Consider the following 144179-nt stretch of genomic DNA (forward strand, 5'->3'; position numbering starts at 1 on the left):
AGTAAGTTCCTGTATCATTCTGTGTTACATTTAAGATTATAAGAGACGGTGAGTCGATATTCCCGTCACTATACCGGTTAGCATTGTTGTCTGGATCAATCGTCGATACAGACCCACCGTTTTGGTTCGTCCAAGTGACGCCTGTGAGTGGTAGTTGAGATGACACCATACAAACCAAAGTCACAGATTGTCCAAATATTCCATCATAGGATGACTGTGGAATGTGTACTTTTGGAGGTACTGTTTAATATAATTTTTATAAAACTTTAAAACAATATCAAACAAAAAATGTCGATGTCATCATAAAATATCTTTCAGGAGGTTAAATAGCGATGTAAGTTAGCTTTTCTTGTTAATTTTTCGAAAAGGTTATTCCAAGAAATATTTTATTTTAAAATAGCAATTGTATTTCTTTTTTTCCGTTATTTGTGTTTCATTTTCTACCATATTTGAAAACATTGTTAACTAGTGGCTGCTCATAGTTCAATCATACGAAATAGTTCAAGTAAAATAATTGCTTGCCGCAACTATATTTGTATTCCACAATAAACAAAAGCAAGTTTGCGTTGTAGTTACCGTTGGAAATCTAGTGACAAATAAATATCTATATGTCATACACCGAAAACTGAATCTGTCCAATGTGTGTACATATTCAACAGAACTGCTGTTGATTTTTTATTATAAAAACAAATGGTTAATGCAAAGTAATAATACAAATTAATCAAACGGTATTAATTTTCTTCAGGATTTGATTTGAAAAAGGATTTTTACATTAGACCTTTAGGCATCTTAAAGTATTTATTGTTTGACGTTAAATACGAACGATTAACTTTAAGTATAAGAAATTTATGATATTATAATTATTATACAAATTAATCATTTAACAATCAACTTATGTTATCACATATTTTGTACAAATATGTACGCTTTTGCATGGCCAATAATAATCAGGAAGTCAAGGTTGGTTATTTAGCCCTTGAAAATATAAATCCTGCCCCGACTTTGACTTCCGGTTACCTGTCAATCACGAACTATTTTAAGGTTGGTTATTTGCCCTCGGGGCTAAAATCGACTTCAGCCCTCGAACACCCATTCTGCTTTGATATGGGAGTTTAGGCCTGATACTAGGGCCAATATGAGAAATGCAATGTAATATATACTAATTAAAGGCTAAGTTTTTTTAATTTTGTGGTTAAAATATCAACACTTGTTAATAAAATAGATTTGATATTAATGTGCATTGAAAAATTCTTTTTTTTTTCTTTGTAAAGTAGCAGTAAACATTCTCGTTTAACGTTAGCAGCTGAAAACAAGTTACGGTATCGATCTGATACATTTTATTATCCGTCAGTAACAAGTAATGTTTTCTACTTGATACTAAATTCTTTCGTAAGTACTTCTTAATACCGTATTATTTACAACACATTTTGAATTATCTTTTTTTAAACCAATACTGATGGTCACTTCTGATGTAATCATCTTTACTACCAGATGTACAATGTCAAGTTAAAAACATTCTTTCAAAAACAGTTTATTGCTCATTCAGAAGAGGTTCAAATCACGTCCTGACGCCTCGTAAATTGGACTTGCCCCTCTTCCCCGAGGACTTTTATATCAAATATCGTAAATACAAATCGGGAGAGAAAATTGTACTCACAGTTTACGACAAGTGAAATCGTGTCGCTACTTCTTGTGCCAACCAAATTTGATGCAGAGCAAATATATGTTCCAGTATCATTCGCTGTTACGTTAAAGATGATCAGAGATGGTGATTCAACATTCCCGCCACCATTCAAGTTACCACTGTTGTCTGGATCGATAATCGATACAGACCCGTCAATGTTTTTCTCCCAACTAAGGCTTGTGAGGGGTAGTCGAGATGTCACTAAACAAACCAGAGTCACAGACTTCCCAAATGTTACTTCATATGATGAATTGGTAATGTGTACGTTTGGAGGAACTGTAATATAATGATTGTATGTTACACCAAGAATAGAAGAGAAATAAGATCGATAGTACCATCAAATCATTTGTCCTAAGGTTGATGTGTTTTTTTTTTTTTTTACAATATGTTTCTCCTTATTTTAAAACCTGATCTTACGAAATATCTAACAACAAAATTAGAGTTTTTTTTTAGGTATTTGCGTCGCTTGTTCTAGTTTCTATCTTGATTGGATATATTTACTATATATTTAATGTTGACTCCTTGTAGTATCACACACTTTTGAACAATAAATGTAAAGCTGTTATCATATTTTTAATTAATTTTCATTGTTAATACAAACAGGTTTTTTATCGTTTAAATTGTGTCAAATTTGTAAACGCAATTTTCATCACGTTGAATTAACCAATTTTGAGGTGGAGTTAATGTTGATCTGTCTATCTTTCAATTTATAATCTTGGCATCGTAAGTCAGTCAGTTCGCTATCGACTAATGCGTTTGACTATTACATATTATATGTTCTTATCCTATATTTGAAACTAACTATACGGTAAGAAATTGCTTAAAGTTAAAAACCGTGTAATGACCTCCAATTGTATTGATCTACATCATTATTACAGAATTGGTATTAGCACAAGTCAACTAATTTAGCAATGGGGTTCGTGTTTTTTGTTCTTTAGTTTTCTATGTTATATCCTTTGTATTATTGTTTGTCTGTTTGTCTTTTTCATTTTTAGCCATTGTCAGTTTATTTAAGATTTATGAGTTTGACTGCACCTTTGGTATCTTTCGTCCCTCTTTTAAAAGAAACACCAATGTTAATGTTATAAATATAAAAATGTAATCAATATTTTTACTCTGAAGTGTAGTGTTTAGTTCTGTGAATTAGGTTTAGACATCATGGAAGTCGATTTTAGATGGGTGTTAAATTTGCTTATATTCACATTACTCCGTATTTAAGTTCTATAGTTTGTATTAAAGGAATGACCCATTGAAATTAACCACACATATCTTCAATTCAGATTTACAAATGAAATGTTACTCACGGTGTAGAGAAACTGTAATGGCATTACTACTTCTTGTTTCTATGATGTTGGTAGCAGAACAGATATATGTTCCTACATCATTCTGTGCTACGTTCAACAACGTTAGAGATGGTGTGCCGACATTTCCACCATTATATAAATGAGGACTGCCTTCTGAATCTATCGTTGATACAGAATTGCTTACGTACTTCGTCCAAGTTACATTTGTTATGGCTAAGTGAGATTTTACTATACAAACCAGAGTCACAGACTGTCCAATTATTACTTCATAGAATGACGTTGGAATATGTACTTTTGGAGGTACTGTAAAATAAAACACCCAAAAAAGCTTTTAAAAAACACCAAGTTGATTAGTGGGGTTCGTGTTGTTTATTCTTTAGTTTTCTATGTTGTGTCATGTGTGCTGCTGTTTGTTTGTCTTTTTCACTTTTAGCCGTGGCGTTTTCAGTTTGTTTTAGATTTATGAGTTTGACTGTCCCTTTGGTATCTTTCGTCCCTCTTTTTGATAATTATACTTGTTCTCATCATTTCGAAAGAACAACATCAAAACATATTTACACAACAAATTTCATTATTCACAATTTCCTTTCTTGGAACTCGGCTTTTGTTTTCTATCTTGAATAAGAAAAATAATGTGTGATTACAAGTATATTTACGCAGTTGTATTCATATAAATTGATTATTTCAGGCAATACTCCTACATAAACATGATTTAAAGAGGTAGCAATGTTAACAAAGCCATGATTATAGTGACATTACTAGATTTCTTGCAAATACAGAAAAAGGAGAGGCGAACGAAACCAGAGAGACATTCAAACTCATAGATACAAAAATAAGCTGACAATGCCATGACTAAAAAAGACTAACAGTAAAAAACAGAGGTCACCAGACAAAACAGAAAACATACTGAATCTCTCTTTATTGTTTGCTATTTTAATACGAACAAATAATTTACAATAATTGAAATGAAAATAAACTTATAATAAAACGTTATCATTTCTTAGCAGGCAAATCACTATGCCATAGGAGTTTTATGTTGAAATTGTACAAAATGCTGATAGATCAATAAATTACACATAATGACAAACCAATATATGATTTTATTGATTATATACTTCAATTTCCGTAGATGTTTGCTTATCGATCATAGAAAATTAAGGGGGGGCATACTAATAACATCGATTGATAGGAATCAAAATTAATTTACCATGCTTGTCTATGCAAACCTCATTATGATGTTAACATTAAATTAAAATAAACAACAGCATACACATGAACAAACATTACTTTTCAATTGTTTCAGCTTCATTGATTTGACAATTGTCTACATCTAAAGGGACATATATCATTTGACCGCTATATATGCTTACATTACCTATAAATTATAATGATATTTAAATCTTACTTACCAATTCTATATCCAATTAAAGGATGGCATAGGTAGCCCTCTGACTGTGACCTCGGTACACATATTTCCGTAATGTTACATGCATGTCCTTTACATATACCAGCTAGTTCCTTTAACGATATTAAGGTATTGTTTTAATACAAATATGTATCATTAAAAGAGAGGCGGAAGTTACCACAGGAACATCATGTGCCGATGAAAAACTAACAACGCCGCCATGGTTAAAGCAAATCACGGATAATCGAATGACAACAGTATACAAAACACATCAATTATTTAACTAATCACAAGAGTATGTATTATTAAATGTAAGATATTTTAAAGCATTAGAGGACAATTGTAAACATGCTACATATTCATAAAGATATTAGCCTAAAGTAGTAAAATATTTCATTTTCTTAAAATTTCCTAGTAATTTTCTATTTTTAATTTTTTCCGTCTTTTTTTCTGGCATTTTGATGTTTTCCTGAATTGTCCTCACTTCTTAAAACTTATCAATGAATTCGTTAAACAAAGACTGGTATCATATTAAGGAATTATTTTTAGACCTGGTTATGTTTCGTTTATATATCTCTAACTACTACAGTATGGACGCTTCAATAAAAATCCCAAATAAATTGTGTCTTTTAAGTCAGGAAATTGTTATATAAAGCAAAAAATAAGTAGCCTACGTTCAAATAAATAAGTTCAACATTTAAAAAATAGCCACTGTTAATGATATTAATTTTCCTGTTTTTACTTTTGTTAATTTCATTCCAAATTATCATGTTATTTACCTTAGGAAGTGCAGATGCTGCAATGAAACTATCTCCAACACTACTTGATAGACAACTTGTAGGACAGTTTGGCTCGGCTATGTTGATCTGGCAAGTTTTAGTCAACGATATGAAATTAATAGACTTACAGATTGTAAGTCGTGTACACAACTGGGCACAAAGTGACCACATAGGTATCGTAAAAATTTCAAAAGCAACATGTCCTGTGTATATAACATCCTTTTGTTTTTCTATAACCATAAATTCACCATTAGACATGACAAAGAATAGAAACATTGCAAATATGTCGGCACACATTGCCAAGCTATTCTCATAATCAGTGAATGACGAATGAAGTCAATTTTAAAGAACCTGCATGCAATTAAAGGTTACAGATACTCTATCAATATAATAATTACAGTTTCGTCGTAAGATCTGTAACATTGTTCATATATAATGTAATAGAATACGCAACCACTTCTCTAATAATGTTCTGGAACGGTTCCGTTGTTGGTTTTCAATAGAAGGGATATCATTTGTATACAAGTGAAACATTATGGTTTATGATAAGTCGTTTTTTGCATATATTTATTATGCTTATTGGGTAAAATATAGTCTATCTCCCCAACGAGCAGTTGATTTTAAATTATAATTTAGTTTTTATCCTTTGTCATTCTACTTAACTATAGTGTTTTCTTAATGTTAAATGCGTCTTTGTTATAACATCAAAAAGATAATGACGTTGAACAACTAATAAAAATATAAAAGAGGGAAGAAAGATACCAAAGGGACAGTCAAACCCATAAATCTAAAACAAACTGACAACGCCATGGCTAAAAATGGAAATGACAAACAAACAACAGCACACATGACACAACATAGAAAACTAAAGAATAAACAACATGAACCCCACCAACAAACTAGGGGTGATCTCAGGTGATCCGGAAGGGTAAATTACAAATTATAAATATCACGTTAACAATATCGATAACGATAACATATTTTGCTACAATTTCCTTTCATAAGTGACTCCATCAATTTCATTTTGTATGAAGCCGAACCTCTAAGTGTGGTGGCAAAATGGTTATTGTTTTAATCAAATAAGCCAAAATGTTGGAGTCTTCTTGATTTTCTAAGGCAAGCTGAACTCTTTGATTTTTTTATTTGCTTGTTTCAGTGGTTTTAATTTTCCAAATACGAGTGCTGATACACGTCAAAGATACAAGTCTTCTAGATATTAAAATTCTGTGGGTTGCAATTTATTCAGTAATTTTTGTCAACCTTAAGACAAAACCATGTTATCAGAGTATTAATTTTATGATATCATATTTGAATTCACGACTACAATCATGTGATATTCAATGTTGTCAAATGAAGAAATTCAAACAGCAGCAGACTGAAAAATAAATACTTTATTGATCTAAGAAAACTAGTACAGTGGCTTTAGTACTTAATATCGTGTTTGCATATTAAAGACAATTGCCGTACAATACACTATAAACAAGTTATTTGCACAATAAAATATTTGTCGAAACTTGAAAAATATATAATAACATAACAGAACAACAAGAAAAATAAAAAAAACAAAAACAAAAAACATCGCTTCTCAGAAAGAATTTTTTATACTTTGACCAAATAAGTTACGTAAAATGCATCTTTTTAAAAAAAATGATAAAAAAATGTGGGTCATCGTCCTATTTTTCCAGCTACAAGTCGCGTAAAATTGCCTACATTTGCACATTATGTTCGTACATAATACAGTTTTATGAATAACAAAAAATCTGTGAGATAGAATTTTAAAATAGAATCAGAGAAAAAAGGGTTTTATTCTATACCGCAACAAAATAAAAAGAAATAAAGGGTGTCATTGAACTTGTTTTCTTTCTAAAATTAAAATGTCAAAATTTCATTATCTAAGTTATGTTCTTTTAAAAGGCATAGAAATAGGTTATAAAAACACAAACATTTGATTTTTGCTAAAACACTTTGGATCATGCAATGAAATACTGAATCCCCCCCCCCCCCCCCCAAAAAAAAAAAAACAAAACAAAACAAAACAAATCCTACACATTGCAAATCGATGTAAAAAATTTACAGATGCCAGCAAAGAACAAGATTAATTGTGTACTGCTATTCTACAATTCAAGATGGCGGTATTCAATGAATCTACCTTAAAATAACAAAACCAAAGGCACAACGATATAAATACAAATGTAAACAAATATCAAGAACAAATGTTATATTTATGAGCTAGTATTAGGGAAATCTACAATTCTAGACATTTGACAATGTATTTTCCTCTTACATTGTCCCTACTTGACATTTCTTTGTTTTATATGACATTACTGAGTATCATCTTTAAATTACTGACTTTGGAGCGCACATTTCGAAGAATCAGCTTGATTTTAATTTTACAATTACTGATATTTCAGTTCAAAGTCATAAAGTAATTGCACCTAGAGTTACACAGTGCACACGTGTACACACAGTGTCATGCCAGACTCCAATTATATAATTTCGGGATCAATGATCTGCAATGAATATCAAATTAACGAAATGACATGAAACACGATATACTTGCTAGAGCAATCAATCCCTATGATTTCAATTATTATGTCGTTCCCTGTGTAATTAGGAAAGGGACATGACATGCATGTTAAAGGCCTTCACCGATATTTTTGTAGATCGTACTACAATCCTATTTTTAAAGATTTATTATTCTTTTGTATTTGTAATTTACTTCTTAAATCATGCATACACATTGCATATCTAAATATATTTTATTAGAAAATATTATAAAGATAATAAGATGTCACACTTTGACTACGCTCCATCAGGGACTAATGACATAAAAGCTATTCACTACAGATCACCGGGTGGTCTTCGACGATGAGTAAACCCCATACCGCAAAGTAAAACAAATCGAAACATCTATACATACTATCGAAAGTCAAGTCATAGCGAATAAGATTTAACGAGGCTCGCATTTTTTATGACAGAATTGCATTTGTTTTATTACGGTATCGAAGATCTACAAAGAAAAACAATTTTGTAAACGGTTTCAATTTGTCGTTTGTCCCTTTGGTCAATCTAACATATTTTTTTCTGATACCATGAAATGCACGAGAAAGCTTTTTGACGAGATGAACTTATTCTATGTAAGTCGGGTAATTATTATTAATAACTATGAAACTGAGTAATTAAAAAAAAAAACGTTAACAATTGTTCAAGGAATGTTGACGGCAATGGACTGTTTTTTCATAATTAAATAACAAATAAGACAGACATGTGACGATTGAGATATAGAGAATATCATATGGCTTTTTCAATATCGCATTCGTATCAACCCGAGACACCAATATAATTCCAAGAGCTCTGCTCGAGGGATTACTATATTGGTTGAGGGTTGATACGGTGTGAGTGTTGAAAAAGCCATATCATATACACTTTATTATATACATATATCTCAAGTGATGTTTTTATGTGACATGACGTCATACAGATAAGGTTTGAAATGACGTCATACATATTATAGACTTGACATGACGTCATACAGATAAGGGTTTCGAAAAGCCTTTACAACAGTGACTTCAATCGATGACGTGGCGTCATACTGATTAATGGTGTGATAAAGTTTTTGCAACCGTGCATATATCGATATCATCACGAGTGGCTGATACAGCACGCTTGCCATTGATTGTATTACACATACAATTTATCTGTATTTACTACTAAGTATATATAAAGTAACTTATTTTTACACCACGTTGTGTACACGTGAATATATTATTATTCGCTGTAAATAACGGGTTTTGGTTTGTTGTTTCAATTATATAGGAAAATGTGGTATGAGTTCCAATTTGACAACTCTCTATCCAAGTCACAATTTGTAAAAGTAAACCATTGTAGGTAAATGTATGGTCTTCAACACGGAGCACAGGCTCACAGCGAACAGCAAGCTATAAAGGGCCCCAAAAATTACTAGTGTAAAAGTATTCAAACGGGAAACCCAAGGGTCTCATCTATACAAAAAAACGAGAAACGAGAAACACTTATGAACACCATTACAGACGACAATCACTGAACATCCGATTTATGACTTAGGACAGATGCAACAATTGCAGCGGGATTTAAGTTTGTTTGAAGTAAAATATGATAAAAAATTGAAAACAACACGTTTAATATTTAATTGCGTCCGAAGAGCTTTTCTGGATTTACCTTCATCAGGAACGCTCAAAGCAAAATATTTTAAATCCGACGATTTATAAGTACCGAAACCGTTGAAGAGCTATGTATCAAAAATACCTAAAATGAATAGCCAAATTCACCTTAAGCCAATTTTGCCCGAAGGAGTTGAAACCTTAGTTTCCTAATAATTTTAAAATTTATAAGCGGAAATTTTAGTAAAGTTTGTTAAATCATGTCAGTATAGAAATACTGAGAACTGAGCTGATGATACCCTCATGGACTGAAAGTTCACCAGCAAAGGTAAATTTGATTAAAATTTATAGAACATTATCTTACCTCATATACATTTCTAGGAATATGATTGGTTCAAGGTAATTTACCTGATAACCGTAAAGTTTCAATATTAAATAAGTAGACATGGCTTATTCCTTTACATGGTTGGTAGTGGCGTCATCTTCTTTAAACAAAACACGGTGTGGAGAAAATTCTGAAAGGTTTCAACAGACATATAGATTGACAATTAAGGTGGTACCCAACACTTTCACTAAAATTAATTTGGTTCGTTTAATTTTCATAAAATTTTGACAAAGTATTTACTTTGACCCTTTGACAAAAATATAAAAATTTAAAAAATTTTGAACCAACCGTTTTGTCAGAAAAATTACACTGGTTATATAGCAATTTGACAAACACCAATTTTGATCATTGAGAAGCTTAATAGTCCTTTTACAACACAACGTAATTAAAACGTTTAGCTGACTTTACAGAGTTATCTCCCAGTAGTGTTAGGTACCACCTTAACGATTAGAATCAATTTATAAAACACATTTGCCAGAGAGACGAAAGATACAAGAGGGACGAAAGACACAAGAGGGAAAGTCAAACTGATCAATCGATAATAAACTGCCATGGCTATATATATATAAAAAAGATAAACAAATAAACAACAGTTCAAATGACACAACATATCAAACTAAAGAATAGGCATTACGAACCCCACCAAAAACTGGGGGAATCTCAGGTGCTTCGTAGAGGTAGACAGATCCTGCTGCACAGTTTACAGGTGTTAAATTCATCATTTATTTTGTATAGACAAATGCAAGTAGGATTTTAATGTTTAAGACTTGGTAGCGCATGCTAAGATAGTCGGTTACACTAGCGGATTCAGGAGGGTTGGGGTCCAGACCCTCTCCCCCGCTGCCGGACCCCCGCTGCCGGACCCCCGCTTGAAAATCTTAAATCAATATTTACATAAATCATTTCTTTACTATAAATTGAATATCATGAGAGCACTTAAAAGGGTGATACGTTGTCGCTTCACTCCGTTAAATGTACACATTTCATAACTACATTGGCTTGGGGAAATTAATAAGAGGAACAAAGGATTAATTTTTTCACTTTGTTGATTTAATAAATAGAATTACGTTTTCTGTGTGATTTGGAGAAAAAATACTGTCTCACCCTATTATATCCCTAGGAATATTACACTAGTAGTATTATAGTCCCAGCATATCAATCAAAATTTTTTTTGAAAATTTTCATTTTGTTCGCAACTGACCACAACCTCCAACAGTTTGTAAAGAAATCAGTTCAAGATTAGTTGAAAGCAAATGGTGAATGCTATTCTCACGAAAAAAACAAAATACCACGACATAGCCTTATTAAGTGCACAACACTTGACTCACATACATGATAGGCCGGCTACTGGAATAGATGCAAGACCTGATGCAGCAATTACAAAACAGGTGGATAAGTTTTGTTATAATTAGACTAATCAAAAAAGTTAATTTCGAGTAACAATATACCGGATGATCAAAGAGTGTGCGAAGTGTGCGAATTATTGAAATACATAAGGTTTGGTATAACATGAAATCTCTATATTGTCCAAAAACGATTCTCAACGCCCTCCCCCCCCCCCCCCCTCCCCCACCTTTCTTCTTGCTTGAAGCTCTGGATGCGTGCCTGGTAAGTTAAATTCGTTATACAATGTTCTAATACATGTTATGTACTTTGGTAAAACAGAATCTTGCTATCCTAAATTTTAACTGTATTTAAAGTTCCTCGTACCTGCTCATTTGTGTCAACGATTCCGTCTTTAAGATGATTTTAAAAAATCTGAACTGAATCAACATTCTCTAAACCTCCAAAATTTCTCAAAATGGCGTAATTCAGTTGGTTCCTTGAATTCGAATGTAATGTAAATTAGCATGTTTTTCTGTATACCTTTATTTCACTTAGGTGATACCAAAATAAAATGATATACAACTCGCACTTTTGATACTCTTCATCACCAACCGCGTATACTCATGGCTAGTGCTCTAGACCACACGACCACATTCGCTATATTAAAACTGTCAAAAATAGTTGTAGTGTTACCTGAACACGGGAGGTGAATCATGAGATAGACATAAGTCATGTCTTTTAAGCGTGTGAAGATGTTAAATTATTATTTTATACACAATGTATTTTTATTTTCCAGCAATCTTAAATACTCAGCAATTGAAATATACCGTCTGGGATAATAATACAAATCCCTTAACAGTCACTAGAAATAAGTAAATGATTCAAACAGGTCTATACATTATCGATCAGCTGTATTGACGCTCGGTCCTTTCAGTCTCGGGTCCAATACAGCTACTCTCGCGAGTCTTAAACGGGGCCAATACAGAAACAACCAGTTTATAAAACTACAATAAAAAGGAAAAGATTCAAATGCATTAGAATTGTTATCAAAACCAACAGATCATAACACGTCACGTTAACAATGTCCCAATGAATGTATATGTTATTATTATAGTTACACAGTGTGCTAGTGACCTGATACGATATATACGAGATATATACAATTCTTATATTGAATGTATTGACCCAATATATATTGTATTAGGTCATTACCACATTATGTAACTGATATTATTGGCATAGGTTTCTGGAGACATATATATTTTTAGACATATAAACTATTCAACACATGTTATTAATATCAAAGTCCGTATACCACATTGAATTTGAATTCTGAAATTGAAGTGAATGACAACAAACATCAAACAAAAAATAATAACAACGTTTGAATGTCCCTGCTGCTAAGCGAAGGGAGCATTAATAACATAACAGGTACTGTTTTTCTGCACTTGATGTGAATTTCGACAATAGATGTCTCTTTAAGTGATGCCCGAGGTCAACATGACGAAGAGCTAAAAACTAAAAATAACAAAACGTAACGTCAAAGCCGCGTTATAAATCAGAGCTTTACCCGCGGGAAAAAAATCATTAAATCAATAACACAAATTCCGTATTTTCATGCCAGTAACGAAGTTACTTGGATAGTGATACTCCAGCAGAGGCATCCCAGTGGTAATCATAAGATAAAAGGTACCAGTTTCTGCACCAGATGCGCATTTCGACAATGCGAGCATTTAGATGGTACCTAACACTACAGGGAGATAACTCTGTAAAGTCACCTAAACGTTTTAATTACGTTGTGTTGTAAAATGAATATTAAGCTTCTCAATGATCAAAATTGATGTTTGTCAAACTGCTATATAACCAGTGTAATTTTTCTGACAAAACGGTTGGTTCAACGTTTTTGAAAATTTTATATTTTTGTTAAAGGGGCAAAGTAAATACTGATAAAATTTTATGAAAATTAAACGAGCCATATTAATTTTAGTCAAAGTGTTGGGTACCACCTTAAGCGATAATCCGTTCATCCTTTTATTCTAGAAGTAAGTTTGTTGCATATAATGAGCATGCTTGAGCTAGGTCATTCGTGTCCCCACATACATTTTGCCTGGAATTGGTTTTACGAAAAGTTATACTTGTTTGCAAACGATTCAATCTGCTACAATAACTAAATTAACATTCTTTACATTATGCTTGGTAACCTTATAGGTTTCAAAATTATATGGTGTTATTCCTTCAGTGGTATATCATGATGTATCATTATAGAATCTTGGAAATTAAATTCAATGTAAAACTGGTCTCGGTTTACACTGTTTGTTTTTTTATCTTCAATACGGATTCTCGGTTTTTGTTCTACATCACAGTAACGTGTGAAGTACATGTTATAATGATTTAATGTGTTTGTATACCTCTTTGTTTTGCCCCAGAATATCGACAATATATCAGTTTTTGATCAATGTAGAAATATAGCATTTGAACTTTTAATTAGCTGATAGAAAAGAAAAGAAAGATTTTATGCGAGCGATAACAAAACAGACTTTTTAAGTCATCTTTACATAAAATCTGCTAGAGTAGTTATAATTTATATTTTAGTCTGTGAAATATGTTTGATTAATTACTTAGTAGTAGAAATTGGAACTACAATAGATATAGTAAGATGTGTTGTGAGTGTCAATAAGACAACTCTCCATTCAAATAACAATTTAAAAAAGTAAACCATTATAGGTCAATGAAAGGCCTTCAACATGAAGCCTTTACTCACACCGAACACAAAGCTATAAAGGGCCCCAAAATTACTAGTGTAAAACTATTCAAAACCAAACACATTTATCTTAGTATGTTTTGTGTCAGTTGATTTGTCCTTGTACACGATCTGATGTTCAAAGCACCTTCGAAAGGCTTGTTATGTTGTTGCTAAAACACTGAAGATATGGTGGTAAAAAGTAAAATCACGAAATACTCCGAGAAAAATTTAAATTCCCAATAGCTATCAAACGACAAAAAAGGTCAAACGCATCAATTGAATGGATAACATCTTTCATATTCCTGACTTGGTACAGGCAATTTCTAATGTAGTGGAAGATATTAGCAAGCCAAATCAAGAGAATTGTGCAAATGATGATACAAGCATGAAAATTAGCATGAAGCATCATTATTATATACTTTTTAAGAAAAAACTGCTGGTCATAAGAAAAATTTCATTTTTTTCAAGATGGCCACCACCTTTTCTAAAATGGATGATTTTTTTCCAGATTGAAATGCTTATTTTTATGGAAAACGTTTCTTTGACCTTCTCTGGGTATAAAATATTACTAGGTTTATTGGATACCTTATTAACTTGTGACGTTTATACAAAGAAATAGATATTTGAAATGTTATTGGTTTGCACATGCGTGAACATGTTACAAAATTCACACACGAACTTTTGAATAATTTATCATTGTTAATTACATGCTTAGCGCTTTTGAATTTTTAATGATGTTATGAATTTGTTTGATGACATTTTTTAAGGTTATGATACACATGCGTTTAACATTTTCGCGTATGCGCAAACATTATTAATAAAGAACGAATTACACGCACTGCAAGGGCACAATGATGGAAATAGAAGTTCATCTAACAGATGAGGATTTCAATTTCTTAAACATATCTTGATCGTCATTCATTCCTCTAACCATCTAGGTTCTGTTCGAGTATAAAGTGTTGCTTTTGATGCCACTGTTTGAAAACACGCCCTTTCAGTTGCAATGATCAAGCATTCGATGGATAAGATAAAAAAGGTTGTTAACTCTCTAAATATCGGGCAAACAGTTGGAATGGCCAGAATTGTACGAAGAATATACGTTTATCGTCATGTTTTTAGGATTGTACATTTACATGGCTTCTTTGACGTATTAAATTGTAATCCTGGTACCTTTGGTGACTATTTTACACCACTGCTGGTGGACGTTTCGACCCCGAGGGTATTACCAGGTCAGTAGTCACCTCTTCAGTTTTGACATGAACATCAATTATATGGTCATTTAAATAAATTTCCTGTTTACCAAATTTTGAATTTTCACAAAAATTAAGGATTTTCTTATCCCCGGAGTAGATTACCTTAGCCGTATTTGGCACATTTTTTTAATCTTGATTCCCCAATGCTCTTTAACTTTGTACTTGTTTAACGTTTATAGCTGTTTTGATATGAGCGTCACTGATTAGCCTTATGTAGACAAAACGCGCGTCTGGCGTATTAAATTATAATCCTGGTGCCTTTGGTGAATATTTTAAATTCTGAGTGATATATTGCGTGATAGTGGATGGACATGTATTCCACTGAAGTCAATATTGCAACACCTAGAATAGCAGATGCTTTTCATGTATGTTCAAATATAATTAGGAATAGACACGCGCATCAGATAACTGCATATGTTGTTTGCTTGAATTGATAATGCCAGCCGTTATGAAAGCGTTAACACAGAACATATAGTTCATGACTCTGTGACGTTAAAGTATGACTGTGATCAACGGGTGTAAGGAAAGAGAGTCATATCGACCACAGTTTAATTGCTGGCGTTCAATTATGAATAAAGAACTTCATGTTCCTTCGGTAGAACGCTCATGTCACGAGTCAGATATAGTAATTTACAAACAGTCCATATCAAGCATGATACCAATGTTGGTCTTGATCGTGTAAACCATGTTCGATGTTTACCCATCCATCTCCAAGATATTGCTTCCCTTGAACAACATCACACACACGTGGCAATGGAATTTGCAAATGGTAGTTTTACCGTACGTAAGACCATCAAGTTGATTTCTTATATTACAATTAATCAGACACAAACACAGAATAATAAGTCGTGGACGACGATGTTGGTACCATACGTTTAATCGAAGATCCCATCGAGACGATAGATGATAGCTGGACCAGAAGTCAGTAGACTGGTAGATGAATTTGAAAGATTAAGTGGTTTGAGTCATTATACAACAGAAGAACGACTTAAGAAGACTCTACGAAAACACAAAAGGATTCCTTCGAAAAACTTTAAAGGCTTTCTAAAGTGATGAACAAGTTTGATAATCCAGAAGAGTCGACAGATTTGTAGAAAATTTACTCTTTTAAAGAAATTGTTGATTCAGAAGTAAGTAAGATATGTATATAAACTCCACGATATTGGGTCCAAACAGCACGATCATTTGAAGCGAATGCGAAACGAAAAAGAATCTGCTTTTTTTTACCAGATGAAAAAGAACATTTCCATATAAGAGCCGTAAAATGAAACTGGAAACTTCTTTGTCAAAAAACAAAGCTAGAGAACCTGAATACTGATTGCGATCTCTTTAAAAGGTTTTTTTATTTATTCTGTAGCCATTAAAACCAAACTGCTCCTCCGTCTATGTGTCATGATGTGGTATAAAATCGTAGTAAATTGGTATACTTGAAACATTCTGCGATTTGCCATCAACTGCTCCAAATTCTGACGCCTTTATCATTGGTGGGGCAGCAATGGTTAATTTATTGCCACCACTTGGGCCAAACATATTTGATGATTATGTAAATGATATCATACTGCCTTACACAAATCTTCCTTTGATAAGTATTCAAGAGTAGACATCGATTTGTTGTTAACTAATTTAATTATTTAAAAGCGGGGACGAAAAACAAAGGTAACGTACTGGTGATAGACGTAAAATTGTTGGTTCTGTTAGAACGCCAAGGGTTTGGAGTAGTTTCTCTGTGAAAATGATAACAAAACGGAATTGTTTAAGTTTCTTGTCGACAGAATTGCTTCTTTAGAAAATTTTTGAAAATGCTTATGCTACTCAAGTTGAAAATGTGCTTTGCAATTTCAATACGGTACTTCCCAGCTAATCATTTGTAACCGTGAAAAAGCAGATACACGAAACATTGTCCATGATAAGCATGCTGCTGAAAATGATTGTAAAAAGTAATTCTAAGTAGTACTGCCATAGATGTAGAAGTTTAAGGAATTGCAGTGCTCGCAAGATTAGGTGTGGACAAATTGTGGATAGGTTTTTGAAGGAACAAATACTTTCGACAGCTTCCTGTACATGTCATATCAAATGCGTTTGGTCCTCGTGTAGCAGCTTTTCCTTTCTTCCATGCATTTAGTGGGTGTGACACTGAGAAGTATACTCAGATATAACAGACATTTTTGCCTTATTTTGTATGAAGACACAGACATGGACATCATAGAAGTATTCGTTTGCATCATGTATGGAAACATCACCGTTTGCTGTTAAGGAGGCACGATTAAAATCGTTTTCAAGGAAGCAGCGGCCTTATTATGCTATTCGGTCTACCACAAACTCAATATGATTACCTGTGGTTGGCGGAATAGCATCATAAGGCAGCTGCTTCCTTACAAACGATTTTAATCTTCTGGAGCATATCAAAGGAGAAGCATATATCAAGGTGGACATGTTTGGGCTCGTCTGGATTTATGCATTCGACAAGTTCATGTACCAAGCCATGACCACAGGAGTTGGGTTAAAGAAAAAACCAATGATAATTGGAAACCAAGATGGACTTCTTTGCTGGCCGCTGATCCTCGTGTCATGATTTTTTTAAATACGTATGCCAGAAATTCAGCTGTGTTGGTAGGCCACCGTTCAGGCCTTCCGTGTACATGTTTGTGTATTGGTTACTGTCAGATAAATATAAGATAAACAACCTGTCCTTTTAAATAAACTATATATGCATTTGAACTTTAAAAAAGTCAGTAAAATCTCTTGTTAAATTGATAGAAATGATAAAATTTACATTTTCCATATTGTGCCGCCGGATGTCACTCTTTTTCTTCATGTAGGTATTTTTTTTTTTTTTTTTTTTTTTTTGTCCTGTAGGAACTGTACTTTAAGTTTTATCAAAACTGACACTGGATTATACCTGTTACATAGGTTTCAAATGATTTACGAAACGTAACCAATTGGATATGACGCCATTTGCAAAATGAGCGGTGGCCATCTTGAAAAAATGAGAATTTGGTATGGCCAGCAGCTAATGTTTTTTAATTATCATTTTTTCCACCCATATACCAAATTTCATGCTTGTATCACGATTTTGCACAATTATGTCCATAATATCTCCAACTAATGTAGAAAATGATGGATTAAACCTGAAATTAGAGCACTGGCAGTCATGATTACCTTAAGCATATTCTTTATGTGAAAGTCCAACTAAATGACATTTGGCAACACCAAGCAACCAATTTTTAAATATCAAAAACAAATAAATACGACATTAAGGTAACACACAAGGCAATCTTATTTTAGTACATTTAATGTATTGTAAATGTAACAAGCTATATATGTATAGCATACCAAACATCCAACTTTTAATGGCTACTTTTGTGGAATTAGTAGAAACATTTTTTATATTTCTACATTTTTATTGTTCAATTGGAGGATTTGATTTTTAATGTAGTGATTTAACTGAAGATTTATCTAGTTGCACTTGATGCTTGCGATTGATATAATCTGCTTAATATTGATTTATAATTATCAGTCGCGTTAGCGTTAGGTGAAGTTGTTTTAAAATCGTCATATCTCATATTTCACTGTAATCAGTTTATAATAGATGTGACCTTAAACAATATTCATGTTGATTATTTTTTAGTATGATTCTTTTAATTACAAAAATTAAAAGTCTATTACAAATAAAAAAAAATTTAAAAAAAATCGTTAATAAGCTTAGACCTTTCAAGGTGAATGCACTATATTTAAATGTACAAGGATCAAACGAGATAGCATTACAATAAATGGTTTCATGAAAAAGGAGTGTACACTATTGCATGTATTGTTCATCATTTCCATTAATTTAAGAACTATAAATTGCAGTCAATTTATTTCTTGAATTCAAAGATGGTTTTTTTTACTGATTTGATTTTGAATAAAACTGTTTATTCCATATTGATAAAATTTTAGTAGGTTTTTCTATATGAACATGATGAATGAGATTTTGAATAAATAAACATATTCACTTCGAAAACGCCGCGTGCTTTTATGTGCATAATTTTGGTAAACAAACGTTTGATGTACAATTGGGTTTGGTAAATAAATGTTATCACATTCATTTCTCTTGAAATATGGAATTAAAGAATTACTGTCTTTTGTTTCGATTAATATGTGGTTTAATTGACTTTTGAAAAACTGATATTCACTTCGACCGTTGGCCTCAGAAATTATCGGTTTTTCAAAAGTCAATAAAACTACATATTTATCTCAACTAGTTAAGCAATACATAACAACAGCTTTCCGTAATTGGTATCATATAAAGTTATAACTGAAAAATTCCATTTTATTTTGATTATACTTCCGAACTACTATATGTGTCACCATCAGAATGGAATGTCGTTGTCACTCGTTCTTCTTCATTTTTTTTCAAATTATGAATACATTTAGTTATATACTTAGTAGTGACGCTTCCATAATTCTTGAACGTGCACGGTGTATACTTTCCTAGATGGTTAGAATGAGGACGTTATATCGATTGTATCATGTAAAAAGCCTGTCATGCTGAGAATCGTCATAGAGGATATTTATAAATAAGACCATATACTTGATATTCATGTAAACATCGAAGTGCTGACTACTGGTCTGGTATACCCACGGGGACGACACGTCAACCAACATTGTTGATTATGTTTTGTTGGTAAGTCTGTTATCGACTTGATAATGCATGCGATATTTTTATCTGGACGGCAGACAAACAATTACAACTCATGCGTGACTTTATAAATGTTCTGGAAGATGCATGAGTTGTCAATGACTTAAAAAGTCACACAATGGTTTACCTTTGGAAATTATCTGGAATTAAATTGAAAATTCATTAAAATATGAGAGTATTGAATAGTGCACCAGTTAATTTATTTAGATCGTTTTGAATTTTCTATGGTAGAAACATTTTTTTTTAAAGAACGGAGTAAGCAAAATTTGTGTAATATAAAAGATGATTTAAAAACCAAACTGACGTACGTAATTAATTAAAACTGTCGCGCATTCCTAACAACACCGCTTTATCAATATTCATGAGAATTTTGAATTAATATTATTAGTTTTAAACTGCTGGTATTTGACTTCTTTGGAGTTGAATATTCATGTTGAAGGTTAGTGCAGAAAACTCAACGAATGCACTGAATTTACAAATCGTTATTTTATTTAAAAAATACTAGTCGTATTTCAAAATGTTTATTAATGTAACTAGATGGGCGTATTTGATAATAAGATAACTATCTACAAGAAACAAAGTGACACAAAGATAAATAATATGTTTAAAAAATCATAAAAAGATCAACGGCTTATTTGGTGCTACGAATATATAGAAAAAGAATATGACAGAAAATAATTAACACCTACTACTGAGTTATAATGCACTAGAAAGTTATCAAAGGTACTAGGATTATAATTTAATACACCAGACGAGCGTTTCGACACATAAGACTCATCAGTGACGCTCATCTCAAAATAGTTATAAAGCCAAACAAGTACAAAGTTGAAGAGCATTCAGGACCTAAAATTTAAAAAAAACGGTTATCCATCCCTGGGATGAGAAAATCCTTATTTTTTTTTCTAAACAGGAAATTTATATTAAAGAAAACATATAATTGATAGTGATGACAACACCAAAGTGCTGACTACCGGGCTGGTAATACTCTCGGGGACGAAACGTCCACCAGCAGTGGAATCGACCCAGTGGTGTGAAAGTTTGCCAAAGTTCTTCAGTAGGAAATGAACTCGTGGAATATCAAAAACTTATCGAAGGTACCAAAAAAGGTACCATAAAGTTGTTTACACCCTTGTTTTAAATTTAAGAAATAATTCATGGAAACCATAACTTTGCTATAAATGAACACATTGCCTAGGCAGTAACATTTGAAGTTTATTCTGAGCATATTAAGCGTGGGTTATAAATAATAAATTAGACGGGCCAGACCATGTGTAAATTTCCAACAAATGTTCTACTTCCATGAAATAATTCAATTCTAATATGATACGTTCCTAAAAAAGCAAGTGTGGACATCCGTGTATGTTGCTGTTTTATCCCCCGTGTTAAATATTTTTTAAAAGTTTTGCTAAATCTGCAGTATGCACTAATTATTTCTTAAGGTGGTACCTAACACTACAGGGAGATAACTCTGTAAAATCAGCTAAACTTTTTAATTACGTCGCGTTGTTAAGAGAATATTAAGCTTCTCAATGATCAAAATTAGGGTTTGTCAAACTGCTATATAACCAGTGTAATTTTTCTGAAAAAAAACGGTTCAAATTTTTTTAAATTTTTATATTTTTGTTAAAGTGTCAAAGTAAATACTTTGACAAAATTTTATGAAAATTAAACGAGCCAAATTAATTTTAGTGAAAGTGTTGGGTACCACCTTAAATAACCGATAGAACAAAAATGAGTTTGATTTTGTTAGTTATCAAACCTAACATTTGTACATTTTAGTTTACATGTTTTACTAATACGCTATCGTCAAATGCACTGTTTACATTTTATAACCAAAGAGCCGTCATATTGACTTGCTACAATCAGTGCAGGTGCCAAAAAATTGAAAACAACGTGTTTAATAACTTCTTGCGTCCGGAGCGCTTTTCTGGATTTACCTTCATAATGAACTTTCACAGCCAAACATTTGAAATCCGAAGATAGATAAGTACCGAAAATCGTTGAAGAGTTATATACCATAAATACCTAAAGTAAATGCAATAGTATAGATTATTGAACAATACCTACTTCAAGATTCCATTCTAATGAAATATTATCTAAATTTCGAGAGTTAACACATAGGAAACACCTTCAGCTTTGGCGTTTTCATTCGTCCATTTTTTTAATAATAACAAATATTTTATTGAATTATTTCCTGATATAAAAATAGCTAAGTAGCACAAGTCGCATACTTTTAACAGCATTACTTTACCAGGCAAAAAATCAGATGGGTGCCAACCTACAATAGTGACAAAACTATATTTAAATAAGTAAGACAATTGCTTTTACCTAATAAGCATCCCTGTAAAACATATTTATAATCGTATATCAGGTTCACTGACTAACATCATACATGTGTTTATTTACACTTGAAAACCATATATTGGATTGATCAAAATTATAATTATACATGTAATTAGAATTGGAAATTATTGAATACATGTGATTGAACAAACATTGAAATTATTCTGTAACTTACGTATGGATTACATAAGATTAAAGCATGTTCTTCATTGATAATCTATAAATGTCATCAAACTTTGGATTGCGTTAGTCATACTTTTAGAGACATTTCTTAGTCAATTATCATTACCATTTTCGCATTCAATGCATGTCATATTTGTTGAATTCGGTAAAGTTTTCGCCTGTCCTACGTCGACATCAGGCTCAGTGCTTGTAGTCCTGTATTTGTTTGGTATAATTTTAATTCATGTTGTGGAGTTGAGTGTGTTGTCCACTGAACAAGTATACTTTTGTGTTGATGGGTTCCCTGAAGACCGCCTCTGGGCGTTGGATTTTTTTGCTGTATTAAAGACCCATTGGTAGCCTTGTATTGTTTTTGCTCTTTGTTCGGGTTGTTGTCTCTTTGAAACATTTTCCATTTCCATTCTCGATATGCCTCTGCCATGTCAGAAATATCTCATCAGTCCTCAAACTGATAGTTTTTATTGACTTCCCTTTTATAATCTACTTAAGGTGGTACCTAACACCTTTACTAAAATTTTGATAAAGTATTTACTTTGAACCTTTGACAAAAATATGAAAATTTCAAAAAATTTTAACCAACCGTTTAATCAGAAAAAATACACTGGTTATATAGCAGTTTGACAAAAGCTTGTTTTGATCATTGAGAAGCTTAATATTCCTTTGAGAACACAACGTCATTAAAACGTTCTGTTGATTTTACAGAGTTGTTTCCCTGTAGTGTTAGGTACCACCTTGAGAGTTTTAAATGATTGTTAATTATTTTTCTAACGGAATCTTACGCTTTCTTTTATTATTGATTATACATTTCTTCAGGTAGATTTTGAAATGAATTGTATATTGAATCTTAATTAACAACTAAAGACATGATCTTAAATGATTAAGTATTCTGAAATATAAATCTATGCTGTTTTTTTATTAACCGTCACAATTTCTAAACATTAGGCGTCATGTTCTAACGAAGTTAAGTTTTTTATCAACAAAGAATTTTTAATAAGGCAACATATAATTGCTAAATCTACCTTGTGTATTGTTACAAAATAACCAAATATGTCATCCATCGGTAATTGATAACACTGAACCTTTATACTTCACTGAGTCATGGATAAGACAATTGTTATTAATTCGTTTGATGTGATTAAGCTTTTTATTTTGCCATTTGATTACAGACTTACCGTTTTGGGTTTTCCTAAGAGTTAAGTATTTAGTTATTTTACTTTATACTGAATGATGGAGTTCTGGAAATATAAAAAGTTTAATCAGGTGACAGAAATTGATGACGATTATTGGTGGAGACATTTAAGAAGACAGCAAACACGGAGTAGCCTCTCAAAATAAAATAATTATAGCTTTTTTTATTTTATCTTTAAAGGCTGCTGCGTGTATGCTGTCTTATAAGCAAATGCTTATCTCTCAATAACAAAACTAATGAGTAAAACAATTGTCAATCGACCGAATCGTGGATTAAAAAGTCCTAGGAAAACGAGGCTAGGGTTATATTCTGGTGCTCTCAAAAGTTAAGCTACTCCTGGTCGACTCTTGTGATACTCATTATTATTGAAAAAAATATCAGACTCGGAACACTTGTTAAGGAGACAGTAATAACACTGAAGGTCGATGCAAAGTTTCAAAACTAAACGTAATTGACTTCAGTCTGGACAAATTCTGAATTTATGAAAAAAATACTGAATATTTGCAAACATCATTTCGTTAAAAACAAGAAAATGCTATTAAATTGACTTATATCTTGTCTCTTAATAGGAGATTACTGTGGATTTATATATTATCGTTTATAACAATTCGTAGATTCGCGATTTTTTTTCAAATTTTTGTGAATACTTGATGACCTGATTTTCCGTAAGTATATTTACAAACCTATAGGAAGTTTGTACTTGACTTGCTAAACATTTAAGTTCCTGGTTAAAATTTACATAAAAAATCAACAAAACATTGTTTTTAACGAATAATCATAAATCAACAGTAATCAGATTTGATTTCTTTGCAACTTTTTTCATGAAGTCAAATAGCCTCCACAAAGACACATAAACTTAAACGAAAAATACGTAACATTTTATATGTATAGCACCTTTATATTCGAGAAGTATGAAAGTCTGAGAAAAAAAGTATTATCAGCAATTGGAACATTTTCCCGATTCACTATCGCAACATGCAAGCTCCTAAAAAAGTTTTTTTAATGTTTCGTGTAATTTCATATTCTACTCAATAACAAATGTTAAAATATATTGCTAATGGCAAGACATTCATTTATTCATGATTTATTTATTTTTTATTGACTGCATCGATTCGAAAATTTCAAAACTCGGCCTACCGAATTCTCTTCTTAATCAAAGATGAACACTTCAAAATCAAAACAATGCCCCCGCCATTTTTTTTTCTATAAATTTTGCAACGACAGCAGTTAAATTTCAACATAGTTTAATATTCCGAAACACTAATAAAGCAGTTGTTGATTTATCTTCATTCACTTCGCCGTTTCGGAATCTAGAGGACTTTGGATAATCTCATTGTTCGTACATTTAAATAGAATAACGCGTCGTCATTGGTTGAATTACTGTTGTTTTTCTCGTTCTAAACCAATCACAACGTTTTGCTGTACGCTTTTTGAAATATTACCCAGAATGCTTTAGATTCTGAAACGGGGAATTTCATGCTTGTAAAGGTCAAGATATCTACATTTGAGTTATGTCAAATGTGTAAGCCGTGTGATAAGGCATAGTTATAAAGTCATTCTACAGTTTTATTTTTTACTGATCCATAATATTTTTAGGTATCGATATTAAGCCTTCAATTAGAAATATAGCATGTCTCACATAATTAAATGGCATTCACTTATTCTACAAGGCAGAGCACGACATTGCACCAACCTCTACATTTCTGATAAAAGACTTGGAAGCACGAAATAAATGCACGCATAGCCTGTGGCTTTTCATTTTAACTACATGATTTTTATCTGCTAAATATGATTTTGTATCTAGAATTGTAAATTAGTTTTTATCTAGAATTGTAAATAAATATACATTTAAATTTTTGAAAGACCATGTTACAAAATTTCATTCAGATATGCACATGAGAAACATGTAGGATAAATGTGTTATTTTTACAATATGCAATAGGAAATTTACATATTTGTCACAGATGTTTGGGTTAACGAAAGTACAAACATAGAATCAATTTCATTTGAATTAAATTATTTCCACGAAGTATACATATTATAATCAACCAATAGAAACAAATCGAATTTGTAACTTCCTTGTCAAAAACAGTAAATTTTCAATAAAGTACCAATGACGTTTAATCTGTTGGCTTTACCAGTGACGTTTACTCTGTTGGCTTTACTAGTGACGTTTACCCTATTGGCTTCACCAGTGTCGTTTACCATGTTGGCTTTACCAGTGACGTTAACCCTGTTGGATTAACCATTGACGTTAACCCTGTTGGCTTAACCAGTAACGTTCACACTGTTGGCTTAACCAGTGACGTCAACCCTGTTGGCTTAACCAGTGACGTAAACTATTTTGGATTTGCCTCAGTTTTAGTTTGTTTCCCCGATTTTGTTCTTTGTCCATGGATTTATGAGTTTTGAACAGCGGTATACTGCTGTTGCCTTTATGTACCCTGCTGGTTTAACCAATGACGTTTAACCTGTTTGCTTAACCAGTTATGTTAACCCTGTTGGCTTAACCAGTGACGTTAACCCTGTTGGCTTAACCGGTGACGTTTACCCTGTTGGCTTAACCAGGGACGTAAACCATTTTGGCTTAACCAGTGACGTTAACCGTGTTGGCTTAACTAGTGACGTTTACCATGTAGGCTTATCTAGTGACGTTTACCCTGTTGGCTTGACCAGTGACGTTTACCGTGTTGGCTTAACCAGTAACGTTAACCATGTTGGCTAAATTAGTGACATTCATCCTGTAGGCTTAACCAGTGACGTTAACCATGTTGGCTGAACCAGTGATGTTCTTGCTGTTGGCTTAACCAGTAACGTTTGACCTATTGGCTTAACTAGTGACGTTTATCCTGTTGGCTTAACCAGCGACGTTAACCCTGTTTGCTTAACCAGTGACGTAAACCATTTTGGCTTAACCAGTGACGTTTACCCTGTTGGCTTAACCAGTGACGTTTATCCTGTTGCCTTAACCAGTGACGTTGACCCTGTTGGCTAAACCAGTGACGTTTATCCTGTTGGCTTAACCATTGACGTTAACCCTGTTGGCTTAACCAGTAACATTTACCTTGTTGGCTTAACCAATGACGTTTACCCTGCTGGCTTAACTAATGACGTTAACCTTGTTGGTTTAACCAGTGACGTTAAGCATTTTGGCTTAACCGGTGACGTTTACCCTGTTGGCTTAACCAGTGACGCTTACCTTGTTGGCTTGACCAGTGACAATTATCCTGTTGGCTTAACTAGTAACGTTAGTCATGTAGGCTTAACCAGTGATGTTCGTCCTGTTGGCTTAACCAGTGACGTTTAACCTGTTGGCTTAACTAGTGACGTTTATCCTGTTGGCTTAACCAGTGACGTTAACCATGTTGGCTTAACCAATGACGTTCGTCTTGTTGGCTAAACTAGTGACGTTTATTCAGTTGGCTTAACCTGAGACGTTTACCAAGTTGGCCTAACCAGTGACAAGCAAACATGACAAAACTCATAATCTCCTTTAACATAAATGAACCGAAAACAAAAGATTTCTTATTTATGTTATTGCTGACTTGATTACGATACATGTGAAGCTGTTCAATTTCCTAATTTAAAATAAAAATATTTTAAAACTTCAAAAGAAGATTTCCTGTTTTACAGTATTCAGAACGATCACACGATTATGTATTTACACACCAAACACACTACACACTATATGTACATGTGTCCTAGAACGATACAGTGAGCAGGAACTAGTTCACAGGTCAAAGCATGACATTTTAACTTTGTCTAAAACATTATTACCAGCCGATTATATTCTGTTACTCCTAAATTGGGCGTACCTTTTTGGAGATGCAGCAAATACAAAATTTTAAATCTTATGTTTCACTAGGTTTGGAATCGAACCAACGATCTCCCGCATTCGAGTTAACGATACAATCGACGCGCTTGTGATATTTCAGCTGAATTGAGAATCGTATGGTATGTGATGCATGTCTGATAAGAGATTAGTATGCTTTCGACGCACAAGGATTCGTTTCTTCTGTTATATGTATTCGTATCTTCTCACTGTATATATGGACTTGAATATTGGTAAAATACTGAGGATTCATTCCAAATAGCAACAACTATTCGCAATATAGCTACTTTCTTTAGATATTTCGACCAAATATCTTTTATCATCTTGATTTTCTTCTTATATCAGTAAAAGACTTTGGTAAATATGATATACTCTAGTAGTTGTGCTACTCAGATTTCGATTAAGAAAAAAAGAGGCAATGCATCTCAGATCCAATTACAGAGCGAAATTGAAATACCAAAGGGACACAATAGATTCACGATTGTCTGTTGAATACCATTTTTTGTTGATTTCAATGGTGAGATAAATCACAAATATAAATGTTCAAATAAGGAACAAATTTCCTATAGGTTTGTAAATAAACTAACGAAAAATCACGAAATCAAGTATCCACGAAAAAACGAATTTTCTCAATCCATAAAAATTAAAACCAACAAATAAATGAACCCACATTTACAGTATTCAAACTCATAAGTCTTAGGCAAACTGACAACGCAAAGTAAAATACACCTGGCAAACGACCAAAATGTAAAAGACATACTCCAAAACCTCTCGTAGAAAACCTAAAGAACACAAACCCTAACCAATTTATCAATTTTGCAGGTATAAAGACATTTGATTTTATACGCTTTTAACTCATATTTTCCAAATCTGTTCCTTTGTTTACCTCTTAAAATTGATGTGTTTCCCATTGTGTTGGTCTGAGACCCGGATGTGTTTTCACTTAAATCAATTTACGACAATTGAACAGTGGTATACAACTATTGCCTTACTTGTTACAGTAACCTCCTTTCAAGACAGATGTATTATTTACTTTGATTTAGACAGTGCTTTTTCTATATAAATGAGAATTATGTATAGTATTTGTTTACTTTTGGTCATAAAAGAATTACTTTGTACAGAATACAAGTTCAAGTGATTCAAACAACTATCACACAAAAGATTGTATCGTTCAAATGCAAAAAAAAAAAACATATATGTTGAGTTTAATTGATTGACCAGTTAATGAGTATTAATTGTGTAGCTCTTCTGGTCAACGTTTTTGTGTTTAATTTATACTCATTTCAAGCCAATTTAAGACCTGATCTTGTTCCATAGTAATATCTTCCGTGAAGAGACACATTACGGTTGCAGTAAAATAGATTCATGACTAGAAAAATAAATGTTCTTTTTAGATCAAGTTACAAATTTGGTCAATGGCAATATGAACGTCATTAAGAATACGACATACCACCGAAATCGTGCGAGAGCAACATGACAGGTGTCACATGATGAACAAGATTAGCTAACCCTTCCATATGATACAGTTTTACTGTATAGGTTTTTTTTTAATTATCTAAGATGTATGGGGTTGACTTCTTCGTCTTTTAATTATTGTGTTTTGTTGTTTTTCGATAAATTGTAGTAATTTTTTCTTCGACGTATCAGTGTTTTTGGTGAAATTACAGAAAAACTTTTTGTTCATATTTATGAATTAGATTTGCCTGCATCCATGAAAATTGGTATTCTATGAATAATCATTATTCCACAGTAGTCTAATGATTTAAACAGCTGGATTGTTCCAATTCTTTATTAATGTTAGTTCCTCCAGATGAGCTCTTACGAACATTACTAATTAGACAGGGCAGCTTGCTAATAAGTTGTTAGGTTCAAAATAAAAAAAAAGTTATATATATATATATATGAGAATATCCCATATTGTTCAAATGATGTCTATTGGGCTGTATATTCGTCACATTTACTCATTACGGTCAAGTTGATGTTTATTTCATGCCATATAACCAGCTCTTCTTTCTTTTCCCTTTCATTTCAAACCTTTTTCTGTAACGTCGAGCCCAAAATTTGTTTTTATTATATTTTTTTCTTTGAAAGATATCTCTATATCCATTCTTGCACGCCTTTGGAATTCTGCCATCAGTTTCACAGTTAGTGCATGATGTACATGTCTGGCAACATTCACAGTCAGATGGTACATTACATGGTATGGAGGCATCATCTGGTCCTAAAACAAATACATAATAACTATGTATACCAAATCGACCATTTCAAAACATTTGTTAAAGACGAACCATTCAATGACATGGTCACAACATAATATCACGAAAATCATACTTTATTTTTTTGATAGCTTATTTGATTCGAGCATCACTGATGAGTATTGTGTAAAGAAGACAAAATATTAATTCTTGTTATCTATGAAGCGTTCCTTTACTGTTTAATTTTAAAATGAAAGTATTAAAATATAAAGTCAGATTCGTTAAAACGTAACATTTATTAGAAACAGAAGTTTAGCAAGACATATCTTTTATACAGTTTATGAAAACATTCTGAGGCAAAAAAAAAGTTTTTTCTTTTTACTGAATTATTGATGTAAATCCAATTCACTGTCCTTTATGTTATTGATTTGTGATTGGTTTGAACGAGTAGGTAGCATTAATTAATTATCTCCTGCTAAGTCATGGTACAGAGTAAATGGTCTTCCCAGTATTAGCTTTTTAAAATCTAGCATGTTAACATGACATATATTATTGACTGTCCCTCTGGTATCTTTCGACCCTCTTTGATGATATATGCCACAGAGTTACACGTCTTAAATTGTTTTTGACAGACGTATTTAACACTTCCTGAAAAGTCAATTAATACTTGATACTTACGAGGTGCCCCAGATTCTGTAATAATAAGAAAAAACAAGAGCAATGTGACAGTATACATTATAAATTCGAAACAAACCTGACGTTGCTTTGGTAAACTTTCACCTCTAAGAAGTCCACATAGCGTAGCAATGTCGGCTTAACCACTGTTTTTGCGTTTGAAAAATCTTTAAATGGAACTACATTTCTGGCAAACAGGAATATAAGAAATACAATTGATTTTTAATTCAAATGAATGAGGCAAAGTTCACCTACGAGAAACATAAATGTATTAACCTAATGAAAAAAAATAAAAAAATAAAAATACAACTCCGAGGAAAAGTGTAAATGGAAAGTCACTAATCTATGGCAAAATCAAACGCTTAAAAGCATCAAACGAATGGATAACATCTATCATATTCCTGTACAGGTGTTTTCTTATGTAGGTAGCAAATGGTTGATGAAACCTGGTTTTATAGCCAGCTAAATCTCTCACTCGTTTAAAATCCCCTTTCATTGACAACAATGTGAGATCAAAACAGATATAATAGGTAATATGTCAAAAATATGGGAACAACATTCAACATTGTGGTTAAACCTTAACAACTATGAAAACAAACAAATATGTCAACAAAAATTGATACGGTAAGGTGTTTCAAATGTTTTCTAAATTTTTGTTAAAAAAAAGTAAAAAATGAACTAAAGTTGACCATAGTTATTAAAACATGTCCAGATAGGATAGATAGCAAGATTGTTTTCTATATTGAAATAGTTGACAGAACACACAAATAACCAAACGCATGTTTACCGCCTTAAGTAGAAATATATTCGATGTTTTTATTAAAGAAAAAGTTTCTATGGGACAAAAACTAAACCGTCCATTTGAAATATTGATTGTTTTATATATATGCAGCATATGTGCTACAATTGTAAAACTATAATCATTGAAATATTTTTGTTTATTGACAGACATTCGCAAAGTAAAAGTGCACAATAACTTCTGAAATTACAGTTATTCATTATAAAAGCCACTAGACGGTTAACAAAGTGTTAAAAGACCAAACAATGTATATGCAATGTATATGCAGAGCACATTTACAGTACAGAATAGCTTAAAACTGCAACTTTTGCAGATATAAAAATATATGAACAATTTGAAATGGGTTTTATCGGAAACGTGTCTCCCATGCGATTTCTACTTACTGTCAAAATTAAGTCTTTTTATCAGTGAAATACACATATATAGATAAAAAATAAACACTATTTCTTGATCTTGAAGATGAACTTATGTCTAAGTCTCACAACAATTGACGATGCTTCACAAATTTATCATGTTCAAACAAAATTTTCTATGAAGAATATATTTTCAAAATTTAATTAAGAATTCAGACATCACCTCTTTATCATGAAATAACCTTCATACAATTCTAAATGTTTTTAATACCCTCGTCAGACATATTCTTTAAAAATGTGTCATAAAAAGATAAAAATGCATTTGCAGACAGACTCACAACAACAAACGTTACAAATCTAATTTGCATTTGATGAAATTTTTTTGAATCACCGCTGCATTTTTATTAAGAACATTCAAAGCTCTTCTAAAGTTATCATTGAATACACAAGCATACTTTTGTGTTAACTTGAACTGTTGATAGAATTTGTAATGTGTTTTGTTATTTAATGTATACTTATTTAGGATTTATCTATTTTTTAATATATACCATCGTTGATAAGTGTTTAGTATGACAATAAATTTCATTTCTGTTCTCGTCAATGAACAAAACAATTATTTATTTTGGAAAAAAATGTTTCTGTTCGCCATTTGTTCTGTTTACCTTATAACAAATTATTTTATCTATCTTTATTATTCTTTTTGACGGCAAGGTTATTTGATTATGGTTATGGTTGAATTTTTAAATTATTTAACATCTTGCATTGGTATACTACTGTTGCCTTTATTCATCCACCCCTTATTTGATTGATTTGGTATTAACATTGTGTCATAGATCAAATTTAATCATTTATTATATGTTCACTTGTCTTAATATGTCTTTTGACTGCGGGAAGCCGTTCAATCATTATTTTATAGTGTGTCTTTCTGTGTTGTGATGTTGCACTATTGTTTCATGTAAGGGTGAACCTATTGAAATGTATAAACCCTCTGCATATGTTTGCATCTGTCCAACGTCAGGAACCTGATGTTCAGAAGTTGTCAATGTGATGTGGTTCATAAGTGTTTCGCTTTTCTCGTTTTTTTTTAATAAGACTAGACCGTTGGTTTTTCCGTTTGGATGGTTTTACACTAGTCATTTAATGGCCCTCTATAGATTGCTGTTCGGTGTGAGCAAAGTCTCCGTGTTGAAGACCGTAATTTGACCTATATTAGTTTTTCTTTAACAAAATGTGACTTGGATGAAAAGTTGTCTCATTGGCACTCATGCCACATCTTCCTATATCTGTTCAGTTTATATTGACCGAGGACGAAGTTGTAAAAAGTTAGATTTGTAAGCTCACGTAAATTTATGTTATACTAACCTACAAATAGTAGTCTTAGAGATGATGGATAACTGCAGACCTCACATATATCGCTGAATTTGTCCGTTTTGTTTTCAAACGTGATTATATCATCTCAATATGAAATAAGAATATATTTAATATGTAATAATAATTTAATTTTGGATGTAACTCGTCTTCTGATTGGCTGACGTTATTTTGTTATGAGCCCATAGACATAATTTAGTCATGTGACCGTGACGTCATCAACGTTTTTTCATGGTTTTCTACGGTTTAAAATGGAATTTAGAATTAAATTATAAGAAATGACTGTTATATTTTTTCTGTCTATTCGAAATAACATAAAAAAATGTGGTGCACACTGTTAAATAACCCGTTACGCGCGTTATTTAGTGTGCACCAAATTTTTTATGTTATTTCTTCATAGACAGAAAAAATAGAAGTCATTCCTTAATTGTATTCTGTTTTCAAACTAAAAAGACTGTTAGATTCTATTTCAATTCTACTATAAATAAGAAACAGATAACTTGATAAATTATATAATAATTTTTCAACAGATAAGTTAATTGGCAGAGAATAATCCCTTGCACTGTTATTGCAGCATTATTGTATTTAGTAGGGGGTATTGTCAAAATGGAGGGTACAATGCTTTGTACTATCTTACCATTTCCTTCCATTCAACAAAAATCGGCTCCCTACTTAATATGGCTACAATAACCGTGTCGTAGACAATTAATTAAACACTTTAAAAAACATAGATTACTTTTTTATTCATTTGTGAGCAATTCACCGTTTAGCTGAAATTATTACTGTTTTGTTTGTTTTGTGTTCTAAATTGCAACTGATAAATCTTCCATGCTTATAAAGCTCCAACCTTTGTTCATGCTTACATCTTTGTCCGAATTTTTATATATACTCTTTATATGGATAAACACTTACGATCGTGCAAAGTGAAAGTCACCGGATGCCTACTCCCGTCATAGGAGATTGCTGAACAAAAGAAACCATCAGAACCACCAACTCTGAGGCAATACAAAATACACATTATTTATGTCAATAATAAATTATTATACACAATTATCAATTGATGACATATGGCACCGATGCGGCAACTGTGACAATGAATTATAGTTGAATTCAAAATCATATTTATCTAATAGATGTATTTTCTGACGCCAAACACGCGAAACAACAAATGTGTTTTTTTAATTTGATAGATGCTGTTTGTGTTTTTTTGTAAATGTTTGTTTGTTTAATGATTGTAAAACAGTGATGACTGCTGTAACCATATCTTGACTATTTTACCGATTATGTCTGTATTGTTCATGCATCGTTGTAAATATAACAGAATTTGATGTGACTGTCATACAAGTAAGAGGTTAAGAGCTATTAAACCAGGTTCAATCTACCTGTAAGGTCAGGAATATGACAGTTGTTGTCCATTCGTTTGATGTGTTTTAACATTTGATTTTGCCATTTGATTAGGTACTCCCCGTTTTGAATTTTCCGCGGAGTTCAGTATTTTTGTGATTTTGCTTTTTTAAATGCACCAATTTTGTTTCAATAAATGTACATATTCAAATTGACAGAGTTACTGTCTTCAAAAATAACACAATCAATCAGAACATTCAATGTTTTTTGAGTAATCAATCCAAACCTATTTTAAGACAAAACATGTATTAGAAAATAAAGTATTTAAAATGAACTATTGATTTTTAGAAAGGACTGTAATTTATTATCCTTACCCATTGTTACCGGCGTTGTTTCATCAATAAAATTCGTGAAAACAAGGAAACGTATGTTTGGGTGGTTTAATATACCACTTATGTCAACAAAAAGAGGGGCGAAAGATAGCAGAGAAACAGTCTAACTCATTAATCGAAAAAAAAACTGACATCGCCATGGCTAAAAATGAAAAAGACAAACAGAAAAAAAAATAGTACACAAGAAACAACAAAGAAAATTACAGACTATGCAACACGAACCCCACCAAAAACTTCGGGTGATATCTGTTGATCTGGAAGGGTAAGCAGATCCTGCACCTTAAGCTTATCCTGCAGCTTATCTGATATCCTCTGTGAAATGGTTGTTCAATTACGATCAACCAACTCGTTATGGCGTCCGTAAAATTTACAAAGGGATGATTTCAACTTCATCGATAGGAACTCTTGGTTTGAAGAGCTTCTTTGTGAGCAGTAACCCTCTATCAAGGAAATTATGATAAGGAATACAAGCGCAGGAATGTCGTATCAATTGGAGCATATATACTCCGTATGCCAGCGCGGCTGAAATGTTGCTACATAGAAGTGGAAAGTTCACAATTCGGACGCTGCAATCATCTCGTTTGTCATACAGTTTTGTTTTCAAACGACCCTCATTGTCAATGTCTAGATGTAAATAAAGGCAACAGTAATATACCGCTGTTCAAAACTCATAAATCTATGGACAAAAAACAAAATCGGGGTAACAAACTAAAACTGAGGGAACCGCATTAAATATTAGAGGAGAACAACGACACAACATTAAAATGTAACACACACATATATGAGGCAGACTTAACTGTATATATTTTATCCTTTATCTCTAGTCCGTTTGAATAGGTGCGTTCAACATAGTCACCAAATTTTGAATTATTTAGTGAGAGAACATCAAATATACACGAATCTCATGACACAAAAAGATGCTTCGACAGGGTAAGCGTATCTACAGAAACACTGAAGTGCAACAAAACGACAATGCAACACACAGAGAAACGAACTATTAGATAACAATTGCCATTTTCCTAACTCAGTACAGGACTTTTTAAGACAAATAGTGGTGTTGTGGCTAGCTAAACTTCGCGCTTGTATGGCAATGTTGAAAATATCGCTTTAATGACATTATTGCTTGACAAAAATACGGTACAAATAAAATGCAAGAACATTCAGGACAGAGAAATACATAAAAAAATATCATTGTAGTACATTTACACATTTAACCACAGAATACGTTACTGTATTGCTTTTATTTATTTGATTTTTGGAATAATTTGTTTCGGACATATATAACATGTATAAACTAGGTCAATATATATCTTTAACATATATTTCTTTATAACATATTTTTTAGTTTTCTAGTCGATTTTCTCAGGTTTGTTCACAGTAACTCTGATTAATTCATTCGCTTGTTTAACAAAAATACAGCCGATATATTTTCTGTGATTGTTTCTGGATAATTTATTTATTTTTTAATTTTTTTTTTTTACGATTCATTTCGCTTTTGATAAGAAATGTTATCAGCCTACCTGAAGATAATAAATCTATCTGTTATCTGATAACATTCGAACGTAATTCCAATCGGGAATACTCCTGATTTTCCGGACGCATCAACAGTCCAATTCAAAAATGATGTGCCGCCGTCAACATCATAAAGGTCGAATGTTTTCCCTCTCCATGGACACGGCAATCTACAAGGAAATTCAGTATTTCCTGCCAAAAAAAGAGGAATTCGTTGGGCACATAAGAAAAATTGCAAGTAAGAAAGTCGATTATTTTTTAGAACACATAGATAAAGTTTTCGTCCGATTATTTTTTTTTAACTTTAAAGGGGCACTAGCTACGAGATATATAAAAAAATCTAAAGTTTGATTTTTTTCTGTTCAATCAATAATGAAAGTGAAATAGTGAAATAACAATTCGCTTTTTGCAGCCAAAAAGGTTCAATTTTGTCAAATTACACTAAGAAACATTGATAATTAGTAATTCACTTGCAAGTGAATGAGTCGACCTCTTTAAATCCGAATTCATGTGAACTTCAATTTAACCCCTAGCTAGAGATTGACAACGCATGCATTGTACGAGTACTGGTTATTTAAAAAAAAGAATGTCAACAATGAAAGTGAAACTACGGTAAATCATTTGATTACTAATTCGATGCACATAAAACCATTCTGATACGGTTAAAAACAATTAGAAACATCTATTTTAATCTATAGAATAAAATCAAACAGACCTATAAAAATCCATTTGCACGTGTTGGTATAATCTATTCATATCTTTATTTATGTTTACATCGCTTATATGGTCATCTGAGGTCAAATCGATAGGTAATTAGATGGCGTCTGGACTAAAATACACACGAAACGAACCTATATATTATCTACCCCATGCTCCGTAAACTGTTTATTTTAGACTTTTGAAAGTTTGGATAAATGTTTTACATTGTTATAAATCAAATATGAGAATTTGAGTCAAATCGATGACCATGAATTTGACAGCTAGTGCCCCTTTAAACATTAAAATGATTTTATTATTTTCATTTCTATAGTCAGAACAATATGATTTCAAAGAAATTAAAAAAGGTAGACCTAGTATAAGGGAAACCACTGTCAAAAGTTACCAGTACGTTTTTGTCAACCGTTTTCATAACGATATTATAGTTTACATGGATAATTTCCAACCTGTTTCAGGTAAATGCTTAAATTAATCTTATGTAAGCGTACTATCTGAAGTAAAAAAGGAAAAACATAAATCTAAATAACTTTAGGTCCAGTAGGTGGTTATATATAATAAAAACTGATCAATTTATAATACTACACGACGTACCTTTCTTTTCTCGTTTATACTTCGAATGTTTTAAAGCAGTTACTGAAAACGTTAAATAAAAGAGGTATTATTGACAACTTTTTCATTAATAAAACTTCGAGTCACATGTTGAAACTTTAAATAAATAATACCTGATAAAAAAGGGAAAGCAAAAGAAAAAGCAAAGTAACCCAATGCATGCAATCGTTACAACTCGGCCAATTCCGTACCTCGAAGGAGAGAAGCGGAGTCACTCGAGGATTTCCGATTGGAAATGCATGCAAGTAAATATATAGGAACTATAAAAAAAAAAATGCCGAGATTCGATATTCTAAACACATATTTACATGTTTGTGTTACAGATCCAAGTGGAATTAATAATAGATTCGTCGATATTTTTCAACATAATGCTGTTTGAAACCAGGAAGTTCCACACACACACATACACCCAATCAGTTGCTCTGCATGCATGTATAGCTTACTTAGTATATGTTTTCGGTCTTGTACCTTTTATGTTTATCAAATGTCCTCAGCTTTTGTTTGTAACCTCAATTTATCTCCTGCTAATACATTTATAGAATTTTAATATCAGATCCTTCTTTCACCCGTATGTGTGTGCCTTTGAGTTTTATTCTTTAATTTTGTCAAAAAGAGAACATTTTGTTTTGCTTATACGTAAATGTGTATCATACAATATTAGTTTTTATCGGAACGATTTTCACTGCAAAAGATGCACATTTAAGGCAAATTATCGGTAACAAGCACACGGACCAATATAATTTTTTTCGCTCATTTGGTTTCTTTGTTAATCCCCTAACAATATATACGTATGTTATGAAAAGCTTGCTATTTTGAATCTGAGTAGCGAACTTCCTTAAGAAAGATAATATACTTACTAAATACTACGAAACCTAAGAGTAATAAAATATGTCTTTCCATTGCAATACTGTAGAATAGTCCAACAAATGTGAGTTAGACTTAAGTTACAAGTAATGTTTGGAATTGTATACACCTTATTATCGTGAAAAAGTTGTCATACAAGCTGTTGGTTGTAAAGTACTTTACGACCTAAAAACCTTATACGTAGGTGTAAATAACATTAATAGTATGCAAATTTAGGTGCATTAATAATAAATTCTAGAAAAACTATGTTTTATGTAATTTATTTTGTTTTCTAAATCTTACCTTATTTTCAAAAAGCTAGATTTATTTTCAGAAACCAATACATTAAATTAATCTTTTAATTTACCGTTTGTGTCCTTCATCTTATGTGAAACTTTAGATGAGTGTGGTTTTTAAACGCAAATACAACATTTGAATCCTGGTATCTATGATGAGTTATTTGAATGCAGGCACGAGGCTTGCTGTCTTTCGAAATCATGCGTTTTCCTTATGATTTATTTGCGATATTTATTTGTGATTTAGTTTTATATCCTATACGGACTTTAATTTGTCAGCTCGCATTTTAGCCCAAACCCACTGGTATACATCTTTATCTTTCTCATTAGGTCAGTTACAAAAAGGAAAACGCATTTTTTGTTATAAATATCAGGACATTTGTGATGGCAGTAGTTAATTTTAAACACAAGTTTTCTAATATGCAAGGTAAACTGCGAACGGATCTAAAATTGTTGTAAATCTAATATTGCAATGGAATTAATTGGTATAAATCTTAGAATAGCTTTTATCGATACATTTCTACAAGCAGGTTAAGTCTACAAATATGCATTTGTGCTTTATTAACACCATTGGCAATTATCAGAAAATAAGATGAAAAAGCCATCTTTGAGTGTAATCGTTCTACACTCTAAAACGTCATGACCAATCTTATTCACACGAACAATAATGAAATTTGAAATTTAGAAAGAGCAAGACAATAGTTGCATATCACCCCAAATGAGTTACATGGATTCAATTTGCAAAGAATTACTTTTATATTGAAAAGTTACTATAAAACAAATCAAATATTTGCAAGACAAACTTGCATTCAAATATTTATATGACAAAGATGCAGAGTGGGTGTGTCGTTCTAAAAAAGAGTAAGAGAAAAATTACATCAGTTACTGCAGTTTACCAATGGTTGAGTATGCACTGGACACAAAAGTCAAATTCAAATGTTTACGAACATTCAAACATTAAATCAATTTTCTTTAAATACAAGTATGTACATGTAACTAGTACGTATTTGTATAGTTTTTACATGATCTGCCGATTTAAAAAATATGTTACTTGTAACTTCCGTGTTAAAACTAGCAAATTTGTAATTCAGTTGCACGTAAAAAAAGAAAACAAAAATCTATTGAAATAATGTGTGGCATTGAATAGAGTGCAACGAAATTGCGTTTAAAATAAAGTTGAACACAATCAAGAAAAACAAGAATGTGTCAATAGTACACGGATGCCCCACTCACACTATCATTTTCTATGTTCAGTGGACCGTGAAATAAGGGTAAAAACTCTTATTTGACATTTAAATTAGAACGATCATATCATAGGGAACAGGTGTACTACGTTTCAAGTTGATTGGACTTCAATTTCATTAAAGACTACCTTGACCAAAAACTTTGAACTTTAGCGGGACAGACGGACGGACGAACGGACGAACGAACGGATACACAGACCAGAAAACATAATGCCCCTCTTCTATCGTAGGTGGCGCATAAACATTTACATATTGTTTTATAGATTGTCGATAATTTGATGTCATTTAGATACCCTTTTCTTTTGCATGAGGATCGTATTAAATGAGATAACCTCCGGTTTGTGGTTGGCATCGTGTTGCTGGGTCTTTAGTTTTTTTGATGATGTGATTTGCTTTTGATGTTGTTTTTGTCCGTTTGTCTTTTTCTTTTATGGTCTCATTTTTAATTTTGACTCTTGTATGACACTTAGGTATCTTTCGGGTTGTTTTGTATATTTTTTGCTAGAATACCATTCATATTGATATGAGTTTGGGAAATAAGGGCACGTTGAAACAATGCAGAAAAATACCTTACAAGAAATTTTTGTAATGTTATGTGACATGCAAATAGTGTGAAAGAACCAGTACACGATGCATAGAAAATTAACATTCCAAGACAAAGTGTGAATGATATATGAATTGATATATAGTGCTTATATAAATGTAGTACATCTAAATGAGTATTGTATATCTACAATTATTAAAACGATAGATAGTACCTCGTAAATACAGGCGTTCATTAACACGATTAAACACGCTTCCGTTGGGGAGATATTTAATAATTATGAATATTTGGTTTTGTTAACCAACTGGTTACAGATACGATTTCTATTTGTTTACACTCATAGAGAAACAACTGGGGACTATTTTAAGTGTTCATACTGTTTTTTACCGGAATATTTGAATTCTCAGAAAGACATAAAATAGAGGTCGGGTTTGTACAGAATTGAAATATACCTTTTAAGAATTTCAATGCATATTAAGTATTTTTCAACGTTCAACTGCTAAATGGAGAAAACAGTCGTCCAAAATAGGCCTCTGTTTTGAATTCCATTTGTTAATGAAGTCCTTAAGATAAACTCGTTATAATACGCAGTGCATTAGTGTGTGTGAATGACAACCAAAAAATTAAAGAATTTACTAAACCCGTTTGTGTATTGTATATTAGGGCACTAGTACACTGTGTTACAAATATTACACAATTATAGACTTACATAACAATGTAAAATACACGTTTGACAAATTGATTGAATTCATACACAAACATATATTATATATACACAGATCATACGGATTGTTATATAGTCTCGTTTAGAAGATGGGTACAACTGGTACAAAAGTACAAATCAAATTTAAAAAAAATGAATAATAAAATGTTCAAAAGTAGCATAATCATGATAATGTTGATGAAAACATTCAGTTCATTTTCCTGCGTCTTGACAATGAATACTAATGATATATGGTATGTAAACCAATTACACGATATGCAGACCTTAGATGTATATATATAAAACCATCTGATGTAAGTGCAGACGGACGGATAAATAACCAATAGGGAATTTTATAGAGGGATAAACATCATGCATGGATACTAGGATTGATAACACGTGCATGCATGCCTGAACCATTACTTCAACACCACCATGTTATGCCTGAAAATAAGTTTAGAAAAAAAGTAATATGAATTAATTTATTTTTATTTAATAATTTCATTTCTAAGTCCTGATTCTTTCTAGATAACTGAATTACTTCACAGGATTTTATATTAGCATCAATGGGTGAATGTTTGTTAAAACTGCTTAATTTGCGAACTAAATGATTTTTCTCGATAAATAATTGAATAAGAGAAAATAAAAACATCGTTGATATCAACTATTCGCGCCATAATATCAGCTGAAATAGATACAAGCATGAACTTAGTTTCAACTGTAGAACAAGTGTTGTCTCCAGAGGCGGATTTAGAGGGGACCCAGGGGCCCCTTTTTATGGAAAAATTTGGTTGATAATATAGGGAATCTCTGAAGCATGACCGGAGCGGCCCCCTCTTAGGCAGTCAGTGGGCCCCCACTTATGAAAAATTCTGGATCCGCCATTGGTCTCCTATGCCATTATGATATATTTTACTGGTTATTGCACTTTATTAGTAAATGGCTGTATCATTCATTCGATTATCCCCATGTTTGTTATTTGCATTTAAAAACAAAACAGTGTCTATCAATGAAACACGTTGTTTCATAGCATGCATAGTGATCATAGTGTTTAATCACATTTCATAATAATGAAACTGTGACAGGTACATTGGTGTACCCGTTTAGTTATACATTATCATGCAAGTAAGTTCATTTTTAAACCTGGAAATCTTACCTGCGGTTGGACTGTTTGCTGGTGACGCATTAAAACCTGTATAACATACGCATGTACTAGAGACACATGTAGCATCAAAAACACATTGATCACCGCTGCAACTTATTTCTGGATATAATCCTGAAAGTAAAAAAAATGACATTTAATTAAGAAGTTTGGTTGTAGGTCAATAAACTGTCACGTGTCTATTTAAGTAGACCAAACTCTAATCAGACACGAATAAAAAAAAAATGTGATAAAGAATTTTATGCATCTTTTATCAAAAACTGAAATATTAATAGAAATATATAAAAAAAAAAAAACATTGATAGGAATCAAGAACCAATTGTTCAGAGAACTTTGAAGGTTTTTCCACATTACATTTCTAAATTAAAGAAACTTCTTCGGCTGGCGTTAAGTCATTAGGTTTCTGCATGCTGATTGAAACTTATCTTGTTATCTATATTGAGTTAATTAGGAAGAGTTTGGACTTGTCTTTTGAAATTAAGACATATCCAAGCATACATTATAAGTTACGAATAGTCATTATATTTTTAGTCTTACTGAATAAGCAAGCGGCTTCATTGTCATAGTGTGTTGTGGAACAAAGACATTTATACATGTAAGTTCCTGTACCATCATCTCTACATTCTTAGTTGGCTACACTACATTGATCTGAGGCAGTTTCCGTTACATAGCAAGCTAAATTCAACAGGACTTTTGTAATTTGTAAATCTATTTAAGAAATTATAGTCAATGCAGTTAAAAGTTAGGTTATATCCGACATCTTTATCGGTATAATCTACCAAAGGACTTTTATAAGTCATGACTGGTAAATTCATTCACAGAGAAATGAAAAAAAAGTGTTTTCCCACGCTTTTGTCAACAACCAGTCACCCCGTAATGTTATGTTTGAGTATGTGTAATATTAGAAAATGCGTATTTCAAGTATGCTTTATGACCGCTTACATAGTATAGTTTATTAATTGAACAAAATATACTTGCAAGCAGTTTCTGTCGTTTTTTAATGAATTCACAATTATTTTCAGCGACATTATATCTTATATGTTGGAAAAAATTATTAGTAATCTTTAATCCAATCAATATATTTATACTGTGTGCTCAAATGTATCTGTACCATGTGAACTAAAGCCAAATACTCGGTATGTCTATCAATCCCATATTCGAATACAGTGAAAATAAGCACACAAGGTCCATCAACCTTATTTACTGATACAGGATTATTGTTTGTTTCAAATCGTTTTTGTCAAAAATGCAGAAATAAACTGCAATTCATGAAGGATTAAAATGAGCCAGCAATTCATTCAACCAAGGATTTCATTTAATTAGTAATTCAAAATAACTTGAAACAGAGACATCATAATACATATGGATATATGTCTCAGCTATATTGGCCTTACAAAGATTTAGGAAAAATAGCGCGATGTGCATTGAAAAGATCAAGGGACAGTTCACGCAAACGAAAGGATTCTAGCCTTTTTATCTTGTTAATGTGTTGGATTTACAACAAGCGCTTGTGGAATGGACTCTGTATTTCTGAATTATTTAATTTTAAATAAAACACGTCTACTGATTGGTTGAAAGTTTTTTGTCAATTAGCTAATAAACATAACTTTGTCATGTAACCGTGACGTTAGTGAAGAGCTAATAGATCAAAGGTTGCCTAAAAGAAAAACCACATCTAAATGTAAAGATAGTAAGTAATCAAAGGTGAAGTAATAACCAAAGCATTATGACACCCAATGAAACGATGATTAAACAACAATGTTTTCCAGCAAATAAGACATTATAATCCACAAGCATTTTTAATTAGCCGCTTGTCAATGATCATTTCAGAACAACCGTCAACATATATGTATCTCTTAAAATTGATTACCTTGGATCTTTTTGACAGAACGTTTGGCACGTTAGGTCGTCAATTAATGTTCTTCTTACTTTATTTGACTCTTCCATTTTGTTTTTATTCGAGCGTCACTAATGAGTCTTTTCTTGACAAAATCTGCGTCTCGCGTACGAAATTTTGATAATGGTACCTATAATGAGTTTATTTGGTACGGCAAAAATGAAAATCATTTACTTTGTCTAGATCTTTTAAAATCAACACACAAGTCGGTAGTGATTAATTTTACATGTGATATTTCTAGTCTTACTGTGTAAACAAGTGTCCCCATTTTCATAGTGGGTGGTGCTACACAGACATGTACTTCCTGGACCATCATCTCTTCATTCTAAGTTGACTACATTACACTGATCTGCGGCAGAATCAGTGACGTCACAGGCAGCATTTAACAGAACTTCTGTAATTTGTATACATAGAATACAAAATGATGAGTCTTGACAGTCGTATCTAGGATTATAAATTCTATAAATAAAGGAACAGTAGTATACCGCTGTTCAAAACTCATAAATCTATCCACAAAAAACAAAATCGGGGTAACAAACTAAAACTGAGGGAAACGCATTAAATATTAGAGGAGAAAAACGACACAACATTAAAATATAACACACACAGCAACGGACTAAGCATTAGACAACATCCGATGAGAATAAACAATATAACATCAAAACCAAATACATGAATTTGGGATAGAAAAGTACCGTGACACGTCTTATAGTATTGTGAATTCACACTCAAAAATAAGAGAAAACAAACGACACAACGGAAACACAACGTAAAAATGTTACACACACAGAAACGAACTATGATATAGCAATGACCATTTTCCTGACTTGGTACAGGACATTTTTAAAGAAAAAAATGGTGGGTTGAACCTGGTTTTGTGGCATGCCAAACCTCGCACTTTGATGGCACCGTTAAATATAACATTAAAATGACAACATAATAATACAGGACTACAATACAAATAAATAGCAGAACGTATTAGGCATAGAAACACATGAATAATAGATAACAAAAGGCATCAGGTTTAAAATTCATTACGTCAAAAACGCGCCTCGTCCAAACAAGACTTACCAGTGACGCCCAGATATAAAAGTTTGAAAGTCAAAAAAAGTAATTGAATTATTCAAAATTGTTTTTTACAAAATAAATCAAAGGAAAAAATACAGCATGTACAGGGACATGAAAGATTCGATTTTCTCTCCGTCGTAATAATTTATAGTAAAGTTGTGTTTAATTATAATGTTAAAAGAACATCATCCATCTGGTTACAGTTTTTTGGACAATATAGTCGGTATCTCTAATAAGTTTATTCGTCCGTATAACTCAATAAGGAATATAGTCAGTTATCGATTTGTTTTCAAATCTAGTTCAGAACTCCTTTTGAATAATTTTATATATAACGCTACTTTAGTGGTATGAGTTTTCTCAGTCGAGAGTAAGAGAACGTATGACGTCATGTGACTACGTCATTAACATTGCATAGGAGAGTCATTGATCTTTACTTCAAACTCGATGATGTTTTTTTAGCTACATCTTATGTCAGGACTGCCACCATTAGATGTAGCAGATAAACGCTATCTCGTTTGAAAAAACAACCTGCATCGATTATCAATAATCAATATACAATATTTTCTAGACCTCGCCCAAATAGTTCCTTGCTATACGGTGGCTGTTTATCCATTCTGTCAGAATGGTGCTTCCAAAAAGTCTTATGTGGATTGCAAGTTGTACATTGTACATTGGGCAGCCGTTTGTTCCCAGTTGCACATGCACCATTTAACACGTTTTCTACTATCTTATTCCGACTACAATTGCAAACAAATGGCCAAATCACTGTTTAAAATATTTGTAAAGTGGATTTACATTGCAGTACAAGACAACTGTAGTGTAAATAAACTCATCATAGATACCATGATCAAAACATCTCATGTAAAACAATATAAAGTAATTCTTGTATTCATGTATTTGCCTTTCAAGTCAAAACACCATTATTGTCTATGTATTATGTTAATTAGAGTATACATTTTCGTGTAATTCTTTGAAGTTTGTAAATTTTAAATTTATTACCACTATGAAGTGTTTTATTTTTTTTATACATGTATTTTAGTAATTTGGAATGTAATGTGTTATGTGTAAGTTTAAATATTTTTGTTGTTTAAATTTAGTATAAATTGTACTAAAAAATAAACGTTTACCACAGTTTCCATCTTTTACCTTGGATTGTAATTAAAATTAACTGAATATGAAGACCCTGGGTGGTGTTCTCGAAGCTATCTCAGGACTATAACATGTCCTAAGACCAACTTATGACTAGTCTTTGTCCAAAGTCGTGTTCTCGAAGCTCTCTTAAAGTCATATGAAACGAGTGACTGGTGAAAAAAAATGTTTATCATATTCTTGAACCAATGCATGTATATATCATAAACTTACTAGTCTTCTGTGCACGAATTTTTCATTTTTACGCAAACATATCATATTATCGTCAATTTATTTTCTTTCTGTCTGTCTGTTATGAAGAGAAAAGATGGCTGCTAATTAAATGCCGTGTTATGAGGCCGTAGTGTACCGAATGCCACCTTACAGTAAACAATCACAAAGAAGCATGGATATTGAGAATGTGTTTATATGTACAATCAGATAATTGTTTATTTTAATGACAGATTCACGCTTATTGTCATCCCCGGATTTTTACGGGGAGGGTAACGCTAAGGTCACTTTGCATACGGAAAATTATGTCGGCGAATTGCTTCCTGGAAGCAAGCAATTGAAAAAAGTAAACTTCTTTTAAATTTGGACAATTAAAGAATTTTATTTTTAAAAAATGTATATGTACAGAAGTTTTATAATGAAAACTATCTATTTTGGTTTAAAAACCATCTGCATTATTTTTTTTAATCTGAGGTTTCATATGACTTTAACTTAGGATATATAGCATTTTCGTCCTAACTTTAGGACACTTTATTAGGTGTCCTAAGTTCATTCCATCTTAATCCTCACTTTGTGCATGCGTTTTGCTAATTTTTTTACGTGAAGATGAACATGAAATGAAGCGCACCATCAGTTAATAACTTGTATAAAGACATTGTACATGATTTCAAACTTTGAACTTCTAACGATACGATGCCACTACGGTTTTCAAATTCTTATTTCAAAACATATAATTTCTATCAAGTTTAAATTACAATCCTTTTTGATATTATGTTACAATCACATTTAAAATCACGCTTTTAATAAAATACATGTTATTGTATATGATATCAAACTACCAAACCGACATATAGCAAAATGGTGAATTCCTATGACATACAAACAGTTTCTGTGTCTCTAGATTCTATTATTTGACTCATGAATAAAAACAACACTATTTTAGAATTGGCGAATTTTGTCATGGCTTTAATTTTTCAACAAAATCATAACAACAATTAGATTTTCAAAAGGCCAAAAAATAAATCATTCAATGACAATATAATTAATGTTTTTCATTGATTCAGTAAAGGGCAACCAGTACTGAAGAGGTGACAACTGGACTTCCAGCACCACAATACGATAAATTCCGCCATACACATTGCTTGTAATGTTCAGCTTTGTTAGATCACATCATCATCCATCAAATGTCAACATGTTTAAAAGCCATGACGATTGGTAAAGACTGCATACAAAATCTGTAATTATAAATCATAACGGCAGCAAAAAAATATTTAATTGGGGTAGGGTGTGGTGGGTTTTTGTCCTTGCACCCGTCTACAGTTTGTTAAATGAAATAACATTACTTAAACAACTGGTTTTATATTGAAATTTCCGCCTATAAATGCACGAGATAAATGCGTATCGGTTATGAACAGAAAAATTTGTATTATACAACCGGTTTTAGTGTCGCTTGCAACAATCAAAACATAAAAAGGGAGACAAATCCAAGTCTTATCAATTCAATAAATAAATTTAATTCATATTGATTAAATTTCATTATTTTAAAATTATAATTAATTTATACGAATGTATCGTTTGAATGAAGAGGACCTCCATCGACCCATGTTTTTTATTTCTTCTTCAGATTTTCCATTTAAAAATGCATGCGTTGCTGCACCTATTCTAAATGCATGGGTATTGAATCTCTTAACATCATAATCAAGAAATTGTAATGTTTTTGTAAGAATTGAATGAAATTGATATCTAGTCATTGCCTTCCCATCCAAATGACAAAAGTAAGGACCGTTTTGTTTTGGTCTTGCTGAATTGTAATTTGATAGAGCACTCATTAGGCTACTGTTTGATTTTAAAGCAAATGTAGTTGTCAAACCTCTTTGGTCTGTTTTTTAAAAGCGAATAGTAACATAGATAACATTTTTGTTAAAATCCATTGTAACATCATCTTTTTGCAAAACATACCCCATGTCATTGACAGATCTTATAGTAATCTCCCCAACTCTGAGAAATGCTCCAAATGCTAATGAAAATGCTGCCCAAAATAAATAGCTTTCATAATTAGAAAAACAAACTCTTAATAATGCATTAGGCATTTTTGTCATTATTTCAGCTGTTATAGGTTGTCTGATGTCAGGACGTGAATACAATCTGTCAAACCCAGTTAATATTTTTTTAATCAAAAAGGATTGTGTAATATCTTCAAAATTTTCGGCTTTTAGTTTAAAAGACAAACCAGAAATGTAAGACCTGCAAATTGATGACGCATAATTATTTTTGGACAAATAAGCTATGTATTTCATCATGTAGTCCAGACTAGGTGGCCACATAATTGGTAATTTGCATTCTAAAAGAAATTTGTGGAAAGACTTTTCAGCCTGTTCATAAACATTTTTCGTGCTATTTGAAAAAGCCGCTTTGTAACTATACCATTAGATTATAAACTGATATTGATACCATAAACTTATACATCAGTATTATTCTAAATTTCCATAAATTTACTTAAAACACACAATATAAGATATATGTGTATATGCACAAACTACTGTACAAGATTATTATCTGATGAAACGATATGATGGTCTCTCAAATCAAGCGCTTCTGCAATATACCTACAAATAGATTTTAATTCTTTTTCAGACATAGGATTTAACATTTTGGTAAAATTTTCATCCAAAATATTTGAATTAATATCATTAATTTTATATTTAGATCTAATTATTTTATGTTGCGGACATTCAATCAAGAAATGTATCTCATTTTCAATTTTTCCTGTGCAAAATTTACAAAATCTCTCATTAGAGGGTATTTTTGGTCTTGCATACCTACCAGTTTCTATTGCTAATGAGTGCACTTATTCTTAATTTAGTGAGTTTTTTTTCTGAGGTATTTGGGAATATTAAAGTTTAAATATTCTTGTTGTTTAAGTTAAGTATAACTTTAACTAAAAAATAAATTAAAGTTTACCACAGTTTCCATCTTTTATATCTTAGATAGTTCAAATATAATTTTTTTTGTAGAAATCTTCTAGTTTGTGTTTAAAATTACTATTACAATGCTTGTTTAAGGGTACTATTCCAATATATTTCATTAATTCAGATAGTTTGTTAGAAAAATGAATTTTCTCTATTTGTGAGAGTTTTGTCCACTTCAAAAGCAACCTTGACAATTTCATGTGGATCACTGAGACGCACATAGTATTTATACATAAGTTGATAACATTTAATGCTAATTGGTAATGTGCCCAATTCACACCGAACTGCTAAATTGGAAGACTTTCTATGAACCCCAAGTATGTTTTTAAATATGGAGTTTTGTGTTTTTTTTCTAATTTACTTTTGTCTAATGCTTCAAAATTTGGTTCGAATTCTGATATCCATACTTCTGATCCGTAAGTTAAATAGGAATTATCATTGAATTAAAAAGCTGGAGTCAAGTCTTAACAGACAATTTTTCACTATATGGTAGTTTTGACTTCAATGCTTTTTTAGCTTAAACTGAGAGGCTTGACACTGCCTGTATAAATTTTCCAGAGCTATGAAACCAACAATTTCAATTGCATTAGAACTGTAATAAAAGTAAAAGTTTTCTTTATTTACTTTATTTTCAGAGAAAATTATAATTTTTGTTTTCTTAAGGGACACGTCCAGTTTCCATTCAGTACTATATATTTGTAAAGAATCAAGAGAGTTCTGGAGACCATCTGCAGATTCCGATATCAATAATAAATCATCAGCATACAATAAATGGTTTACTTTTTGACCGTTTAAATTAACTGCACTAGTTGAGTTTGTATCTAAGTATTTTTTCCTATGTCATCAACAAATATATTAAATAAAGTTGGACTTAAACTGTCTCTTTCTTTGACTCCCTGATTATCAAAAAAAGGCTTAGTAAACATATTTTGATATTTACATGAATATAAGGTATTAGAGTACATGTCATGCAGTATATTATAAAATTTGCCTTGTATTCCTTCATTTTGTAATTTTAAAAATAGAGTTGATCTCCAAACACTGTCAAAAGCCTTTTTAAAATCTAAAAAACACACAATATATAGTTTCTTTTTACATTTAAACAAATATTTGTTTATTATTGTTTTTAATATAAAGACATGATCTACGGTTCTGTTTTTTTTTTTTTTTCTAAAACCACCTTGATTTGAAGATAATAAATTATGTGTTTCAAGAAAATCACTACAGAATTCGTTTTTGTAAAATTGAGACTTTACCAAGACAGCTTGTTATGCTTATACCTCTATAGTTCCCACAATCAGATGGGTCACCAGATTTATAAATTGATGTCAACAGAGAAATGTTCCAAATGTTGGTGAATTTTTCTGAGTTAAGTATCTTATTAAAAAGTTTAGTCAAAAGTAAAACTAGAGTGTTTGACCCCACCTTTAGAAATTCATTAATTATCAAATCAGGACCTCCAGATTTTCCCTTTTTTACCTTCCTAATGCAGTCTTTGATTTCTTTACATGTAATAGGGACATTAAGGGATGTATTAGTAACGTTATGGTTTTTGTTTTTTTATCAGTTTTATCATTATCACTTGAAGCAAGCAAATTTTTATAATGAGTCTCCTATTCTTTTGCAGAAATAGCAGGCTCACAGTTATTATTCTTTTTTCTTTTTTGTAATTATTAATGCTTCCCAAAAATTCTTTGGTGTTCTTTGAGTTTATCTCATTTATTTGTTTTATCAAGGAATGAAAAAAATCCTTTTTCAATTTATTTTTTAATTTATTGTAATCTCTTTTACGGTTGCAATAAGTCAATCTTGATGCATTATTACTAGGGGCTTTAGCTAATCTATTTCCAAAGCCCCTAATAAAACATATAATCTATAATACTAAAATAACGAGGTCCAATTTGTCAGCCGTCATGGAGTAAAAACGACAAATCAAAGAATTCAACTTTATATATAGCTTATATAGAACAATGGTGTAGATTAATAACTACACCACTCCAGACCTTTTTGTTTTCCACATAATAAATAGAATGAAATTCAAAACAGTGTGGTTGTGGCCATTGATTGACACATTAAAATGCATCCATTGACTGGGACAATTTAGGTGAACGTTTGTATGTAACGATCACTGCTCACTATGTACTTTTTAAAGACACTTAAACTATGGGTCACCAAAGGTTCTCAACACCTTAAAGTAATTCGAAAAACGAAAAATCAATCAGAAATAACACGATGTTTTGATTTATATCAATTATATAAATCAAAACATAAAGGTTATTCCTGATTAATTTTTCGAATTATTTTATAATTAAAGGCGTTAAGAAACCTTTGGTGACCCCACAGTTTAAATGTCTATCGTAGGTACGTCGTGAACAGTGGTCGTTACAGACAAACGTTCACGTAAATTGTCCCAGTCAATGGATGAATTTAATGTGTCAATCAATGGCCACAGCCACACTGTTTTGAATTTCATTCTATATCCAATAATTAACAAGTTCCGGGTCGAATCCGATACCGAATCGATACCAATAGTATATTCACCTGTTACCTCAATCTCCCATACAGACAGAATTGTCGTCCTTTCAATTGAGGAGGAAAGGACGACAACTCTGTCTGTATGGGATATTGCTGTTACCTATTACCTTATCTGTACGTTCTGCATCTGACAAGCGCACCACAAAACGGTTTATTTAGGATTTTGCTATATACACGGGTCATAATCACAGGGTTAACACTACTAAATTCAATCATATTGTCAAATTGTTCCCTATTGTAGTATTTTAATCAGTAAGACTTTCTAAGATAACAATATGAATACTAAAAATCTGGACTTGAAATACGTCGTGTAGGTACAGTTTTCAATTTGTAAGAGGGCATGACGTAAAACAGCGAATAAAAGAATTCAAATTTATTTATAACTAATATATATATAGGACAATGCTGTTGTTTAAAAAATACTCCATTCCATGACCTTTTATATAACCAATAATTGATAAGTTCCAGGTCGACGGGTTCAAACAGAAAGATTTTGCAATTAGAGAAAATGTGTATCTTATAATCGGCATGACTTTATCAGATGACAATACCAATACTAAAATAAGGCTTACTCATAGTTACATATACTTTAATTCAGGCACGGACCGCGATATCACGGGTGTGTTCTAGTATAATATATATAAAACAATATTGTGTAAACTCAATTGCATTGACTTTAGGCATAATTGTTTTTTAATCAAAAGACAAATTTAACACACAGAAAGTAAAACAGAATCGATGCATTTTACTATTGATATACTAGTATCTATCAAAAATAATTATGTTAAATCACCAACAAGCTGCAAATATAGATATTTAATCATAGTTTTTCATTATTATGAAATTTCCTTAGAGATGTGATAGAATTTTTTTCCCAAGGGAAAATGTCTTATGTAACTTTTTGACTCTGGAGACAACTTTGTACATGGGATGATTATAACTGGTATTGAAAATTTGGGTTAGCATACGTTTCCTGAGTGTATAATATCTGTATAATCTTTCAATCAGTTTAATTGAAGTCTGGAGCTGGCATGTCAGTAAACTGCTAGCAGTCCTTTGTTAATATATATTGACATTTTGAGTAGTTTCTTCTATTATCTAATCTAACATCAGAATGTACTTTTACCGATTTATACTGTGCGTATGGCTGTGTGCTTGTTTAAAGTATTCCATTTTGCCTAGTAGTATAGGGGTGGTTAAGATCTCAAAAACATGTTTAACCCCACTGCATGTTTGCACATGTCTAAAGTCAGGAACCTCTGGACTTGTATGTTCTTTTTTTCATTTTGGTTCAATGATGTTTCAGAGTTTAATGTGACGTCTAATTTCACTGAACAAGTATACAATATTGTTTAGGGGCCAACTGAAGCTCACCTTCAGATTCAGTTTTTTTCCACCATGTTCAAGACACATTGGTGGCCTTGGAATATGTTCTGCTCTTTGGTCGGGTTGTTGTCTCTTTGAAACATTCCCTGTTTCTATTCTCAATTTTATTTTATAATTGCGTAATGAAGAATTGTATCTACGCGTTTGTAATTTATCAAGCTTATCTGGTGTCATTGCATGTATCTTTGTCTTAGATTTTATAGCAATATCTGCCTTTTTTTAATTTAAATACAGATGATAAAAAAATTATGGACTGAAAAAAAATGTATATGATTGCATCGAAAAAAGCTTCTATAAAAAAAAGCATGGTCAAAACATGCAATCTTTAGACATTCGGCATTCAAATATCATGAAAACAGCATATTTTATCTTAACTGTAAATGACACAGCCGCCATTTTGAAAATTCCGATATCGACAAAAAGTTGTTTTTTTTTTACTTGATTAGGGACATAATTTGCAATCCACTTAAACTGTTAAAAATCGCATACATTGCTAGATCTATGTTTCAAGTATTACAACTTCGATGCAAAGCATTACTTGTTTTTAAATAATTTGTAAAATTAATAAGAAATAGACGAGATATTGCTAATTTTACAATAGAGTTAACGGGTGACAACGAGAAAAAGAACAACATTTAGTATTGATCAGGGACGTAATTTAAGTAATCACAGTTTAAACTGTTAGGACGAACATGTGTAGAAAGATTTGTATTCGAAAACCAAGAAAAGAGATGCAAAAGGTAAAAAAATGGGTAGATAAAAAGAAAAAATCAAGTACATTTACTTAACATATTGAAGAGCCTATAAAATTTCTCTGAGACAACTTGAATAATGATGGCGGATTGTCGCGTCATAAAAGGTACATTATGTCCTTTTCAGTTGGATATGCTTTCAATTTGTATGTGAAGAAGCCAACTTTAAGGAGAATCGATTAAAATCATGTACCTAATTAAAATCCACTCATATAGATGAAAATGACTACTGTTACAATAAAATTCGTACCCGAAAAAATCCAAAAACCTAGTAAGTCAATAGCAGACGACACATCACGCCATTTTATAGTTTCATCAGTTGTACATATTTCGTTGACATCAACGCATTCTTTATCTTGAAAATCAAAAATCACATTCCTCTTCGAACAAAGAACTTTTCTTTCAAATTTTACAACATAAACAAATATTTTCGATTTTTGGTGTCCCTCTTCTCTGTGGTGTATTCTTAGCTGTAACGAAGTAACGATAAGAACCAAAACACCGTATCCAAGTTGACTGGCGATGTAAATACTCAGTATACATGTATTTTCTGAATTGACGGGTAGTTTGTCGTTAATCATTGTTAAAAAGACAGGAAAACAGTCACTGAATACGACATTTTTTCACCAGCATCAGCAGGAATAATGAATACTAAAGAATTAAGGATTCCCAAGAATATCATAGGTGTAATAATGCTGACTATGTAATACGTGGCTTTACGGCGTAGATTAATTGTGAATATAATCTCGCTACTGTCATAAACAGACTCTGTCTGAACCGAAGATGAAATAATTGACCATAAACTATTCTCTCGATATCCTCTAAGGTCAATGTCGGGATAAACGGCATCGATAACAACTAAATTATCTGTATAAGTCCATAATGCGAACCGGATATGACAAGTCTGTTCATCAAAAGGGTAGTAGGTGACATTTATGGCGCATTCATTTTCGAACACGTGGTACGGATACCAAGTTACCCAACCGTCACTGTCAACTAAAATGTAGTAGAAACTTCCTCCTAATTCTTTAAACTCTTGAAATCCATTCTTTAAAACAAAGTCTGGTTTCCAAATATTATCCTGAAAGAAATGAGGCCGATTTTAATCATACATTATATTGTAGCGAATCTCTTTATCCTTTACGCCATCTGCTCAGACACGCCAGTAAGAAAAGGAATGATTTCAATTTAAAAAAAAATAGCACATTAAATGTTTAATATTCAACTTGAAAATGTTAAATTCTTGGAGAAAAAAAACTATACAGGCCTTTATATAAAGGGCCAAACTAGTCCATTAAAAAATCTAAACATAAATAGATTTAAAAAAATCGTTTATATGGGTTGGGCGTCCCCTTAATCTGTATTCATTAAAAGGGCCTATTTTTGTAACCCCCCCCTTTAGACCCTCGTTTAATAGTATCATTATCAATAAAATATTCAATGTATCTATGTTTAAAATGTACAATTATTCAAGGATTGCCAGGACTTCGAATTTAAATATTTATCTTTTGTGCGTAGTAAACTACGAAAACTAATCATGCTAATAGTGACTTTAGGCTAAATTATTCTGTACATAAGTAAGCCTGTTAGATTTCTCGTTTGGATTATTTTACATTTGTCATTCCGGGGCCTTTTATAGCTGACTATGTGATATGGGCTTTATTCATTGTTGAAGGCCGGTGACCTAAATTTTTCTTTTCTGTGAAACATAAAAGAACTAATGTAACGCACCCACCGAACACAAGAGTAAATACATATTGAATCATACTTATTTTTATAACAAACTATTAAAATATATTTGTACGTAATTAAAGGCAACCGTACAACCTTCAACAATGAGAAAAAAAAATAACGTATAGTCGGCTATAAAAGGCCCCGACATGAAAAACGACCTAACTTAAAACAAAACAATTTGCGGAATACACATACATGACACGAACCAACGAAAACCACTAAACTATAAGCTCCTGACTTGAGACAGGCTCATGCAGAATATGTCGGATTTAAAATTTCAAAAGCCAAAACCAACTAAAAGAAAACATATATCTTATATTAAAATTTCAATCAGAACATCCAACATCGAACATCCAATGGATTTAGTGTAAAGACTTCATTAACAGTCAGAGAAAACCATGACTTTTGCATACTTATTCCTATATACATTGATATAAAGTAAAATAATAAATATTACCGAACTCCGATGAAAATTCCAAACAAAAAGTCCGTGCGCAAATGGAAAAATCAAACCTAAAACACATCAAACGAATTGAAAACAGCTGTCATATTCCTGACTTGATACAGGCATTTTCTTATGTAGAAAAGAAAACAACAATTACAAAATTAATGTACTATAACAAATCATTGAAAGACGTATTTAAAGTTTAAAGTTTACCTGAAGAACACTGATGAATTCAATGTCGTTATAAGCATCACTATCCCACACTAGAAGTTCATCAATCCAAGAAACTTTTAGGAAACCAGCAAATACCATTTTTTCATTAACTTCATCAATGTTATGAATGCTTACAAGTTCCATTGAGACATACATATCAGTGACATCAGTCTGATCTTGTTTGTTATAACTGTTTGTTATAAACAAGTCCATCAACAAATTCTTGACATCGTCAGAAGTTTGACAGAAGCCATTGCTTATTATTAAAAATAAACAAATGATACTTATTTCACTTGCCATTTAGTTAAATTACATAAATAACTTCTTCTACAAAATTTGTGTTGAGTATCGTCAAGATAAGATGCTGATCAAATGAATCGGATTTGTGATGTATCAACTTATTAAAAATAGTAGGGTGCCCAGTATCGAAAAAGACGTTTAGTTAACGAGTTTAAGTTAACGGATAACACACGGCTATATTTATATGCAAACTATTGGAAAATCATTTATATTTTTTAATTATGAATGTCGTCGTAAGCTACCATGGTCACGTTTTTCAAAATTTTGTGGTTTCTTAGGGTACCCAAAAATACCTCCTCATATTAAATTTATCATATAACGAAAGCTGAAAAAAAATTATATAATTTAAGTATAAGTATTTCATGATTTTAGTAAGACTATTTTATTAGCTGAAATTTACCACAATTTTGAACGAAAGAAAATTTATTGAGTGTTACTTTCACGGGATTTTTACCCTGATATCATCAATAAAACATGGTTCATATGTGTGCCAAATATCTTTCGTGTAATGTTAATCGGTGAGAAGAAAATAGCAATTTAAAACACAAATTTAGTGACAATTCTGCCTTGATTTAAACACGCCTTTTCTCGTGCCGTTATCGTTTTGTAGCTTACACTATCAGGTCATTAACTATCATGTACAGATTTATGTCCATGTCAGGCATATGACATTTGTCAAAATGTAAATACTCGTCTGGTTGCAGTTAGAAACATTGATGACGACGAAGATGTAGATGTATAAGATTTCATTTTTCTGTTTGTACCTTATGAATCATTGTTAACTATCGAATGAAAATTAAGCAGTCCATAATCTTTTCTAAACAATAAATATAACATTTACTCAATTTTGAAATCGTGGGATATATAGTAATAATCTATCTTGTGGGGAAAGATATGTAAAAAAAAAACACAAAAAAAACCCTGCCTTATGGTCTCTGACATTCACGTGGTTGGTGGGCTTAAACTACAGGAGACCATAAAACGTAGTAGGTAATGCAAGCTTCGATCATAATTTTCTATTTGCATTTGTTCTTCTTTTTCCGTGTTTTTGCAATGCTGTTGTCAGCTTGTCTTTATTTTATAAGTTTTTAATGTTCCTTTGGTTTCTCACGCTTTTTTTGTTTGAAATTGTTTGTAAAACATATCGGTGCTGTACATAACCCTCTCTCTTATTATATTTTTGGAATACTTGTAAACAGTATAGCCAATTGTTGATCATCTAGTCATCTGTATATGTAGGATGGGGTGTTTTACCTGTTTCTAATAGACGTTTTGTTTTCATAACTTTAAACATCCCCCTTTTTCTCCGTTTGCATTAATTTTTACTTCTGTAAAGCAAAACTATACACAGAGCTTTATATTCAACCAAGTTTGACGTTAATGTTACACAAATTTCGAAACAAATCATTTATATATACTCTTTCACACCCAATAACAGAAATTTGATATTTACATAGAAATTGACGATTACCTAATATCAAAAGACGTGAAAAACACATTTTGTTTTCGACAAATTATTAAAGTTAAGATCTAAAAAACATCTTAAGATCTAACTTGTAATGAATTGAATACAAACATTTCAAATTTAGAAATTGAAATACATTGTAGGTCAAGGTCACTGTTATTTAACAGCTGTTTGAAAATTTCAAATTTGCACCCTATATGCAAAAAAGTCTATCTAAAGTAATTTTTGGCGATAAAAATATAAGATAAGTTCTAAATGCGGATACAAAAAATATTTTTCTATAAATTAATTGTTTTTATTTTGCTCCAAACACATATATGTAGGAGAAACAAGCTATCTAAATGTGACGGTGCATTTTTCTGAAATTTTTGCTTTGACCTTTGACCCTGATTTAAAAAAAAACGTGACCACGACAGACAATGACGACAACGGTATTTCGATGTGGTTTGTTCTCCTCTTTCCAATGATATAAAATATAGCCGTGTGTTATTCCGTTAAAGCAAATTAATCAAATTTGTTGATTGGGCACCCTACTAAAATGGATCAATTCTGTAAAGTTCATTTCAATCATTCCATTTAAATATACATAAACCTACATCATACTCATTCGTGGCCGTGGAATATGTTCTGTTCTTTGGTCGGGTTGTTGTCTCTTAGAAACATTCCCCGTTTCAATTCTCAATTTTTAATTTATAACAAAACAGCTTCTGTGTAGCCTTTATTACTAAATACAACTGCATAAGAACACCAAGCTTTTGATTGATTGCTATGTGTCACACAAACATCAGTGGCGAATCCTGAACTCTTTATAAGGTACCCAACTGACTGCCATTAGAGGGGACCGCTACAGTCTACACATTTTTCCCACAAAAGCCACCCCCCCCCCTCACCCTTCCCCCTGGATCTGTCTATGAACAAAAAAAGGCGGAACACGTCTGAAGCATTAAAATAAAATTGAAGTAACAAGATAAAAGTTGCTTGAAATTAATAATACTTTTCAGTATCTCATTGGGGACATCAGAAAGCAAAATCGGCAATCATGCAATCGTTTATCTATCATTTTTTCACGTTGGAATCTTTGTTTTCGACGTATGCTCATTGTTGAAGGCCGAAACCTATAGTTCCGACTATCAACGATCTTATTTTGAAAGAAGTCTCAATGGCTTTCATATGACATCTGAATGTTATAAAATCTCAGGAGAGCATGGTTACGAACTTTTTTCAATCTTCTTCATGAGAATGGGCACCAGCATGAAAAGGGAGCGACCCGTGTTTTTGTCATTTAACTTAAAATTCAAATTTAAAAAAAAAAACACATCCAATACTACAAATACATATTTAGGCATATGTGTAATTTTAAGTACTTTAATTTATTGTAAGTTCTGATCGACAGGCAAGAAAATGAAGTGAAATATACAACTCCAAAATTAGCCAAGAATTTTCTAATCCGAAGTTTGCACAAAAAACACACATAATGGTAAACCCCTGTATCAATTATTATCTTACCTCCTATACATTTCCAGGAATATGATTAGTTAAAAGCGTCCGCGTGCAAACCGTGTATATTTGATATTAGGTTAGTAGGGAGGCGGGGCTTATCTCATACACGGTTAGTAGTGGAGTTACGTCCCTTTTTATTCCTTATTAAGTAAGAAGGGGCGGGGCTTATTTCATACACGGTTAGTAATGGTGTTATGTCCCTTTATAAAAAACAAAACGGTACTGAGAAAAAATCTTAAAAGTTCCAACAGACAAGAAATTGATGATTTTAAGATTGAAACAAATTCATAAAACACATTAAAACCTTACAAGTCGTAATTTTTGGCATCTGTTTTTGTAGGATTAATGGAAGTATCTTCTTAGTGCTAACAGTATTGAAGACTTGCTCATTTTGAGAATCACTAGTCTTAATTTCACACGTTAAGATAGTCGGTAAGATAAATTCGTTACATAGTGTGCTTCGCTCTCACCCCATATGGAATTTACTGACCCCATATATACCGTATTAGGTCACTAGCACACTATGTAATTATTAATATTATATTTTCTATTTCAAAGCATACTGCATGACAAGGGTACTAATACATGTAATAAGAAAGTTGACAATATTCAAGCACCCGACTGAATTTGTCGTAATAATCATGATAGTTATTGATCTTTAATCAACTATCTGTGCTATAAACGGTAATACAATAGAACTGAGTGTATAATATCGGACGCATAAAATAGTTTAATTCATCAAGATATAAAACATTTTTTCAAACAATGTTTTTGACATGATCGAAATCGTCCAAAAAATTAAAGATGAATCCATATTATGTTAAACCACTACGTAAACTTTCGTTCTATTTTAAAGAATACTACATTCGATAACAGGTTCACACAAAAACGTGTTGGCTATTTACTGATTGTTAACAGTTAAAGTCTTTATCCATGATGAACACTTCAATTTTGTTGCATTCAAAAGAATAAAAATGGTGTAATATTGCACATTAAACATGTTTTCCGATAGAAAGACGGACATTGTGAACACTATATACAATTAGGTTTCCAAACTCTCTCATGCAGTACCTTAAACATTATATTGCGCCCTTACGTTCAGTGTGTTATAGATATTGACTAAATTAGTAAATTTAAACTACGTCCCGTTATTTTTCTTTCTCAGTATTTGCATTTGCCGTTTTCATGAAACAATTGGCTATGACGTCACTGGAAAAGTTAAAAGTATTTATATTATAGGCACTGGCTACGGTTACATGGAAATGTAACAATAATAAAAATATTATTGTTACATTGTAGACTAATTGCCGGAATACAGGGTTGGGTAAGGATCCAATCAATAACGAATGTAACAATAATAATTGAGTCTACGGTTACATTGCGTTATTGATACATTAATGCACTTCAATGTACGCTTAATTAATTAAACTTAAACCTTCTATAGTTGTGTTGCTTAACTTTTTTCCCCAATAAGAATGAAATTACTATCACGAAATATCTGAAAATGGAAAAAAAACGATTCCACCGGTACCAGTTTCAATATGTCGGCAAATGTTAACATCAAATGCCTTCACAATTGACTTGTATTTTATGTTTTATTGGTGTTTTTAAGCCATGCCAAGTGCGATATTGAAATCGGAGGTGAACATAAAATCAGTAATGGACTGTTATGAATCACATTACATTACAACCTCACATATGCTTCAAACAAAAAAAATTGACGAAAATATAAACATTGCAACACAGATTTTCATATACAAATTCTTGATCGAAAGAGTAAAAAAAAAAATTTTTCAGCTGAAGCATGACAGACATTGAAGGTTTCTTTAACTTCAACAAAATATAGAACATAATGGAACTGTTCAGTATGAAATACAGAAGTACATATTGCTGCATCACTCGTTTGTAATGGCTGCTTGGTTTCGTCGAACTAAAACATGCTACCAAAAACAACATACTGGATTTATAGAAACTGTAATATTTCAAATAAAAAATTAAAAAATTGTATGCAATTTTGTAAAATTCAAATAAAAGTTTTCAATTTTTATTTTAATACAAATTACTAGTCCCTGCGTACATTGAAGTGCATTAATGTAACAATAACGCAAAGTAACCCAGGGGCCGATCCAGCCATTTAAAAAAGGGGGTCCCAACCCAGGATAAAGGGGGGTTCCAACCACGTGTCCCCATTCAAATGCATTGATCGTCCAAAGAAAAGGGGGTTCCAAACCCCGGAACAACTCCCTCTGGATCCGCCACTGTAACCATAGACTCAATAGTTATTGCTACATTCGTAATTTATCGGTTCCTAACCTAACCTTGCATTCCGGCAATTAGTCTCCAATGTAACAAATAATATTTTTATTATTGTTACATTTCCATGTAACCGTAGCCAGTGCCTATATTATATCACGAGGGGTCATGCCTGTTGTGTGTCATAAGTACAATTTGTAAACTTACGAAAGAGGGACGAAAGATACCAGAGGGAGAGTCAAACTCATAGATTGAAACTAAACTGACAACGTCATGGCTAAGAATAAAAAGACAAACAGACAAATAATAGTACAGAAGACAACATAGAAAACTAAAGACTAATCAAATAGAACCCCACCAAAAACTGGGGGTGATCTCATGTGCTCCGGAAGGGTAAGCAGATCCTGCTCCACATGTGGTACCCATCGTGTTGCTTATGTTATTACAAATCCGGTAAATTGTCTAATTCGGTAGGTCACATTCGTGAAAAGGGAAGGGTATTGTAGTTACGACATATAAGGAACATATCCGATATCATCTGTGAAACGGTTATTCCATTACGGTCAACCAACCCGTGATGGCGTTCGTAAAATTAACGAAGGGATGATTTCAACATCACCATTTGGAACTCATTGTTTAATAACTTCCTTGTGAGTAGCAATCCCCTATCAAGGAAATCATGATAGGAAATACAAGCCCGGGAATATCGTATCAATTGGAAAATATATACTCTGTATGCAGGCGCTGCTGGAATGTTGCTACATGTAATTGGAAAGTTCACAATGGGGGTTTTGTTTTCAACCGAGCTTCAATGTCAATTTCTAGATGTAAGTCAAGATATGAGGCAGACTTTACTGTATCTGTAGTATCCTTTATCTCTAGTTCGATGGGATATATTCGTTCAACATAGTTACCAAATTTTGTATTATTTAGTGAGAGAACATCATCTATAAAGCGGAAAGTAAAGTTAAAGTACGAAGCTGCATATAAAATGTACAATTTAAATAAATATTAACTAATTAAAGACAATTGCAAAAAATATTAATTTAGACAAAATGAAAACATTAGATTTTATTGCATCTCATGTTATCTCAAAATGGTTGAGAAATTGATGGGGTTTGTATTACAGTACTTTCAATGAATTGTGACTTATTCAGTTTCTATTTCTACAAAACAAAAACTACACAGTTAAAAAACATAGAAAACATATATTTACATATAACTTTTGAACAGTTAAACAACTAATAAATGAAAATATAGTTACATGACATTGGTTATCTTACCTCCTATACATTTATAGGAATATCATTGGTTAAAAACAAACACGCGGGCGTGATTTTTCTTTTAACACGGTAAGTAGAAATGTAACGTACTTTTTTATAAATATAAAAACATGACGTGGACTTAAAACTCTGAAACGCTTCGCCCAGACCTTACAGTGGCAGATCTAGCTATTTTTAAAAGGGGGATTCTCAACCCAGGATAAAATGGGTGGCTCTAACCATATACGTCCATATTCAAATGCATTGATCGTCCGAAAAAGGGGGTTCCAATCCCCGGAACCCCCTCCAACCTTTACCCCTGGATCCGCCACTGCCATAGATGCAGAAATTGATGATAAACGAGTAAAAATAAATGCAGAAAACACATTAAAGGCTAACAAATTGTAATATAGGTATTTATTTTTGTACAGACAAATGAAAGTAGGTTCTTAATATTGAAGACGTGATCACTTTAATAGGCCACAAGTCTGAATTCCACATGTTAATATAGTCGGTAAGATAAAATCGTTACACAGTGTGCTAGTAATATAATACGATATATATGGGGTCAGTCAATTCCCTATTGGGCAAGTGCGAATCTAAAAAAGATATGTGGTATGATTGCCAATGAGACAACTCTCCACAAGAGACCAATGACAAATAAATTAACAACTATAGATCACTGTACAGCCTTCAACAAGGAGCAAAGACCACACCACATAGTCAGCTTAAATATGCCCCGAAATAACAAATGTAAAACAATTCAAACGAGAAAACTAACGGCCTAATTTATGTGCAAAATAAAAATGAACGAAAAACAAATATGTAACACACCAACAAACCACAACCACTGCATTACAGGCTCCTGACTTAAAACAGGCACATACATACAGAATGTGGCGGGGTTAAACATGTTAGCGGGATCCCAACCTCTCCCCTAACCTGGTACATTGGTGTAACAGTACAGCATAAAAACAAACTATAAAATCAGTTGAAAAAGGCTTAACTCATTAGATGGATACAAATAGAAATATATCTAACAAAAACACAGAGTGGACGTGGCCGGGTACTTGTTTATCCCAACAACAAAAAAGACACTAAGTACAGATCTGAAAGTACTCGCAGTTACTGGAAGCTAGTTCAAGGCCACTAACAACTCATTAATAAATCATGCATCTAAGACTAAATTATCAATCAGTACACATCCAACATCCAATGGATTAAGTGTAAAGACGTCATAAACAGTGAGAACACCATTTATAATTAACTTACTCCGTATATATCGTATAAGGTAACTAGCGCACTATGTTACTAATAATAAATAATCATAGACATACAATGCAAAACACACATTTGTCAAATTGATTGAAACACAAAAGTAATAAAATGTACACAAAACATACGGGTTGTTAGCCTCGTTTTAGAATATGGTTACAACTGGTACAAAAGAAAAAATTAGATTTAAAAAAAAATGATAAAAATGAAATGGTCAAAAGGAGCATGGTGTTGATGAAAACATTTCATTTCTCTTCCATATTGACACGGAGCACTAATGATGCGCATGTGTGTTAGAAATATATAATATGAAAATAAATGACATGAAGTGCAGACTGGCGGCTTATAAATCACCCATAGTAAAATTTAAAGATGGATAAACATCATGGATACTAGGATTGGTAACGCATACATGTATTGCTGAATCATGACTTTAACATCACCACTGTTTATGCCTGAAAAATATGATTCAATTTAGTTTTGTCATCAATTATTTGATTTCTAAGTCATGACTCTTTCTAGATAACGGCAATTTATAGTATTGAATTATTGATTGTTAAATTTACTAACTTGAAAATGTAAAGAACAAAAATACCGAACTCCGAGGAAAATTCAAAATGGAAAGTCCTTAGGCTAAATTTGTGAACTGAATGATTGTTTTCGATGATAAATATTTGGATTGGCGAAAAGAAAAATATCGTTGATATCAAAATTTGCGGTCAAACGTCAATATGGTATTTCAGACACATTTGTTTTGTATAGTAGCTGTAATAGATAGAAACATAACCTTCATTTGAACGACAGATGTGGAGGTGTTTCCTATACTATAATGACAGAATGTTCCTTTTTTGTTTTCCAATATTGTTTATTGCACTGTATTTGTCAATTATTATTCATCCGATTATCCCCTAGATTGTAATTGGCAAAAAAATAAAAGTTTTTTTCCTGAAAACACATTGTGTGGTTACCGTGATCATAGTGATTTATTACATTTCATGATAATAATAGCACGGTCAAATTCAACGGTGACAGGTACCGGATTAGTTTTACATTACCTAGTTAGTTCATTCCTTAACATAAAAAAACTTACACGCGGTTGGACTGTTCGCTGGTGATGCCTTAAAACCTGTATCACATTCGCATGTGCTATTGACACAGGTAGCATCAGTAACACAGGGAGTTCCGGATACGATGCAATATAATTCTGGATATTGCTCTGAAAGTAAAAAATGATTTTTTAAAGAGATTTGGATGTAGGTCCATGTGAAAATCAGCAAACAAAAAGAAAGGTCAATATACTGCCACGTGTCTATTTAAGTAGACCAAACTCTAATTGGACACGAGTCAACAAGATTGTGAAAAAGAACTTTACGTATTTTCCATCAAAACTGAATAATCACTAGAAATAATAATAAAAAAAAACATTGATCGGAATTAAAAACCAATTGTTCAGAGAACTTGTGTAGGTTTTTCACATTACATTGCTAAATGATTAAAGAAGCTACTTCCTGTTAACATTAAAGCTAAAGTGAAATTTGTTGATGATGTTAGCCAAAGAAATATGGAACTTATACATAGACTAGAAAAAGCCAACGTTTCGACCAGGTTTGGTATTTCAATTGTGGTGTTGATGGCAGAACTCCTAGTGGTTTACAGTTGAAAATTGGAATGTATGATGACATTAACTTGAGAATAAGACAGGGATATTAAACTTGCTGTACATTCGTCTACATTGTCAGACTATACATAGACACATATCTTACATTCAATTATACTCAAGATTATAGAAAATCATTTAGGTCAATTTCAATTTGTAGTTTGAAAAAGAAAATCAGAATATGTATAAATGTAGTTTTTTGCAAAAATTGTACTTTGCACTTCTTTTCAAGGTAGGTGTATGCCTGTCTTCTTTAATCTTTACTATTATTTTTATTCCAGCTATTTTTCTTCTCTGATATTTTGCTTTCAAACTACTGTTTTATTAATATGACTTATCTATTATGTCAAATCTTTCTTTGCCAGATGAATTTGTATTTGTCACACATTTCATTTGTTTACATAGTGATGGGAAATTGTGCTTACTATAAGGAATTCACTTAAAGTTTTGACATTTAATTGTCAGGGTTTAGAAAAGACGTTTTTTATTTTTTGAAATCTAAAAATTATAATATTTATTGTATACAGGATACTCATTTTACCACAGACATCGAGAGAAGTATAAGATCGACGTGGGGATATGAATGCTACTTCACATCTTTACCTATCAAATTCAAGAGGAGTTGCAGTTTTATTAAATAATAATTTTGAATTTAAAGTATTAAAAGAAAAGGGAGATTGTGGAGGTTAAAAGTAGGATATTTTCGCTAATATAAACAAATACGTCTGTTCAGCCATAACTTTTAATAACAACTCAAAGAGCCCACGGCGACGTCACTGAAGTCGCCAACGTCGCCAATGGCAATATACAAACTTAGGAACGTCGTAATCCCGCGATAATCTCGACATACTGGGGACCGCAAAAAGTGCAAATTATCTTAAATTTCACATTAACTGTCCATATTTGTAAATAAATCAAATTAAAAAAGTCTCTATCTCCATGAATGAACTAAATTGAATTAACTAAGTTCTTGTTCACATAAATGAAAAATTTAATTAACTTCGAAAGTCCTTTTTAAAATTGTTAAAGTTCTAGTCTTCTTCATCATTTTCGTCTACATTGGTTATCCACTTTCGTATTTTCTCCCGGGCCTTGATGCTCGCATTTCGTTTCGGTCTAGTACTTCTTTGCGTTGTGTCTTCATGTTGCTCGTCAGTGTGATCGCTTGTAGCATTCAAATGTGTCCCCGATACCTCCAACGGAAATAGTTTAACGATCGGTCGGGATGTCTCACCATTGCTTGTCTGTATCCGTGCTGCTCGTACATGTCCATCATTGCCTCTAATAAGTTCATTTACTATACCTAGTTTCCAATTAACTCTAGGCGATTCATTGTGTATTTGAACTATGTCCCCAATTTGAATAGATTGTTCGTTTTTTCCTAAAGTTTTGTGAAATTCGCGCAATGAAGTTAAGTATTCGGACTTCCATCTGGTCCAGAAGTGTTGTATTAATAAAGTTTGTCTGTGTGCACATTTGTTGAGTTCTTTATGATTCATATAGGTTGGATCGTTGAATTCCTCTATGTCTATTTGCGGATATGGCAGCGCTGATATTCTTCTACCATACAAAAGATGAGCGGGAGTTAACGTCTCACAATCTCTGATATCTGATGACAAATATGTAAGTGGCCTGTCATTTAAAATTCTTTCTATTTCTGTCACGACAGTCTGTAGCGTTTCCATACTAACTTGAGTTCGTCCAAGTGTCTTTTCCAAGCTTGTCTTTGTTAGCGCAATAAGTCTCTCCCAGAATCCACCATACCAAGGTGCGCGTTTTGGTATGAACTTCCATTCTATTCCTCGTATAGACAACGTTTCTTTTAGTGTTGCCGATTCACATAATCTTTTTAGTTCCTCTGCTCCTGCAATGAAAGTAGTTGCATTATCTGATATAAGTGTCTTAGATATTGATTTGCGGCTTACGAAACGCCTAAAAGCTTGAACAAACGAATGTTCGGTTAGGTTCGGTACCACCTCTAGATGAACGGCTCTGGTAGAAGCGCAGGTAAACAGGTATATATATGCTTTTGTTAAAATTCTATTTTCGTCTCTTACAAGTAATGCTCCTGTAAAGTCCACTCCAGTGACTGTAAAAGGGGGTGCTTCCTGTAATCTGATTTTTAGTAAAGGTGGTGGGTCTGGTGCAACGTACGATTTTCCATTCACTTTGCGGCAAATAACGCATTTGCGGAGTAATTTCTTTGCATACTTTCGAATAGTTGGTATCCAAAACGTTTGTCTAATATAGGTGACTGTAGCATTCATTCCACTATGAAGTAATTTTTCGTGTGCGTCTAATACAATTAGTCTAGTTAGCGGATGATTTGCCAGTATAAGGTACGGAAATTTCGCTGATTCTGGTATTGGTGCGTTGTGTATTCTCCCGTTACATCTGATAAGACCGGATTCGTCTAAGAAAAGTCCCAATTGTCGGACTCTGGGTACTTTATTTGTGTTTCTGTGTTGTGCTCCTCTCAAATATGACATTTCATCTGTATACGTAGACTCTTGACAATCTAGAATCCAAGTATTTACTGCTGTTTGAATTTCATTGACCTCCAGTGGTCCGCTTTTTCTGGAAATCCTATCCCGTCTACAGTGGCGGATAAAACGGATGACATAGGCGGTAATACGTAATAATTTCATGTAAGATCCATAGTTCGAAATATCCAATATGTTTGTTATACTGCCTAGACTTTTTTGGTGTGTCATATCCAAGTTGTCCAATTCCTCTTCCTTTTCTCTGTCATCTACCAGTGACGTCAAAACGGTGTTTTTTGCGCTGTTTAGTTCTGGCCATTTTGTACTATCTGTTAACCAATTTGGTCCTTTCCGCCAAAGTATACTCTGGTCAAATTGTTCAATTGTAAGTCCTTTTGTAAGAAGATCTGCCGGGTTGTTATCAGTAGGGCAATACCGCCATTTGTATGGATGCGTCAATTCTGTTATTTCCTTCACTCGATTAGCTATAAAACGTTTCAAAGTCTTCGTAGATGTTAGCCAATGAAGAACAATGCTGATATCTGACCAAAATACAATTTTTGGATAATTAAGTGTTGAATGAAGATGTGCAGCTAGTCGTGCGCCGATGATTGCTGCCATAAGTTCAAGTTGTGGGAGGGTTAAACATTTGACTGGTGCTACTCTGGTTTTCGCCATTACTAAAGTTGTTTCGTTTTCGTTACTCAAATAAGCTGCTGCGCCGTACGCCTTTGGACTTGCGTCTGTAAATACATGAAGTACTAATTCTGTTGATGCTGATGGCTTGCTAAAATAATATCGAGGAATAGTGAATTGTATTGCCTTTTCCAAATCTTTGGTCAAATCTATCCACGTAGTCTTTAAATTATCTGGTATAAGTTCGTCCCAATCTAATCCACATTTCCATAACTCTTGTATCAGGATTTTCGCTCTAATTGTAACCGGACTGAGTAAGCCGAGTGGATCATAAATCTTTGAAGAATATTTCAAAACTTCTCGTTTAGTAACATGTTGAAGTAGTTCCGGTGTAAGAATTTCACGCTTAGGGTAAAAAATCTCGTCTCTTCGACTGTTCCACAACATTCCAAGTATTTTTGTATACTTATCTGTATCTAGGACGTTTTCCTCTTTAGCTAATTTTAGTAATTTAGCACTGTTTGAACTCCATGATCTCAAGTTGAATCCAGCTCCAGCCATCAAGCTCCTTGCTTCTTTGAAATACGTAAGTAAATCTTCCTCTTTGTTCATACTAGACAATATGTAATCAACGTAAATATCTCTTTCTAGAATTTTAGCTGTTTCACTGTTTCCGAATTGTTTCAAATGTTTCTGTATAGGTGTTGAGTATAAAGGGCGAAGACGTCGCTCCAAATAACACTGCTTTGAACCTATAAGTTTTCAGCTGACTTCCTGGGTTTGTAGGGTCACTAAGCCATAAAAATCGGGTAACGTCTCTATCTTCTTCGCTCAATCCAACATGATGTAAGAAAGCTTTCTCAATATCAGTACATGTAGCAAACTGGTTGGCTCTAAACTGTACTAGGAGTTTTTTCAAATCATTTAATTTTGGTGGTGTGTCCATCAGACAATCATTTAGACTTGGATGACTTGGTGATTGACGACAACTACAGTCGTATACTATTCGTATAGGAGTTGTGCTAGATTCCTTGTGTATAGGGTGGTGTGGAATGTAATGAATTTTCCCGCCTTTTTGTTCTTTTTCATCTACTGTCTCAACAAATCCTCTGCGTTCCTGTTCGGCGATTATATCTCCATACTTCTTAAGTAGTTTAGGATCTTGACTAAGTTTCTTAATAACGTTCTCTGTTCTTCTTCTTGTGACTGTATAGTTTGATGGTAGTTCGTCATGTTCCTGTTTCCATGGCAATTTTGCAAAGTATTTATTACCTCTGAGTTCAATCGAAGTGTCTTGATATGTTTCCAAAAAATCCGTATCGTCTTCGTCTGTTTCCTTCGAGTTAATTAATACCAATCGATTCCAATCTCCAAAATGTTTCTATATCATGCTCGTTTTATGAGAAACAAGAATATTAAAAATGCTAGAACCCATCAACGAGTTATCCCTCTTGTCGCTTACTGGACCGGAAAGTAAGAAACCTAACTTTGACCTCACGGCGGTTGGACCATTTCCCCGTATGACTTCATCCTCGACTAAGTCCCAGTAGTAGTCAGCTCCGATCAATAACGATATTTCGAAAGACTCTTCCTGTGTTACCGGATGTGCTAACTTAAGTCCCCGTAAATAATTCAGTCCTCTGATGATGTGGCGAATATTGTTCTGCAAAGGTATGGCAATCATTGGTACAATTAGAACGTGTATCGGTATTTTCTGTCCTGAATCTGTTTCTACGAACACTGTCGATTTATCTAAATGTCTTACGTTTTTGTTTCTATCTCCAAATGATGATAACTGTAGAATTTCAGTTCCCTCTGAATGTAAATTAAGTTTTCTTGCTAAATCTTCGGTCACAAATGATATATGTGCTCCCTCGTCAAAAAGTATATGGGTGTCTCTACATGAGTGGTCTGACCATACGGGTGCTACTGCAGTTTTTAAAAGAACATTTGTACGTACCTCGACTGACGATCAGTATAAAATTGACGTGTCCTCTTCCTTCTGATTAGTGTCATTTACCAAATGTACAGATGTCTGATTAGCTTGTCCATTGTTACCATGAAAATTCATATGCTGTTGGCTGTAATTTGTATTTTGCACGCTTTGTCTACTCCTGTCATTTTCGTGGATCTTGCTGTTAAATTGGTGTACAGTACACAGACTTGTGTGGTGTCTTTTGTTGCAATTTCGGCATAAATGTTTTGACTTACATTCATTTATACGATGTGTTCCAAGGCAGTTGAAACACAATTTCTCTCGTTTTACAATGTTCATGCGTGATGCTGGATCCGATACGTTCGCGCAATGCGCTGGTGCGTATACATCGCGACAGAATACACAAGGTTTAGTGTCTAAAATCTGGCGTATATTTCTTGTATTTAGAGCTTGATTTTGGCGGGGTTTTGTTGATTTAGTTCCGGTAAAGAAAGATGATGTACTTGGTAAATTGTTAGAAGTTTCAGTGTCTTGTCCCGCATCAATTATGTTTATTTCATTGCAAATACTTTTCCGGAGGTCTCGTAATAACCAGTTTTCTGTTCCATGTTCACGGGCAAGGTTTTTTTTAATTTCTCAAAATAATTGGTACAAGTAATGTTCCATACGAGTCTTGTGACTGGCCCAAAGATTCTAGCCCTCTGACGTAAGTTTCCATTTGATCATAGAATTGTCTCAAACTGATAAGATGGTGTCGTGGTGATGGAATTTCTAATAATGCTTGAATGTATGATTGCGTGATTTTGTGTGTTTGTCCGAATCTCTCCTTCAATAAAATAATGGCGTCCGCATAGTTTGCATTAGTCAGCGCAAAACCTGCTATGGTGCGTAATGCTTCATTCTGTAATTGGGCTTTGAGGTAATTAAATTTCTGGACATCGGTCAATGAAGGGTTTAAATGTATGGCGCATTCATACGAATCCCAGAAAGTTTGCCACTCTAATATATTCCCTGTGAATATCGGAAATGAGAGTTTGGGTAAGTAGTGATTCTGACTGCTTGCGGATGTTTACGAATTTATATTAGTACTCACTGTGTTACTAGCTTGAGAGAACGGATTTTGTGACGACTGCGTGCAAGAGTTTTCTGTGAGGTTTGCTGAGACGAACGGATGAGAATCAACATTTAATACTTGCGATGAAGTTTCACTCTGACGTGTCTTTGATGTGGTATGAGTATCTTGAATAAATTTTTTTATGTGTCTTATTTTTGTTTCTAACGTAATACAATACTCATCTGAGTCTAGAATTTCACTTTCAATATCTTCTGCTTCCGTTAGGTTGAGTATCTTTTGCTTCTGAAGAAGGTTTTCAAATGTTGCGTTCAATTCTTCTGGATCGAAATCTGTATCTTGCTTCGCTGCATCTATCTTCCGAATAAGTTTTGTGACAGCACTTTTGTTCCCGGATCTTATCGACTTGAGCTTGCTTAAATCCATTGGTCACGGTACCATAAATGTGGAGGTTAAAAGTAGGATATTTTCGCTAATATAAACAAATACGTCTGTTCAGCCATAACTTTTAATAACAACTCAAAGAGCCCACGGCGACGTCACTGAAGTCGCCAACGTCGCCAATGGCAATGTACAAACTTAGGAACGTCGTAATCCCGCGGTAATCTCGACAGAGATTTAAATGGTAATTACGTATGTTAGATATTGTGATTGGTGAACAAAAGATAACTATTGTCTCAGTGTATGGTCCTAATACAGACAGTCCTAATTTTTATGACAAAATTATGAACACTGTTGAAAATTTTGGAAATGAAAGTTTTATAATTTGTGGTGATTTTAATTTAGAATTGTATCCAAATATTGATTGTTATAATTATTTACATGTTAATAATCCTAATGGTAGAGATAAAGTGTTAGAAATTATAGACCAATGGTCACTTGTAGATCCTTTCAGAGAACTTTTTCCAGAATTAAGATACACCTGGCGAAAAAAACACCTTTTAAACAAGCTAGACTAGATTTTTTTCTAATTCCAGATTCTCTGTTATCAAATTGTAAAATAGAGTCTAGCTACCGTTCAGAACACTCCATTGTGGTTCTAGAACTAGAATTTAACCCTTTTATACGTGGTAAAGGACTGTGGAAGTTCAACAATTCTTTACTATATGACAAGGAATATATTGATATTGTTAAAGAAAAGATTTTAGAAGTGAAAAAACAATATGGTGCATTGGTCTATAATTTTGAAAGTAGACAGGAAATTTGTAATGATGTACATTTAACTATTGATAACCAATTATTTCTTGAGATATTATTATTAGAAATTAGACGTATTCTAGTTACAAGAGAAAACAAAGGGATATAAAGGAAAAAAAACTTTTACAAGAAATTGAATTTTTAGAAGCTGCTTTAAATGAAAAATCATATCAAATATTAGTAAGTAAGAACCAAGTCTTAGAAATGATAAGACAAGAAAATTGATGGGTAGAATTATACGGTCTAGAGTTAAGTGGGTCGAGGAAGCAAGTTGTGTTTTACAAAAGATGAATAATGATAAATCACCTGGATCTGATGGTTTTTCAACTGCATTTTTTAAGTTTTTGTGGAGAAATTTAAAGTCATTTGTTGTAAAAACATTAAACTATGGATATATTATATGGGAATTATCAGTTACTCAAAAACAAGGGATTATAACATGTCTGCCAAAAGATAATAAACCAAGACATTTTCTTAAAAATTGGCGACCTATATCATTATTAAATACTGTTTACAAAATTGGTTCAGGAGTTGTAGCTAGTAGATTTAAAAAAGTGTTATGTAAACTGATTGATCTTGATCAGACTGGTTTTATTAGTGGGCGTTATATTGGGGATAATATTAGATTAATCTATGACATTTTACAATTTACTGAAGAAAATGACATACCTGGTTTATTACTTTTGATTGACTTTGAAAAAGCTTTTGATACTATTTCTTGAGATTTTCTTTATAGTGTTCTAGATTTTTTTTAATTTTGGAGAATACATTATAAACTGGGTTAAAGTGTTCAACAAAAATATTTCATCTGCTGTTAATCAAGGAGGCAACCTTTCAGAAGATATGTATTCAATACTTATATAAATAATATTATATCAAATGGCCAAAGAAAATGGGATGAAATTATAAATTGTGAAAAAGGGGAATGAAAAGAAATTTTTAGACTACCTTTTGTAGTGACAAATACTACCAAATTGCAATTGTTACAGCATAGAATCAATCAGCGTATTTTAGGAACAAACAAATTATTGTATAAAATGAAAATAATGGATAACCCAAATTGTACATTTTGTCAAAAAGAAGATGAAACAATTGAACACTTGTTTTGGAATTGTGAGATTGTACAAATATTTTTAAATGAAACTAAACATTGGTTTCTTTCAAATGGTATAAGTATTCCCTTTACTATTCAAAATTGTATTTTTGGAGATATCTCAAAAGCAATTAGTAGAAATGTGACCAATCTGATTTTTCTGCATATCAGACATTATATTTTTAGTGGGAAATACTTTAAGAGAAGACTTACATTATTTGGAGTGAAAAAGAAATACAGGATCTTTACTGTATTGAGAAACACATAGCTGTTAAAAACAAGAAACTGGAAATTTTCGATGAAATGTGGAATACTTTCACTATATTATCTGACAGTTAAATAAATAAATGTACAAACATATAGAAGCAAACCTTTATGTTTAATTTTGATAGAAATAGGATAGGATGTTTAAATTAAAATTCGTTTAGGCAAAACTTTTTTTATTTTTTATTTTCTCTCTCTCTAATTATCAGTTCTCTCCAATATCTGGTCTATAATGCAGAATTCACTATGATTTTGTGTATTTATTCTTTCTTTTTCTACTTCAAACATATTCTTTTTATAATATGTAGGGCTCTAATGTGCGATGGTACTCTAAAGTGCGATGGTCACGCTAAAGTGCAATGGTCTACGCTAAAGTACAACGGTGTCTCACGCTAAAGTGCGATGGTTGTTTGTTCGCTAATGTACAATGGTGTCTCACGCTTAAGTGCGATGGTTGTTTGTTCGGTAAAGTACGATGGTGTATCACGCTAAAGTGCGATGCTCCAAATGGTAAAATTCGAAGTATTAAAACATCGAGTCTTCTTGTAAAAGCTAATATGCTAAGGTTTAACATATGTGATAGGCTTTACAATTTAACTGTAGGCTGAAGTGATTGTTTCTAAATTAACAAGTCCGAGCATGCAATAATTGCTATTAAGGTAATTTATGTTTTGCAAAATATTTTGTTCATGTAAAATGATTGTTTAACAATTCTGAGAGTATTGAATATTTGGATAATTGGTGTAGATTGCCATTCATACTAATGTTACAACCTATCTTACATTTGTCATTGAAAATTAAAAATACAAAACTCGCACGTTCATTGTTGGAATATGCAACATTTATTTGTATAAGCTTTAATCAGGCTAAATGCGAGAGAAATGCAATGTTCGCCAAGCTTTCTCCTTTTTTCGTAGCGAGTACAAATACATGTTTTATTTTCCTACAATGTACAGTATGAACTAATGTCTTAGCAGACAATTTATAATTAACGCATGAAAACATGTATTTTTTTTTTACCGACGTTACTTTTCATTAAAATCGACGGAATTTCAACGGGGATCACTGCCACATAAACAATGATTCGAATGTATCCGTTTGCTTCAAGTAGAAGCAGAATATATATGCGTATACTGTTTAGTATTTATATAGTAAAATGGTCGACTGTAGTCCTTTCTTCCAGCACTCGAAAAAAAAATAAACCTTGTGATTCAGCCGACAAAGAACACGGTTAAATTAAATCAATTACTAGTAAGTCATCGACATTTGGTGTAAAATTTGTTAATCAAATATTCCTAATCTATCTTCCGGCATGTTCATTTTTAGTTTGTATAAACGACTGTTAACGTCATAATCCAACTACGTTTCTAACGTCTATACTTTTGCGGACCATCGCACTTTAGCGTATGTGTAATGGCCTGACCACTAAGTATAACCGACGATTGGGCTCAAGCAGAAAAGACTATCAGGTGCTGATACTTTAATCAAGAATCAATCTAACAAATGGTAAAAAGCTGAAAAACAAATAAAATACAATTTTACAATATGTTCAATTAATATTATTAAAACGAAATGTCAAAAGTAATAGATAGCACAGTCCGTTGAATGCGAGAAAATGTTGTACTTCCAAGAACAGTTAAATTCCAGGTATTTCACGGAGAAAAGTTTCAAATATGTAGAGAGCAATTTGAAGGGTTCAAATACAATGTTGTAGAATTAACTCACTCTGTGGTTAGCCACGAATTGTGTCCAAGATGATGTTTGTCCTTAGAATGTTCTCCAGTACTGGAATGACCTTGCAATCTTCAGTTTTAGATACGTGTGAGAGAGGGAAAGGTAGCGACGATACAATGTTTTAACGTTCTTATAAGGTTAAAGGTGAATAATTCTCCTAGACTGGAACACATAAATAGATTACGAATATAATCAAACGATCTATATAAATAACGGAACGGTGTAACAGAATACTCCCCGTCTGATGTCTATCTGATATCTTTATTCAATTAACTATTCGCAAATGAATATAAGATCTAGATAAATGAATGAACCCCAATATAAATTGAATACATACAGATGAAATAACCACTATGGTCGTGTGAGAAATATCACGTCTCAACTTACGACATTTCACTATAAAGTTTCCAGAATAGATTAATTCCACGGAAAATTGGGTTCGGCACAGTTTATTGTCCTATGAAGAAGGATCTCTCCAATGAGATCGCTGTGATTTGTAGAATATTCCATAGCTGTTGTTGAGATAGTAGGAACTGTTTTCTCCAACGTTGTTAAACAGCGATGATGGTTACAGGTGGTCCTCCGATGGGTTTGACGAGAGGTAATAATTGATCCTCTTCCGGTTTGGCGAAAAGTCGTATCTTTTTTAGTATCAGACGAAATTAAGCGTTTCGTCTTAAAGTTCAATCCTGCGGATCTTGCTGTTTTATCTGTGAAGTGGCGACCTCGATGTTTGATTCCATCATTGTAATGTCCAACAAAGGGTGTTACTTTGTGATGATGTCCAGATAAGACTACTGGTTCCTTTTCACTAAAATTCAAGTCAGATTTGGCAATACTGCTTCCTCCTCGGAGTAGAGGTTGTTTGCTCAAAGGCAGATTGATATTGGCAATAGGTCCTTCTATCGGAATAGGTTTGTGAATGCTACTGATTTCCTCACCATGAACTTCAGGTCCTGTTGATTTCGGCATGAAATTTTCTTTATCTATAGATTTTTCTATAGAAGTCAAAGATTTTGCTTTTGGTGACGCAAGTAATGTCCCTTTAGAGGAACTCGTGCGTTTACCAGGCTTGGTACTAGGTCCTGAACATTCAAGGAATTGTATTGAATGCAATTTTGCGAACTTGGCATTCGAATGAAAGTTTTTGTCGTTAGACTGAACATCAATTGGATTCTTGTCCTTGACGGCTATTTCCAGTCTTGAGGCAAGACGTTGTTCTGATTCCGTGATTGAAACGTTAGTTATCTTTGTGTTGACTTCAATAGGAACAGTTTGCTTGTCAATGTATGTATTTCCAATTATGACCCAACCAAGTCTCAACTTTTGGGCAAATGGAGTTCGGGATGGTCCTAGGCGTTGTTAAAGAACGTGGTGTGCCTCTATAAGGTCCCTTCCAATTAGGAGTAGAATTTGACAACGTTCCTCTATTGGTGGAATGCTTCCTATGAGTTATTTCAGATGAGGATGATGCATTGCAACTTCAGGAGTAGGAATTTCGTCTCGATTATTGGGAATATTGATGCGACTGTCATACAAGTGAGAGGTTTAGCTAGCTATAAAACCAGGTTCAATCCACCATTTTCTACATTAGAAAATGCCTGTACCAAGTCAGGAATATGACAGTTGTTATCCATTCGTTTGATGTGCTTGGACTTTTGATTTTGCCTTTTGATTTTGGACTTTCCTTTTTGAATTTTCCTCGGAGTTCAGTATTTTTGTGTTTTTACTTTTTATTACATTCAATTAATGTAGGCATATCAGTTGTACGTCACTATGTACAGATTTTATGACGAAATCTTTTCCTCTTTTCCCGGAAGTAGCTTCTCTGCCGGAGCATGTTGTAAGAGAGTAGTTTTCATGTTTTTCCCGAACGTTGAACAGACTGAAGAATTCAGGCGAGGCAAGAGACCGGTTGCTTTGGTCGTCAATAATGGCGTGCATCCTGATAATTTTGTCTGTCTTGTCCTTGTGGTACACGTCCAAAGGTAATATCTTGGCATAAGATTTCTCGCTCTTATGATCTTTGTAGCTCTCTGTGCAGATCGAACTCACAGAGGTTAACTTTGTTTCAGCGGACTCTGTCTGCTCCCCGCCGTAGACTTGTGTTAGCTCCCCGCCGTAGCCTTGTCTGGGTGAACTAAACTGGGAACTTTCAGATTGTTGTGGTCTAGTGATGTGAAGTGCTGTGGTATTTCGTTCACTTCCACACTCATTACAACTGATACTTGCGTTGCAGTCCCTACTTCTGTGTGTGGTTGACTCACAACACTTGTAGCACACATTGTTTTGTCTTAACAGTTCCTTGCGTTCCTCGATAGGTTTCGCTCGGAATGCTCGGCACTCATTCAAGGTATGCTTTGTCTTGTGTAGGATACACAGATTTTGTTGTTGACTGCTTTCTTCAGTTTGCTGTTCAACAGCCGTCTTATGGACGTTGACTTTAGAGTACGTCTGAGGTGTGAACCTTGGCGTAGCGTCTTTTGTATTTGGTGTTACTTTTGACCCAAAGATGAACCCAGGATCGTTCTTAATTTTGCTAATTTCCCTGATGAAGGCAGAGAATTCTGTGAAAGGTGGAAAGGCAACTTCGTATTTAGACTTGTATCTTGAAGCCCTTGTAATCCACTTTTCTTGTAGCCCGTATGGCAGTTTTTCCACAATAGGATTTATCCCGGACGAGGAGTCGAAATAAGCAAGCAAACATCCCAGCTTGGGATTTTCCTTGTGATATTCGATTTCCGATAGAATATCAGACAAGTCATAAAGACGTGCGTTATCTTTGTTCGTCAAGGTAGGGAAGTTGACGAGTTTACCTGTGAGAGAGGCCTCCAACATTTCTGGAGCACCATACCGCTCGTCAAGCCTCTTCCATAATCTCTGTATACCTATGGTAGGATTATTGGCGGTCGACGCTCTTATGCTAATGGCATGTTTAGCAGACTTTGGACCGAGCACTTGATCAGTAAATCGATCTGTTCTGAGTCAGAGACTTGTAACTCATCAGTCACATTCTTGAAGCTTGCTTTCCAAGTATGGACGGATTCTGCCCGATCGTTAAAGCTTGTTAACCGGGAGAAAAGCAGGTCCTTACGTAAGAGGAATCTAGTTATCTCCGATGTGAGGTTGATTTGTTGCTGGTGTGCAACAGGGATCTCTTCTATAACGCCTTGTTTTTGGTGTGAAACAGGGATCTCTTCTATAACGCCTTGTTTTTGGTGTGAAACAGGGATCTCTTCTATAAAGTCTTGTTTTGTGCGTACGACAGGCATCACTTCTTTAACACCCTGTTTTTGGTGTTCAGTAGGGCTCTCATCTGAAAGGCCTAGTTTTTGTATGCCGGTTACTAATCCCAAATAAGGCAACTTCCGGTGACTTAGTATCGGAAGACAAGAAGCAGATGTCTGTGACAGCAAGTTCAGTGCCACGGATGGCACGAACGCTGGTGCTTCGTGACTTAGCTCGATCTTAACAGGAATTTGTATTTTCTTTTGATGTCCTGTTACTTCCTTTACAACAGTTGATACAGGAAGTTTATTGAGGAAATCTTGCACACGCTGGAGCGGGTCTTCCTTTTCGTCAGGGAGATCGCTAAACTCTTGGCTATCATCGTATTCCAGGATACGAGCCTCGGCTTCTGCGGCTGCAGCTTCTCTCTGTGCTTCAAGAAGGTTAAATTTGGCTTTAAGCTCGGCCTTTTCCCGGCTTACTCGTGCGGCTTCTTGTTGCATTTGAGCCTTACGTTGAGCGACTTCTGCTCCATTTCTGCCTTTTTACGTGTGGCTTCCTGTTCCATTTCAGCCTTTTTGCGTGCTGCTTCCTGTTCCATTTCAATTTGTCTGAACAGGGCTTGTTCCTCTAACATTGCTTCCTGTTGTAGAATAAGGGCATATTTTTCTACAAAGGCTATTTTAGACTTGGCAGCCTCTGCCTTGGCACGCTTTCTCCGTGCTATGCTTGACATGTCTGACACGTTAGAGCTACCGCTGCGTGATGTTTTCTTACCCTTTGAGGTCTTTGTTTTAGTGAATTTGGCCTTTGTTAGAGCGAGGCGATGCTCGTGTAGTTTTTCCATGACCAGTTCCACTTTGGACAGACGAAAATCCAAAGAGAGTTTACATGCATCAATTTCTGTTTGACTCTCCAATGTTCTGGTCCTTTTCAGAAAGTCTAGGTATTCATCTGTGAGCCTACGATAATTATTACAGGCTTTAACAAGTTTGTCCTGGGTTGTTAGGAGTTGCTGGAGCTCGTTAGGAAGCGTTGTTACTTCCAATTACTGGGATTCAATGTCTGTCCAGAGAGCTTCTTGTTTCTGACAGAACTTGTCACGTTTTTCAGCGAAAGCTTCTTTTCCTTTTTCCGTGAGGTCACGTACTCGCCTAGCCTCGGAACTTTCATCTGACTGTGTTGTATTAGACGGATTTTGTAATAGTTCTAGATCTGGGACATTTCCTTCTGGGGGCTGTATCTCTTCTTGTTGTACCACATGACTGGGATCCAATCTTCAGGTTTAGATACGTGTGAGAGAGGGAAAGGTAGCGACGATACAATGTTTTAACGTTTTTATAAGGTTAAAGGTGAATAATTCTCCTAGACTGGAACACATAAATAGATTACGAATATAATCAAACGATCTATATAAATAACGGAACGGCGTAACAGAATAGTATGGAAGCATCGCACTTTAGCGTATACCATCGCACGTTAGCGAGACCATCGTACTTTAGCGTACCCATCGCACTTTAGAGTCCTACATATATATCTGTATGTTTTGTTATTTAAAGTATAGTAAATGTTAAGTTGTTTAGATTGTAAGGAACATCAAAATTGTTATTTCTGTTATGGTATAAATTTTTATTTTATTATGTCATTATAATGCGTAAATTACTAACAAATACTAATGAAATTTGATAACATTAAAAAAAAAACAAAAAAAAAAACAAAAAACATTAAAGCTACTTTGGCGTTCACTCACAGTTTTCTGCATACTGATATAAAAAAATATATTGTTTCTATATACTTTTATCTGAAAAAAGGGAGACAATTTGTTTCTTCCGGTTTAAAACATATCATTTCAAGTCTCATATTATAGCTTTCGTTGCAATGATTCAAAAGTATATATGGTTTCATGTAGTTTCATCTGAAATAAGGAAGATACTCATCAACTTCCGGTATACAAAAGTTTACATCCGGAGCTATTAGATAGCTTACTTTACACCGGTTCCGAAAATAAATAGTTTGTATATACGTTTTGTTATAATAATTGTCTTAAACTTAGAACAAAAATAGTTTTTAGTTAATAAATCGTTATTCTCAACTGTGTGAAAAAAAGCATTTTCCAAAAATTGTCGTAAAGCAAATAACTAACTAAAAAGTTTAAGTAATAAGATTTATCTTATTTAGAACGCATTACTATAAGTACAGACACAAATTCATATATTAAAAGGTATTTTTGTATATATGTTAGAACGTGGAAAATATATTCCTATAATCTCTGATGATAAGTTCGAAATTCAAATCATAATCTATCTTTACCTTGGGATATCCCCCTTTTATACCCTAAATCAAACAATAGCGTTGCGTGCAAGAAATAGTTCGCTAACATTAAAAGTTAATCGTAATCATCGCTATAAGTAAATGCACAGTACTATAAGCTTTTGATTGATGATTGATTGGTATCAAACGCTACTTCCAACACTATTGTGCGATTTCGGAGCGGTCAGTTTTTATTGGTGATGGAAGCCGGAGTGCACGAAGACAACCACCGAACTATATAAACTTTTGAATGAAAGCGCGTATTCATCAGTCCTGACATCGTTTTAACAATATAAAACAGGTAGCTAACCGTAACTAAATACATTATGTAAAAGAAGGATAAATAACAAGTGAGAAAACCAAAGATGTTACTAGTATTCGAGTGCCACAAGTTGGCGATTTAAAACACGAAATCAGCAACTGTTAAATGTGACGGGAACTATGTTACGTACACAAAGCTTTAAACGAATATTTTTACGTTCACAACACTTTTTTTCAAATACTTACTAGCTACTTCCATTTTTCAAAAATTGACATTCAGTTTCTTTAAAGGTTAATGTATGTTGCTTCTAAGAACATATTGTTTCTTAGTATTTGTGCTTTAGTACAAAAAAATATTCTTCCAGTATGCACAAAATGACTTCCGCTTGATATTGTTCAGGGTCATGTGACACACTCAGCAAAAAATTCTACGGCTTTATCATGTATCAGAATGAAATAATAATCAATTACCTTAGTTTATAAACATTTCAGGGGCAATAAATCCTACAAGATATAATCATATCGCTTTGGACCAGAAGCACCGTTTCTTCGTCTCAACAACTCAAACATATTTGCACTAGTTCTTCCGTATCTAATTTTTATAATTTGTAATTAGATGCACACACAAACAAAAGGAAAAATTTAGAACATAACCTTGGACTATGCCCTATATCCTTTTTTCATTCTTGTTTGGTGGACCAAGGACATCAAATCAAGATTCCTTGGGTATCCGTCCCTTACGATTCGTACGTTATATTTATATATCACTTATGTCAAATCAATATATGAAAACAACATGTTATGAATTTCATGCGTCCGAAATTTTCTGAAATTTACCATCATCAGGACTGCTCATAGCCAAAAATTTGAAAGTCACGAATGTACAAGAACAGAAACTGTTTCAGAGTCAAATGATCAAAAAGGAAATGCAAGTTTTGCCAAATCTAATTAGAATCAACTTTGCCGGAGGGAGTTGAAACTTTAGTTTCTTCATAATAAAAAAGGGGCAAACGACTGGAGTCTCGGTATAGGTTCAGTTAAAATTGGCCAAAGAATCCTAAGGGTTTATGGAATAATTTGAAAAATAAATTTGGCATTTTCGTCTATTGTTCAGGAGGAGATGCGCAAACAACCAAAACCATGCTTAGGGAAAATAATGCTCACCATAAATAGTGCTAGGTTAAGCAGGGTGATATTCAAAAGCGCAATACCTGTTTGATATCATATGACAAATCTAAGCGACATCATGCGAAGGACCTATACACTGCAAGAAAATAGTTCTTTGTGAGAAGGAAAAAAGCAAACAATCAGAACAAAATCAATAGTTCTTTCCTCGGAAAATTGGGAAGATTTGATTGAATGCATTTAGTAAAGGAGAGGCCAGAGATAAAAGAGGGACATTAAAAGTCATTAATCGAAAATAAACTAACAACGCTATGGCTGAAAAAGAAAAAAGTCAAACAGACAAACAAAAGTACACAATACACAACATAGAAAAGTAAAGACTAAGCCAAAAGAACCCAACCAAAAACTTGGGGTGATCTCAGCCGCTCCGGAAGGCTAAACAGACCCTGGTAGTAACTATGCTCTTCACTTACTAGCATTATATATTTGTTCGCGTACTTATATTCAAGGTACTGGAATAGACGTCTGATCTGTAAATTCACCGATTGTGTATCATGTCCCCAGTGTAATATTTTGAGTGAATATGCATTAGCATGGCGAATGATGCCTTGATGAGCTCATTGGTTTCAGGTTTTGTATTTACTTTGTTTGCATGTACTTAGCGGATGCAAATATTTCTGTATTATAACTGTACCATACTGATTTTACATCCAAGTAGTGATTTGATAATATGGGCATTGCAATTTTTATACAGATAGATGGTCTACGAGTATGGTGTGGTATGCAGCTCTGTTTTTAAAGTGATATTCCAAAAAAGAAATATTTATTTCTTTATTATTCAGCTGGGTTTTTTTACAAAACAAAAGTAGCACATTATCGTAGTCGTATCATCATGTTTATCCTAAGTTTTACAATCACTTGTATCACTTTCATTTTCGTGATAACTGATGTTTTATGTTATAGATTTGTTTTGATTTTCATAGCTTTACAAAATGCTAAGATATTGTACAAGCAATTGAATATGAGAATTTCTATAAAATTATTATTCAAGAGTTATAGAGTTTTTATGTATATCGTATTATGGACAAAGTGTACGGTATCCTAATCACAGTTCAGGGTTCAATATATATTGGGGACAGGTAAATGATAAGCTCACGCTCCACCTTTTTTGTTGGCATTTAATATATTCAGTACTTTGATCATATATTTCATTGTGGTCTAAAAACATAAAGAGATAATACTTTTTGAATATATTGCCTCCAAAACGATGTTCTGGATTTATATTCATTAGAACGGCTAATACCCAAAAATTGATTGTCCAAGATGTAGAACTACCTTAGAACTAGATGATCAAAGGACTTAAAAGAATTACAACATCTAAATTTAAAGATATCAAATCAGCATACTAGGAAAAAAACACAAAATGACAGTTATAGGTACGCGATATAAACGAAATCCATTATTTAAGAAATATGACATTATAATCCAATAATCATTTCTAAATAGTCGATGTTCAAAGATCATTACAGTAAAACAGTCTACATCTGTACATTCTTTGCAATTGATTACCTAAGATGTATTTAGCAAAACCTTTTAAAAATTTTGGGTACTCAATGCTCATCACCTTCGTACTTTATTTGGTCCTTTTAAATTTTTCGATTATGCAATCGTCACTAATGGGTCTTTTCTAGACACAACGTGCGTCTAGTGTACATATTTTTAATCTTGGTATTTATAATGAGTTAATAAGGTATAGGTTTGATGAGTCCTTTGAAATTGGCACAAATTCAAGTATACGTTATAATTTTGAGAAAAATGGAAAAATCTTTAGTCTTACTTGTATAGCAGACGCCTCCATCATTATAGTAGGTAGTGGAACAAAGACATTTATAAGTGCCTGCACCATCATCTCTACATTCTGAGTTGAATTCAATACATTGATCTGAGGCAGAATCTGTGACGTCGCAAGCTGCCTCTAAGGCGATTTCTGTAATTTGAAAATATATTTAAGAAATTATGAGTCCATACAGTTGAATCTAAGATTATATCCCGCATCTCTATCAGTATAATCTATCAAAGGACTTTAATAAGTCATGGCTGGTAAATTTATACAAACTGAAATTTAGAAAAAAAATAAGCCTTTTCCCAAGTTTAGTTCATTAACTGAAAACAAAATTCGTAATAAGTTTTGTCGTTTTTAACTAATTCACAAACCATTTACTGCAGCAATTCTTTTAAGCGACATCATATATTAATCTGTTCGTCAAACTTCTATGTAATCTTCAATTCAATTATTTTTTACACTGTGTGCTGAAATGTATCTACTAATCGAACAAAAGCCAAATAATCGGTTCGCCTATTAATCCCATATTCGAATACGGTGACAATAAGGAGACGTAGTCCTCAAATAAAAGCTTATTTTATGATAATAAAAATTGCAATAAAAATAGTAATGTTTAGATTATATTCTGACTTGACCATTTTGCTTGAGTATCTCGTCAGTCGATAAACCAAAGGTTTTAATATGCACGTTTGTTTAATTCATTATTGGTGATTGTACGATTTGAATATGACATAGAATCCCAAGGGTATTTCTCTCACAAAAACTATGCGTTAAATTATAGAATTTCATAATTTTATATTTTATAGTTATGTATAAAAGGAAATTTCGGGTCAATGAGACAGTCTACCAAACACCCACATTATTGTATAGATGTGAAGGATTGACTAAAGAGAAAACCTTAAAAAAAATCAACAGCTGAATATTATCAGTTTTACATGATTTTCACTTTATTCTACGGTATAAAAAATTAAACAAAAACAAAAACAAAAAATTTAGAAAATTTCCCGCAAAAAAATCATTCCACTTATGAACTCAAAATCGTTAACTTTTGTTTTCAGACTATTTTATTTTTCCGCATTTGCGCAGAAATCTACTTCCTTCTTCCGGCCTCGTTTGTCATGAGACTTTGAGTAAAATATATATGTATCAGTCTAGTAAAATATAGGAAGGAACACAATACCAATTTAATTTTTAATAATTCTTTTATATGAAAAAAACGATACTGATGATAGCGTGTCTTTGTTAACATTGACTATGACGTCTTAACTTAAATAACGTCACTACTAAAATCTCTAACAACAGAACCAAAATCGGAAACTTTACGGCATTTCCGATTCTTTTTTAACAGATTTTGAAGTTAAAATATGTTTGAATTTAAGAAAAAATCATACAGACTTCGTCTCCTTTCACAGGTAATGCCTGCCTCATATTAATATTACATTCAAATTTTGAGCTAGAAAAAAAAGGATTTTCGCCTTTGGATCTCGTTTTTACAACAATCGCTTGTGAAATATACTCTCTTAATTTTTCACCAATAACATTTGAATGAAACACGTCTTCTCATTGGCTAAAAACTGTTTTGTCTATCAGCTCATATACACAAAAAAAACATGTATGATAGAAAATATTTCCTTGAATACACGTAATTCATTTTTAAACGGGTATATATATTTTTATAAGAATGCTGTATAAAGTATAAATACAAATATACATTTTTATTGTTTATATATATGTGAATTCATATATACATTGCCATCTCATTTTGAAAAATTTGTAAATGTAAATTCGTTATCACTATGATTTAGTTTTTCCATTTTTATATCAGGAGTTTGTAATATAATGTGTTAACTAACCCTTTCAAGGTGAACGATGGCTTGATGCATCGTCAATCAAGAATAATGTTCCGTCTTTGAACACATTTTTCCCAGTAAAGCTACGTTTAAGTCAATAAATATATGGGTTTTCATGATGCTTGCATATCAGAGTTAAAGAATACCTATTCTGACTGAATTTGATACCTAATATATACTACAATACAATGAAACATCGGTAACGTCAACAAACAAAATAAGCCGTCTTCATTTTGTACAAGACATGTGATGCGTGCATGTGACCTTTTTGGTCAAGAAAATATTATTTGGAAGGAAAGTAAAATGTAATTTAATGATTAATTTGATGAATATTATGATAATAAATACGAAAAATGCGTTTAGCAATTCCACGAAGATTACAATAAAGCAATTATTGGACTTCCGTTGGCACTTTTAATTCGATTTTTCCCATGAGTGCAAAAGGTCGGGCTCCTTTTATGGAAAATCTAAATAAAAGTATCCAATCACTTTCCTTTGTCACTTGCTCGGTGTCAAGGACACCAAAATCGTTGTAAATAATAGCATAATGTCGTGCGTCTGTAACAATTTAAAACGCAAAAGAGGACGAGTTTGAGGGATACTCGGAGGTAGAACTTGCTTGTCAACGGTATCAAAGGTAATTAGCTCAAAATGGTAAAGGTGTTGATTTCATGGTCAGTGATGTTAAAAGTGAACTTTCAGACGAAAATAATGATGAACCAGAACTGGCAGATGTAAACAATGCCGGTGATGTCCCCCTCTAACAATCATGGATGGCACCAAGAATTTTATATATCCATATTGGAAAGAGGTCTCCCCCATCTATTCCAACCTAAAGTAATACTGGTCTTAACATATAAGGCACAGAGAAGGGTACCATTGACATGGTTTAACTGTTCCTATCTGGCAAACTTATACAAAATATAATTGAGAAAACTGATAAGTTTGCAAAGATGCAAAACGATATAAACCCTGACCAAAACCAATCAGCTTGGTCTTGTCCCTCCTTGCCCTAGAGACTTTTCTTTGTATTGCTTTTCTCATAGGTATTGATGTTAAGGCAGACATAAAATCATATTGGTATAAAGATTGCTTAAAAACCCCATATTTTGACACAGTTTTGGCATGTGACAGATTTATATGGATAATGAGGTATATACACTTCACTGATCTGCATCAACATGTTCCGAAAGAGGGTAGGATAATTATGATGGTACTTACATAGTCAGATACATTATGGTTGCCCTTAACAAACAATTTAAACATGAGAAACCAAAATGTCCCCAAATGAGAGGTGACAATTGATGAGTGCATAATACCTTACAAAGGAAGGCTTGCATTCAAGCAATATATGCTTGCTAAACCAACAAAATGGGGCACCAAACTTTTGATATTGGCAGAGTCTGATGCTGGATATATGTCCTATTGTGATATCTACAAGTGCAAGACAGATGTAACACAAAGCCGTTGTTACCTCTTGTCTTGAAGAAGCCAATTTATCCAGACGAGGTTACCATGTTTACATGGATAATTACCCGCATTGTTCACCAATTTGTTTGAATTTTTAATGCGTACAATCTCTTCCAAATTTCACCAAATCACTAGCAAAGTACATCAATGACCTTCTTGAAATGTTCTTAATCAGTTGCTACTAAGCTCATCGCAGGGTACACAGCAAGGGACAACGGTGTGGGGAGGCCATCAAAGGACCTATCAGTTGAAGTCAGATTAACACACAGGCATTTGCCAGCAGACTTGGGAAACAAGACATGGTATCACGTATGCTGGGCTAGGGTAGCTAATGGTACACAGGAAAAAAGGTGTCAGACAAAATCTGGTTGTGTTGAATGTAGAAAACACCTTTGCCGACCACATTGCCTTACAGTCTTCCACTCAGTCAAAAATTACACTTCTTTATTGACAGTTACTTGGTTACAATTGAAGTTGGAAGGATATACATAATTTATTGAAAAAATATCCATAATTTGTTGAAAGGATATTCATAATTTGTTGACAGGATATTCATAATTTGTTGACAGGGTATTCATAATTTATAATTGTTGTTACAGTTGACAATTTCATTTATAAATTTTTTATCAACAAATTTAAAGGAACATTAAATTATTTCATCATTGAACAATACACAATCAAAGACAGTGGAAATTCATTGACACTGACAAAGATAATTATTCAAATTTAAAGTCATGTAAAGTAATTTATTTTGCAACAATCATTTCATACTTAAACGTAAAACTATCGAGTTTGGAACCGATTTGATGAAAAACAACGAAGATACAAGCGGTTTTTTTTCTAAAACGTCATCTTTATTTTCATTCACATGTCAAATTAATTCAGGCCAGGCAAACTTCGAGAGGAAATTTGAACAGGCCACACAAAGTCGCGGAAAAAAAATAATTCAGTAAGGAAAGTGTTAATTAATATTGAAAATAACTTAGTTTAAAAGGAGAAAGGAGACGACCAAGGACAAATGTCATTGCGCTGGCTAAAAAACACCATAACTGTATTTTAAAACAAACAACTCTTACGTAAAACACATTGCTGAGTATTTGATAGAAATGAATAGGTAATACATATACATGTATCAGTGATACCAGTATCACAATCAGTATTTAGATCTGTACATTCTCCATCAGTTGAGCAAGCTGCACCGTAAGGTACTCCTGAAACAAATATCATCAGATGTTTTAGTTTTAGACATAATCGATTTCTAAATCTTGATTTAGAACAGTAGGTTTTGCATATAACTTCCGTAGATATGAGGATTAGAATTGTGTACGCCAGACGCGCGTTTCGACTACACAATATTCATCAGTGTATAAGGCTCGGATACTAAATATTGACGTTTTATATGTTTAAACTACCACCACCGTGTCTTATGACTCATACAGATACTGGCATCTGCATCATGCACCGAAAATTAACGTCACACTAAACTCCGAAATATATAAATGAACTAATGATCACTAATATGGAGAAAAAAAGAAAAAAAAATAAGTATCACAAAGGCCAGAGACTCCTGGCTCGGGAAAAACGCTCAAATGCAGCGGTGTTAAACATGATTTTTGAAATCTCAACCCTCTTCCTATACCTCTAGACACTGTAGAATATAACAAACAAACAGCAATATGTACGGTAAAACTCAGTTTTAAAGAAGCCGCCCGAGTCTGATGTCAAAGTATAAAACAGAAGAAACTAAGCAACAGACATTATTAATGATATATAAATTAAAAGGACTACTATTAGTTACTGACATGTCACCTGCAGACAATTAAACTGATTGAAAGATTATGTCTTCATCATATGAAAATCAAGCACTTATACAATGCACTATGGACTTAAGCTGAATAAATGATCGGACCATACCTTCAACACCTACGGCAATATATATAACAAACACCATCCAGGTGCCAGCAAACCGAGCTGAAAGGTCCTGTAAGAAAATATAAATGATTAACTATCGTGATTTTTTTTTAAATTACTGATGTATATGTAGAGACATTAAATGTCGAAATCCGGATATGGTGTACACATTTTTGCACCTCATGTTTGCGGTATACCATCTTTCTGCAAGTTTTTGTTTTCTGATTGGTAATAATAAGATCCATTTTGTTACATCTGGTGATCCGTTTATTTGGAAATCGCCAAAAAGTAAAATAACAAAAATACCGAGGAAAATTCAAAATGAAAGTCCGTAATCAAATGGCTAAATCAAAAGCTCAAAAGCACATTTATTTCACAGCAGTAGTTACAAAGTACTATGAATTTCAAGATATAAATGTTACATGCAAATAGTAACCAATTTTATTCTTCATTACTGTCACTATATTGAAAAGGCTTTGCAAGCTACTAAAAAATAGGTCTTTGTGTGCATTGACTAAAATCACAAATAGCAATGATTTTCGACAAACGGGTGATTTTTAGCAAATTGTTTTAATGGAATGTACATGAATGTTGATTCGCGTAATTCTGTATTTGTTTTGTTTATACCGGCTGTCAAAGCAGCAAACACTATGGTGGGTTGGCGTAAATACTACACGGAAGTCAATCTATATTCACGGCCGTGCATTCCTCATATAGTCAAATAGTAAATAAGCATTTCTTTGTTATTACAGAGATTAAGATTATAACACAAAGTGTCCATTTCAACTTCTACTCGTTTAGCCCATGTTCTGGCGTAGTCCTCAATGGAATCAATAATAATTTTGAAGTTATGGCTCCAATTAATCCGTTGTGGTTCTCTGAATTTAGGACCATGAGATGTCACCTTTCGGAGATGTTCATGTTGAGTTCTATTTTGAACTCCGGTAATGAACTAGCCATTCTTTACTGTATCTGCTAGAACGGTTGGTTCTTTTTTTTTTTTGGCATTAATATGAATTTAAGTTTTAACAAATTTACAAAACAAATTTTCAACCATTTAAAGCTGAAAACTATTTTGTATAAAAAGGCAATTAATTCATTATAAAATTATTAAAATTGATTCTTCTTACCTGTTATTGATGGGCAGTGTATCGTGTTAAAGTGTAATAATTTTATTGTAAAGTCAAATCATTAAATACAAATTATTATATCCACAAACCAACCCATAATTAAAAAAAAACCCACCGGCTTGATTGAACCAATTATGATAATTACATTAAATTATGTATAATAAGTTAGCTTAGGGGTCATCTATAATTGTCAACCATTTTCCAAAGTGTACAAAACGTACACTTGGGGGGAGGGGGTTAAAAAATCAACATTTTTACCGTACGCTTTTTTTTATTTCCGGAATTTATTTCGTTTCCGTAGAAAAACTTTATAAAATTGAGAATTGGCTTGGGTGTGTTTCTCTTCTTATTTCTTTTTATTATTTTTACTTGATGATATTCATTTCCATATCACAATTCTCCTCAATCCGGATTGAACGATTAAAAGATCAAATCATATGAAACCTAAATCTTTCAAAGATCTTCAAATATGTGAACTAGTAAAATTATTTTAACAAAAAGTTTGCAAGCATTTCTCAGTACCCCCTATTGTCAATTTCACCTGCTTTATTATAGATCGATATCGTTTTAATTGTTTAATAAACAAAATCGATGAATGACTAAATTCTTTGAATGTTCTGATTTTGACAAGACGTCATTTTGTGAAAAGATTTTAAACTGGTCCTTCGATTAATTTCCTTGTAATGCATTCCAAAATAGTAATCCAGTAAACCGGAAGTAAACTTATTTTTCTTAGTATAAGCCTCCTTTAATTAGGAGCACCTCCATATAAAGTTTAACCTTAACTTAAAAAATATCCAATATATGTACACAGTACAGTATATATACATAAAGGATAATAGAGCCATGAATGGCATATTTACAGGGACCTTTTAAATAGAAATACAGGCGGGAAATTTAAAAACTTAACATGTTTTAAAACATTGCACTTTTATTGATTGCTGTCGTGAGCTCTGATTCCATCAACAACTGTCAGTCCATACTTTTCCAATGCAATATAACCATGCATTTCCCTTTCTTTGATTCTTAGCATAATTTATGTGCCCTTTTGTTAATCTTTTGCATGCTCTAGGTGCCCTTTTTCATTGGAGTTACCATTCCCACTGTGTGATAGGGGAAACACTAATCTTTGTACTCTTTATTCTAGCTGACAAAACACAAGCATCACAGATAGATGTCATCAAATAAAACAGTCAGATATGTTTTAGTTTATTTTCAATGCCAACTTCTATATTAAACTAAAATATAATAGACAGGATCTTCTTTTTATTAAGAATGATTGGTTCTTCTCTTGAAATCTGAAAATGGTTGATGTACACTTTTTGAGGGAGGGTGGGGGTCTGAAAAAACGTATGTTTTGTACACTTTATAAAATGGTTGACAATTATGGATGACCCCTTAATAATTATAAATTTTCCGCGTTTCGAAGTATAGAGGAAAATGATTGTACTAGCGGTTCTTTCAGTATATGTATGGACACGTGATATTAATTGTAGTATCACGTGAATGGTCATTTTTCGCGGGTTAATTTCCCTATCAGACCATTCTCTCGCCACCTTCGAACTGGTCAAGTTCAGATTTAATGTTGGTTCATTATTGTTTGATTTTTTCTTGTTTTTGTACTATATATTGGTATTTTTGTTTGCTATTACACATTTTGATGATATTTTGTTTATGTAAACATAGCTAACTTTCAGTATTGTCCAAGTACACCTCTCGAGACGATCTTCCGAGCATTAGGGTTTGGACACAGGTTTCCATATCGACTAAGGAAACTTGGTTGTTGGTTTTTCCTGGCCGGCGGGTTTGTTTATGACGGAGTCAAATGTTTTCGTTTCGTATTGAAAGCATTGTTTATATGTATATATATATATTATTGCATAAAATATTATGTTTGTTATGATAGATTATAATAAAATCCGGTGTCCTTCTAGTCTTGTGGGCGATCGGCAATTATAAATTGTGTTTGATATATTTATTGTTATACATAAGTATAGCGTGTACGTATGTGTTAATTTAGATGACTACGTTTTACGAATCACCGCTGCGTGTCTTAGACATGTACATGTTTGTGCGTCTCAAGTTAAGGTGGATTTTACTATACTTTTCGGTCCTTTTGGTCACATGGCTCTTCAACTGTTTATGTTCTAGTACATCCTTGGCTTTCAATTGTTCGTCTTTAAACGTAAATGATGAAGATAAATCAAGAAAAGTGTTATTTTAATTTTTAAACGATAAATTGAGGCGGAACAACGCCACAATGTTAATAGAATTTTAATTGGAGGAAAAAAATCTAGACGTATATTAATTTTTATTATAAAATTAAATTTAAGAAGTTATAACTATGTTTGTACATATAATTACTTACCATATTTGTAAAATGTTTCCTGTTTATTCAATCTGTAAACTTGAAAAAAAAGTTGTGTATCCTTAACGCTAAAGAATAAATTAATAAATGCTGCTAATAATTTCTTGCGCATGCGTATCAGTCATGAATGAGAGTTAGTTTTGTTATTGCTAAATTTACCTGATATGTGCAAGATCATAATCTAAAGATCAAAGTTTTTGTTGGGTTTAAATTTCGATACAATCAACAGCAGAATGGAATAGGGTTAATTAACGGTGGTAAATGGGTTCTTTCTTGGTTTTTTTTTCTAATTTGTAAGCGATTTCATATATAATAATTCAAAATCTGATTTATGTTCCTGATATACTTTTGTTTGTCTTTTGGTCTTTTCCGTTTTTTTGTCATGGCATTGTCAGTATTATTTTCAACTTATGAGTTTGAATGTTTCTTTGGTTTCGACACTCTTTTGCATATAGTTACAGGTACATGGAGGTGTGGAGTCCAACAATCACAGTGTTAATTACTAGTTTATCCGGGTAACAGCATGACGCATAAATTTATACGATGACCAAAATCAGTGGCTGATCCAGAATTTTTCATAAGGCCAAATAAAATAATATTTGTGTTTCCTACATGTTTTACATTGAGTCTATGGGAGAGAAATTCTGACTTTAACAGTGCTTTTTGAAAAATGACCCAAAATACTTTAAGGTAGGCTGTTTCTAAGCTTGAAATATAGGGTAGGTAGGGAAACAGGAAACACACATACTTTTTATTTGGCATAAATGGGGGGGCTGACTGCTTAATAAGGGGCCGCTCTAGTCATGCCTCAATGATTCCCTAAATAATCAACCAAATATTTTCCTCAAAATGGGGCCCATTTTTGTACCATTTTTCCCGCAAACTGAGGGGGAAACCCTGGAACCCCCTCAATCCGCCTCTGCAATAAATCATTTCTAAAAGATTCTGTGAATCCTGACTAGATCGTGTTAATATCCTTTTGTGTACCTTCGGTGTTGATACAAAAAATATATAATAATACGTAAAAGTATACATTTTGTTTTTTGCGTCTGGAATATTTTTCTAGATTTAACTTCATCAGGCACTCAAAGCAATATTTGGACTGACTCAAGGATAATTTATAAATACCTTTTATAAGTACTTTTACTGAGAAATTTAAATTATGATTAATTACTATATCAAACGAGAAGAAGTGAATATAAAGCCAACAGTTACATACAGAGAATAGCCAAATCGGCCAAGGTACGTCATTTTTCAATTTTGAATGAAAAATAACCGTTAAATTGGTTCCAATAAACATGAACAACTTGGTGAAAAAAATAACAAACAGATTACAAATACATAATTGGAAAGTCCATGGAGATATGTAAAAGATATAAAGTAACCCGAATAATTATACACTTTCAGAGGATCGACTATATAATGAATGATTTATATATATAATTAGATAATCCAAGGCGTGTTGTTCCTATCATTATATTTTTTGTTAGTTATACAGGGTGACCATTCATAAGTCAAACTAGATAAAGCGATACGACAAAGTTCGATAGCCTTTGTGTACTAACAAATAACCATACAATTGTTTGAAATTCTTTTAAAAATTACCGTGACAAAATATTATAAGACATTTTAATACTAAAAAGTGTCAATATAAACAGAACCATTAATCTTAAGTTATTGAAGGTTAATGTAAATAAAAATAAAAACAAAATTGTAGTTTTTTCAAAAGGTAGACCATTATCAAATATAGAATTTAAATATAATAATACTGTTTTAGAAATTGTAAATGAGTTTACGTACCTTGGTGTTATTTCTTCTAGAACAGGAAGTTTTTCTAAGGCAAAAAAGGCACAAACAGAAAAAGCCACACATGTATGTACGATGTTATCCGCAAAGGTCGAAAACATAATTTATTTATAGAATGCCAACTCGATCTTTTTGATAAAATTTTCAATATAAAAAAGAAGATGTGGTATGATTGCCAATGAGACAACTATCCACAAAAGACCAAAATGACACAGACATTAACAACTATAGGTCACCGTACGGCCTTCAACAATGAGCAAAGCCCATACCGCATAGTCAGCTATAAAAGGCCCCGATAAGACAATGTAAAACAATTCAAACGAGACAACTAACCGCGTTATTTATGTAAAAAAATGAACGAAAAACAAATATGTAACACATAAACAAACGACAACCACTGAATTACAGGTATGCATGGTTATATCATAAGGTTAAAGTTAGTGTTGTAGACCAATTCAAACAAAATTGGCACTCTATCTTATTAGAATCGCCAAAAGCTATTAATTATCGACTATTTAAAGATAATGCTAAAAGAGAAAACTATTTTAAGATCCTAGATGATAAAAATATTATTAGTTTTTGTAGATTCAGGATACTCAGTCATAAACTTCCTATTGAAACTGAAAGGTGGAAAAATGTACCTAGAGAAAATCGAAATTGTAAACTATGTAATTCAGGAGATATTGGGGATGAATTCCACTATATTTTTAAATGTTCGAAATTTAATCATAATAGAGAAAACAATTTGAAACCATATTATTTAAATAGACCAAACATATTGAAATTTCATGATTTGATGAAAATAAGAAACATCAGTATGTTGAATCATTTGTGCAAATTTATCAAACTGATTAATAAACAGCTTAGGGGAAACATTGTTTAATAATTTTTTTTATATAATATTGTATACATGCATAATGTGTTTTTTATATTACATGTAGCTGGAAATATTTTTCAAGTTGTAAATCATACATTTGTATTAATTCTGACTATATATGTTATATTATTAACGTTTATAATATATCTGTACCATGGATTTTGGTTTATGAGAATAAAGATATATACAATAAATTACACAAACATGGTTTGAAGGTTGAAAAATAACACTGCATAGAAACAATAAATGTCAATCTTACCTCCAAGTGACTATAGAAACTATAGACCGATATCATTGATAAGCGTTATCGGAAAAGTCATGGAAAGATGTGTTTTTAAGCATATTCATAATTATCTAATAGCTAAAAGATATATACAATAAATTACACAAACATGGTTTGAAGGTTGAAAAATAACACTGCATAGAAACAATAAATGTCAATCTTACCTCCAAGTGACTATAGAAACTATAGACCGATATCATTGATAAGCGTTATCGGAAAAGTCATGGAAAGATGTGTTTTTAAGCATATTCATAATTATCTAATAGCTAACCAGATAATCACACCCAACCAATCAGGATTCACCCAAGGGGACTCAGCCATTAATAAATTGCTGAATATTACAAATGAGTTTGGGAAGGCATTAGATGACGGGAAAGAAATTAGAGTAATTTTTTGTGATATAAGTAAGGCATTTGACAGAGTTTGGCATAAGGGGTTGTTACGGAAATTAGAAGCTATTGGCATTAAAGGTTCTGTTTTGGCATGGGTAAAAAATTATCTATCTGATAGAAAGCAAAGGGTTGTAATTAATAGTGTATCATCCGAGTGGGGCAATATAATGGCTGGGGTACCCCAGGGGTCGATCCTGGGTCCTCTTTTATTTTTGATATTTATCAACGATATCATATCTGATATACAGTCTACTATTAAGTTGTTTGCTGATGATACAAGTTTATATTTGATAGTAGATGACCCCCGAGAATCAGCAAACAACTTGAATAGTGATCTCGCAAAAATCCATAGATGGTCTTCAGATTGGCTAGTGACCTTTAACCCTCAGAAAACCGAGACCATGACAATTTCACGGAAACTTCACAAACCTGATCATCCAAAACTTAACATGGACAACGTAACTGTAACTGAGGTATCAACCCATAAACACCTTGGATTACATATTTCAAACGATGGCACTTGGCATAAACATATTGATGTAATAACCGAAAAGGCATAAAAACGACTGAATGTTCTACGAAAATTTAAATTTATCCTTGACAGACGGACACTCGAGACAATATACCTAACATATATAAGACCATTATTAGAATATGCTGATGTCATCTGGGACAACAACACACATCTTTTGATTGATAAGATTGAAAAAGTGCAAACAGAGGCTGCCAGGATCGTAACTGGGGGTACTAGGTTGGTGTCCCTAGAGAGATTATATCTCGAAACGGGTTGGGAAAAGCTTAAAGATCGAAGGGAGTCCCACAGGTTAATTTATTTTTACAAGATGAAAAATAATATTACTCAGGAATATTTATCAACCTTAGTTCCAGAGTCCCATGCAACCATACATAGTCATAATACGAGAAACTCGTCCCTAATCCCCCCTGTTCGAACAAGAACAGCCCTGTATTCAAATTATTTTTTACCGGCAACTGTACGTTCATGGAATCTCCTCCCTGAGAATGCTAAGACCAGTACTTCGGTGGGGGCATTCAGAAATTGTGTCCAGTCTCGGGCGATTAAACCTCCAAATTATTTTTACATTGGTAAGCGATTGGGTCAAATTTATCACTCAAGACTTCGTATGCAATGCAGTTCTCTAAATCATCATCTGTTTGTTAAAAATATAGTGGATTCGCCACTTTGTTTATGTGGTGCTATAGAAACGACAGCGCACTACTTGTTGCACTGCCCCCGTTTTCACATTATGCGTGAACAGCATTTTTATAATATCAATATAATACATTTTTTGTCGGAAGAAATCTTACTACACGGTTCAACGGACTTCAGCTACGAACAAAACATTGAAATATTCTTGGCAGTTCAAACATTTATACTCAGTAGTAAAAGATTTGTCATATGATAGCACACATCTTGTTCAACAAGTAATACTTATATCTTAAATAATTGTGTCCGTTCAGAAACATACACTTTATTATTGAATTTCCGATGTATATTTTTTTCTTCTTTCTTGTGTGTCACAACCTTATTATATATGTTTTTTTTTTCTTTCCATCTAGTGTAACATTGTTATTTTTTATAACATTTTACTCCTTGAGTATTACAATATCAAATGTTCTTATTAGGAAACGGATTAATATAAGCTAAGAGCTTGTTTCTGGATCCTATTAATTATTTCACATGTATTATTATGTAAATGCCTATGTATGTACCTGAATATAATTAATAAAATATGTTTACACTAATCTTACCTGTATTCATGAATTACTTTAGATGCTCTCTATATATCTCTAAAAAAAATGTTTCAATTTGTCGGAAATTACTTATGATTTTTCATCATGAAATTTTAAGCCTATTAAAAATACTTGTGTGTCAATTAACTCTTAGTTCCTTCTTTAATTTTAAGTGTCTAGCATAAAGATTTTACTGTCATTTTTAAACAGGCACTTTTGATATCAGACTGTAAACGTTTCTTCTGTTAAAACCAGTAAAATCTTTATAAAAGTTACATTTGTTTCATTTATACATAGTTTTTACCATAATGTTTTTCACCAGGTCTGCAGAAACAATTTTTTTTATTATTTTAGGCTTCAATGTGGCAATGTTATATACGATTAATGATCGATTTGATTGTATGAATATCAATTCAAATTCAAATTTAAATCTTTATTGCCGTCAAATGTAATCTTTTGAAAAAATGAAAATATAGCAAGATTTTACAAAGAAAGTAATCATCTTTCCATGACATATTTACTGTATTCTTTTACTTATTTTACCTAAGTTAGATCATTAAGGAATCTGTCCCGTATAAATGGTAGGATTTTTTGGCAAAAGGTACACATTTTTGTAAATATTTCGAAAATTTGCAATTGAAAACATAGACATTTTTATCATTTAAAAATATTGTTGATACAATTTTAAATACTAGTATTATCTCCTAAACTCCTAAAAACTACAATTTTCAAATAAAATGTCCAACATATTTGAAAAATCCGCCAGTAATAATGAAAATTATCTTAAATATATGACGACAAATTTTGAAAAAGGGGCATAATTTGTGTATCGGGCGACATTCACTAACTCTTTGCAGTGCTATAAAAATCCTTGATCCTCTGTGTATTTCGATTTTTTTTGTACAGACAAATGACAAAAGAGTCTTGTATTTGTTTAGAAAAATCTTTTTAGAATTGAGTATAAAAAAAAACAACATGAAAATAGAAGAAGAAAAAAACAAAATAACCAAAGGACAAGGTACGATAAGGCCTGTTTTTTGCCGCCTATTTTCTCATTTTTCAAATTCTGTTTTGGAAAGCTACTTATTATGTTAAAATATTCCCTGATGTTTTGAAGTTTGTTTGGAAGAACTTCAAATTATACCTCTAGTTTTTGCAATTGGGTGAGGTGGGGGGGGGGGTACACTTTTTGTTATTAGTCAAATATTGTAATTATTATTCACTTTGCATTTGTTCCGTAAAACGAATTTGCAGTTTTTAAGTGCCTGCGCCAATGTGACCCATGAATGTTTTTATTCCAGTGTCATGAAAACTTTGTTTGCTGTTTGCTATCTTAATCGACATAATTTTCTCCAGGTCACGTAGGCGCACACTATTAAATGTTAAGAAACAATGGCCAAAAAGCGTAATATTTCCTTCTTTTGGCGTTTTTGATGTCCATTTACCCCCATACACTAGATCATGTTCGAGGAAAAGAGGACTGAATTTTCGTTACAATCATTCGGACATATTTATCGTATTCCTTGTTAGTTAGACTGACGAGTGCTGTCCCCGGAACAAATATTTTATTATACCATAATATTGTATTCCGTTAGGAACATATTATACTTCAAAATAGTATTATTTTATATTTGGAACTTAGATTATGGAGGAACTTCTATTTCGTGACAGTGTATATCATTTAGCATATAATGTGCTTTTAATATGCTAATGTATTCTTTTACTTATGTTTTTATCTTGTTCAAGAAAAACAAGGTAAGATATGTATCTTTAAACATGCCCATACCGCATAGTCCGCTATAAAAGGCCCGGAATTGACAATGTAAAACAATTCACAGTTGTCTCATTGGCAATCATACCACATCTTCTTTTTTATATACACAAGAAAACTAACGGCCTAAGTTATCAGACTCCTGACTTGGGACAGGTACATGTACATAATACAAAATATAGCGGGGTTAAACATATTAGCGGAATCCAACCCTCCCCAAACATGGGACATTGATATAACAGTACAACAAAAACGAACTATAAAAATCAGTTGAAAAAGGCTTTTAAATTTATCAGATGGATACAAATACAAATACTACAAATACAAGTGGACGTGGCCGTGTACTTGCATGTACATTTCAACAACAAAAAGACACTAGAAGTACAGATCTGAGAGTGACTCACAGTTACTGACAGCTAGATCAAAGCAACTAACAACTAATAAAAAAAAACACAAACTATGTTGCATTTCAGGTTAAAAATAAGATTTTGGTACAACTAATACCATTCCGCAACTCTAAAACACTATTGCTTCCACAAATATATTAGATGTCCTGCTAGTGGAGAGTTTTCTCACTACTTTTTACGAGAGTTAGTTTAAATAAGGTGTTACGCGCATCTTTAAGAGATTAATGTGTTTGACTACTGACATAGACCTTGTTCCCATTTATTGGGTTGAACTCAGTGTTATGTTGATGTCCAGCGGACAATATTATATTGCGGACGTTACAACGAGAAGTAGTGGGACAGTCTATGGATGGAAAATAGCATGTCTATTTGTTTACAGTGTGATGAATACAACCTTATGTTTTATTAGCTGAGGTAACAAAACAATATTGGATTAATGTCGGGAACTTTTCAACTTTTTATATTAGGAACGAAACTATCGAACGATCTAGGAACGCTAGCCATACCTTCTCTCGAACCATGCAATGTATTTATCGTATTAAAGGGCCCTTAACAGCATAAAAATCACAACTTGACAAGAGAAGAACAAAGACAAACTGATACACGTTCATTATAGACAATCCATGCATTAAAAATTACTTATTTGAAATTATATAAAGATGAACAATTTGTATGAGGCGAGCCAGCTAGTTAGGTAAAATAAATATAATTCTATTTTATATAATGTTAGGAAAACCTATAGTAAGTTGTGAATTTCTTTTCAAATTTTTTGTCTAGGTTAAACACTTGTACTATGTATTTTCATAAAGATGTTATATAAAACTTAAATCATAATCTTAAATAATCTACTAGTAAATGAATATATTGTCTAAGGCGTGGTATTCTCAACTTTAATATTCAGTTACAGGCGCGGACCCGTCCATTTTATTATCTGATATTATGATGGAGGAATCAAAGTACTCTGAGAGATCTTCCGAGACACTTATCGAGAACAGACAAATCGGAGAGATATATGTTATGTGATCTCCAGGTCAAAGTTTGACCTCCTAAGGCCCCGAAGAACCCATTATAGTTTGAACTCTGGGTACCATAGAAGTGTGCGGGAGGGTAAAAATCACCCTTGTAATTTACTGAAATTTCCAGCTTTTGTTTGTTTACAGTGTGAACTATTGAACGATATAGGGATGCTTAACGCCATAAAATCACAACTTGATATTAATCACTTTGACCTGACCTATGGCCCCTAAAGTACTCATTCTGACTAGTTTAAACGCTTGTGATATATTAAAATATTCAGCGCCCCGAGTCAGAATCGGCCTCGGGACCTTCAACCCCGTAGCAATATTTTCTTCTTCTCTTGATACAACTGTATTCCTATACGTACAACAAGAATTTTGACCAAACAGTACCTGGTGTCACAAACAGACAGAACTTTACATGTACATGTAGTCAGTTAAAACAACAGAAATTCAATATTAGTTTACTAGATATGCTATAATCAACTAGTGCAGTTTAAACTTAATACAATACTTCTGCATGGTTATCTATTGCTTTGAACGGGATTAATTAAGAATTATATACGGTAATTTCGCTCCTTAACCATTTAGTAACCCCCATTTCGTACCCTGACAAAACCATTCCGTACTCTAACCATAACGTACCTTATGACATATTTACATGTATAACATTTCTTACCTCATGAAAGATTGTATGTATTCGATTTCGTACCTCATGAAGGATTTATTTATTTTTTTTTTTGGTAAAAAAAACTGTCTCACCGAATTAAGTGCGCCATTTCGTAACTTATAGAAGATTCATATGACTGTATACAATTTCGAATCTTGTGGAATATTTATATATCATTAACATTGTATCTCATGGAAGATTTGTATATGTATACCATTTTGTACCTCATCAGTGGACGATTTGCATGTATACCATTTCGTACCTCATGGAAGATCTGCATGTATACCATTTCGTATCTCATGAAAGATTTGCATGTATACCATACCGTTACGGTACCTTGTGGAATATTTAATCATCCGCGGCATATATATTTAATCATATGCGGGCATGTATACCATTTCGTTCATCATGGAAAATTTATATGTATGCCATTTCGTTTCCCATGGAAATATATATATGTTTGCAATTTTATACCTCATGAAAGATTTATATGTTTTTTGGTTTCTTGGTAAAAATATGAGTCAAATATGGCAAACCGTTGTGGAGTTTATCCCCTATTTATTAATATTAAAAAATAAAACCTATTTATTAATATTAAAAAATGACGATTTTTTAGTATTAATAAATAGGTTTTATTTTTTAATATTAAAAAAATATTTTTTTAATATTAAATATTCGATTTATTAATATTAAAAAAATAATATTTAATATAAAAAAAAATAGATCCTATTTATTAATATTAAAAAATCATTTTTTAATATTAATAAATGGTCTTATTTTTTAATATTAATAAATGGTCTTATTTTTTAATATTAAATATTAATATAAAGACTGTTTGTAACAGAGACCATTTCCAAAATCATTAATGACAGATACTACGTGACATTGGCACATGGCAGGGAAAGTTTCAATGGATTTGACCTACCGTTTTAATAGAATAGCTTCATATGTTCACCTCGAGTTGTTCGGCGAGTCTTTCAATCTTTTCACATTATATCGGATAAAATAATCCTGCATTTTAAATTTTCTTTTTTCATTTTGTAATTGGTTCACAATATTCATTTTCCGGAATTATTACGCATCTTACGGTATTGATTTTTGTTTAGTTCTTTATTATGTCGTCCTAGATTTTGGTGTGATTTTGATATGGGGTGTAGGCTGTAAAATTTCGAATTCTTAGCATTTACGAATGCTTTTAAAGAAAACATGACCGCTGAATATTGTTAAAGTGAAGCTACGGTTAAGTTACTATGCAAAAAGCGCTTAAGGTCAAGGGCAAGCGTTTGTGTTTGGTCAGTTATCTGGTAATTATTATATTTTTAGTTTGTTTACCTTTTGTAATGTATCTGAATAATCTCGGGTTATATCATCATATAATATGAATCTGTTTTTTTTTTGTACATGAGAATCACTACTTTCCTCTTGGACATTACGTCACAGTACCCAAATTGCACGTATTTTTTTTGGAAAGGCAGTGGACTTCTTGGGAATGCTAGTGGTTTTGTAACCTGGGGTTGAAGTCATAAAACTTTGCTCAGTGCTCGGAGCACAAAAATCATGCTCGAAACATGAAATCCAGCATTTTGATTGGTTGTTTCTTGAGTCTGAGTACAAAACTCGTGCTCGAAAATTTTATGACCGCAAGGCCTGGCCTTGAAGGCATAAAACTTTGCTCAGTGCTCGGAGCACAAAAATCGTGCTCGAAACATGAAATCCAGCAATTTGATTGGTTGATTTTCGAGTCTGAGTACAAAAATCATGCTCGAAAGTTTTATGACCGTGAGGCCTTGTCTATATATATTGAAGCAAAAAATAAATCTCCTGAGTTTTGTTCTTGGATTTATAATTAAAAATAATCAATGCAAGCTGTGCATCTACAAGGGTGGTTTAGGGTTATTTTTCGTGCAATGTGTTTTGCCATTATTATTTCACATGCAGGCGGGGAAAGGTTTGTTATTCACTGTGTTTCGTAAAATCGGCCAAAAGATCAAAATGCAAGAAATTTTTAATTGTTCTTTCATCGTTAAATGTCAATTTTATTTTGCATTCTTCCGTGCAGCTAATCCCATGACTCCCCCTTTATGCCCCTCATCTAATAATAATAATGTAATTGTAATAAATTTTATCTGAAAAATTAAACCCTGGTATATACATCATTGTACATGAAAAAAAGTTTTAGTTGGCTGGAGCAGCAGAAGCAGCATTTGGTCCATAAATAAAAGCACATCTCCTTAACAATGTACTACATGACATCTGGTTTTGAGTATATTTATCCCAGAATCAGAATATGCGTTCTTGTACATGTATGTACATGTAGCAGGTCCTAACATTCTCAGATACCTTTTAGTTTACATTCATATATATACATCATGTACATCAATAAGTTTTTTTATTATTTTTGATTGAAAAATATTTATTTAACATTATTTCCATAACCATGATAACCTTTATATATTATTATATATTGTTATAAGGTTATGAAACTTTTCCATTACAAAATTAATTAGTTACATTGTAGTTAGGAATCGACTAGTTATGAAATGACCAGGTTACAAAACCACCTACACCCCTTCTTGCAATAATTTGTATTTTTCATTATTTGCCATTATGGACCCCTTTACAACATGTAAACCATTATAGGTCAAAGTACGGATTTCAACACAGAGCCTTAGCTCACACCAAACAGCAAGCTACAAAACGTATAACATGTATAAAGGGTCCCAAAATTTACTGGTGTAAACACATGGTAAAACCATTCAAACACCAAAAAAAATGATCTAGATTCACCTTTAATACAATGTTTACTGTTCATGATTTATGCATGCCCCTTTATATAAACATAAAATTGTTGAATTTTTGGTTTCTGTTTGTTTTTGCAAATTGTGATGAATAGAAAAGGTTCAAACTCTGCATTGCCTTGAATCTAAACAAGCTGTGAAGGAACTCAACAATGAAACTGTTTGTAAATATATATATACATGTAACTTAGATTTGTACATCAGGATGGGGAAAATATTGAAAAGTGAGAGAAAAAAACCCTATATTATGTTAACCAACTTATTTTCTTGGATACTTTACACACGTTTTACCCTTCCTATTTGCGGCTATTTAATTTCTTGATTTTCTAATTTACTTGATGCCGTATAGTACATGTAGTAAGGAGAGTACCTAGTTTTACATATTAGCAACAATTTATATTTGCATTATTCTTCTACTATCATGACTAGCTATGTAAAGTCTTGATCATGAAAACAAATTGCGATTGAAATTAAGTTGGTTTACAATTATCCTAAAAAACTGTTTATCTTGACAAAGTATTACCTATATTTTTCAGTGAACACTGCCATTTAAAAAAATCGATTTTTAACGAGATCATATGACCAGTCATGGGTCTGTATTCTTGGTTAGAGAAGAAGGAAGGTGGATTTTGGGGAGTTGTGGTTGTTTTTTCTGCATTCATGATACAGATACCATCGTTTGGAACAGCTCAGAGTTTTGGTATCTACAATATGTTCTTCCTGCGTTACTTTGATGACAGTCCAGCAGCCATCTCTCTTATTGGATCAATCAATGTTGGGGTATTCCTGGGATCAGGTAAGATACATTTTGTTAGCTATACAATTAACTTGACTCAGTTATGCATGTACTCTGTACATGTACATGTAGTAACGTTTGTATATTTTAAATGACAGAATTACAGAATATTCATACTTAAAATGTGTGCTTGATCAAATTTTTGATTATATCACAGCATTAAAAATTTAAGTTATAATGCAAGTGAGGTCAATCTTTTATTATGGTGACATCAACATTTTACAGAGAATTTCTAGAATCTCAGAATGAGGCTTTAGTCATGTGTTTTGACATTTTCCCTGTATTTTTCTTAAATAAAAAAATGTTATGCATATGAAAATGGAATTTGAAGATTGTATATACAATTCTTACAGTTGACTTACTTATGCATATATTTGAATAATGTTATAAATGTTAAATATATTTGATGTAAATACAAAAAATGTTATGATGTTAATACCAAAGAAAAACACCTTTGAGAACTTCCTTTTACTTTATATGAATCACACATGTTAAGGTCAGATGAATTCTTAGCTATACGAAATCAATTAAAGTATAATTAAACTCAGCTACATATATTAATGAAGTTTTGCTGTGATGATAGAAACATAATAATACTAATAGCTAATTATATATAAGAAGATGTGGTATGAGTGCCAATGAGACAACTCTCCGTCCAAGTCAATATTTGTAAAAGTAAACTGTTATAGGTCAAAGTAGGGTCTTGAACACTTCAACATGGAGCCTTTGCTCACACCAAACAGCAAGCTATAAAGAGCCCCAAAAACGTCTAGTGTAAAACCTTTGAAAACGAGAAAATCTATATACACATGTTATTTCATTCAACTTCCTTCCCTTCTCTTTTATCATTGTACTCAGTCGCTCGTATTATGGCTTTGAGACATGAGCAGAACTTGGAAGGATATCACATTATGTCTGAGGAGCAACTTTACTATTGTTTGTCTGTTGTTCTATTTTTTTAGCAATGGTGTTGTCAGTTTCTTCTAGACTTTAATAAGTTTGAATATCCCTCATGTATCTTTGGCCCTTCTTGTAATACATTGTATGTTAGGAAACACCAAATTTAATTAGCAAATATTAAGTTGTCAATGAAAGGGCATAAATAGCATGATAAAAGGATTTATTTGGTTACCTGCTTAAAGATATCATAAAACATCAGCTGGTCCACACAGTATTAAGCTTTTTACTTTTTCCCTGTGCTACACTCACCCACCTTTTGCATGTGATATTTAAAGATTTTAATGTGTAGAAAACCTGAAAATCTACAAATGTACAGAATGTATATATTTTTCTATGGTGTTTTTCAGGTCCTATTGCCACAATTCTGATGAACCATATGAGCCACAGAAAGGTGGCACTGATTGGAGCCACCCTTAGTTGTATTGGTCTGATTGGCTTGCCATTTGCTCCTAACATCATATACATGTATGGATTTTATGGGGTTCTCAGTGGTAAGATTAAAAATGTCTTTACTGTAGCCATGTTATGTGGATTCTTTTTCATTTATGGAAAAAACTATTTATGTGGGTTTCATAAGTATATGTGAGCCACAAATTTATTTAAGGAATGACTGTAATATTTTTTCTGTCTATGAAGAAATAACATAAAAATTTGGTGCACACTGAATAACGCGCGTAGCAGGTTATTTAACAGTGTGCACCACATTTTTTATGTTATTTCGAATAGACAGAAAAAAATATTACAGTCATTTCTTATAATTTAATTCTAAATTCCATTTTAAACGGTAGAAAACCATGAAAAAATGTTGATGACGTCACGGTCACATGACTTAATTATGTCTATGGACTGATAACAAAATAACGTCAGCCAATCAGAAGACACGTTACATCCAAAATTAAATTATATATTATTAGAAGTACACATTATGTATAGGTTTGTATGCAGACTCTGTCACGGACAACCAAATCAAGTATCCATGTAAAACTGTTTTTCTGCAATCGAAGAAATTGGATGTATCCCTTGTAAATGAATGAATGAATCACATTACATTCATTTTTCATTTATAAGTTCAGAAATTCATGGCTTAAAAGACTTATTTCTTTAGAAAGAAGGTGAAAGCATTGACTACATATTGTTTGTATGTTATTTTAGACTAACAATTCTGCCGGTTCAGGCAATTACTAAAAACTGTAATATGATATAAACATGATAAAATGTAGTATTAAACAAATTTGTAATATAACTGTTTCTTGTTATACAATGAAATTTTGATGTAAAAAAGGGTTATCTCCCATTAGATACTACAATTGTATTACATTTGTACTTCCATACAGAAACATATTTACACATGATTTATTTTTGTTTTTTTTGTTTCTTAAAAAAAACCTGGGTTTAAAGTAAAACATCAACAACAATGAACAATAAATTAATCAAATTAAAAAAAATTGAAGCACTTATCATTTATTCCCAGCAGTACATGTATCTTTAAAACATTTTTTTTTATGGTCTTGCTTTGGCTTATTTCTCTGGTATTTACAAACTAAGGTTTCTAATACTAAATGCATAATACCAAAATGAAATGTTGCAATCTTGCTTCAGATTTTAAAGAAAATGTTGAGGGGATTCTTCTATGAAATACAGTTTAACCCAGAACCTTAAATTGTTAATTTAAGACATATTTATTATATATTGGGTTTCACGTTTGGTTCATGTTACTTGAGAGCATACTTTAAATCATTTTGAGTTTCAGCAAAATAAGTTTGTGGCTTCATTGGAACCAGATGAATATTTCCTAATGTTAATGTTTCATCCATTTATTGCATTTAAAATGTCATATTCCTTTCCAAAATTGTTGTCAAACATAGGTTATTTTAGCAATTTGCTGTCCATTTGACAGATTTTTTCATGTTCTATATTTTTTATAGACTTTAATTATAGAGGGAAAAGTTGTAGATTTACACTGCACTTGAAGAAAAATGTCTGTGCTTACACTATGTTATACAAAAAACGGTGTCTATAAATGTCACTTATTAAATATCAATTGTTATTTTGTCATTTTGTTTTATAATTTTTGCTTATTATTTTAGGTCTAGGATTTTGCTTGGTTTATGTACCCTCTCATGTGTTATCAGGATTGTACTATGACACAAAACGTAGTTTAGCCACAGGACTAGCTACTAGTGGTTCTGGAGTAGGAGCAATCATTTTTCCAATATTGGTAAATTTTTTAGTCGACAAATATGGATGGAGAGGATCTTTCTATATTGTATGTGGAATCAGTATGCAGAATTTTATTTTTGCCAGTTTGCTCCGACCAGTTCCAGAAAGCCTTAAACAGAAGTATGAAAAAGCAGCGCAAGACAGAGAAATTGAAGTCGAAAGTCTTGAAAAGGAGCCAGAAGAAACAGAATCTGAACTACATGTAAATGATTCAGAAAAGCTTTATACGAAGTCATCTTCTGTTCAATTATTGTCCTATGCTAGAAAAATGAGCTTAGAGGATGAGATTAAAGAGGAAGGAAAAAAATCAGAATTCAAAACAAATATTAATTCAAATGAAGGTGTTGCATTAGAAAACGTTCAATTACAGGAACAACCGCATCAAACAAACACTGAGATTTTAGAGGATGAAGCAAATGAAGTACAAGATGGAACGCATACTGAAATAGTAATTCCTGGCAGTCCAACAAGATTACTTAAGGAAGAGACAAAAGGCAGCATGGAGTTTGAGACTTGTAAGAAATGTGATACACCCAGAAATAGCTTGAACGAAGTGGAACAACTTGCTATGACAAAGAAAAGCACATGTTCTATATTATTTAATTATGCATTCATTATTTTCTTTGCAAACAATATTTTATGGAACATGGGTATCGTGATAATACTTCTGTTTGGACCTCAGTACTTTCTGACCATTGGATTAACTGAACAGTCCTCAGCTTCAATATTTAGCATTGGTGGTTTTGGTGCATTTTTTGGAAGCATCTTAGGAGGAATTGTAGGAAATATCCCCAAACTACGTTTAGACATTGTTTATATTGTCATCACAGTTCTGACAGGCAGCTTTTGTCTTTTATTTCCGATTACAGCGTTCCATAGCTTTGGCGCACTGGCCATAATTTATGTTGCCTTCTCTGTGATGGCTAACATTATAATGGGGTTGTTAATTGTTGCAGTAGCAGCAATTGTTGGACCAGATGCTCTTGGTACTGGTATGGGATATGTGATGCTTGCCAATGGCATTGGAAGTATAGCAGCACCTCCACTTATAGGTATTAAATTCTTAATAGCAATAGCAGTAGTCTACATGTTATATTTATATTATAAACAGAAAATATGTTTTTCACTGGTTCCATCAGCACTTATTAGGGGCCTTGGTGACCCGGTGGTTTCAGTAGCTGAAAGTGGAGTTAAACAGCAATCAATCAATCAATCATTAAAACTTTAATTAAGAAAATGTAAGAGGCAAAAAAAACATAATTGAAAAACTAACATGACTAATATTAATGAAATACAAAACACTCTAATAGACATTGCAAAATCGGAGAGAACTGTGTAAACAAAATCAATCTAATAAACAAGAACCTGGTATACTACCTTTTATACCTTTCCACTGTACATTGCTGTATGACTATAAACAAAAAAGATAAACTTCAAGATAATTAAAGTGTGCTGAAAAGTTACTGCATAATCATACCTCTAAACAAGTGCATTCATATATATACTGTCAACCAACTTACATGTAGTTTTGCAGATACTCTGTATAGCATTAACCTTTTCACACACTTCATGGCGATATAATTTCAAGATTTTCACATTTACTTGATGTAGTTAAATAAGAAAGGTGCAAGTTTTACAATATGTATTAGCGACGATATATATTCTAGTTAGTTTTCTACTATGGAAATGCAAAATTAAATCTTACACAAAAATAATGCCAAACATTATTAATCATGTTAATTGTGAAAATACTCTTTAAAAAAGCTTGAATTTAATCATTCTAAATAAATCAGTATTATAAGAAGATATTTATGATTGCCAATGAGACAACTATCCACCACGGAAAAAAATGAAGATGTTAGCAGCAAAAGGTCGCCATATGGTATATATATACTCTCCTTCAACAATGAGTAAAACTCATACGGGATAGACACCAAAATGTTAATTATACCTTTCTTCATTACAGGTTGGGTATTTGAACAGACAGGAAGTATAGAGATTGCTTTCTATATTGGTGGTGGATGTATCATACTGGCTGGATTACTCATTATACTGATACCTGTTCTTGATTACTTCTATTTAGAGCCCAAACCAAGCAGAAGGAAACCAGAAAAGATTCCCAAAGAATGTTTACATGTGTATTGCATGTAGTTAATGGTGTTGTTGTCTTGCCTTGAAGGATTCAAAAAGCGAGACATAGGTATGCTGTTTAGGAGTAGTTTATGGTGTACGGCAAGTGGTATGTCAATCATATTTGGTATGCATTTGTATAAGCATTGGCACATCACATTTCCATGGAGATTATTTGGCCTTGCCCCTCAGTCATGGTCTATTGACTTCGAAACTTTTGCTTATTTTACATGTATTAGTTTGTGATTAGGTAAGTTTATGGGCAACCACAAGTGGTAGGTCAATGATATTTGGTATGCAGATGTATAAGCATTGGCATATCTGGTCTCCATGGAGATATATTGCTCCGTCCCCCTTAGTCATGGTCTATTGACTTTGAAAATTTTTGACTTTTGTATTAGTTTGTGATTAGGTCAGTTCAAGGGGAACCATTAGTGGTAGGCCAATGCTAATTGGTATTCAGTAGTATAAGCTTTGGCACATCTCATTTCCATGGAGAATATTTGGCCTTGCCCCTCAGTTACAGTCTAATGACTTTGAAACTTATCTTAATTTACATGTATTAGTTTGTGATTAGATCAGTTTAAGATGAACTGCTTATGTTAAGTCAATGATATTTGGTATTCAAATTTATTGGCACTTGCAAGTGTTGTTTCCATGGAGATTGTATAGCCCCACCCCCTCTTCATGGTTCATTGACTTTTGAACTTTTACATAGTTTATAAGCTAATGTTTGTATTTAGATTTGGGCACGACTTATAATAAATGTAAGTCAATGGTATTTGGTATGCAGTTGTTTTAGCATTGGCACATTTCATTTACATGGAGATTGTTCAGCCATATAACTCAGTCATGGTTCATTGACTTTGAATATTTGCATAACTTTTGTAAGATGTTAGAGTATTGCTATTTGGATTTCAACATTTGCATAATCAAAATTACAAAAAGGCGAGACATATCTCTGTGATAACAGTTTATGTTATAAATAAATTAGATTTATATATTTTAAAAAGTAGATCTTGGATTCAGGTTCTACTTTCTTGTTTATTAAATTTTATGTTTTACATTGAATTGTAGGACACATTATTTATTATGTTGAAAATGCAGATATTATATCATGTTTTTGTCATGATGTCAGGCACATTTAACTTTTTTAAATTACACCATTTGGGCATTAATAGATTTGTAAGAAAATCTGAGATTTATCATTTGTTTAGTTTTTGTATATCGTATTTCAATATATATCTACCTCTAAGAAGGTTCATTGCTTGTAATTACTACCTCACATGAAAAAAAAAACCCCACCAAAGATGTTCTTTTGAATAATTTAAACGTAAATTCTACCTCAATTTTTAGATTATGAGATTAAAAGAAATTTATTGTGATTCTTGTTATTATTTCTATTTAGATACTTATTATACCAGAACAAATAATGATAGTGACAAAGCTGAGGTTATCATACCACATCTCCTATTTTATATTATAGTTTTTAATATATTTTTAAAAAGCTCAAATTGAATAATTCTAATCTTTTTTACAATTTAGTATTAAGGTTACTGTTGTATTTTTGTTTAGGAAAAACAAATCATACAAAGCTTAAGTCAGTAAGAAGCTACCAGTATATATTTTTTGTTGGCCTTTCAAAAATATTTATCTGAAGTTAAAAAATACTTGAACCACAATATCTTTACTAGTTGAATGTCTGTTATTACTACCTGTAAACCTCAAATAATTTTATTTTTTATTTATACGAAAACGTTAATGGATTTTATTGAATTGTTAATAAATTCTTATATTTATATTTATTATTATACACTTATTAGTATGTAAATTGTATATGTTATATAATTAATGACAATCATGATGTATCAGCCATCAGTCACAGTTTAAATGGCTTTATCTAACCTTTACTTCTATGACGTCATGTCATCAATGTCAGTCACTGTTACATGAAGTAGTGTGAAAAACGTACATAAAAAATGACATGACTTTTTCAATACTGTGGATTCATTTATTTTCGTGGTTATCAAACTCGGTGGATTGCTGAAAACTTGCATATTCTTGGATATTTGATTTCACTGTTTTGCTAATCTCTGCATACAAAGCCTATTGAAAATATGTTATTCGTCGAACATTAGAATTTGTGGTTCACCTGTACCAACAAAACCCACAAAAATTGGTATCCAATGAATATTAATTAATCCACAGTATCACAAACTCAACCAAGAAAATCCCTCAAGCAGAGCTCTTTGTTTTACTTATATTAGTGTATTAAGTTGATACAGCTATGCTATTGAATAAGTCATATGCTATTCTTGATTAAGTGGAAAGTTATATGGAGTGTTTTATTGTATACATAACGTCTTTTTCAATATCACACCGTTCCTGTATCAAGCTGAAACACCCAGTTAAGGTGGTACCTAACACTTTAACTTAAATTAATTTGGCTCGTTTAATTTTCTTAAAATTTTGACAAATTATTTACTTTGACCCTTTGACAAAAATATAAAAATTTCAAAAAAATTGAACCAACCGTTTAATCAGAAAAATTACACTGGTTATATAGCAGTTTGACAAACACTTATTTTGATCATTGAGAAGCTTAATATTCCCATATGAACACAACGTCATTAAAAAGTTCTGCTGATTTTACAGAGTTATCTCTCTGTAGTGTTCGGTACCACCTTAAACATGGTAAATTTAATCCCAACTGCTCTGGTGATTGTATGATTTTACTGTGTGTTATGTTCTTTTGATACAAACAGTTTTATATTTATTTACTTTATATTAATTTTGAACCAACATTGGAATTGTTCTATCAATTTTCCTTATTCTATTGCTGAAATGAATTTGTTTGTGTTGGTGAATATACCATAATTACTGTGATCATATTACTTATCCAGGTTTGTTGTTTTTATTGATGGTTTAATTCATTAATGTTTATTTATATACTGTATATTATAGTACCATACTCAGGAAATATTATATACTGTTTTATCTTTAATATTGTTGTTATATACAAAATTACTCCTGCTTCAAACATCAGGATTTTACATTGATGACTATAAAAAGTAAATTTCATTAAAGAATATTTTTACATTTTCAGGTACTTTTTAGATCCCCTGGCTCAAGGTGTCATACCACCAATTAAAAGTCCCTATCTGTTCAACCAAATTTTGCAATTTTCACAGCTTTCTAAATATTTTACCTTAAGTTTAACTTCATAGAAACCAGGTATATCCTGAATTGTACATGTATCAGCTTTCTACATGCCAATTTTCAACAGATGTTTAAAATCATATAAAAAAGAAAAAATCTTTCGAATAGAGGTACCACTAAAAATAATCCCTAATTTTCTGGAAATCTTAATTTAGTATACTATGGAGTGCATTAGTCCTCAATTTTGAATGCAAACTCATAAACAAGTAAATTTTAGCTCAAAATGGTCTTAATATATTTCTCTTTCACCAAAAGTTTCATTTCTGCCAATTTGTTGGTAAGTTTAGGTAAACAATGACATCAAATGCACTATTTTTTGTCCGAGTAGGCCTACTTTCACATATGTTCTAAATTGGAGGGAGAAATTGGTGGTGTGACACCTCAATGAGCTATGTGAACTTTTCTCATCACTTAGCCTCTGTCGTTGTTAGATGTCTGTCATCAGTTCTCCATTAACTTTAACAAAAATCTTCTCCCCTGAAACTTCTGTGATTTTACCTTTTACAAAAATCTTCTCTGAAACTGCTAGGCCAAATTTAACCAAACTTGGCCACAATCATCATTAGGGTATTTAGTCGGGTTGCTGCCACTGAATTTGTATTTTTAAAATTTGTTTGCAGTTTTTGCTTATAATCTTCAATATTATTACAGATAGATATAAATTGTAAAAAGCAATAATGTACAGCAAAGTAAGATCTACAAATAAGTCAGACTTCAAAAATTGTCAATTGCCTTTTTTTTTATAGGCAATATTGAACTTTTTTTTGTACATTTTGTAAATTTTTACAAAAATCTTCTCTGAAACTGCTAGGCCAAATTTAACCAAACTTGGCCACAATTGTCATTAGTGTTTAGATAAAAAAAAAAATGTGTCAAAAGACCCTGCCTGCTAACCAACATGGCTGAACTGGCTGAAAATAGATCATTGGGATAAAATGCAGTTTTAGGTTTTTATCTCTGAAACTTAAGCAAAAGTATAATCTTTGCAATATTTCATGCATCAATTGTTAACAAAATTATCTGGTGAGTGACACAGTTTCCTTGGAGCCTCTAGTTTTATTTCATTATATTTGAAACTTGCATTGAACTGTTTTAGTTATTGCAATTTAGGAAAATAAATATCTTTTTGTTTTGTTGTTTTTGTTGTTTATTTGGCGAGATAGTGTTTTTATTGTTGAGCCTGCAAGCAGAAAGCTCGACATAGGGATAGTGATCTGGCGGCGGCCGCAGCTAACTTCTTTAAAAAAGCTTTATATTTTAGAAAGTGGAAGACATGGATGCTTCATACTTTGTATATAGATGCCTCATGTTACGAAGTTTCCGTCAGTCACATGTTCAATGTCCTTGACCTCATTTTCATGGTTCAGTGACTACCTGAAAAAAAAGTAAGATTTTTTGTAATGTTCAATTCTCTCTTATTATAGGTAATAGGATACCTATATTTGGTATGTGCGTACCTTGCAAGGTCCTCATGTCGTCAGACAGTTTTCACTTGACCTCGACCTCATTTCATGGATCAGTGAATAAGGTTAAGTTTTGGTGGTCAAGTTCGTATCTCAGATACTGTAAGCAATAGGTCTTGTATATTCGGTGTATGGAAGGACTGTAAGGTGTACATGTCCAACTGGCAGATGTCATCTGACATTGACCTCATTTTCATGGTTCAGTGGTAATACTTAAGTTTTTGTGTTTTGGTCTGTTTTTCTCATACTGTATGCAATAGGTCTACTATATTTGATGTATGGAATGATTGTAAGGTGTACATGTCTAGCTTGCAGGTGTTATCTGACCTTGACCTCATTTTTATGGTTCAGTGGTCAAAGTTAAGTTTTTGAGTTTTGGTATTTTTTTCTAATACTATATGCAATAGGTCAACTATATTTGATGTATGGAAATATTTTATGATCTATACACATGGAAAAAAGTATTGCAACACCTTGATTTTTTAAAACTTGAAAAATCAGCCTCTTTTTTTGGATGAAATATAATAAAATATTTGTATAATATTATTGAAACATAGTTTATGATAACATTGGCATTGAAACAATCAAAAAATGTTTGAAAAAGATGATTTATATAACCACAATTTTTATTACAAAATGAAGTGTTTTTTGTACAAAAAAATGCATTTTACAACTTTTACTATAGTCGAACTTTACAATGTCAGACATTTCAAAATTAATCTTCAAATGACTGTTCACATCATGGTTGATCGTTATACGCCAAAGCATAAGTACTTTGTGCGCAGCCTCCATTCAAACGGATAACCGCATCTAAACGTCTTCTGATTCATGCCAAAAATCGACTAATTTGTTGCTAAGGTAGCTGCAACCATTTCTGATGAAGGGCATTGTTTACTTCATGATGTGTTTGAACTGGGGTGTCCTTTCGCGCACTTTCCGCCCAATAGTGTCCCATATATGCTCGGTATTGTTCAAATCCAGGCTACGATCCGTCCAAGGAAGATGAACCGAATTCCATTGGAACAATGGATCTTCCTCCACGATGCTTATTTTCAACTTTAGCGAGCTCTGCACTACATTGGATACAAAAAACTGTGTGTCTGTTCGTAAGCAAAGGTCTCCGAAATGGTCTTATCGCACGATAACCAGTAGCGATGAGTCGATCTCGAACAGTTCTTGTTAAAAGGCTCCTGTATGCCCACCACTCTCTTTGTAGGATTGTGTTGTATGCAATGGGTTTCCTTCTGACCAACCTTCATTATGCTTGATTTTCCCTAGCAAATGGTATAGGGGGTCTTCTTTATCTCGGAAGGTCTTTAACATCGTTTAGTGCCTTATTTTTATTCTCAAAACGACTTATAGTGGAATGGTGATGACCAACAATACGTGCAGTTGTTACAGCGACATCCCTGCTTCTCTCATGCTGATAATCTGTCATCTTGCTGCAGTTTAGAGTTGTCGAGGACCCATTACAAGGTGTCAATCACATAACTTTAAAAACTTGGTTATTTAAAAAGTTAAAAACAATGAGGATGAAAACATCTGTTTTGCTGTTTACGGGTACAGTAGCTGCATGTGCAGATAAAAACTTATCGAGTCGATATTTATTGATTAAACTCAGGTGATACTTAAATAATGTTTTTAAAAAGTAGTTCCATTTTACCAAATTATATCACAAAAAAATAAAAAGTGTTTTTTTAATTCCAATTTCAATTTGGTGTTGCAATACATCTTTCCATGTGTATATATGTCACATTATCGCTAGCCAAGGGTTACGATCCTCTCCCGCTCTCTTCACCCTTGGCGGATTGAGATAATATTTCGGAGACACAAGGTAAGGATTTTTATTTGTTGCAGTAGAAACTCGCTGCATCCAATCCAAAAGCGGCTATAACATGACCACGTGTAAATGTAGAAAGTGTTGGTAAACAATTGCCACGTGTTTATTGTGCAACAAGTCTTTACATCACTAAACATACGACTATATTTAGTGACAACTTGAATGTTTTTATTCAACTAATAGAAATTCCTGTGTGTGTTTCATGCACAAATGCATGAATGCTGACGTATTTTTTCGATTCCGGCTTTACCAAGTGGGTAGAATCTAGACGCTACGTGTTTTTACCTCTAAATTGAAGAGTTCAAGTGCTACCATTGGTCAAGAATAATGTATTCGGAATGGACGTGACTTTAATCTCCCGATAGATGGCGCAACATTGACATCACAAATGTTGGCTCAATCTGCCAAGGGTGAGGAGTAGATCGTAACCCTTGGCTAGCGCAGATGATATGTCAGCCCAGCAGGTTTTATTTGACCTTGACCTCCTATTCAAGGTGCATTGCTCAGTGTAATCTTTTTGTGTTTTGGTCTGTTTTTTTAAAACTACAAGCAACTACAAGGTCAACTATATTTGTGGAATGAAAGAATTGTAAGCTGTGCATGTCTGTGGCATCATTCATCTTACCTTGACCTCATTTTCAAATGGTTCATTGCTCAATGTTTATTTTTTTTATTAATGTTAAGTTTATGTGACAGTTTATATTTAGGACTATCAACATAATATCAATGATTAGTAAAGAAGGCGAGACATTTCAGCGTGAATACTCTTGTTTTATTTAGTTCTTGATCTTTATTTTATTTAATATGTATTTTATTATAAAAAGAAAAGAAAATTGTCAGGTATGATAATAAGTATCCTGTTTTAATAGAATGTCCGCATGAGTGCAAAATTTTCTTCAATAAGCGAGATGTTTTCTTTACATGGTTTAAATATATAGCCGAAGATAACCATTGTATATATGTATACAACGGCTTCTGGTTTCAGATAGATTAATTTAGGTTTGATTTTAATTATATATTATTTCATATATACTTGATGAATTTTTTTTCTACAAATATATAGGCAAAATGATATTTTTACAAATTTCTTTAAACTTATTTGTTGTATCATACAGTTATTGTGTTTTATGAATTAAGGAAGCTGGCTTGTCATTTTAAGATTTTTTGTCAGATTTTCGGAATTCTCTGGTTTTATCCATTTGAATGCCTTGAAAAAATTTGCCCGGTGACCCCCATTTTTCTTTTTGTAAATCTTTTACATATATAATGATAAGCCATCTGTAAAAGTCTTATAAAATTTTAATTAGTTTTTAACAGTTCTTCAGAACTTCAACTTGTCAATGATAAAGCTATGAAAAGTCCAGAGAGAATATTTTCCTGCCAAAATTTCAATGGCTGATATCTCGAAAACAAGCACGGTGACCTGTATATTTTTTTTTTTGCTCTTTGGATTCCTTTATTAATCCCCTATCTATATAAACCAGTGTTTTGAAAAGTTAATTACTTTGAAACTGAGAAGCGAACTCCCTTAATATTTACTAAATAAATTATATTACATTATTAGCTTAACTGTTTCTTTTCTTTCCCTGACACTGGACCTGCTGCTTTATGTATGTGAAAAGTATCTAGTACGTTATTTCTCCAACTGACAGTTGTAAACTAACAAATCGCCAGTAATTTCGGTTTCCATTTTTAAGTTGAATGAATACAAGAATGCATATTTAAAAATACCAGCAAATAAAAAAAAAATAAACATTTGATTAGCATTATGAAGTAATACATTTATTCCTAAGCATCAAACCTTTCAAACTTTTGTTCGTAAGTGCTGTACTGATTCCACATATATAATACCTTCTTGTGCTAAGACTATTTACCTTATGGTACTTCATTTAAAGATAATGATATGTGGAATGATTGCCAAACTTTCTAACAGCAGGAACAGACTCATCGACCCAGCAGATGTCTAGGAAACCTGAAACGACTAATTTCTTTGATACCTCATCAATTTCATAAATGCTAGTTAGTTGCATTGGGAATGTTTCGAGAACAACATCAGTTTGATCAAAAACCGGTCGCACTTGTTTATAGTAATCGCTATTTACAAACAATGCGTTAAACAAATCTTTGGCATCATTTGAGGTATGGGAAAATCACTTATTTATTGTCAAAAACATACAAAGAATCCCTATATCATTTGCCATTCAAACTCTCTCCTTTCTGTCAAAATATACGCTAAGCCTGTTCTGTCGAGAAACTACCTATTCATAACGGATCTGATACATTTGTGATTTGTTAACAAACATGGAATGATGTAAATAGACATACATGTTTATGTTTAACAAAATTCAATATCATTTGGATAACCCTACCTGATCTTCCAACGCGTGCCCCTGCCCGTAAAAATTTCAACTACAAAGCTAATATCATCACGTCACAACAATGTCCAATTACGCGTTTTCCCGAATGATTCTAACTCAACAAAGGTCAAGCAATCACTACGCAGGAATAGTAATTCATACTTATGATTCTTATCAGGTAGTATTTTGTTCAATGCTTTAGTTAATTGTATTGGATGAAGAGTTCAAAATCATTGTTTATCCCCAATTAGTGTTTATTATTCCTTGATAATAACATTAGAGAATCTGTTTACACTGCACCAGGTAAATATGAAAATAAAACATTATGATTGTAATGCATCTGATGCGCTTTTAATGATACACCTTCATCAGAAAGCCCAAAGCAAACATTTTGAAAGCCAATGATGTACGTGTGCGAACCGAAACATCTGAAGAGTTACAAGACTGAAATGGAACGGTTTCCTATTTTGTCGTATTATTTTTGTCTAGGGTGCTTGATGTCTTAACATCCGGAAATTGAAAAAACTGTAGCTTATATGCCAGATGTTAATAGATATTGCATTTTTTTCGTAGGTTTGTTACAATTATTTTCAACTTAAGGTGGGATTGGGCTTGGTATAAAAAATCCTTTTAAACTGTCAATACAAGCATCAAGTACTCGTATGAAACAGTCTATATCATAATATAATGTTTAAATAAAAAATCAACACACATTTTTTGTATTGGACTCCGTCGGCGGGGATTTCGATATATTTTTCATTGAGGTAATATCGATGTCTAATAACAAAAGAAATTTTGAAGATAGATGTCGAGTTTATAGACCGGAAGCCTTTTATTTAATTTGTATCTGTGACCTTATATTTGCGGAAAGATATATCTAAATTCTCTTTTTGGTGTAAAATGCAAATTAACTTGTGAAATATAAATACTAATTTGCCAGACTATCATACCAATAGAACTTTGTTTCTAAATTTTAGGTACATAAATGAAACATTTAAACATGAGGGAAGTGTTTTAATAAGTCACAAATGTCTGTGTTTTTATATCTTTAACTAAAGTTTTCATTTGGAAATATAGATATACGTTCATATCTACTCAGATTTTTATCATTGAAAAAGTGATATAAGAGACATTTGCTTCACTTAGAATTCTTAAATAAGCTAGTATTGAAGTGCTTTTAAATACACCTTTTCGCTATTACTATTGTAAATTGGAATGTGTAAAATAAGACCTGAATCATATCTCACAGCCTCTCTGTGGCAGCCTTTATTTTATTTTTGATCTTTTGGAGGTCTCTGTGTGTAATTTCTAGTTTGCATATGAAAAATGGATAACATCGATGTGAAGTTAGATTATGAATACTCCTTAACGTGTAGGTTATTGTCTATTTGATTAAGAAAAATAACAAACAAATACATATTTCATTCATTAAGGTGGTACCTAACACTACAGGGAGATAACTCTGTAAAATCAGCTAAACGTTTTAATTACGTTGTGTTGTAAAGGGAATATTAAGCTTCTCAATGATCAAAATTGGTGTGTGTCAAGCTGCTATATAACCAGTGTAATTTTTCTGATAAAACGGTTGGTTCAAAATTTTTGATTTTTTTATATTTTTGTTAAAGGGTTAAAGTAAATAATTTGACAAAATTTTATGAAAATTAAACGAGCCAAATTAATTTTAGTGGGTGTGTTGGGTACCACCTTAAATCAATTACAAGGTTTAGTTTTATGCATGTTGCATCTATATAGTAAACACGATAGCCATTTGCCAAGTTCCTAGTAAACACCATGGTTATCCTTATTCTATGTTTCTTTATCTACATTCTTCGTACGGTATTTTCTTACCATTTTGCAATTCAATGCACAATTTGAAACAAGAAAGATATAGGACAATACACAATATGTTTATTGAGAATTATCGATGAACAATACTACTCTTTAAAGAATGATACACATGTATCAAATTGACTGTTTCGTTCTATGCAAGTTTTCTTTACATTAGCTTCCTTATCATCATGGTTGCCTTGATTTTATTATGAGTTTGCCATCTTAGTTTATTTTTTTTCATGTTGGCGTTTAGTTCTGAATAACCACACGCCCAATACCACCAGGCGCCACAAACGGATGCACAGTTACTGCTGTATGTATCATTATCACGATCCTTTGTACTGAATTTCATACCGTTGTTCCTCTTCATTGCATCCCCTAAACAAAAACCAGATACTTTAAAACTCCTTATCTCACAATGTTTTAATATTTTATTGAAAGACTAAGTGTTGAGTTATCGTTACACAATATTTCACAGTATCATTATCGTAAAAATTGCTAAAGCATTAATTCTATAATTTTTCAACATGAATAGAATATGCTTTATTGAGGTAGAACTGGCCATGCAAAAACGATGGATTGATAACCTTTTGTCTCTTCTCTAAAGTAGGAAACTAGAAATTGTCAAACCTGTACTACATGTAAAACGACAGGCTTGTAAGGCGGAATTATCAAATGATATTTCTGAAAATGTATTACTAATGACAGTATTGTTCGTGATTTTTTTTAGAGAAACATGAGAAAGGACGTATGATACCAACGACAGAGTCCAATATTCGATCACAGACTCATAACGCAATGACAAAAAAAAAACCGACATACAGACAAATACTACATAGAAATTGATAATGTTCTCATAAGCTTCGCAGGATGACAACCAAAATTTTTTAAACAAACAATAAAACAATATACCAAAGTTTCAGCAAACCTGGTGAACGCAAAACTAGAACGCACCTTGGAAGCATGAAATTCATAAAGTGTTATTTTGTTGATTTCTGCGTGAAAACGTCTTATCGATAGCATTTGTCCAACTACTTGGTGGGGTCAACAAGGTTAGTTTGTCTAGTATAGCTGACTATGCGGTATGGGCTTTGCTCATTGTTGAAGGCCGTACGGTGACATAAACTGTAGATGTCAATGTATGTGTCATTTTGGTCTCTTGTGGACAGTTGTCTCATTGGCAAACATACCACATCTTCTTCTTTATATATACTAACAATATAACAAGTTTTTTTTCAAAAGCAGAGATTTTCTAGAAATACTGTTTAGGAGTCGTATAAAGAACAGCTCAGACGACAACACCTTTTATCGACATACTATTTTTTTAAATTAACTATTTTAACAACGTCCTTATATCATGTGTATATTATAGGGTTATTGCATGAATATTGGGGAATATTGTCCCGAGTAGAATTTTATATTGCACGAGCTTGCGAGTGCAATATATGTTCTACGAGGGACAATATTCCCCAATATTCATGCAATAACCCTTTTATTGTATAGCAATATAATATTTGAAAGTAAAAATTGGCTTAAACTAAGATCTAAACGTTGATGACGTCATGAATTTTGAAGATTTATTGCACTAGTGCAATATTAGAATTTATTGCACGCTAACTTTTGGTTACGTTCTGTGGGAAATATTATATTGCTATACAATAAAATGAATTTTAAGGAGAGATTATATGTTCATATTGTATATATACCCGTTCTTTAATCATTCGAACAAAAGACGAATCAGTTTACCCGAATAATTTCATAGTTACGAATGTTTGGTACTCTGTTTCAAACTAACACGCTTTTTAAAAGAATGTTATAAATTGATAGTATATAAATAATAAAATTGATAGTGCAGAAAAAAATTACAGTTGCGTGTCCTTGTTTTCATAATAAGACATTGGAAATTTGGCAGGACATTATTCGCTCTAGAATTTTAATACGTTTAACACTCACTGTGCTTAAACAGCTGTGGGTAACTTAAGTTACCCACAGCCCAAGATGGCGGACTATTAACTTGTTGATATTCAATTGATACAAAATCTACCTTTTGCAACGTCTTTCATGCAGAATGTAAATATTTATAGGATTCTTGAATAGAGAAATCACTAACAATTACCATAAGTTTGTTAATTTAGAGTTCACTAAAGCGCAAGGCTAACTTTAAAAAAAAGCATAAGACGTCCGTAACTTTTTGATCGAAACTAAGCAGACTGTCCATAACTTTATTTTTTTTAAATGTGGGTAACTTTTGATTTAAAATTGTAAGAGTTATAAATTCAGCAATTAAAGGACAATTAACACCATAAAACCCCTTATTTGTAACCTACACGGCCGTTTATACCGCTCATTCGATTTTATTTACGCATCATACTTACACAACGGAAGTTTTATGTGGAGTTTGTGGTACTCGATCCTGGTTATGGTTTGAACCTTTATTAACTAATGTATGTCTTATCGACGTTTTTCGTTTCGGACTATGGCTTTGTCATACTCTTTAAATTTATTAGTTTAATTATCTGTTTGCGGTTAACTTTCACCTCTGTTTCTTTTTTATATGTATTTTGATGAATACTCTTTGACGCGGCTCGGTATTTATACATCCCCCCAGTTAGTTTATAGTGTTATGGGTTTTTGAATATGTTTCGTAGTATGTTTTATTTTTTTTCTCTTTGTATGTTATCAGGGATTGTTATACTATTAAATAGCCCTGTTGTCTTGGTTATTTATATATGCATATATTATTTCGATAATTGTTAAACTATGGTGACTGCTCTATTCCTTTTAATGACACTGACTTTTACCTATTGTGTCTTTGAGTTTTGTTCAATTTTATGAAATTTATGCAACTTGCATACAAGTGAAACATGCAGCTAGATGTAGAACTAGGTTTATCCATTTTTACAAAATATCCTTTCTTCAAGTTTTCTCATTTACTGCAAATATTTAAAGTTCGAGCATCGAATGCAACAGGCCACTAAATTCTAATCGAATCGTAATGTCATTAGACTTAAAAATTAAGTGATTTTTCCTTTAAAATTAATTTGATACTAGCACTTTTTTCTGTAGAACACTATAAACAAAATGACAAACATTTTATAGAATCATTTAAAAAAGGCTTGATAAACTATTTAAAAATTTATTATGAGAATAAATATTTGGAAAGCAAGAACAATATATATTAGCACTACACATAAATCATATAAATGAAACCAGAGGATTCCGAATTTCTGACACAAATGCAAAATGGAGAGAAGCGAACATCCTTGATAATTCTGTTTTTGTCTGACTTCTCATTCTACTCTTCTAGTAGTTCTAAAATATGAACATTTAAATTTAAAACGCATTTATCAAGTCATGTATGTTACGACGTTACAAACAAACTTACCTGCAGTTCCACTATATCCCTCACTGGTGTGCTTGTACTGCGAACTCTCGCCACCGACACTAAATGTCTTGTATACAGCATACATCATCTTGTTGTTAGTGTCCGTTAGATCTACTCTCAGTTCATATTTACCATTAGTCGTAAGAATATTCAAATATTTGTTACCTGTAAGGAACGTTTTATTCGTGTAATTTTGAATTATGAGTTAATAAACGATTAATTGATTGAGTGATTTCATAGCAGCTTGATTGGTTTTTAACGATTGTTATATTCGTGACGATAAGTTTTTATTAGCGGAGGAAGCCCATTGAAAACTACTGACCATCGGTAGAAAACTCACTCTCCTTGTCTTTGATGATTTGAATCGAGTGCACCTGAGGTAATAGATGTGGTATAAGTGGAAAATATTAATAAATTTGAAAAATGCTATAATTTAAAATTTGATTACCAATCATGTCATTCTTTTCCCAAGAATCAGGTAAAAAAAAAGTTTAATTCAAGAAATGTTTCGTTCCTCGGAGGTGTACATCCAAAAGTATAGCTTTCATTTTGGAACAAGAAAGATCGAACATGAATCGTGAGAGGAATTTAAAACCTAGAAATATGACTGCTTGTCGACTTTTTGTCAATTTTAACAAAAAGTACAAAGTCGACAAAAATACAGAACTCCGAGGACAACTCAAAACAGAAAGTCCCTGACCAAATGGCAAAATCAAAAGCTCAAAAACATTAAACGGATGGATAATCCTCATATTCCTGACTTGGTATAGGTCTTTTCTTGTGTAGAAAACGGTGGATTAAACCTTGTTTGATAGCAAGTTAAATATTTATCAAAGGTAATTTAATACTCCATTTGTATGACAGACGCATCGGATTCCATTATATTGAATACGATGTGTGAACAAAACAAGCAGACATAAAAGTTAAACATTAAACTAGAGGCTTTAAAGAGCCTGTGTCGCTCACCTTGGTCTATGTGCATATCATAAACGAATAAAAATTTACAAAATTTATGAAAATTGTTTAAAATTGACTATGAAGGGCAATAACTCCTTAAAGGTCAACTGACCATTTTGATCATGTTGACTTATTTGTAGGTCTTACTTTGCTGCACATTATTGCTGTTTACAGTTTATCTATATATATAATAACCAAAAGCTGCAAAACTTTCTGAAAATTACCAAGTCTGGGGCAGCAACCCAACAACGGGATGCCTGATTGGTCTGAAATTTTCAGGGCAGATAGACTTTGACCTAACGAACAAATTAATCTTCTTCAAATTTGCTTTAAATGTTTGGTTTCTGAGATTTTAGCCAAAAACTGCATTTTACCCTATGTACTATTTTTAGCCATGTCGGCCATCTTGGTTCAAAGGCAGGGTCATCAGACAATTTTTAAAACTACATACCCTAATGATGATTGTGGACCAGTTTGGTTAAATTTGTCTCAGTAATTTCAGAGAAGAAGATTTTTGTACAAGATAACAAAAAGTTACAAAAAATTGACTATAAAGGGCAATAACTCCTTAAGGGGTCAACTGACCATTTTAGTCATGTTCACTTATTTGTAGATCTTACTTTGCTGAACATTATTGCTTTTTACAGTTTACCTCTATCTATAATAATATTCAAGATAATAATCAAAAACGGCAAAATTTCCATAAAATTACCAATTCTGGGGCAGCAACCCAACAACGGGTTGTGTGATTCATCTGAAAATTTGACCTGATGAACAATTTTACCTAAGTCAGATTTGCTCTAAATGCTTTGGTTTCAGAGATATAAGCCAAAAACTGCATTTTACCCCTATGTTCTATTTTTAGCCATGGCGGCCATCTTGGTTGGTTGGCCGGGTCACCAAAAACATTTTTTAAACTACATATCCCAATGATGATTGTGGCCAAGTTTAGTTAAATTTGGCCCAGTTGTTTCAAAGACGATTTTTGAAAAAGTTAACGACGGACGCAGGACCAGGTGAGCTAAAAAGTGGTACAGCAGTCAACATTTTGTTATAATCTTAGTCATTATAAAAACAAACAAATATGTTACAAAGAAGAACAAACATGCATATAGACGCTTAACGCCCATTAGCAAAAATTAAAGACAAGAATATAAAAATTAACCATAGCCCAATAACACAATGACATGATGTATAAGTACAGAGCAACGTTATATGTATCAAAGAAACACAAAAAGACATATAGATAAAGCACAAAAGGGCATAAAGACAAAACACAATTTGCAAAAAATGAAAGATAAGAAAATGAAAAAAATATAATAGAACAATAACACAATGACAGGATGTACAAAAACAGAGTCAAGTCAAATGAATGTCACCAAAACATATTAAACAGTAAAAGCAATATTCAAAAAGACAAATAAAGGAATACTTTTACGCGTTATGAAGATGATAAACAACGCCAGTACCCAGAATCAATACCTCAAGACCATCGTGTAATAATTGTGAAGTTGATACGGAATTGTTCGGTAGATGTAGTTCACTAGAATGGAAGTAAAATCATAATTTCAGTTGATATAAATGTAAAGGCATCATTTTGGAAAAGTATCATTCTACAAAAATCTTCTAAAACTGTTTGAAGACTTGCTTTTTTGTGGACCCGCATTAAAAGTGTCCAATAAGCCAGTGGTTGTTTAATCACATTAAATAATAATGGTTTACTTTTTCTAATAGTGCCTTGGATTAAGAGATTTCTAATTGGCACTCATACCACATCTTCTTATATCTATGATACTGTCAATCAAATCTCTATCAGTGCACAAATAAACTCATCATATATACCAGGATTTAAATTTCGTATTTACACCAGACGCGCGTTTCGTCAGTGACACTTGAATCCCCAAAAGTTAAAAAGGCCAAATAAAGTACGAAGTTGAAGAGCAATGAGGACCAAAATTCTTAAAAGGTTTGCCGAATACAGCTAAGGTAATATATTCCTTTAGGTAGAAAAGCCTTAGTATTTAAAATAGATTATACATCAGGAATAGATCTTTGACTGTTCTTATACATCCCTTTTGCTATTAATATACGGCTTTGTGCGTTCCCGATTTAGCCTAATCAAGAAAAAGCGTTTTAGACGAATTGAATTAATAAAGTCCAATTTTCCTAACAGAACGATAACAGGAATGAATCAAATAAGTCAGGTCATGACAATAACTAACTAAATGTTACCAACCTAGCCAATATTCCTTCTTTGGATCACCAAAGCCTTCCTTATAATCGACCCAAATTCTGTCAAAATTTGTTGTTCCGTCTATTCTTCTTTGAATTACCTACAATAATGAGCAGAACTTTAAATAGCTGACGTAATGCTCTTCAACTTTGTACTTGTTTGGCTTTATAAATATTTTGATATGAGCGTCACTGATGAGTCTTATGTAGACAAAACGCGCGTCTGGCGTACTAAATTATAATCCTGGTACCTTTGATAACTATTTACACCACTGGGTCGATGCCACTGCTGGTGGACGTTTCGTCCCCGAGGATATTACCAGCCCAGTAGTCAACACTTCGGTGTTGACATGAATATCAATAATTTGGTCATTTTAATAAACTTCCTGTTTACAAAAGTTTGAATTTTTCGAAAAACTAAGGATTTTCTTATCCCAGGCATAGATTACCTTAGCCGTATTTGGCACAACTTTTTAGAATTTTGGATCCTCAATGCTCTTCAACTTTGTACTTGTTTGGCTTAATAAATATTTTGATATGAGCGTCACTGATGATTCTTATGTAGACGAAACGCGCGTCTGGCGTAGTAAATTATAATCCTGGTACCTTTGATAACTATTTCCCTTCCACGGCAGATTTAACAAAATATTGATATATTGTGAATTATTGTTAACATAAATCATATTTATAAATTCAATGTTCATTAATAAATCGCGTATGATTCAGAGTTAGCAATTTCTAATGTCTTATTAAACATAAAACATTGAAAATACTTGTTTATAATTGACACAATGGTCCCGAACGGGTGATAACTAATTTTAAATGGTCGATCGTTATTATTACGCATTTCTTCTAAATGGCACTCTTTACACAATTGTTGCGTTTTGTATATGTTAGCAAAGTTGTCCTGTTTGAGCAAGAGCTTATTTTACATTAAATTTTAATGTTATAACAATAAAACATACGGTCCATCCTCCTCCGTTAGTAGACATATCACAGTAAGCCTGGATCCCATTAAATCCATCTGGATATATAGTATATACTCCACTTAGTTGTGTTGGATTCCGTCTTATTTGGCTGCAGTCTTTGTCTTTTAGGGGTGCATAAGTATCTGGAAATACAAATCTTTTACTGCTTATTGCTTTGCATTATGTATTAATATTGAACACAAACACGTTTTTACTATTCAAACAGTTTGTTTAACCTAGTATACTATTATTATAGAGTTAGGTGATTTGCATGAACTGATTTATTTTAAATTTGCATTGCTTGTTTGTTGTTTAGGGGTAAACAATACAGTTACTAGGGAAGTGATAACGATTCTAAAGTTTACTGTATATATAATAGTCGTCAAACTGAAATATCGAGAAAATAATAAGTTTTCGGCTCATTATAACTCCGGTCTTAAAACACGAACCCCTGTTTCTAAAAATAAAATTTGTTTGAATTTTTTTGAAGATTATGTGTATCTATTTTTATACGTAAATAAATTATATTTTTTTCTAATTCATGTAATTTGACAAATAAACAGCAACAATTGGCAGTTTTTCTCTAAATTCTGAACATTTTATGAAATTGAGTTTATATCAAAAAATTGTAACACACATTTCAGCACATGGGTGCGTTCAATATCACAGCTGCTACATCATTTTGTACATAGTGCCACGAAGATTATACCTATTGAACGTATAGCTAGCCTAGCCGCTGAATAAATCTACATAGAATAAAAAATCATGTTATCTAATATAGCGTCGGATAGGTTATTATTTACAACATCATTTGGATAGCCTAGCTACGTAGAATATCGGTCAATATAGATAGACATCTAAGACATAGCGGCTATACAACCTGCTTCGATATTGAACGCAACTCTTGTCAAATGCAAATATAAGTCGATTGCATTTCAAATAGGAATACAAGTGATTTTCATGTCAAACATTGTTAAGTGAAAATACGAGTGAAGTGCATGTTAAATGGGAAAACGATCTAATAAAATGTCTATGGATATACATTTGAATTGTATGTCTAATCTACATGTGAGAAAACACGTGCATTGCATGTCAAACGAAAAAGCAAGTAAATTGCATGTCAAATGACAGTTAGACTTTATTTCTTGTCCAATGGGATTATTTCAAAATATAATACACTTCAATTAAAATTAAAATTATAATACAATTACTTTGATGTCAACTTTAAATATAAGATACTCTATTGTCGATTAATAATACACCGTACTTTCATGTCGAATGTACATGCTTGTTACTTTTATGTAAAATGACAATACAGAAAACTATATTAGTGATTGAGTGTATATGCTTCTTTCTATCAGATGAAAATATTTCTTACTTTCTTAGAATTGGAACACAAATTATTGTCTTGTCACATGAAAAAATACACGCAGCCTACAAAATAAACATCCGATTTCTATTGAAATGACTGTTAGATCCTGAAATTATGGATGGTGAATATATAGCTAGGTCTGCGTTATACATTACTTTTCATTTAAGAATAGAAAATCAAAATAGGAAAACATATTTCAAGAAATATCTTACCATTTAATTTTTCCATAAGATTTATTTTCCATTCTTCCTGTTTCTTCATGTGAGTTTGCACGTTTACACTACTTTTCATGAAGTCCTTTTTGAACTCTTGTGATAAATTGGCAAATTGGGATTTGAGGTCAGTAGCAAGATCGTTTATCGTTTCCCTGTTAGCATCTTGTGATTTTTGCAACTTGGACAAATAATCGGATAACATCACTAGTTTCAAGCGTTCATGTCCTTCTTGAAACCCTCTAAGCAATTCGGTTATTTTTGAATTTAAGACAGATTCACTTTCACTTAAATTTTTGTTAACATCAGATATTTCAAGCTGCAACTCCTCTTGTTTTGCTTCAAGGTTTTTAACAATATGCGATATCTTTTTGTCATATTCTGTCTTTGTCGTATTAATTTCTGATGAGTAATCCTGTACCATAGAGACCTTTAAATCTTCTTGCTCATTTTTAACCATCCTATGAATATTCTCAGAAAAAGTTGACTCGATGTCATCCTGGATGTACGTTTTTAACTCTTTATTCATTGAGGTAATATCCAGTTCTGCTATATGTGGTGCATTAAGTTTATTAGAAACCAGTGGCAACCTAACCTCCTGACATTTCGCACTGAAGTTCGAACACGGTTTACCATTAACAAGGACAGACATCAGTAAACATGTTTGTAAAATGAATGATATTATTTTTCCAATAGAATTCATTGTGAACACGTTTTCCCTTTTCTTAATGTATCGTATATTTTGTAACAGTCCACATACGATTATGTTTCTCTCAAGATTTTGAACAAATGTGCAATTTATCTAATTTGTAAACCGATATACTAACAAAGTAATATTCTCATATCGTCAACTGGTGACAAACAATACAGCTTATCTTTTTATATAACCACTTAAAAAAAAATATATGCAATAAGAGAATAATATCAGTATATTTATCATGTTTTGTAACTAATGGTACTGATCGTACGAAGACACGGATTAATTGCTTATTTAAACTAAATTGGTTTATCAGATAACAATAAATAAGTTTTATCTTGTCATTATTTGTCAAGCTAAACGAAATGAAAACTAAAAATGTCGAACTCCTATGAAATTCAAAATGGAGGTCCTTACATAATTGGCAAAACCAAAAATTCAAACACATCAGGTCCAGGTACACAGTTATTGTTCTTTGATTTTCGTTCTCTTGTCTACAAATATAGTCCCTATTGTGGATAGTGTTACTTGCATTTTGTATACCCTTTGCAAATTGATCTCTTTATGTTTTATGCCACAAATAGCAGCAAATAGATGAATGAAAATACTCAGTAACAAATATGGGTCATGAACTTAAAAGTTAAATAGTGATTTGGTCCAGCTAAAAAGGATGAAAACTTGTATTTGGGAAGCTGTCAAAAGAATTCAGAACCTAACATAAGATTGTCCATATCTTGGGATGAAGCCGAGGACGTTTTTCGATAACTTAGATATAATTTGTCCTAAAAGTAGTACACCACATTGTAAAAGTTTTCTTTTGAAAACGAAGGTGGGATTGATTTTTTAATTTCCATTCATTGTTGAAAGAGTGAAATAGCTGTGTTCAAGGGTCATTAGAAAAATGGATAACATCTCTCATATTCTTGACTTTGTATAGGCTGTTTTGTATATAAAAAATGTGGATAAAATCTTGTTTTTTTGTGTGGTTTTTTAACACTTGAATATTAATTGATTGCAATTAAACTGTTAACAATGACCTTAACTTGTTTTATAGAAAGCAATAAACGTGTTCCTTGTGATTTAACATCACTCAATCTTGTCCAGTCAGAAAGCACAAACATTGAGAGAAAAACAACATACTTATTTAACACAGCATACTAGTTCCTGTATCCAACTTTCAAAATATAAATATTTTTGTGTAATTTTGGTATGTAGATGAATTACTGGTGATCATTGCAAAATACTTTTCGACACGTTATATTGAATTATAAAAGAAAATGCATGACATCTGAAAAGGAAGGTACATATTTCTGTTTTTCCGACTCTGAATACTTGTTTAGATACACCAAAAAGTACCGGAAGTAGTTCTCTCGTATATACAATTAAAGGTATGCTTGATGTTTGCGGTGCAAGATTCAATATAGTGTTGCTTTGACATGAAATGATTGTCTTTTTAACTTAATACAAGTGAGTTATTTAACTTAGTAAGAAATGGACCATTAATTAGTGATGTACATGTACTTCCTTGTCGCAAACTTATGAATTTTTGATACGGGTGATTTTCCCCAAATGTCACATGGACTGGTTTTGCAACTAATATTGTTATGTTTTGCTTGTCTGCAGTCACTTGCGACGAAACAATTCAGTTTTCTGCATACTACGTTAGTTTGATATGATATACATGGAATAGATTAATGATCTTTAAGAATTTTCATTATTGATTGATTGTTGGTTGCTTCACGGCCATGTATTTGCTTTACCATTAGTACATATATAAGATAAGTAGTAACGGGTACGACCCTGTTTTTATTCTATATATATTTCTAATGTACATCAACAGTATAAAGTTCAAGAAAACACCCCTTTTTTAGCACCCACATATTACTATTTTCCTATCGTTTACTTTTAAAAAACTAGCTGCAAAAGAGTAGCTCTAATAACCTTTGAACTACGGTTCAGTAGCTACTTCTTACCCAGATGCAACCATTTATTATTATTGACATCTGCATATTACTGATATATTGATAATGACAAATTGTATCTGCAGACGTAATTCATATCATGATTTATCATGCAAAAGTCATAAATCTTAATAAAAAATGTTTGTAGAAGGCTTCCTAGGGGAGGGAAGATGTCTTATTTGTAATGAGATGTAAGGAGTAGTATAGTAACTGTTAATTATTTCAAGTTTGATATACATATATAATGAGGGCAAACAAGTTGGAGAATCTATCTACTTACCTTTTTGGTTATTAATATGTATATACAACTTATTTGATTTTGTATTATTTAAAAGATAAGAATACATCCACTGTGTGAATGTATCATGATCAGGTATTCATGTATGATGACAGTTGAAATAGGGTAATGGCCTATAATCCATTATTCACCACGGAGAATTCCTGAAATCAACTTTTGCTTCTTCAAATAGTACCTAATTACCCTAATTCTTTTTTTCTAATGCAAATTCTAAAGATATGCTGATATCAAAACGTATTCCTTCATAAGTGTGTGCTTAATTGTGACTTTTGGTCGGTTGCCATGTTAAACCAGTCATAAAAAGTATTTTGTTTTTTTCTAATATTGCCGGTGTTCCCACACATATTATTCAAATGTAATACAATACAGACATTAATTAAGCTTTTCAGTATAAAGAAATGATTAACTTCCGTATTTATTTTGATTTTGTTGTAAAATATTCAATCACAAAGGTGTTATGTTTATTTTCCCTTTATATCAATCGAAAAATTAGCCTATTGACACCCATTATCAGAGGCAAAACATATTTTGGTTGCGTGTGACTCCTTTTTATTGTATCGTTAATATTCAGCAAGGTCGTTTGCCATTACGGCTACATTACTGACCATTTATTTTACCATAATTTAAAGTATTAAGTTATTATTAGCCTATATAATCATATAATATAACTAAATAGTTATATTTTGTTTTGGTCCAAAAATTAATTTGATATGAGTTCAATTGATAAGCGTGATGTAGCATTAAGGCGCCCATCAGCCCTGTTAAAACTGTGGTCCTCTTGATGAGTATTTACACTGTTTGGCAATATTTTATTTTGTGATCAACAATATCTATCCAACTGGTTCAGAAATGCAAAAAAATGGTAAGAGCAATAACTAATTTAAGGAGTCGACTACCAATCAACTTCAAAACAGCTTTGTTTTTTTCATAATCGAGCTCATCCAAAAAAGTGTATGATATCGACAGAGATCAATGAAGAAACGTTTAAAGAAGATACTTTAGTATATAAAATGATTCATTGATTGCTCCAAGTTGAGTGCAAAATTGAACAATACAAGACAGGTCAACTGAGTTGCAGGACTGGAAGTTTGGACGGTCATGTGGGAAAATGGTGTACATATCGTTCGATAGTGATCAACATTCGACCTTGCAAAATGACTGCAACGAACCGACATATACGTTTTGCATTTTACAAGGATTATGCAATGTGATCGACACGTGTTACACACTCTGGAGGATGCATCGATTATACGTCTCTGTTGGATAAAAAGTAAAATCACAAAAATACTGAACTCAGAGGAGAATCCAATCGGAAAGTCCATAATCACATGGCAATATCAAATGACAAAACACATCAAAAAACGAATGGACAAGAACTGTCCATTGGATATATACATATCGAACACAACCACAAAGACAACAATCTTTAGCAATGTTTTCATATCGAATGTGAGAAGTTCAAGGATGACCAATTTTAAGACCGAGTCAATACGTCGAGTTTGAATTAAAGGAGTATCACGCTAAACTTTAATAAAATACTTATCCAACGCGCGATACATCAACACATATGTAGATCAATGCAAATTAAAAAAAATCAACAAAAGAAAGGTGTATGCAAAGGATGTGCAGACTTGTAAACCGTCTTTAACTTAATCTATTGTAAACATTGTTAATGTAACCCGGATTTGTTTTATCTCAATCGATAGATGATTTTCGAACAGCAGTATACATGTACATGGTATACTACTGTTGCTTTATTTACTTATGTTAAGCGATAATACTGAACACTTAAATGTTTGCTTTTTTAAATCTTATACTAGTAGATTTTATCATTTAGAAATTATTTTGTTCGCATATGTCATTCATATGTTTCTTTGAGTTTATTTTTGAAATTTATAGCCTATAGCTATTTGATTAAAATTTGATAATTCATTAATCGAAATAATCATTCATGTTCAGTTGCAACTGTTTTATGTATAAATGTTAAACATTTCATTTCTCGATAACATTAGACTTTATGCTGTATATTCAAAGAGTATATACATTTGTGATAACATAATTATACACACTAATCCATCTTTGAAGCGTAATTTCAGTACAAATTGGTTGCCTTCACTATACTCTCAGTCTACAAACAGTTTTGATATGAAAATAAGAAGATTTGGTATGATTACTAATAAGACATCTCTCCACAAGAGACAAAATGACAAATATATTGACTTCTGTAGGTCACCGTACGGCTTTCAGCGGTGAGCAAAGCCCGTACCGCTAAGTCAGCTGTAAAAGGTCCCGAATTTAGAAAACTAACGCCTTTCTTAATTGGGGTTCGTATTGCTTATTTTTTAGTTTTCTATGTTGTGTCATGTGTACTTTTGTTTGTTTGTTTGTTTGTTTGTTTTTTTTTTATCTTTTTCATTTAAAGACATGGCGTTGTCAGTTTATTTTCGATTTATGAGTTTGACTGTCCCGCAGGTATCTTTCGCCCCTCTGTTAATATTGTTTTGTGAACAAAATAATGAACGAAAAACTAATATGTTACACAACAACAAACGACAACCACCGAGTTACAGGCTCCCAAGTTGGAACAGGTACATACAGAATTTGGCGAATTTAAACTCGTTTGAATGCATCAACCCTCCCCATACCTGGGACAGTGTAACAACAGTACAAAAAAAAAACTATACAAGTAAGTTAGATAGGGCTTAACTCATCAGATGAATACAAATAGAAATGCAGCAAACAAAAACAAAGTGTGCACGTAGGCGAGTAACTCTACATCTACACAACAGAAAGACACTACTTACATATACTGTAAACCAACTAATTTTCGCGAGCGATTTATTTTCGCAACTTTCGCGAATATGTAAAACTTGGATCTATTCTTATTCAATTACATCAAACAAAGTTGAGAATCGCGAAAATAAATGGCCGCGAAATGAGTTAGTCAGAGCTAAACGCGAAATAAAGTATCCGCGAAAATAAGTTGGTTTACAGTACTTGCATTTACTGATAGTTAGTTGACAGCTATTAAAAGCTAATGAACAATTCATGTATCTTAGACTTACATATCAATCAGTACACATCCAACATCAAATGTATTTAGCGTAAAGACGTCATACATGTCATCAATCAATGGAAATCATGCAATGCCAAAATACTGGTATAGACGGATTGCATAGCCATAAATATGTATTTGAATATACATATATTCAGTTTGATTTTAATTTACTGATAGAAAAATCAATACTTAAACCAATAACAACAATATCCAAAGATCTCAAATTTCTAATTACAGCGTTGCATAGGTAACTTTTCAGAATAAAATAATTCAAATGATCGATCAACTTACCTGAATCGTTTTCAAAGTCAATGATGTGCTATACCATTTTAAATAAGAATGCCACAGGTAAAATAAATCTACCCAACCAAATCTTTATAGAAACAAATTTAGTAATGGTTTTAAGTAATGTGTGGTATCGAAATCCATCACTGAATATTATAGCAGTAATACATACATTACGTTCATTGAATACCAAATCGTTACAAAAGGCACGTACATAGCAAGATAATTTTTTGTACATATAAATACGTTAGGACGTTAATTTTCTCGTTTGAAGTGTTTAAAATTCTAAATTCCAGGGCCTCTTATAGCTGACTATGCGTTATGGGCTTTGTTCATTGTTGTAGGCTGTACGGTGACGTAAAGTTGTTAATGTCTGTGTTATTTAGTCTCTTGTGGAGAGTTGTCTCGTTTATTATACCGCATTTTTTTACAATTAAGAAAATGCTCCTATTCAAAACAACGTTTCTTAAAGAATAACATTACATCATTGAAATTAGGAAGTAGTTAACATTCTAATTTTATTCCAAAATGAAGTAAAAAAAATCCCCAACTGGGCAGTTTCCTATCATGATTACATTGAGAAAGGTTTGCTGCTCAAAAAGAGCTATTTAAGGAGGCTCGCGGGTATAAAAAATTCAGCAAAAAATTAAACATTTGTTTTTTCATTACAAATTTTATTTATTACACTATTAGACATTACTTTATAATATGGTACAAAAATCACCCAGACAAATCGATTTGGATTGGCCACAGATGACTTTAAAAATGTTTATATCATTGAAAAAGCTCCAAATTATCTCCCTTTGGTGCAAAAAAAGTCATTTTTTTACGTTTAAATTGAAATATCTTTTTTTAACTCATCGGTGACCTATATTTTTTTATTATTGTTTTCAAACAAGCTGTACATAAACTAAATAATTGTAAAATTTAAGCGATTTCTGTAATTTAGCTCTTTTTTTATTTCGATATTACCAATATTTCACCTATTAGTTCAACAGAAAAAAAGGACATTAACAAAAATGTATGCTTCTTACGGAGGCAGATTGTGAGCTAAAATGAACGGTGACCCCATATTTTTATTTTATATTTCAATTAGGTATAAGATAAAGTTTAATCATAGAAAAAAATAGCAAAATCCTATATTAGAAAAAAAAGTTGATTTAGACCCGCGAGCCCCCTTAAGAGTCCCACGTTATGAAGTTGAAATCGTGATTTCGTAAATTGAATAAACGCCATCACGAGTTGGTTTGTCAGTATGGAATATCCGTTTCACAGATGACAAGGATGTGTTCGAATTGTCACAACTACACTCCCGTCCTCTTTCCTCCGAATGTGACTTACAAAATAAGAATTATCAAAGGGTTTGTACTAACATGAGCAATACGAATGATACTACATGTAAATCAGGATCTGCTTACAAATTCGATGCATCTGATATCACCCCGGTTTTTGGGCGGTTCGTGTTGCTCAGTCTTTGGCTTTCTATTATGCTGTGTGTGAAATGTTGTTTGTCTTGAAGTCTTTGTCCTTTCTTGTCTGATTAGTTTCTATTGAATGTCCCTTTAGAATCCTTCGCTTGTCTTTTAAATCTAGTCGAGCACTTTTTATATGTATTCCCATTAGGTTTGATTTGTTTGGTTTGATTGATGAGTATTGAAAACGAAATAACGCTATATGAATTTGATGCGTCCGGAGAGTCTATCTGGATATACACTAGAAAACCACTCAAACCATCAATTCTAAAAGACAAGGCTATTTAGCTGTTTGAATAGATGAATACCGATGTGATAAAATAAAACACTGAAAAAAATAGACAAATCTGCAAAGGGACCGATTTTGCCGGGGGGAGCTTGAACTTTTGTTTCTTACTAACTGTAAACTATTGACGAATTGGCAATATTGCATTCAATATTGGAAAGCAATATTTACGTTTAAAAAAGGTACAACTAGATCTCATTGTATGAAGTGCTTGTTTTGAAAGTCGTAATGATATTTCTAAAACACAAATTAAGCCTAATAACATCTTATGACCATATAAAATAATATACTGCATTGTTATCAATAATCTGAGTACAGCTCTTTGTAAGAACCAGGCATGGTGTGATACATGAAGATTTCAGATTTTTTTTCTTAAAAATAGCCCGGTAGAAGCAGTACCTGAAGAAAACTGCTCAAAAATAAATTGAAAATGTGAGCAGGTGCCATGGTAACGGACTCTTTTTTTTTGGTTGTTTATGTGGTAAAATCTTTCAAAAAATCAACTAAATCACTACAATTCAAAGCTGATTATAGATAGAATGAAACTTTGTTACATAAATTTTCATATATTACATTGGTATAACTTTGGTTAAGCTTCATTTTAGTAAAGATGGCAACCAAAGTTATATATATATTTTTTAATTAACCAAAAATGCATATTTTCAACTTTTCTGAATTGTGGATTTTTCTCGTGTGCTTTTCCGAAAAGTGCAATGTGCACATTTAGTTAACACTGTAGATATTAGTGTCGATAATTGCTTTATGCACAATTCCAACTTAGCAGATGTATCTACTCGTCTATCGCGGTCATTTATTATTAAAACAATGTCTTTAAAAAATCTTTTAAAAATCTTCCAAAAAATTATTTTCCCTTTGTACAGAAATCAATCAATTCATCAAAAATTTAATTCTTGGAAAAGTTATATAATTGAGTAACAAGAAAAACTAAAATCGAGAAAATTGAACTTGATCTCTATTTAGTCACAAGAAACAACATATTTGAATTAAAAAAAAAATCTTCAAGCGATTTTCATGTCAATGAACAGACACTGTTTAGCAGTCGCTGGCCTTTCAGCCCACTCGATTGCCCACTCGCCCGCCCGCCGTATAAAGCTAAATCAATAACCGATTTTTACTTAGAGAGATTTCGTCATTAAATAGTCCTGCAAAGTAACAAATAGAAACTCTGTTCTACTGTAAGAAAGACTTACCTATATATAATGTCGCAATTAACTATAAACTTAGTACAGGAATATTCATAGAGTTTTATATTCCATGTAACTTTACTGAATAGTTGTATATTCTTTAATTGTTTAAACTATATGAGCTTATCTATGGGGAAAGTTGCTTCTTTTTTGTTATGTATATATAACTTATCTATATACAAAGTTACGTGTTAAGGTAGCACAATACAAAGATTTTTCATCCCCAATCAGACATCTTTAAACTGATGTTATTCCACTCATCTTTCTTTAAACTTTATAAATGAGGTACCAAAAGAAAGAAGAAGGAGTAATCTTTCAAATTGTGATAATTCTATTATGACATAATTATTACATAATTAATTGTTATGTAATTAGTTGCCACATTGTGATGTTCATACTTGAATGAATTTAGCTTCTTTGTGATAAAAAGTAAAATCACAAAAATACTGAACTCAGAGGAGAATCCAATTGGAAAGTCCATAATCACATGGCAATATCAAATGACAAAACACATCAAAAAACGAATGGACAAGAACTGTCCATTGGATATATACATATCGAACACAACCACAAAGACAACAATCTTTAGCAATGTTTTCATATCGAATGTGAGAAGTTCAAGGATGACCAATTTTAAGACCGAGTCAATACGTCGAGTTTGAATTAAAGGAGTATCACGCTAAACTTTAATAAAATACTTATCCAACGCGCGATACATCAACACATATGTAGATCAATGCAAATTAAAAAAAATCAACAAAAGAAAGGTGTATGCAAAGGATGTGCAGACTTGTAAACCGTCTTTAACTTAATCTATTGTAAACATTGTTAATGTAACCCGGATTTGTTTTATCTCAATCGATAGATGATTTTCGAACAGCAGTATACATGTACATGGTATACTACTGTTGCTTTATTTACTTATGTTAAGCGATAATACTGAACACTTAAATGTTTGCTTTTTTAAATCTTATACTAGTAGATTTTATCATTTAGAAATTATTTTGTTCGCATATGTCATTCATATGTTTCTTTGAGTTTATTTTTGAAATTTATAGCCTATAGCTATTTGATTAAAATTTGATAATTCATTAATCGAAATAATCATTCATGTTCAGTTGCAACTGTTTTATGTATAAATGTTAAACATTTCATTTCTCGATAACATTAGACTTTATGCTGTATATTCAAAGAGTATATACATTTGTGATAACATAATTATACACACTAATCCATCTTTGAAGCGTAATTTCAGTACAAATTGGTTGCCTTCACTATACTCTCAGTCTACAAACAGTTTTGATATGAAAATAAGAAGATTTGGTATGATTACTAATAAGACATCTCTCCACAAGAGACAAAATGACAAATATATTGACTTCTGTAGGTCACCGTACGGCTTTCAGCGGTGAGCAAAGCCCGTACCGCTAAGTCAGCTGTAAAAGGTCCCGAATTTAGAAAACTAACGCCTTTCTTAATTGGGGTTCGTATTGCTTATTTTTTAGTTTTCTATGTTGTGTCATGTGTACTTTTGTTTGTTTGTTTGTTTGTTTGTTTTTTTTTTTTTATCTTTTTCATTTTTAGACATGGCGTTGTCAGTTTATTTTCGATTTATGAGTTTGACTGTCCCGCAGGTATCTTTCGCCCCTCTGTTAATATTGTTTTGTGAACAAAATAATGAACGAAAAACTCATATGTTACACAACAACAAACGACAACCACCGAGTTACAGGCTCCCAAGTTGGAACAGGTACATACAGAATTTGGCGAGATTAAACTCGTTTGAATGCATCAACCCTCCCCATACCTGGGACAGTGTAACAACAGTACAAAAAAAACTATACAAGTAAGTTAGATAGGGCTTAACTCATCAGATGAATACAAATAGAAATGCAGCAAACAAAAACAAAGTGTGCACGTAGGCGAGTAACTCTACATCTACACAACAGAAAGACACTACTTACATATACTGTAAACCAACTAATTTTCGCGAGCGATTTATTTTCGCAACTTTCGCGAATATGTAAAACTTGGATCTATTCTTATTCAATTACATCCACCAAAGTTGAGAATCGCGAAAATAAATGGCCGCGAAATGAGTTAGTCAGAGCTAAACGCGAAATAAAGTATCCGCGAAAATAAGTTGGTTTACAGTACTTGCATTTACTGATAGTTAGTTGACAGCTATTAAAAGCTAATGAACAATTCATGTATCTTAGACTTACATATCAATCAGTACACATCCAACATCAAATGTATTTAGCGTAAAGACGTCATACATGTCATCAATCAATGGAAATCATGCAATGCCAAAATACTGGTATAGACGGATTGCATAGCCATAAATATGTATTTGAATATACATATATTCAGTTTGATTTTAATTTACTGATAGAAAAATCAATACTTAAACCAATAACAACAATATCCAAAGATCTCAAATTTCTAATTACAGCGTTGCATAGGTAACTTTTCAGAATAAAATAATTCAAATGATCGATCAACTTACCTGAATCGTTTTCAAAGTCAATGATGTGCTATACCATTTTAAATAAGAATGCCACAGGTAAAATAAATCTACCCAACCAAATCTTTATAGAAACAAATTTAGTAATGGTTTTAAGTAATGTGTGGTATCGAAATCCCTCACTGAATATTATAGCAGTAATACATACATTACGTTCATTGAATACCAAATCGTTACAAAAGGCACGTACATAGCAAGTTAATTTTTTGTACATATACATAAGTTAGGACGTTAATTTTCTCGTTTGAAGTGTTTAAAATTCTAAATTCCAGGGCCTCTTATAGCTGACTATGCGTTATGGGCTTTGTTCATTGTTGTAAGCTGTACGGTGACGTAAAGTTGTTAATGTCTGTGTTATTTAGTCTCTTGTGGAGAGTTGTCTCGTTTATTATACCGCATTTTTTTACAATTAAGAAAATGCTCCTATTCAAAACAACGTTTCTTAAAGAATAACATTACATCCTTGAAATAAGGAAGTAGTTAACATCCTAATTTTATTCCAAAATGAAGTAAAAAAAATCCCCAACTGGGCAGTTTCCTATCATGATTACATTGAGAAAGGTTTGCTGCTCAAAAAGAGCTATTTAAGGAGGCTCGCGGGTATAAAAAATTCAGCAAAAAATTAAACATTTGTTTTTTCATTACAAATTTTATTTATTACACTATTAGACATTACTTTATAATATGGTACAAAAAT

General features: G+C 32.4%; 2 protein-coding genes and 2 long non-coding RNA genes across 4 annotated transcripts; 1 reads left to right on the forward strand and 3 right to left on the reverse strand.

The window, feature by feature from the left end:
- Positions 1-62931: 62931 nt before the first annotated feature.
- LOC143049825 (uncharacterized) lies at positions 62932-65629 on the reverse strand. The gene is made up of 2 exons (XR_012970328.1): positions 65503-65629; positions 62932-64867 (listed from the first exon to the last, which is right to left on the reverse strand). It is a non-coding gene; the product is annotated as an uncharacterized LOC143049825 (long non-coding RNA).
- Positions 65630-85251: 19622 nt separating this feature from the next.
- LOC143049824 (uncharacterized) lies at positions 85252-94047 on the reverse strand. The gene is made up of 4 exons (XR_012970327.1): positions 93981-94047; positions 90486-90552; positions 89648-89782; positions 85252-85395 (listed from the first exon to the last, which is right to left on the reverse strand). It is a non-coding gene; the product is annotated as an uncharacterized LOC143049824 (long non-coding RNA).
- A 10031-nt stretch (positions 94048-104078) lies between these two features.
- Positions 104079-111893, forward strand: LOC143049815 (monocarboxylate transporter 9-like). The gene is made up of 5 exons (XM_076223548.1): positions 104079-104258; positions 106289-106548; positions 107856-107999; positions 109596-110780; positions 111695-111893. The coding sequence occupies exons 2-5, from the start codon at positions 106341-106343 to the stop codon at positions 111877-111879; spliced, it is 1722 nt and encodes a 573-aa protein (XP_076079663.1). The 5' UTR covers positions 104079-104258; positions 106289-106340; the 3' UTR covers positions 111880-111893.
- Positions 111894-122454: 10561 nt separating this feature from the next.
- Positions 122455-132447, reverse strand: LOC143049818 (uncharacterized). Its single transcript, XM_076223550.1, has 5 exons — positions 131694-132447; positions 130107-130252; positions 129146-129242; positions 125953-126117; positions 122455-122945 (listed from the first exon to the last, which is right to left on the reverse strand). Exons 1-5 carry the CDS (start codon positions 132394-132396, stop codon positions 122734-122736), a joined length of 1323 nt encoding a protein of 440 aa, XP_076079665.1. The 5' UTR covers positions 132397-132447; the 3' UTR covers positions 122455-122733.
- Positions 132448-144179: the final 11732 nt, after the last annotated feature.

Source organism: Mytilus galloprovincialis, chromosome 10 (genome assembly GCF_965363235.1).
Source record: "Mytilus galloprovincialis chromosome 10, xbMytGall1.hap1.1, whole genome shotgun sequence".
In the NCBI taxonomy this organism is placed as follows: Eukaryota; Metazoa; Mollusca; class Bivalvia; order Mytilida; family Mytilidae; genus Mytilus; species Mytilus galloprovincialis.

Excerpts from the sequence above, each read along its gene's own strand:
- LOC143049815 (XM_076223548.1), top strand. The coding sequence starts at position 106,341 with ATGGGTCTGTATTCTTGGTTAGAGAAGAAGGAAGGTGGATTTTGGGGA. Across the intron at positions 108,000-109,595 it reads ATTTTATGGGGTTCTCAGTG|GTCTAGGATTTTGCTTGGTT; the intron begins GTAAGATTAAAA and ends TTATTATTTTAG. Across the intron at positions 110,781-111,694 it reads AGCAGCACCTCCACTTATAG|GTTGGGTATTTGAACAGACA; the intron begins GTATTAAATTCT and ends TCTTCATTACAG.
- LOC143049818 (XM_076223550.1), bottom strand. The coding sequence starts at position 132,396 with ATGAATTCTATTGGAAAAATAATATCATTCATTTTACAAACATGTTTA. Across the intron at positions 126,118-129,145 it reads AAAGAAGGAATATTGGCTAG|GTAACAAATATTTGAATATT; the intron begins GTTGGTAACATT and ends CGTTCCTTACAG. Across the intron at positions 122,946-125,952 it reads GGGATATAGTGGAACTGCAG|GGGATGCAATGAAGAGGAAC; the intron begins GTAAGTTTGTTT and ends GTTTTTGTTTAG.